Below are 144,179 nucleotides of genomic sequence, written 5' to 3'. Positions count from 1 at the left end.
AAGTGCTTTGAGACTACTTACCACTCTTGTCATTGTACTTTTCATAAGAGAAAAATATACAAAACAAGTTCAGTGTGTGTACACATAACTAAAAAGTTTTGCATTTCCTCTTTTCACTCTTTTCTAAGTGCTGAAAAGTACTTCTAAACTTTCTAAAAAGTTCTAAAAAGTTTAAAAAGTTTTTTTCTGTCTTTCTAAAAGTTCTGAAAACTTTTTTCTCTTTTTCTATCACTTTTAACTCTCTCTAAAAAATGTCTGGCACAGGCCAAAATGTTGATCTGTCCAAGATTGCATATGATCACCTTAGCTGGAAAGGAGCAAGGAGTCTCTGCATAGAGAGAGGTTTGAGTGTAGGGAAGAATCCTTCCTTGGAATTGTTACTTAACATGCTTAGAGAACAAGATAAGGCTAAAAGTGCCCCATCTGTTGAAAAAGTAGCTAATGGTTCCCAATCTGATCCAGGGACTCCCCCAGGAAAAGATTCAGGAAAGAAACTTCTTAGCCTGCCCATTACTAGACAGTCTAGCATAGTTGGTACTGAGGTGGAGTCACATCATACAGATGATGTGCTCTCACATTACACTGTCAGCCCAGCTGTTAGTGTACCCTCTGTAAGGGACAGGTCTCCTTCTGTTCATTCTCATCATACTTCTGTGTCTAGGAATGTCCCTCCCACCAACCCTGATGACAGATTGTTAGAAAGGGAACTCAATAAGTTGAGGGTGGAACAAACCAGGCTGAAGCTTAAGAAGCAACAGCTGGATTTGGATAGACAGTCTTTAGAACTAGAGAAGGAAATACAGAAGTTGGGTTTAGAAACCCATGGTGGCAGCAGCAGTATTCCCCATAGTCATCCTGCAAAAGAGCATGATTCCAGGAATCTGCATAAGATAGTTCCCCCTTATAAGGAGGGGGATGACATTAACAAGTGGTTTGCTGCACTTGAGAGGGCCTGTGTTGTACAGGATGTCCCTCAAAGGCAGTGGGCTGCTATCCTATGGCTATCATTTAGAGGAAAAGGTAGGGATAGGCTCCTTACTGTGAAAGAAAGTGATGCCAATAATTTTACAGTTCTTAAGAATGCACTCCTGGATGGTTATGGCTTAACCCCTGAACAATACAGGATAAAGTTCAGAGAGACCAAAAAGGAGACTTCACAAGACTGGGTTGATTTCATTGACCATTCAGTGAAGGCCTTGGAGGGGTGGTTACATGGCAGTAAAGTTACTGATTATGACAGCCTGTATAACTTGATCCTGAGAGAGCATATTCTTAATAATTGTGTGTCTGATTTGTTGCACCAGTACTTGGTGGACTCTGATCTGACCTCTCCCCAAGAATTGGGAAAGAAGGCAGACAAATGGGTCAGAACAAGGGTGAACAGAAAAGTTCATACAGGGGGTGACAAAGATGGCACTAAGAAGAAGGATGGTAAGTCTTCTGACAAGGGTGGGGACAAATTTAAAAATGAGTCTTCATCAGGTCCACAAAAACACTCTGGTGGGGGTGGTGGGCCCAAATCCTCTTCTAATCAAAACAAGGAAAAGAAACCATGGTGCTATTTATGTAAAATAAAAGGCCATTGGACAACAGATCCCAGTTGTCCAAAGAAAAGCACCAAGCCTCCTACCACTACAACCCCTACTGCTACACCTAGTGTCCCTACTAATAGCAGTGGTGGTGGGAGCAAGCCTACTAATAGCCAATATAAGGGAGTAGCTGGGCTCACCTTTGGTAACTTAGTTGGGGTTGGTCTGATTAGGGAGACCACAGAGGCTGTGTTAGTCTCTGAGGGGGCTATTGATTTAGCCACCTTGGTTGCTTGTCCCCTTAACATGGATAAGTACAAGCAACTACCCCTAATAAATGGTGTTAAGGTTCAGGCCTACAGGGACACTGGTGCCAGTGTCACAATGGTGATAGAGAAACTGGTCCACCCTGAACAACACCTACTTGGTCACCAGTACCAAGTAACCGATGCTGACAACAACACCCTTAGCCACCCCATGGCTGTTGTAAATCTCAACTGGGGGGGGTTACTGGCCCAAAGAAAGTTGTGGTTGCCTCAGATTTACCTGTAGACTGACTATTAGGGAATGATTTAGAGACATCAGCTTGGGCAGAAGTGGAGTTGGAGGCTCATGCAGCAATGCTGGGTATTCCAGGGCATATTTTTGTTTTGACAAGGGCTCAGGCCAAAAAGCAAAAAGGACAGGGAAGCTTGGATCCTGGAACAATGGACCAAGTGCTCCCTAAAGCTAGGGCTAGTAGAAGTAAAGCACTACCTACTATCCCTCCCTCTACAGTGGATTCAACTTCAGAGGAAGAAGAATTCCCACCCTGTGTAGAACCTTCACCAGAGGAGCTGGAAGCAGACACTGCTGAGCTTTTGTGTGGAGGGGGGCCTGCCAGGGAGGAGCTGAGTGTGGCACAGCAGACCTGTCCCACATTAGAGGGTCTAAGACAGCAAGCTGTCAAACAAGCTAATGGGGATGTCAGTGACTCTCACAGAGTTTACTGGGAGGACAACCTCTTGTACACTGATGCAAGGGATCCTAAACCTGGAGCTGCCAGGAGATTAGTGATTCCTCAAGAGTACAGAAAGTTCCTCCTAACACTGGCTCATGACATTCCCCTAGCTGGACATCTGGGACAAATGAAAACTTGGGACAGGCTTGTTCCCTTGTTTCATTGACCTAGAATGTCTGAGGACACAAAAGAGTTTTGTAAGTCCTGTGAAACCTGTCAAGCCAGTGGCAAGACAGGTGGCACACCAAAGGCACCCCTTATTCCACTGCCTGTGGTTGGGGTTCCCTTTGAAAGGGTAGGGGTTGACATAGTTGGCCCCCTTGACCCTCCTACTGCTTCAGGCAATAGGTTTATCTTGGTGGTAGTGGACCATGCCACAAGATATCCTGAAGCAATTCCTTTAAGGACCACTACAGCACCTGCAGTGGCAAAGGCCCTCCTGGGAATATTTTCCAGAGTGGGCTTCCCAAAGGAAGTAGTATCAGACAGGGGAAGAACTTAAAAGCCATGTGGAAGGAGTGTGGTGTGACTTACAAGTTCACTACACCCTATCATCCACAAACAAATGGACTGGTGGAGAGATTTAACAAAACTCTCAAAGGCATGATTATGGGTCTCCCTGAAAAACTCCGCAGGAGATGGGATATCCTGTTACCATGCCTCCTTTTTGCCTACAGGGAGGTACCCCAAAAAGGAGTGGGCTTCAGCCCCTTTGAACTTCTTTTTGGACACCCTGTTAGGGGTCCACTCATACTTGTCAAGGAGGGTTGGGAACAACCTTTAAAAGCTCCAAAGCAAGATATTGTGGACTATGTACTTGGCCTCAGATCAAGGATGGCTGAGTACATGAAAAAGGCCAGTAAAAACCTTCAGGCCAGCCAAGAGCTCCAGAAGCAATGGCATGATCAGAAGGCTGTTTTGGTTCAGTACCAACCAGGGCAGAAAGTGTGGGTCTTGGAGCCTGTGGCCCCAAGAGCACTCCAAGATAAATGGAGTGGACCCCACACAATTGTTGAGAAAAAGGGTGAAGTCACCTACTTAGTTGACTTAGGCACTGCCAGGAGTCCCCTTAGGGTGCTCCATGTCAACCGCCTGAAACCCTACTATGACAGGGCTGATCTCACCCTGCTCATGGCAACTGATGAGGGACAGGAAGAAGACAGTGATCCTCTACCTGATCTCTTCTCTTCAACAGAACAAGATGCTCTAGTGGAAGGGGTAGTTTTGGCTGATTGTCTTACTGCTGAGCAGAAAGACCATTGCATAAATCTCCTGGGTCAGTTTTCTGAACTCTTCTCTACTGTGCCAGGTACCATTTCTTGGTGTGAGCCCACTATAGATACTGGAGACAGCTTGCCTGTCAAAAGTAAGATCTATAGGCAGCCTGACCATGTCAGAGACTGCATAAAGCAAGAGGTGCAGAAAATGTTAGAACTAGGAGTGGTGGAGCACTCTGAAAGTCCATGGGCTTCTCCTGTGGTACTTGTACCAAAACCCCATTCCAAAGATGGAAAGAAGGAAATGCGGTTTTGTGTAGACTACAGAGGCCTCAACCAGGTAACCAAAACTGATGCTCACCCTATACCCAGGGCAGATGAGCTCACAGATACACTGGCATCTGCCAAGTATCTAAGCACTTTTGATTTGACTGCAGGGTATTGGCAGATCAAATTATCAGAAGATGCTAAACCTAAAACTGCATTTTCAACCATTGGAGGCCATTACCAGTTCACAGTAATGCCTTTTGGATTGAAAAATGCACCTGCCACTTTTCAGAGGCTGGTGAACACAGTCCTGCAAGGGCTGGAAGCTTTCAGTGCAGCATATTTGGACGATATAGCTGTATTTAGCTCCAGCTGGGATGATCACCTGGTCCACCTATGGAAAGTTTTGGAGGCCCTGCAAAAGGCAGGCCTCACTATCAAGGCTTCAAAGTGCCAGATAGGGCAGGGTAAGGTGGTTTATCTGGGACACCTTGTTGGTGGGGAACAGATTGCACCACTATGGCTCCATTGCAGCCCCTCTTAATGACCTCACATCCAAGAAAATGCCTAAAAAGGTATTATGGACAGCAAACTGTCAGAAAGCTTTTGAGGAGCTGAAGCAGGCCATGTGCTCTGCACCTGTCCTAAAAAGCCCCTGTTACTCCAAAAAATGTATTGTCCAACTGATGCATCTGAATTAGGGGTAGGGGCAGTCTTATCACAACTCAATTCTGAGGGCCAGGATCAACCTGTTGCTTTTATCAGCAGGAGGTTGACCCCTAGAGAAAAGCGTTGGTCTGCCATAGAGAGGGAGGCCTTTGCTGTGGTCTGGGCACTGAAGAAGTTGAGGTCATACCTGTTTGGCACTCACTTAATTGTTCAGACAGACCACAAACCTCTACTTTGGCTAAAACAAATGAAAGGTGAAAACCCTAAATTGTTGAGGTGGTCCATATCTCTACAGGGAATGGACTATACAGTGAACATAGACCTGGGAGTACCCACTCCAATGCAGATGGACTCTCCAGATATTTCCACTTAGACAATGAAGAATTCATCAGGTCATGGCTAGTCTTATTGTCCTTCGTTTGGGGGGGTTGTGTAGGAAAGTACCATCTTGCCTGGCATGTTACCCCCATATTTCACTGTATATATGTTGTTTTAGTTGTATGTGTCACTGGGACCCTGCCAGCCGGGGCCCCAGTGCTCATAAGTGTGCCCTGTATGTGTTTCCTGTGTGATGACTAACTGTCTCACTGAGGCTCTGCTAACCAGAACCTCAGTGGTTATGCTCTCTCTTTGCTTTCCAAATTGTCACTAAAAGGCTAGTGACCAATTTCACCAATTCACATCGGCATACTGGAACATCCTTATAATTCCCTAGTATATGGTACTGAGGTACCCAGGGTATTGGGGTCCCAGGAGATCCCTATGGGTTGCAGCATTTCTTTTTCCACCCATAGGGAGCTCTGACAATTCTTACACAGGCCTGCCACTGCAGCCTGAGTGAAATAACGTCCACGTTATTTCACAGCCATTTACCACTGCACTTAAGTAAGTTATAAGTCACCTATATGTCTAACCTTTACCTGGTAAAGGTTGGGTGCTAAGTTACTTAGTGTGTGGGCACCCTGGCGCTAGCCAAGGTGCCCCCACATTGTTCAGAGCAAATTCCCCGGACTTTGTGAGTGCGGGACACCATTACACGCATGCACTATACATAGGTCACTACCTATGTATAGCGTCACAATGGTAACTCCGAACATGGCCATTTAACATGTCTAAGATCATGGAATTGTCACCCCAATGCCATTTTGGTATTGGGGAGACAATTCCATGATCCCCCGAGTCTCTAGCACAGACCCAGGTACTGCCAAACTACCTTTCCCGGGGTTTCACTGCAGCTGCTGCTGCTGCCAACCCCTCAGACAGGTTTCTGCCCTCCTGGGGTCCAGCCAGGCTTGGCCCAGGAAGGCAGAACAAGGGACTTCCTCAGAGAGAGGGTGTTACACCCTCTCCCTTTGGAAAAAGGTGTCAGGGCTGGGGAGGAGTAGCCTCCCCCAGCCTCTGGAAATGCTTTGATGGGCACAGCTGGTGCCCATCTCTGCATAAGCCAGTCTACACCGGTTCAGGGATCCCCCAGCCCTGTTCTGGCGCGAAACTGGACAAAGGAAAGGGGAGTGACCACTCCCCTGACCTGCACCTCCCCTGGGAGGTGCCCAGAGCTCCTCCAGTGTGCTCCAGACCTCTGCCATCTTGGAAACAGAGGTGCTGCTGGCACACTGGACTGCTCTGAGTGGCCAGGGCCAGCAGGTGACATCAGAGACTCCTTGTGATAGGCTTTTACCTGTGTTGCTAGCCTATCCTCCTTCCTAAGTAGCCAAACCTCATTTTCTGGCTATTTAGGGTCTCTGCTTTGGGGAATTCTTTAGATAACGAATGCAAGAGCTCACCAGAGTTCCTCTGCATCTCTCTCTTCACCTTCTGCCAAGGAATCGACCGCTGACTGCTCTGGACGCCTGCAAAACCGCAACAAAGCAGCAAAGACGACTACTGCAACCTTGTATCGCTGATCCTGCGGCCTTCTTGACTGTTTTCCTGGTGGTGCATGCTGTGGGGGTAGTCTGCCTCCTCTCTGCACTAGAAGCTCCGAAGAAATCTCCCGTGGGTCAACGGAATCGTCCCCCTGCAACCGCAGGCACCAAAAGACTGCATCACCGGTCCTCTGGGTCCCCTCTCAGCACGACAAGCGTGGTCCCTGGAACTTAGCAACTCTGTCCAAGTGACTCCCACAGTCCAGTGACTCTTCAGTCCAAGTTTGGTAGAGGTAAGTTCTTGCCTCCCCACGCTAGACTGCATTGCTGGGTACCGCGTGATTTGCAGCTGCTCCGGCTCCTGTGCACTCTTCCAGGATTTCCTTTGTGCACATCCAAGCCTGGGTCCCCAACACTCTAACCTGCAGTGCACGACCTCCTGAGTTGTCCTCCGGCGTCGTGGGACCTTCTTTTGTGACTTCGGGTGAGCTCCGGTTCTTTTTTCTTCGTTGTGCCTGTTCCAGCACTTCTGCAGGTGCTGCTTGCTTCTGGGTGGGCTTCTTGTCTTGCTGGGCGCCCCCTCTGTCTCCTCACGCAATTGGCGACATGCTGGTTCCTCCTGGGCCACAGCAGCATCCAAAAACCCTAACCACAAACCTTGCAGCTAGCAAGGCTTGTTTGCGATCTTTCTGTGTGGGAACACCTCTGCAAGCTTCTTCACGACATGGGACATCCATCCTCCAAAGGGGAAGTTCCTAGTCCTCTTCGTTCTTGCAGAATCCACAGCTTCTACCATCCGGTGGCAGCTTCTTTGCACCCACAGCTGGCATTTCCTGGGCATCTGCTCACTCACGACTTGAGTGTGACTCTTGGACTTGGTCCCCTTGTTCCACAGGTACTCTCGTCTGGAAATCCATTGTTGTTGCATTGTTGGTGTTGGTCTTCCTTGCAGAATTCCCCTATCACGACTTCTGTGCTCTCTGGGGAACTTAGGTGCACTTTACACCTACTTTTCAGGGGCTTGGGGTGGGCTATTTTTCTAACCCTCACTGTTTTCTTACAGTCCCAGCGACCCTCTACAAGCTCACATAGGTTTGGGGTCTATTTGTGATTCGCATTCCACTTCTAGAGTATATGGTTTGTGTTGCCCCTATACCTATGTGCTCCATTGCAATCTATTGTGACTGTACATTGCTTGCAGTGCTTTCTATTGCTATTACTGCATATTTTTGGTATTGTGTACATATATCTTGTGTATATGTGCTATCCTCATACTGAGGGTACTCACTGAGATACTTTTGTCATATTGTCATAAAAATAAAGTACCTTTATTTTTAGTATATCTGTGTATTGTGTTTTCTTATGATATTGTGCATATGACACCAGTGGTATAGTAGGAGCTTTACACGTCTCCTAGTTCAGCCTAAGCTGCTCTGCTAAGCTACCTTTTCTATCAGCCTAAGCTGCTAGACACCTCTTCTACACTAATAAGAGATAACTGGACCTGGTGCAGAGTGTAAGTACCCCTTAGTACCACAACAAACCAGGCCAGCCTCCTACAACTAGTGTATATAATTTGTGTATTACTTACCTCCTAAGGGAGTATAGTCTCTATGGTATTTGTGGCAATTGTGTCACCAAAATAAAGTACCTTTATTTTTGTAACACTGAGTATTTTCTTTCATGTGTGTCAGTACTGTGTGACTACAGTGGTATTGCATGAGCTTTGCATGTCTCCTAGTTAGGCCTTGGCTGCTCATCCACACTAGTCCTAGAGAGCCTGGCTTCTAGAAACTGACTACATATCACTAATAAGGGATAACTGGACCTGGTATAAGGTGTAAGTACCTTAGGTACCTACTACAAACCAGGCCAGCCTCCTAAAGACCTCAATCTCGTCCTCACTTTCCTTATATGCGCTATCCTTGGAGCCTCGTGGCTGTCCCTTCCCCTTTGCCCCAGAGTGCCTGGTCCGCTGTTTTGTCACTGGTCAAAAATGTTTCTTGCAATACTATACTGCGCTACACTCAGTTTAATTACATACACCACTCCTACTTATCCCCGTCCCCCATAAAAAGGATATACCCGAACTCAGACCCAGAATGCCCCAGATGCGCAACCCCAGCAGCGGATTTTTATCATTTGGTGTGGAGCTGCCCCCCGTGAACACGACCTGGCAACGTATTACCCACATCATAGCTGACATTTCCAGGCATACCCTAAAATCAACACCAACATCTTGCCTACTGGGAATACATCAACGTGGCAAAGGTGACAAACAGCTCCATAAATTTATTGACTTAGCCTTTGTGGTGTTCAAATGCTTGATAGCTACGCACTGGAAAGCTCCACACGCCCCGGTATATACCACTTGGCTGCGCAATCTGCTAAAGTGCTCACATGCAGAGGCTCAGACATTACACCTGCTGAAATACAGTTGATTGACCCAGGGTGGTGCTAAAATACGGGATACCTTTGTCATGGACATTGAGGCTAAGAGCGATACATATCCGCCATGATTCCCAAGAAAACCACACAACATAGTGTAGGAAAGTACCATCTTGCCTGGCATGTTACCCCCATTTTTCACTGTATATATTTTGTTTTAGTTGTATGTGTCAATGGGACCCTGGTAACCCAGGACCCCAGTGCTCATAAGTGTGCCTGAATGTGTTACCTGTGTAGTGACTAACTGTCTCACTGTGGCTCTGCTAATCAGAACCTCAGTGGTTATGCTCTCTCATTTCTTTCCAAATTGTCACTAACAGGCTAGTGACCATTTTTACCAATTTACATTGGCTTACTGGAACACCCTTATAATTCCCTAGTATATGGTACTGAGGTACCCAGGGTATTGGGGTTCCAGGTGATCCCTATGGGCTGCAGCATTTCTTTTGCCACCCATAGGGAGCTCTGACAATTCTTACACAGGCCTGCCACTGCAGCCTGAGTGAAATAACGTCCACGTTATTTCACAGCCATTTTACACTGCACTTAAGTAACTTATAAGTCACCTATATGTCTAACCTTTACCTGGTAAAGGTTAGGTGCAAAGTTACTTAGTGTGAGGGCACCCTGGCACTAGCCAAGGTGCCCCCACATTGTTCAGAGCCAATTCCCTGAACTTTGTGAGTGCGGGGACACCATTACACGCGTGCACTACATATAGGTCACAACCTATATGTAGCTTCACAATGGTAACTCCGAATATGGCCATGTAACATGTCTATGATCATGGAATTGCCCCCTCTATGCCATCCTGGCATAGTTGGCACAATCCCATGATCCCAGTGGTCTGTAGCACAGACCCTGGTACTGCCAAACTGCCCTTCCTGGGGTTTCACTGCAGCTGCTGCTGCTGCCAACCCCTCAGACAGGCATCTGCCCTCCTGGGGTCCAGCCAGGCCTGGCCCAGGATGGCAGAACAAAGAACTTCCTCTGAGAGAGGGTGTGACACCCTCTCCCTTTGGAAAATGGTGTGAAGGCAGGGGAGGAGTAGCCTCCCCCAGCCTCTGGAAATGCTTTGTTGGGCACAGATGTGCCCAATTCTGCATAAGCCAGTCTACACCGGTTCAGGGGACCCCTTAGCCCTGCTCTGGCGCGAAACTGGACAAAGGAAAGGGGAGTGACCACTCCCCTGACCTGCACCTCCCCTGGGAGGTGTCCAGAGCTCCTCCAGTGTGCTCCAGACCTCTGCCATCTTGGAAACAGAGGTGCTGCTGGCGCACTGGACTGCTCTGAGTGGCCAGTGCCACCAGGTGACGTCAGAGACTCCTTGTGATAGGCTCCTTCAGGTGTTGCTAGCCTATCCTCTCTCCTAGGTAGCCAAACCCTCTTTTCTGGCTATTTAGGGTCTCTGTCTCTGGGGAAACTTCAGATAACGAATGCAAGAGCTCATCCGAGTTCCTCTGCATCTCTCTCTTCACCTTCTGCCAAGGAATCGACTGCTGACCGCGCTGGAAGCCTGCAAACCTGCAACATAGTAGCAAAGACGACTACTGAAACTCTGTAACGCTGATCCTGCCGCCTTCTCGACTGTTTTCCTGCGTGTGCATGCTGTGGGGGTAGTCTGCCTCCTCTCTGCACCAGAAGCTCCGAAGAAATCTCCCGTGGGTCGACGGAATCTTCCCCCTGCAACCGCAGGCACCAAAAAGCTGCATTACCGGTCCCTTGGGTCTCCTCTCAGCACGACGAGCGAGGTCCCTCGAATCCAGCGACTCTGTCCAAGTGACCCCCACAGTCCAGTGACTCTTCAGTCCAAGTTTGGTGGAGGTAAGTCCTTGCCTCACCTCGCTGGGCTGCATTGCTGGGAACCGCGACTTTGCAGCTACTCCGGCCCCTGTGCACTTCTGGCGGAAATCCTTTGTGCACAGCCAAGCCTGGGTCCACGGCACTCTAACCTGCATTGCACGACTTTCTAAGTTGGTCTCCGGCGACGTGGGACTCCTTTGTGCAACTTCGGCGAGCACCGTTTCATGCATCCTCGTAGTGCCTGTTTCTGGCACTTCTGTGGGTGCTACCAGCTTCAGAGAGGGCTTTTTGTCTTGCTCGACGTCCCCTCTCTCTGCTGGTCCAATTTGCGACCTCCTGGTCCCTCCTGGGCCTCAGCAGCGTCCAAAAACGCTAACCGCATGATTTGCAGCTAGCAAGGCGTGTTGGCGATATTTCGGCGGGAAAACACTTCTGCACGACTCTACACGGCGAGAGGGATCCGTAAACCAAAGGGGAAGTCTCTAGCCCTTTTCGTTCCTGCAGAAACCTCAGCTTCTTCTGTCCAGTAGAAGCTTCTTTGCACCCGCGGCTGGCATTTCCTGGGCATCTGCCCATCTCCGACTTGCTTGTGACTTTTGGACTTGGTCCCCTTGTTCCACAGGTACCCTAGATTGGAAATCCACAGTTGTTGCATTGCTGGTTTGTGTCTTTCCTGCATTATTCCTCTAACACGACTTCTTTGTCCTTAGGGGAACTTTAGTGCACTTTGCACTCACTTTTCAGGGTCTTGGGGAGGGTTATTTTTCTAACTCTCACTATTTTCTAATAGTCCCAGCGACCCTCTACAAGGTCACATAGGTTTGGGGTCCATTCGTGGTTCGCATTCCACTTTTGGAGTATATGGTTTGTGTTGCCCCTATCCCTATGTTTCCCCATTGCATCCTATTGTAACTATACATTGTTTGCACTGTTTTCTAAGACTATACTGCATATTTTTGCTATTGTGTATATATATCTTGTGTATATTTCCTATCCTCTCACTGAGGGTACACTCTAAGATACTTTGGCATATTGTCATAAAAATAAAGTACCTTTATTTTTAGTATAACTGTGTATTGTGTTTTCTTATGATATTGTGCATATGACACTGAGTGGTACTGTAGTAGCTTCACCCGTCTCCTAGTTCAGCCTAAGCTGCTCTGCTAAGCTACCATTATCTATCAGCCTAAGCTGCTAGACACCCTATACACTAATAAGGGATAACTGGGCCTGGTGCAAGGTGCAAGTACCCCTTGGTACTCACTACAAGCCAGTCCAGCCTCCTACATTGGTTGTGCAGTGGTGGGATAAGTGCTTTGAGACTACTTACCACTCTTGTCATTGTACTTTTCATAAGAGAAAAATATACAAAACAAGGTCAGTGTATATACACATAGCCAAAAAGTTTTGCATTTCCTCTTTTCACTCTTTTCTAAGTGCTGAAAAGTACTTCTAACTTTCTAAAAAGTTCTAAAAAGTTTTAAAAGTTTTTTTCTCTGTCTTTCTAAAAGCTCTGACAAACTTTTTATCTTTTACTATCACTTTAACTCTCTCTAAAAATGTCTGGCACAGGCCAAAATGTTGATCTGTCCAAACTTGCATATGATCACCTTAGCTGGAAAGGAGCAAGGAATCTCTGCATAGAGAGAGGTTTGAGTGTAGGGAAGAATCCTTCCTTAGAACTGTTAATTAACATGCTTAGAGTACAGGATAAGGCCATAAGTGCCCAATCTGGTGAAAAAGTAGCTAATGGTTCTCAATCTGATCCAGGGACTCCCCCAGGAAAAGATTCAGGAAAGAAACTTCCTAGCCTGCCCATTACTAGACAGTCTAGCATAGTTGGTAATGATGATGAGCCACACCATATAAATAGTGTTGTCTCACATCATAGCAAAAGCATTTATTCTCACCATACTGGTAGTGATGTTTCTGTTAGCCAAGCTGTTAGGGTGGCTTCTGTAAGGGACAGGTCTCCTTCTGTCCATTCTCACCATACTTCTGTTTCAAGGCATGTCCCTCCCACCCACCCTGATGACAGATTGTTAGAAAAGGGAACTCAATAGATTGAGAGTGGAACAACCCAGACTGAAGCTCAAGAAGCAACAGCTGGATTTGGATAGACAGACTTTAGAAGTAGAGAAGGAGTGACAGAAACTGGGTTTAGAAACCCATGGTGGCAGCAGCAGTATTCCCCATAGTCATCCTGCAAAAGAGCATGATTCCAGGAATCTGCACAAGATAGTTCCCCCTTACAAGGAGGGGGATGACATTAACAAGTGGTTTGCTGCACTTGAGAGGGCCTGTGTTGTACAGGATGTCCCTCAAAGGCAGTGGGCTGCTATCCTATGGCTATCATTTAGTGGAAAAGGTATGGATAGGCTCCTTACTGTGAAAGAAAATTATGCTAATAATTTCCAAGTTCTTAAGAATGCACTCCTGGATGGTTATGGCTTAACCACTGAACAGTACAGGATAAAGTTCAGAGAGACCAAAAAGGAGTCTTCACAAGACTGGGTTGATTTCATTGACCATTCAGTGAAGGCCTTGGAGGGGTGGTTACATGGCAGTAAAGTTACTGATTATGACAGCCTGTATAACTTGATCCTGAGAGAGCATATTCTTAATAATTGTGTGTCTGATTTGTTGCACCAGTACTTGGTGGACTCTGATCTGACCTCTCCCCAAGAATTGGGAAAGAAGGCAGACAAATGGGTCAGAACAAGAGTGAACAGAAAAGTTCATACAGGGGGTGACAAAGATGGCAACAAAAAGAAGGATGGTAAGTCTTCTGACAAGGGTGGGGACAAATCTAAAAATGAGTCTTCATCAGGCCCACAAAAACACTCTGGTGGGGGTGGTGGGCCCAAATCCTCTTTTAATCAGAACAAGGAAAAGAAACCATGGTGCTATTTATGTAAAATAAAAGGCCATTGGACAACAGATCCCAGTTGTCCAAAGAAAAGCACCAATGCTCCTACCACTACAACCCCTACTGCTACACCTAGTGTCCCTACTAATAGCAGTGGTGGTGGGAGCAAACCTACTAATAGCCAATCCAAGGGAGTAGCTGGGCTCACTATTGGTAACTTAGTTGGGGTTGGCCTTGTTAGGGAGGCCACAGAGGCTGTGTTAGTCTCTGAGGGGGCTATTGATTTAGCCACCTTAGTTGCTTGTCCCCTTAATATGGATAAGTACAAGCAGCTACCCCTAATAAATGGTGTTGAGGTTCAGGCCTACAGGGACACTGGTGCCAGTGTGACTATGGTCATAGAGAAACTGGTCCACCCTGAACAACACCTACTTGGTCACCAGTACCAAGTAACCGATGCTCACAACAACACACTTAGCCACCCCATGGCTGTTGTTAATCTCAACTGGGGGGGGGGGGTTACTGGTCCAAAGAAAGTTGTGGTAGCTTCAGATTTACCTGTAGACTGTCTATTAGGGAATGATTTGGAGACATCAGCTTGGTCAGATGTGGAGTTGGAGGCCCAGGCAGCAATGCTGGGCATCCCAGGGCATATTTTTGCTTTGACAAGGGCTCAGGCCAAAAAGCAAAAAGGACAGGGAAGCTTGGATCCTGGAACAATGGACCAAGTGCTCCCTAAAGCTAGGGCTAGTAGAAGCAAACCACTTCCTACTATCCCTCCCTCTACAGTGGATTCAACTTCTGAGGAAGAAGAATTCCCTCCCTGTGCAGAACCTACACCAGAGGAGCTGGAAGCAGACACTGCTGAGCTTTTGGGTGAAGGGGGGCCTGCCAGAGAGGAGCTGAGTGTGGCACAGCAAACCTGTCCCACATTAGAGGGTCTCAGACAGCAAGCTGTCAAACAGGCTAATGGGGATGTCAGTGACTCTCACAGAGTTTACTGGGAGGACAACCTCTTGTACACTGAGCATAGGGATCCTAAACCTGGAGCTGCCAGGAGATTAGTGATTCCTCAGGAGTACAGAAAGTTCCTCCTAACACTGGCACATGACATTCCCCTAGCTGGACACCTGGGTCAAATGAAAACTTGGGACAGATTGGTTCCATTGTTTCATTGGCCTAGGATGTCTGAGGACACAAAGGAATTTTGTAAGTCCTGTGAAACCTGTCAAGCCAGTGGCAAGACAGGTGGCACCCCAAAGGCACCCCTTATCCCACTGCCTGTGGTTGGGGTTCCCTTTGAAAGGGTAGGGGTTGACATAGTTGGCCCCCTTGACCCTCCTACTGCTTCAGGCAATAGGTTTATCTTGGTGGTAGTGGACCATGCCACAAGATATCCTGAAGCTATTCCTTTAAGGACCACTACAGCACCTGCAGTGGCAAAGGCCCTCCTGGGAATATTTTCCAGGGTGGGCTTCCCAAAGGAAGTGGTATCAGACAGGGGAAGCAATTTCATGTCTGCATACTTAAAGGCCATGTGGAAGGAGTGTGGTGTAACGTACAAGTTCACAACACCCTATCATCCACAAACAAATGGACTGGTGGAGAGATTTAATAAAACTCTCAAAGGCATGATTATGGGTCTCCCTGAAAAACTCCTCAGGAGATGGGATATCCTTCTACCATGCCTCCTTTTTGCCTACAGGGAGGTACCCCAGAAAGGAGTGGGCTTCAGCCCCTTTGAACTTCTTTTTGGACACCCTGTTAGGGGTCCACTCACACTTGTAAAGGAGGGTTGGGAACAACCTTAAAAAGCTCCTAAGCAGGATATTGTGGATTATGTACTTGGCCTCAGATCAAGGATGGCTGAGTACATGAAAAAGGCCAGTAAAAACCTTCAGGCCAGCCAAGAGCTCCAGAAGCAATGGCATGATCAGAAGGCTGTTTTGGTTCAGTACCAACCAGGGCAGAAAGTGTGGGTCTTGGAGCCTGTGGCCCCAAGAGCACTCCAAGATAAATGGAGTGGTCCCCACACAATTGTTGAAAAGAAGGGAGAAGTCACCTATTTAGTTGACTTAGGCACTGCCAGGAGTCCCCTTAGGGTGCTCCATGTCAACCGCCTGAAACCCTACTATGACAGGGCTGATCTCACCCTGCTCATGGCAACTGATGAGGGACAGGAAGAAGACAGTGATCCTCTACCTGATCTCTTCTCTTCCACAGATCAAGATGCTCTTGTGGAAGGTGTAGTTTTGGCTGATTGTCTTACTGCTGAGCAGAAAGACAATTGCATAAATCTCCTAGATCAATTCTCTGAACTCTTCTCTACTGTGCCAGGTACCACTTCTTGGTGTGAGCACACTATAGATACTGGAGACAGTTTACCTGTCAAAAGTAAGATCTATAGGCAGCCTGACCATGTCAGGGACTGCATAAAGCAAGAGGTCCAGAAAATGTTAGAACTAGGAGTGGTTGAGCACTCTGACAGTCCATGGGCTTCTCCTGTGGTACTGGTACCAAAACCCCATTCCAAAGATGGAAAGAAGGAAATGCGGTTTTGTGTAGACTATAGAGGTCTCAACTTGGTAACCAAAACTGATGCTCACCCTATACCCAGGGCAGATGAGCTCATAGATACACTGGCATCTGCCAAGTATCTAAGCACTTTTGATTTGACTGCAGGGTATTGGCAGATCAAATTGTCAGAAGATGCTAAACCTAAGACTGCATTTTCTACCATTGGAGGACATTACCAGTTTACTGTAATGCCTTTTGGTTTGAAAAATGCACCTGCCACTTTTCAGAGGTTGGTGAACACAGTCCTGCAAGGGCTGGAAGCTTTCAGTGCAGCATATTTGGACGATATAGCTGTCTTTAGCTCCAGCTGGGATGATCACCTGGTCCACCTATGGAAAGTTTTGGAGGCCCTGCAAAAGGCAGGCCTCACTATCAAGGCTTCAAAGTGCCAGATAGGGCAGGGTAAGGTGGTTTATCTGGGACACCTTGTTGGTGGGGAACAGATTGCACCACTTCAGGGGAAAATCCAAACTATTATTGATTGGGTTCCCCCTACCACTCAGACTCAGGTGAGAGCCTTCCTAGGCCTCACTGGGTATTACAGGAGGTTCATTAAGAACTATGGCTCCATTGCAGCCCCTCTTAATGACCTCACATCCAAGAAAATGCCTAAAAAGGTATTATGGACAGCAAACTGTCAGAAAGCTTTTGAGGAGCTGAAGCAGGCCATGTGCTCTGCACCTGTCCTGAAAAGCCCTTGTTACTCTAAAAAATTCTATGTCCAAACTGATGCATCTGAATTAGGAGTAGGGGCAGTCCTATCACAACTTAATTCTGAGGGCCAGGATCAACCTGTTGCTTTTATTAGTAGAAGGTTGACCCCTAGAGAAAAGTGTTGGTCTGCCATTGAGAGGGAGGCCTTTGCTGTGGTCTGGGCTCTGAAGAAGTTGAGGCCATACCTGTTTGGCACTCACTTCATTGTTCAGACAGACCACAAACCTCTACTTTGGCTAAAACAAATGAAAGGTGAAAATCCTAAATTGTTGAGGTGGTCCATATCCCTACAGGGAATGGACTATACAGTGGAACATAGACCTGGGAGTAGCCACTCCAATGCAGATGGACTCTCCAGATATTTCCACTTAGACAATGAAGACTCATCAGGTCATGGCTACTCTTATTGGCCTTCGTTTGGGGGGGGGGGTTGTGTAGGAAATTACCATCTTGCCTGGCATGTTACCCCCATTTTTCACTGTATATATGTTGTTTTAGTTGTATGTGTCACTGGGACCCTGGTAACCCAGGACCCCAGTGCTCATAAGTGTGCCTGAATGTGTTACCTGTGTAGTGACTAACTGTCTCACTGAGGCTCTGCTAATCAGAACCTCAGTGGTTATGCTCTCTAATTTCTTTCCAAATTGTCACTAACAGGCTAGTGACCATTTTTACCAATTTACATTGGCTTACTGGAACACCCTTATAATTCCCTAGTATATGGTACTGAGGTACCCAGGGTATTGGGGTTCCAGGAGATCCCTATGGGCTGCAGCATTTCTTTTGCCACCCATAGGGAGCTCTGACAATTCTTACACAGGCCTGCCACTGCAGCCTGAGTGAAATAACGTCCACGTTATTTCACAGCCATTTTACACTGCACTTAAGTAACTTATAAGTCACCTATATGTCTAACCTTTACCTGGTAAAGGTTAGGTGCAAAGTTACTTAGTGTGAGGGCACCCTGGCACTAGCCAAGGTGCCCCCACATTGTTCAGAGCCAATTCCCTGAACTTTGTGAGTGCGGGGACACCATTACACGCGTGCACTACATATAGGTCACTACCTATATATAGCTTCACAATGGTAACTCCGAATATGGCCATGTAACATGTCTATGATCATGGAATTGCCCCCTCTATGCCATCCTGGCATAGTTGGCACAATCCCATGATCCCAGTGGTCTGTAGCACAGACCCTGGTACTGCCAAACTGCCCTTCCTGGGGTTTCACTGCAGCTGCTGCTGCTGCCAACCCCTCAGACAGGCATCTGCCCTCCTGGGGTCCAGCCAGGCCTGGCCCAGGATGGCAGAACAAAGAACTTCCTCTGAGAGAGGGTGTGACACCCTCTCCCTTTGGAAAATGGTGTGAAGGCAGGGGAGGAGTAGCCTCCCCCAGCCTCTGGAAATGCTTTGTTGGGCACAGATGTGCCCAATTCTGCATAAGCCAGTCTACACCGGTTCAGGGGACCCCTTAGCCCTGCTCTGGCGCGAAACTGGACAAAGGAAAGGGGAGTGACCACTCCCCTGACCTGCACCTCCCCTGGGAGGTGTCCAGAGCTCCTCCAGTGTGCTCCAGACCTCTGCCATCTTGGAAACAGAGGTGCTGCTGGCGCACTGGACTGCTCTGAGTGGCCAGTGCCACCAGGAGACGTCAGAGACTCCTTGTGATAGGCTCCTTCAGGTGTTGCTAGCCTATCCTCTCTCCTAGGTAGCCAAACCCTCTTTTCTGGCTATTTAGGGTCTCTGTCTCTGGGGAAACTTCAGATAACGAATGCAAGAGCTCATCCGAGTTCCTCTGCATCTCTCTCTTCACCTTCTGCCAAGGAATCGACTGCTGACCGGGCTGGAAGCCTGCAAACCTGCAACATAGTAGCAAAGACGACTACTGCAACTCTGTAACGCTGATCCTGCCGCCTTCTCGACTGTTTTCCTGCGTGTGTATGCTGTGGGGGTAGTCTGCCTCCTCTCTGCACCAGAAGCTCCGAAGAAATCTCCCGTGGGTCGACGGAATCTTCCCCCTGCAACCGCAGGCACCAAAAAGCTGCATTACCGGTCCTTTGGTTCTCCTCTCAGCACGACGAGCGAGGTCCCTCGAATCCAGCGACTCTGTCCAAGTGACCCCCACAGTCCAGTGACTCTTCAGTCCAAGTTTGGTGGAGGTAAGTCCTTGCCTCACCTCGCTGGGCTACATTGCTGGGAACCGTGACTTTGCAGCTACTCCGGCCCCTGTGCACTTCCGGCAGAAATCCTTTGTGCACAGCCAAGCCTGGGTCCACGGCACTCTAACCTGCATTGCACGACTTTCTAAGTTGGTCTCCGGCGACGTGGGACTCCTTTGTGCAACTTTGGCGAGCACCGTTTCACGCATCCTTGTAGTGCCTGTTTCTGGCACTTCTCCGGGTGCTACCAGCTTCAGAGAGGGCTCCTTGTCTTGCTCGATGTCCCCTCTCTCTGCTGGTCCAATTTGCAACCTCCTGGTCCCTCCTGAGCCTCAGCACCGTCCAAAAACGTTAACCGCACGATTTGCAGCTAGCAAGGCTTGTTGGCGTTCTTTCGGCGGGAAAACACTTCTGCACGACTCTCCTCTGCGAGGGGGATCCGTCCACCAAAGGGGAAGTCTCTAGCCCTTTTCGTTCTTGCAGAAACCTCAGCTTCTTCTGTCCAGTAGAAGCTTCTTTGCACCCGTGGCTGGCATTTCCTGGGCATCTGCCCATCTCCGACTTGCTTGTGACTTTTGGACTTGGTCCCCTTGTTCCACAGGTACCCTAGATTGGAAATCCACAGTTGTTGCATTGCTGGTTTGTGTCTTTCCTGCATTATTCCTCTAACACGACTTTTTTGTCCTTAGGGGAACTTTAGTGCACTTTGCACTCACTTTTCAGGGTCTTGGGGAGGGTTATTTTTCTAACTCTCACTATTTTCTAATAGTCCCAGCGACCCTCTACAAGGTCACATAGGTTTGGGGTCCATTTGTGGTTCGCATTCCACTTTTGGAGTATATGGTTTGTGTTGCCCCTATCCCTATGTTTCCCCATTGCATCCTATTGTAACTATACATTGTTTGCACTGTTTCCTAAGACTATACTGCATATTTTTGCTATTGTGTATATATATCTTGTGTATATTTCCTATCCTCTCACTGAGGGTACACTCTAAGATACTTTGGCATATTGTCATAAAAATAAAGTACCTTTATTTTTAGTATAACTGTGTATTGTGTTTTCTTATGATATTGTGCATATGACACTGAGTGGTACTGTAGTAGCTTCACCCGTCTCCTAGTTCAGCCTAAGCTGCTCTGCTAAGCTACCATTATCTATCAGCCTAAGCTGCTAGACACCCTATACACTAATAAGGGATAACTGGGCCTGGTGCAAGGTGCAAGTACCCCTTGGTACTCACTACAAGCCAGTCCAGCCTCCTACACATAGAACCCGTTATGCCTTCTTGCCAAGCATCTACCCAAACATCACCGTAGATAGCCCAGGTATTACATTAACCACACACTACTTAGGGCCCACACACGCTAGACACACGCCAATAGTTAAGTAATGTCCCCCTTGCAGAGGAAATGCCCACTACCACGACAGTATCACTTCCAGAGTATCACCCAGCCCAGGTTAAACTAAACCTCCTCCGATCTGTCGACGCATATAGTGCATCACCTCCCTACCCAAGACATGAGCAGATCAACCCACCCCACGCATCTGGTAAACCACACCAAGGACATTAATGTGACGTAGTCTAACAGTTTACTGTTCTGTCTTATCTCTCAGTACAATAATATCCGAAGTGTACTATATAAGATTATATATGTGTGTAAACTGTATATCAGAACTAATGGAGAATTGTACTGACGCTTTTAATTAAGACTAATAAACAGATAAAAAAAACAAAAATCCTTGGATCCACTGTGCATTTTTCCAAACAGGCTTCTAACCCTCAAATGGCTTCCTGGTGGCAATAACATCTGCCTGGAGGGCCAATGAGCATGAGCATCAGGCCTTGTTCTCCAAGTCTCTTTATCTGATATCTACCCAGACAAAGTAGTGCTTCGTGCAAGAGCTTCCTTTCTTTCGAAAGTGGACACTGCATTTCACATAAGCCAATCCACCACTACAATTTATGCTCAATTTCAACCCTCCAAGAAAAGGATTGACTTCACCATCTGGACCGAAAAAGAGCACTGTTGCTCTACCTTGATCGCACAAGAGAGTTCAGGAAAGATGACCAATCTTTGTGGGGTGTGCCAGAGAGAGGAAATGGTGGGCCATACAAAAGAGGACCATCTCACTGTGGATTGTACTCTTTATCAAAATCTGCTACGCGTTGGCTAAAAAGCAACTTGCTGAGGGTTTGCATGCACATTCCACCAGAGCTAAAGCTGCAACTCCTGGGTTAGCTCATAGAATTCTGGTCTTGGACAGCTGCCAGGTGGCAACATGGGATTGCACATGTTTACTACACACTATTACCTGGATAGTCAGATCTGTAGGGGTGGACACTTTGCCTGTTCTGTCCCGCAGGACTTCCCTATGTGAAATTGGTCCGCAGACTCACCTTCAGGGAGGTATTGCTTGATATCTATTCTAAGTTAAGGAACCTGCGGCTAGAAGTCTCTATCAGATGAACAAGCTAGTTACCTTCAGGACCGGTTTATCTGACAGAGACTCTATCTAGCAGCAGATTCCTTACCGACCCACCCAACCTCCCCACTCAGCGACCGGATTTCTAGGGACAGGGTTTCCCCTTTCAGGGTCCTAGTTTTCTGCAGAAGTTGTCTGTGTACTTTTTGGCACTGCACTTCTGGCACGGAATGTCGCACATACAGGTACCATAAACATCACTTCCGGTGCAGACAATTCCAACAACTCCATGGGAAGCCAAAAGTTGTCACCTACTGATGCAGGGATTCTGCTCACAAAAATATTTCCAGATCCAGTCTGACACCTAGGGATAATCCTAAATTAATGCATCTGTGGCTAGATAGAGTCTCTACCAGATAAGGAGTTATCAAAGGTAAAAATTCACAAGTAATACTTTTCTGAGTTAATTCGTCCTTGTGTCCTATCCATGCCCAGTGTTGTCATTGATGATGTGATTAGAGATTTTATCAGTGATTTCAGTGGTTTTGTCAATTATGTTACTGAACGTTATGAGTTATGCAATCTGTGAGGTCATAAGCAGACCATGGTGGCCAAAACATTCTTGTTTATGTTACGGCTACAAAATCACAGTGATTGAACTTTTAAATTCAAGTCCAACTGTCAGTACATGTGTAAATTTGAACCATAATTTCTTAACAACTACTGAACAGATTATAAATACTCACTAGTTGAAGATTCTGGAGCAGATGTATTAAGAATTCATGCAACGCACTGTAACAAAGTAGGTTGATGCATTGCGTGAATGGGAGAGAGCTGAAAAGCCCAATGGCTCTCATTACAACCGTGGCAGTAAATACTGCCTACCGCCGTGCTGACGGCCGCCAACATACCGTGACCGCGGCGGTATTCCGCTACGGGTAATATGACCCACACTGAGAAATCCACCACAATACAGACACCCACACAAGTCTGCCACACCAAAGGTCAGTGATAACTGTGGGCTGGCGGATAGCTGACATCAGATCTAGCTCCAATTGGACACACAGTTCTTCAATTGTGGCCCGATCAAGTCTGTAGGTCATGATAATGTGTCTGTCCTCCATTGTCGCAAGGTCCACCAGGGGTCTGTACACCAGAGGATGCTGCCATCTCAGGTTCATTCTCAGTGGTTGAAACCTATGGAAGAAAACGGTGAGCAGAGGGTTATTTTCACAGATCCATTGAACTTATGATGAATTTCTTCCTTTACAGAACCAGTATGTGAATACGACAATCAGTTTCTGTGCCAATGTCTGCTGTGACGCACTTAGGTGCCATGGCCTCTGCCTCCCTGAAATGGCGGCTGCCTGACCTGTGAGGAGGGACAAGTGGAAATGAGGTAATTCTGCTGGCACTGTGCGCCATCGCGGTAGGCAACTTCGCATTGGTTATCATTGCGCCCTATGGTTTCCAGTAGCCAATGGGGATGTACGCCAGGGGTGACGGTACGCACCACCACGGGCGTCACCATCATTTTCTCTCTGTTTACTCACTTGCTACCTGACCTTCAACAGGAGAGGACCTACAGTGCAAGCGAAAATGGCTCATCTGTCTGGGGAAAGGGCCCCTGCCTTCACTGCGGAGGAGTTGGAGAAACTGGTGGATGGGGTCCTACCCCAGTACATGTTACTCTACGGTCCTCCAGACAAACAAGTGAGTCCACTGTGAGCATGATGAGTGGGCCATGAATGTATGGAGTGCTGTGTGTGTAAGCCACATGTTGGGGGGGGCAGAGGGGTCCTGGCCAGAGAGCAGCATATAAGGTGGTCAATGTATGTGCTTCAGGGGATGGGAGGTATGAGTCTAACGGTCCGGGCGGTCAACTAATTCCCTTTTCTGCTGTCTTTTCCATGCAGGTCAGCGGCCATCAACAAAAGGGTATTTGGCATGCCATCGCCAAGGAGGTGCAAACCCTGGGGTTTTTGACAGGTGGAGTACCCACTGCCGCACAAGGTGGGAGGACCTGCGCTGCTAGGCAAAGAAGACAGAAGAGGACCAGCTGGGGCTGGCCTCCCAACGAGGAAGAGGTGCCCGTCGCACCATAACCCCCCTGATGTTCTGCATCCTGGCGGTGGCCTAACCAGAGTTGCATGGGCGCTTGAGGGCATCACAGCAGCCACAAGGGGGTGAGTACAGATTCTGAATCCACACTTTGTGCGCATTAACAGTTACCTGGGTGGGGGATGTGGGCTATGGGTGCCCCTAGGCCAGGGGGAAGATGGCAGGGTAGGTCCCTTGTTCGGCAGGCTCAGATTCACTCATACCCCAATAGTATTAGTGGACATCTACTACTGAGCAGGGTCCTGTGGATTTCAGGTGTGCAGCTAATGGCTTTAGGCATTGTACCCCATGGGCTGGTGACTATCTTAGTAACTGGTACTGCATGGCCTAGTGCATAGGGCTGCTCCCTGTGTATTGTGTATGCCAACTGTGGTGTTGTTGCTGGCATTGACCAAGTGTATTCTCTGTCCCTCCCCCCCTTTTTTGTATTGTCACCCTGTCCCTGTGTGCATTAGCATCATCTAGCAGAGGAGCAGAGGCACCGGCGACGGTGGGAGCTGCATCCGACATGGTCCTGGAGGCCGAATCCACTGAGGGTGAGGGCACCAGTGGGACGGAGGGCGAGGGGAGTACCATGCCAGGGACTGGAGGGGAAACAGAAGCTCCCAAGAGGTGGTGGACACCTCTGTGCCCACGCCAACAACAGGTACAGCCGCCACCCCCCCTACCAGCACCGCCCTCCCAGAAGCACCTCAGCGTGTTTCCTGTGCCCGCTCACCCAGGAAGGTGGGCATCTCCTTTGCCCCAGGCACCTCAGGCCCTGCCCCAGTCAGCCCTGCTGCCCTCAGTGAGGAGGCTATTGACCTCCTGAGATCCCTCACTGTTGGGCAGTCAACCATACTGAATGTCATCCAGGGTGTCGAGAGGCATTTGCAACAAACAAATGCATACCTGGAGGGCATTCACTCTGGCGTGGCGGCCCCACAGAGAGCATTTCAGGCTCTGGCCTCCTCCCTGATGGCAGCCCTTGTCCCTGTTTCTAGCCTCACCCCTCCAACGTCCTCTACCCAGTCCAAATCACCTCAACCCCAGCCTATCCCAAGCCCACATTCAGACCAGCATTCACCCAAATCACCACACAAAAGTGGCTCAGGCAAACATAAGCACCACACTTCATCTCACAGGCACTCACACAAGCACCATACCCATGGAAACACACCAACATCCACAGCCTCCACTGTGTCCCCCTCCTCCTCTTCATCCGCCTCCCTCCCAGTAGCGTCTCCACTCACACCTGCATTCACTACATCCTCATCCACTACCTCCATCACCAGCACGCCCATTACAACACACCCCTCACGAGCAGTCACCACCTCCACAACCATGCACGCGTCCACTGTGTCCTCTCCCAGTGTGTCTGTGACCCCCTCCTCCCAAAGTACACAAACGCAAGCACCCACCAACCCAACAGCCATCCACCTCCCAACAGCATCCAGCCGATGCACCTGCACCCAAACTCAGAAAACAGACACCTCCTACAACCACTCCCTCTTCCTCCACTCCCAAACCCTCTCCCTCTTCCCACCCCAGTGTCTCCAAGAAGATTGTCCTGGCAAACATTGACCGCTTCCCTACCCCTCACCCCCTGTCCTTCCCCTCGGGCCAGGGTGTCCAGGACTCAGGCCAGCACCTCAGCCACCAAGTTGCCATCCGCTGTGGTACCTGCAACTCACAGAGGCTCAAAGGGGGCACCCGTCAGCCCAGGCAGTGTGCCACCAACTCCTGCAAAGGACAAAAGCATTTCACCACCTGTCAAGGTGAAGAAGGGGCCAGCATGCAGAAAGGGCAAGGAGCACGAACCACCCAGCAAGGCCTCCTCAAAAACTCCAGCTGCCAGAGCCAAGGTCACACCACTATCTGCCAAGGTGAGGAAGGGGCAGAAAACACCAGGCAAGACACTGCAGCTATCGGAGGCCGCAGGTGAAGGCCTGGTGGCTACCTGCACAACAACCAGCCCTGCCACCTGCACAGCGGCCAGCACCGCCAGAAGCCCCCCCCAAGCACCGCCACCTGGACCGCCGCTAGCACCATGACTGTCAGCAGCAGCAGCCCCAGTGGGCAGCCGTCCGAGACTGCAGGAGAAGGGCTGGAGCCTCCCTATACCACTGGCAGCACCAGCACCTGCACCACGGCCAGCACCGCCATATGCACCGCCACCAGCACTGCCGCAAGCACAGCCACCCGTCCCACTGCCAGTAGGGCCACTACAAGCAGCAGCAGCCCAGGTAGGCAGCCATCCAAGGCTGCAGGAGAAGGGCCGGAGCCTCCCACCACCACTGGCAGCACCCCCACCAGCACCGGCACTACCAACAGTTTGCAGCCTTAGCCGCTGCAGGATGGAGTCTAGCCCTGCCACCAAGGACTATCATGCAACCTGTTCCCTGCAACTCTCGTGCCACAGACACCCAGGTGAGGGAATTTAAACTGCCACACCCCAAGTGTTACTTCACTGGGCACAAAGCCCCCTCCAGAACCAGTGGTGAAAGGCATCCACTCACCCAATCCTTGGCAGGATGAAGCACACTGGGCACTAAGCCCCCTCCAGAGCCAGTGGTGAAAAGGCATCCACTCATCCCCCTCTTTGGCAGGATGAAGCCGACTGGGCACAAAGCCCCCTCCAGAACCAGTGGAGAAAGGCATCCACTCACCCAATCCTTGGCAGGATGAAGCACACTGGGCACTAAGCCCCCTCCAGAACCAGTGGAGAAAGGCATCCACTCACCCAAAACTTGGCAGGATAAAGCACACTGGGCACAAGGCCCCCTCCAGAAACAGTGGAGAAAGGCATCCACTCACCCAATCCTTGGCAGGATGAAGCACACTGGGCACTAAGCCCCCTCCAGGACCCCCTTCCTGTTTCTGCTGTGCTTTTGATGGCATTGGTACTGCCCCGGAAAAGCTGGCGGATAGGCGGGTTGTGATGCGGTGGGCAGTACATTGTCCTCCGCCTGTCTGTTGGCGGTGACCGCCGTGGTGTCTGATGCTACCGCTGTGGCGGTCAGAGTGTTAAAGTGGCTGTATGTGTTGGCGGTTTCTGCCATGATCGTGATCCCATTTTGTTTACCGTCAGCCTGTTGGCGGCATTACCGCTGCTTTAACACCGACCGCCAGGGTTGTAATGAGGGCCAATATCTACTAAGACACTCTTCAGCTCTTTCTCTGCACTGGTGCTCTTGAGGCTGCTGAGTGCCAACGAAGGCACCCTTGCACCATGGTGCATAGGAGCATGCATTACAGGCAGGATTGTTTTTGTGCAAGACGGGTATAATCACATATATATATATATATATATATATATAAAACAGTTCCACAAACCTGCTGGCCTCATCCACCCTACCAATCTGGGCTGGTGCTGGAAAAACAGGAGCAGCTCCCATTTTAAATTGCAAACAGTTCCTTAAGCGTTATAATAATGCGAAAAGAAATACCGCACACAACGTCTTAGCGTCTTTCAGCGATTTATTCGGCTACACCTCTCAACCCACAAAAGATCTTCATCACGGCCTCTTATTTATTATTATTTATTTACCTACTGGCAGATGCCAGTGGGTAGTTTTATTTAGGACCTAATTTCTGTAGAAAAAGCATTTATCTTTTGCACTGTTAGAAATTGGGTCTCTAGTTGGCAGAGGTATACACTGCTGTCCAAGTAGGGACCACAGTCCTAGTCAGGGAAAGTCACAACACAATCTAAATTATCCTGTGCTCATCCTCTCGTAGGTTGGCAAAGAGCAGCCAGGTTTAACTTAAGAAGTGTAGGAGGATGGCCTGGCTTATACTGAGTTCCAATGGTACTTACACCTTGTGCCAGGTCCAGTTATTCCTTATTTGTAGATTAGTAGTGTTCTAGCAGCGTAGGCTGATAGAGGTAGCTATGGCAGAGCAGCCAAGGCTGAACTAGGAGACATGCAAAGCTCTTACTATACCACTTATACCATATAGGTACTATATCATAAGAAAGTCAATACTCAGAGTTATTAAAAATAAAGGTACTTTATTTTAGTGACAATGTGCCAAAAATATCTCAGAGGATATAGGGGGTCATTCTGACCTCGGCGGTAAAAGGCACTTACCGCCGGTCAGAAGACCGCCATAACACCGCCGCGGTCACGGTAAACCGCCACAGTCATTCTGACCCACTACTTGAAAACCTCTAAAAACCTGACATCCACAATAGTCCGCCACACCAAAGGTCAGCAAAAAAATGGCGATGACCAAACCTCCACCGTCACTCCAACACAAATACGCCCATGCCATTACGACCCACGAATCCACGCGGCGGTCTTTCAACTGCGGTAGTCTATTGGCGGTACACACCGCTGCGGTCACAATACACACACCCTTACAAAACACAACCACATTGGACAATTTGAAATACACACACCTGATACACATACACACAACACTCCCACACACCCAATACAATATAAAACACACACCCATATCACCCACAAACCCCTACGACCACAATTGCGAATTAAGGACAGAGAGAGACAGCACTGCTTAGAGTAGATCATCACACAGAGGCAAATCACAACATCACCCACACAATTACCACGCATAAAACACCATACACCACCACACACATCACACTCTACAACACATACAACATCCCTCACCTCAACCACACCACCCCATGGCACCCCAAAGACACCCCAGGTTCTCTGACGCAGAACTCAGGGTCATGGTGGAGGAAATAGTTCGTGTAGAGCCCCAGCTCTTCAGGGCACAGGTGCAGCACACCAGCATTGCCAGGAAGATGGAGCTATGGCAAAGGATAGTCAACAGGGTCAACGCGGTGGGACAGCATCCACGCAATCGGGATGACATCAGGAAGCGATGGAACGACCTACGGGGGAAGGTGCGTTCCATGGTATCAAGGCACAACATTGCGGTGCAGAAGACTGGCGGCGGACCCCCACCTACTCCCCCAGAATTTACAGCATGGGAGGAGGAAGTCTTGCACATCCTGCATCCTGACGGCCTCGCAGGAGTAGCTGGAGGAATGGACTCTGGTAAGTCAAATCTCAACTACTTCTTCCCACCCCCATCCCAATCATACCCCCACCCCCACCACAACAACTCCTTGCAAATGGCTCACCATCACAACCCACCCATCCCAACACCAAGCCCTGCATGCGACCACAAACCATGGACACCCATCACCAAAGCATGCCCACTGCACACACACATCACCCCCACAAGCCACCCTCACAAGAGCCCCCACAAGGGAATGCCTGCACTTGGGTACACGGCCACCCACCCATCACACGAAATGCCACACACAGAAGCAATAACCATACCCTTATACCCCTGCAGGACCCGAACGCCACCACACCGCCACGGAGGGCACAGAGATGTCCATCCCACCCCCAGAAGAGGCCCCCAGCGATGACAGCAGCTCTGTCTCCCTGGACCCAGATGACCAGCCCGGCCCATCGGGGACCTCTGGACAGTCGGTTCCCCACAGACAGCCACAGGCTACACCAGACCTAACCCCCTCTGGGAACACCAGCACAGCTCCCACCCAGCGGGCCCATGCCTCTGTCTCCATGGCACGTCAATCAGTGGTGTGTCCGCCACTACAGGGCACCCAGGTTGACCCACCACCCCAACAACCACAAGGACCTGGGGGCAGTGGTAGTGGGCACACCGTCCAGGGGACAGAGGCCCAGGGAAACAGGGGAACTGGGAGGGCTGCTGTGAGACAGGGGGCGGACAGGCCCAGGGAACCCACTCTCCAAGAGGCCCTCTCCTCCATCATGGGAGCCTACCACCACTCCCAGGAGACGATGGCGACAGTACTGGCCAGGTTCCAGGAGATCCAGGCACAGCAGGAGGAACAGTACATGGGGTTCAGAGAGGAACTGAGGAACATTGGTTCCGCAATGGGGACCATCGTCGTGGCCCTTAACCAGAAAGTCACCACATTGCGGGACCATGTGGCACCCCAAAGGGCCCCTGTCACTAACCCAGACCAGGAACAGCATACCACCTCCGCCGGCGCTAGTGGACAGGAGGCACCCACACAACAACAGGCCACCAGAATCCCACCTCCTGCTGAAGAAGAACCACCCCACAAGCGGAACCTGAGATCTCACAAGAAGACAGAGTAGGATGCCAAGACCCCCGCCAGCATAAGATACCCCCTGATGTCATCCCACTGTCCCACATTGTCACCCTGTCCAAGCTTTAACTGCCCCTGCTCCATCCTTCCACAGGCATATGGACAATGCACCTGTGAGACTGAGAACTGGACTCTGCCATGGACATTACTCCACCTCCACCCATCACCGTTGTACAATCATGTACCTATATCTAGCACTTCAAATAAATCACATATTGCACTTAAAATAACAGGAGTCTGCTTGTATTCTTAACAAATGTCTTACACATTACGGTGCAATATTGTTCAGTTACATTGTGATGACAACACACCAATGTCAATAAGCTTTAGTCCATGGGCAAACAAAGCAGAAGTCATGCAGTGGGTCATACAGCTCTGAAAAGGGAAGGGAAAGTCACAAATCAGTTAACAGGAACTGGGGGGAAACACAGACAGTAGAGACGCAGGAGGCCTTAAGTAACTGTAAAATGGCGTGGGTGATTCTTACCTGTGTGCTACTGAAAATACTGTTGTATCACTGTATCCCTGTTGTCCGTGTCGTCCCCATCGTCTTCCTCCTTTTCACTCTCCACATGCTCCACAGCTGCTACAACACCACCATCTGGACCATCCTCCTGCAGGAAAGGCACCTGGCGTCGCAAAGCCAGATTGTGAAGCATACAGCAGGCCACGATGATATGGCACACCTTCTTTGGTGAGTACATTAGGGATCCACCTGTCATATGCAGGCACCTAAACCTGGCCTTCAGGAGGCCGAAGGTCCTTTCTATTATCCTCCTAGTTCGCCCATGGGCCTCGTTGTACCATTCCTCTGCCCTGGTCTGGGGATTCCTCACTGGGGTCAGTAGCCACGACAGGTTGGGGTAACCAGAGTCACCTAATAGCCACACACGGTGTCTCTGTAGCTGTTCCATCACATAAGGGATGCTGCTATTTCGCATGACATACGCGTCATGCACTGACCCAGGGAACTTGGCATTTACATGAGAGATATACTGGTCAGCCAAACAGACCACCTGGACATTCATCGAATGATAACTTTTTCTGTTTCTGTACACCTGCTCACTGTCTTTGGGGGGGACCAAAGCCACATGGGTCCCATCAATGGCACCAATGATGTTGGGGATATGTCCAAGGGCATAGAAATCACCCTTCACTGTAGCCAAATCCTCCACCTCAGGGAAAACAATGTAGCTCCGCATGTATTTCATCAGGGCAAACAACACTCTGGACAAAACCTTAGAAAACATAGGCTGAGACATCCCTGATGACATGGCCACTGTTGTCTGAAAAGACCCACTTGCCAAAAAATGGAGTACTGACAGAACCTGCACCAGAGGGGGAATCCCTGTGGGTTGGCGGATGGGGGACATCAGGTCTGGCTCCAGCTGGGCACACAGTTCATGTATAGTGGCTCTGTCAAGCCTGTATCTAAGTATGATATGTCGTTCTTCCATTGTCGACAGGTCCACCAGCGGTCGGTACACGGGAGGATTCCTCCTTCTCCTCTCAAGTCCCAGTGGACGGTGCCTAGGAAGGACAACATGGAGCACAGAGTCAAGCAACCCACAGGTTCGTTCACACAGCTTGCACAGTAAACAAATCGCTATGCATTGAAAGGCTTGTATGAGTGGCAATGCAAGGCCTTGGCCTGTGTGACGCAGTAGAAATTATGCCATGTGGGCCCTTGAAATGGCGGCTGCCTGACCTGTGAAGTGTGACAGTGGGATGTGAGGTCAATGCGCTGGCGTGGCACACCGTGGCGGTAGGCGGTCGAAGACCGCTGTGCTAAGCCGCATTGGTTAACATTGAACCCTGTGGGTTTCAGTAGCCAATGACGATGTGCGCCGGCGGTCGCAGTACGCACCGCGGCGGTACGCACCGCCGCGGGCGTGACCGCCATTTTCTATCTGATTAATCACTCGAGACCTGATCATCCACAGGAGAGGACCTATACTGCAAGTGCTGCTGTGACCTCGGTCTGGGAGATACAATGGCTGCTGCGACTGGGGAAAGGGCCCCTGCCTTCACTTCAGAAGAATTGGAGAAACTTGTTGATGGGGTCCTCCCCCAGTATGCGCTACTCTACGGTCCTCCAGACCAACAGGTGAGTACACAGGGTGCACGTTGAATGGGCTATGCCTGTGTTGAGTGGGGTGGATGTAAGATGGTGGGGAGGTGAGCGAATGAGGAGTGCAACGCACGACAGATGAGAGCATGTGCCACATGGCAAGGTTGGGGAGGGGGGGCCACTCACATTGACCAGGCAGAAAAGTGATGATATTTCCTTTCCCACCCTGTACATGTCACATAGGTCAGCGCCCATCAAAAGATCGATATTTGGCGTGCCATCGCCAAGGACGTCCGGGCCCTGGGGGTCCACAACAGACGGGGCACCCACTGCCGAAAGAGGTGGGAGGACATCCGCCGCGGGACCAGAAAGACTGCCGAGTCTCTGCTGGGGATGGCCTCCCAACGTAGGAGGGGTGCCAGCCGCCAATTGACCCCCCTGATGTCCCAGATCCTGGCGGTGGCCTACCCCGATTTGGATGGGTGCGTGAGGACATCACAGCAGACACAAGGGGGTGAGTATCACCACATTCAGCTATCTTTGCGCGCAGTGGAGGTGTCTGGGTGGGGAAGGAGGGCTGTGGGTATCCCTAGGCCAGGGCGCATTCTGTAGGCTCGGCCCCTCCATTAGGCATGGCCCTGTGCCCCCGCCCCCCAACTCTCTAGGGTGCCAAGTACAGCTATCCATGGTCCGGCCTCACCCATGTGTGCATTTGTCGTCCATAGACCTGTAGGCCTAGTCACAATAACTGAGTAGTGTACCCCGATTGCGCGGCCTAGTGCTGGGGCCTTCTGTCTGTGTCCTCTCCGCCAACGGTGTTGTCAATGCATGCACTCAACCTGTCTTCATTTCCCCCCCCCCCCCATTTTCTTTGTCTTCCTGTTCATGTGTGCATTAGCATCATCAGGCAGAGGAGAAGTGGCATCGGCGCACGAGGGAGCTGCATCTCACATGGCCCCGGAGGGCCATGCAACAGACTCCGAGTACACCAGTGAGACAGAGGGTGAGGGGAGCTCCACAACGGGGACCCGTGGAGACGTCAGCAACACCGACACGTCCTCGGAAGGGAGCTCCCTTGCGCTGGCGGCAACATCCGTGCCCACCGCCACAACAGGTACAGCCGCCATCCAGCGCACCAGCCCCGCCCTCCCGGCAGCCCCTCATCGTTCGGCCCGTGCCCGCTCGGCCAGGAAGGCAAGCATCTCCTTCGCCCCAGGCACCTCAGGCCCTGCCCCTGTTACCCCTGCTGCCCTCAGTGAGGAGGTCATTGACCTCCTGAGGACCATCATTGTTGGGCAGTCTACCCTTTTGAATGCCATCCAGGGTGTAGAAAGGGAGGTGCATCGGAGCAATGCATACCTGGAGGGCCTTCATTCGGTTCAGGCTGCCCATCAGCGATCGTTCAACGCCCTGGCCTCAGCACTGATGGCAGCCATTGTCCCTGTCTCCAGCCTCCCTCTTCTAACTCCCTCCACCCAGTCCCAGTCTCCTGTTCCTCAGCCTATCCCATCCACACCATCAGACCAGCCTGCACACACCTCAACACCCAAGGGCAGCTCATCCAGACATAAGCACCACAGATCACACAAGCATTCACCCAAGCAACATCCACATGCAGACATGCCAACAGTCACTACCACCTCTGTGTCCCCCACCTCCGTGTCTCCCTCCTCCCTCCCTGTGACGTCTCCACTCACACCTGCATGCACACCACCATCAGCCAGTACTTCCATCACCAGCACACCCTCCAGTACAGTCTGCACACGTGCAGTCACCACCCCCACTGCCATTTACACGTCCCCTGTGTCCTCTCCCACTGTGTCTGTCACCCCCTCTTTCAAACCACACAAACGCAGGCAGCCACCCACCCAACAGCCATCCACTTCACGACAGCCTCCAGCACAAGCACCCAAAGACAGCACACTTGACTCTCCTACAACCACATCCTCTTCCTCCACTCCCATACCCACTACACCTACCCGTCCCTGTCTTTCAAAATTGCTTTTCCTTTCCAACCTTGACCTCTTTCCAACCACTGACCCACCCCCTCCATCTGGTAAGAGTCCAAAATGCACCTCAGCCACCACCAGCCCTGCATCTACTATGAACATAGTGCAGGGCTATTGGAGTTCACCAGCTCCTAGGGCAGGAACATCGGCCAGCAGCAAGGGGACAGCCAGCCCACCCCCTGGGAAGAGAATTTAAAAAAATAAGGGCCGGCGCGACAAGCCTGAGACGGCTGCCACCAAGGACAGTAGCCTTGCCCCGTCACCTGCCACATCATCAAAGGGAGGCAAGGGCCACAGAGCTTCAGCCAAGGAGGGCTAGGGCAGCAGGGTGGAGAAGTCAGGCAGCAGGTGAGCTGACCAGGAGGGGCCCACCAGCCCCATTCCGGGTGTAACGGACGACACCCACGGGCCCAGGACTCCATCACAGGAGGGCCCCGCTACCGCAACGTCGGGTGGCGACTGAGCGGGAGGTATTGGCCCGGTCTGGCTCCCTAGAAACACAGGACAGGCACCGCTGAACAGGGGCCGCCGTGAGAAGCACCGCTGAACAGGGCCCCGCCGTGAGAAGCACTGCTGAACAGGGGCCGCCGTGACAAGAACCGCTGAACAGGGCCCCGCCGTGAGAAGCACCACTGAACAGGGGCCGGCGTAACAAGAACCGCTGAACAGGGCCCCGCCGTGACAAGAACCGCTGAACAGGGCCCCGCTGTGAGAAGCACCGCTGAACAGGGGCCGCCGTGACAAGAACCACTGAACAGGGCCCCGCTGAACAGGGCCCCGCCGTGAGAAGCACCGCTGAACAGGGGCCGCCGTGACAAGAACCGCTGAACAGGGCCCCGCCGTGAGAAGCACCGCTGAACAGGGGCCGCCGTGACAAGAACCGCTGAACAGGGCCCCACCGTGAGAAGCACCGCTGAACAGGGGCCGCCGTGACGAGAAACGCTGAACAGGGCCCCGCCGTGACAAGAACCGCTGAACAGGGCCCCGCCGTGAGAAGCACTGCTGAACAGGGGCCGCCGTGACAAGAACCGCTGAACAGGGCCCCGCCGTGAGAAGCACCGCTCCGCTGGGCCCTTCCTCTCAAGCACCGCTCCGCTGGGCCCTTCCTGTCAAGCACCGCTCCGCTGGGCCCTTCATCTCAAGCACCGCTCCGCTGGGCCCTTCCTGTCAAGCACCGCTCCGCTGGGCCCGGCCGTCTCAGGCACCGCTCCGCTGGGCCCTTCATCTCAAGCACCGCTCCGCTGGGCCCTTCATCTCAAGCACCGCTCCGCTGGGCCCTTCCTGTCAAGCACCGCTCCGCTGGGCCCCGCCGTCTCAGGCACCGCTCCGCTGGGCCCTTCATCTCAAGCACCGCTCCGCTGGGCCCTTCATCTCAAGCACCGCTCCGCTGGGCCCTTCCTGTCAAGCACCGCTCCGCTGGGCCCTTCACCTCAAGCACCGCTCCGCTGGGCCCTTCATCTCAAGCACCGCTCCGCTGGGCCCTTCATCTCAAGCACCGCTCCGCTGGGCCCTTCCTGTCAAGCACCGCTCCGCTGGGCCCCGCCGTCTCAGGCACCGCTCCGCTGGGCCCTTCATCTCAAGCACCGCTCCGCTGGGCCCTTCATCTCAAGCACCGCTCCGCTGGGCCCTTCATCTCAAGCACCGCTCCGCTGGGCCCCGCCGTCTCAGGCACCGCTGGCCCATTGACAGTGCCGGTTCTGTGTCGAGCAGGGCTTCACAAAGCACTCTGGGCACCATGCCTCCTCCATTACCAGTGGAGTCGGTAATCCATCTGATGGACTGTGGCTTTGCACTCCCCAGGATGGCACAGTGGGCAACCCACCCACTGTAGAGACTTGTGAGACTGTGGCTTTGCAATCCCCAGGATGGTACAGTGGGTAATCCACCCACTGTAGAGACTTGTGAGACTGTGGCTTTGCACTCCCCAGGATGGCACAGTGGGCAACCCACCCACTGTAGAGACTTGTGAGACTGTGGCTTTGCACTCCCCAGGATGGCACAGTGGGCAATCCACCCACTGTAGAGACTTGTGAGACTGTGGCTTTGCATTCCCCAGGATGGTACAGTGGGCAATCCACCCACTGTAGAGACTTGTGAGACTGTGGCTTTGCACTCCCCAGGATGGCACAGTGGGCATGGAGGCCCCTCGTGGATCTGGCGTCGTGGACTCATGTGGCTGAGGTGCCCCCCCTTCCCTTCCCCCTGAGGTTCCTGTAGTTTTGTCATCTGATGCCCCAGCAGTGTTCTCTACAATGGGATCTGGTCTCCTGTGTGGGCTTTGCCCATGTGTTTGTGCACATTGGCCCACGGACTATGGAACTTTGACAAAATGTGCAGGACTTATAGCCTATGTATATATTTTTCACTATGTCAATTCTTTATTTCGTATCTTTCATATTGCATATTTCTAATAACTTCAATGGAGCTATTATGTACATACATTTTTTACATCATTTTAATTATGTATTTGCATTATTCCGGGAGGTTTGGGGGTTGTCATTCTGACTTGTTGCTCTGCATTGGGGTGTGGGTATTTGGGGGGGGGGTGTTGCGTATGTGTGTGCCCGTAACCTTTTCTCCTCCCCCCTCCCCTGTGTCGTAGGTGCAGTACTCACCGTTGTCGTCTGCGCCGGCGTTCGTACTCGTGGTAGATGAGCAGGTAGACAATAGCTGGTAGGATGTTTAATTCGGGTTCCATGCTGTCCAGATTCCTCGTGGAGTGTGCATAGGTGAGCGTTTTCCCGTTTGTAGTCTGTTTCTGCCGTGTTTTTATCGGCGGGGCTCCAGCCCCGGAAAAGGTGGCGGATTGGTGAGTTGTGATAGGGTGGGCGGTACATTGTCTGCCGCCTGCCTGTTGGCGGTGGCCGCCGCGCTGTTTGTCTGTCCCGCCGTGGCGGTCGGAGTGTTAAAGTGGCGGGCTGTGTTGGCGGTTCCCGCCAGGGTCAGAATTCCATTTTTTGGACCGCCAGCCTGTTGGCGGGTTGGCCGCCGCTTTAACACCGACCGCCAGGGTTGGAATCACCCCCATAATCCCTTAGGGGGTAAGTAAAATTACACAAATATACACACAAACCAAATCAGGTAAGTAAAACAGTCAGAAAGTAGTGCAAACACTGTAGAATACAATTTGATGCAATAGTCCTAGGGGCAATACAAACCATATACTAAGGAAGTGGAATACAAACCACGACTGGACCCCTAGGCTAGTGTAGTGTGTAGAGGGTTGCTGGGAGTGTAAGAAAACACTAAGGGGGTCATTCCAACCCTGGCGGTCAATGACCGCCGGGTTGGAGGACCGCGGGAGCACCTCCGACAGGCCGGCGGTGCTCCCAAGGGCATTCCGACCGCGGCGGTAAAGCCGCGGTCGGACCAGCAACACTGGCGGTCTCCCGCCAGTGTACCGCCGCCCTTTGGAATCCTCCAAGGCGGCGCAGCTAGCTGCGCCGCCGAGGGGATTCCGACCCCCCCTACCGCCATCCAGTTCCCGGCGGTCCGCCCGCCGGGAACCGGATGGCGGTAGGGGGGGTCGCGGGGCCCCTGGGGGCCCCTGCAGTGCCCATGCCACTGGCATGGGCACTGCAGGGGCCCCCGTAAGAGGGCCCCTACAAGTATTTCACTGTCTGCTTGGCAGACAGTGAAATACGCGACGGGTGCAACAGCACCCGTCGCACCTTCCCACTCCGCCGGCTCGATTACGAGCCGGCTTCATGGTGGGAAGGTCGTTTTCCCCTGGGCTGGCGGGCGGCCTTTTGAAGGCCGCCCGCCAGCCCAGGGGAAAACTCAAAATACCCGCCGCGGTCTTCCGACCGCGGTACGGTATTTTGGCGGCTCCCGCCGGGCGCGCAGTGACCGCGCCCGGCGGGAGTCAGAATGACCCCCTAAGGGTGTCCAAGATACTTGAAGGAAAGTACCATCTAGCCTGGGATGTTACCCCCATTTTTACTTGTGTGTCAGTTTGTTTTTGCCTGTCTCACTGGGATCCTGCTAGCCAGGACCCCAATGCTCATAGTTTGTGGCCTGAATGTGTTCCCTGTGTGGTGCCTAACTGTGTCACTGAGGCTCTGCTAACCAGAAGCTCAGTGCTTATGCTCTCTCTGTCTTTAAAATTGTCACTGCATGCTAGTGACCATGCTTACCAATTCTGATTGGCACACTGGAACACCCTTATAATTCCGTAGTATATGGTACCTAGGTACCCAGAGTATTAGGGTTCCAGGAGATCCCTATGGGCTGCAGCATTTCTTTTGCCACCCATAGGGAGCTCAGACAATTCTTACACATGACTGCCACTGCAGCCTGACTGAAATAACATCCACGTTATTTCACAGCCATTTTACACTGCACTTAAGTAACTTATAAGTCAACTATATGTCTAACCCTCACTTAGTGAAGGTTAGGTGCAAAGTAACTAAGCACTAGCCAAGGTGCCCCCACATTGTTCAGGGCAATTTCCCCAGACTTTGTGAGTGCGAGGATTCCATCACAAGTGTTCACTACATATAGGTCAATACCTATATGTAGCTTCACAATGGTAACTCCGAATATGGCCATGTAACATGTCTAAGATCATGGAAGTGTCCCCCCATGCCAAATCTGGTATTTGGTGCCAATCCCATGCATACCTGAGGCTCCAGCATGGACCCTGGGTACTGCCAAACTAGCTCTCTGGGGTTTTCACTGCAGCTACCGCTGCTGCCAACCCACAGACAGACTTCTGCCCTCCTGGGGTCTGGGAAGCCCAGCCCCAGGAAGGCAGAACAAAGGATTTCCTCTGAGAGAGGGAGTTACACCCTTTCCCTTTGGAAATAGGTGTTGAGAGTCTGAGAGGAGAAGCCACTCCTGGCCTCTGGGAATGCCTTAAAGGGCACAGATGGTGCCCTCCTTGCATAAACCTGTCTACACCGGTTCAGGGATCTGGCGCGAAACTAAACAAAGGAAAGGGGAGTGACCACTCCCCTGTCCATCACCACCCCAGGGGTGGTGCCCAGAGCTCCTCCAGTGTGTCCCAGACCTCTGCCATCTTGAATGCAGAGGTGTGAGGGCACAATGGAGGCCTCTGAGTGGCCAGTGCCAGTAGGTGACGTCAGAGACCCCTCCTGATAGGTGCTTACCTGGTTAGGTGGCCAATCCTCCTCTGAGAGCTATTTACGGTCCGTCCTGTGGGTTTCTCATCAGATAATGAATGCAAGAGCTCACCAGAATTCCTCTGCATCTCCATCTTTGACTTCTGTCAATGATCGACCGCTGACTGCTCCAGGACACCTGCAAAACTGCAACAAAGTAGCAAGATGACTACCAGCAACATTGTAGCACCTAATCCTGATGGCTTTCTCAACTGTTTCCTGGTGGTGCATGCTCTGAAGGCTGTCTGCCTTCACCCTGCACTGGAAGCAAAGAAGAAATCTCCTGTGGGTCGACGGAATCTTTCCACTGCTAACACAGGCACCAAACTTCTGCATCACCGGTTCTCAGGGTCCCCTCTCATCTTGATGAGCATGGTCCCTGGAACACAGGAGCTGGTTCCAAGTGACCCCGACAGTCTAGTGGTCCTTGTGTCCAAATTTGGTGGAGGTAAGTCCTTGCCTTCCCACACCAGACAGTAATCCTGTGCACTGCATGATCTGCAGCTGCTGGGGCTTCTGTGCACTTTTGCAAGGAATCCTTCATGCACAGCATAGTCCAGGTCCCCAGCACTCCGTCCTGCATTGCTCAACTCACTGAGTTGACCACGGGCTTAGTGGGACCCTCCTTTGTAGTGTTGAGATGACTGCCATGCTCAGATTTCTTGAATGCCTGTTCAATTGCTTCTGCGGGTGCTGCCTGCTTCTGTGTGGGCTTTCTGTGCTGCTGAGCGCCCCCTCTGTCTCCTCCTCCAAGGGGCGACCTCCTGGTCCTTCCTGGGCCTGGGCAGCACCCATTGTCTTCAACTGCAACCTTTGCAGCTAGCAAGGCTTGTTTGCAGTCTTTCTGCGTGAAAACAACTCTGCATCCTTCAAAACGCTGTGGGACATCTTCTGGGCAAAGGAGAAGTTCCTGGCATCTTCTGTTGTTGCAGAATCTTCAGCTTCTTCCTCCCAGAGGCAGCTATTTTGCACCTTCATCTGGGGTTTAGTGGGCTCCTCCCCACCTGGACACTTTTGTGACTCTTGGACTTGGTCCCCTTCCTTTACAGGTCCTCAGGTCCAAGAATCCGTCTTCAATGCTTTGCAGTCAGTTGTTTCTCCTATCACGACTTTAGTGTGTTTCTGGGGAAGTAGGGTAACTTTACTCCTACTTTTCAGGGTCTTGGGGTGGGGTATCTTGGACACCCTTAGTGTTTTTCTTACACTTTCAGCAGCCCTCTACACAGTGCACTAGGCCTGGGGTCCCTAAGTGATTCGCATTCCACTTTTTTAGTATATGGTTTGTGTTCCCCCTAGGCCTATTGCATCCTATTGTATTCTACAGTGTTTGCACTTCTTTCCTAACTGTTTACTTACCTGATTTTGGTTTGTGTGTATATTTTGTGTATTTTACTTACCTCCTGAGGGAGTATATCCACTGAGATATTTTTGGCACATTGTCACTAAAAGAAAGTACCTTTATTTTATAGTAACTCTGAGTATTGTAATTCTTATGATGTAGTGCTAAATGATATGTGATATAGTAGGAGCTTTGCATGTCTCCTAGTTCAGCCTAAGCTGCTCTTCTATAGCTACCTCTATCAGCCTAAGCTGCTAGGACACTACTAATCTACTAATAACGGATAACTGGACCTGGCACAATGTGTAAGTACCATCAGGCACTCACTATAAGCCAGGCCAGCCTCCTACAGGTGGTACGTGGGATTTACTGCCAATTTCATAATGAGGTCCTATGTCTTTGTTGATGCCACCCCTAGGGTTTTCCAAACTACCTATGAAAACCTTAACTTTAAAAGTCTGAGGGTGCTGTGCTTAGAAAGAAGCTTATGGATTGGGAAGAAACTCAATAAGGATTTCCTCTTAAATCTCCTCTTGCAAGATGATCAGGAGTACTCTGATAATCACGTACAACGGGGGGGAGATAGAGGGGGAGTCCAACTAGGTAGATTCAGGAGAGGGTACTGAAGATCCAGGGGAGGGTCGTTCCACAGATCTTTCTCTTAACAAACCTCTTAGTGCAGCTGGTAGTGGGAAGGGGTCACACATTGGTAGGGCACCCTTCACACCTAGAGGTCAGATCGCTAGAGTAGCACAAGTTTGGGAAAGATCAACCTCTGCACACTCCCATGTCACTTCTGTGTCAGAAGTGTCCCACACATCCAACCCTGAGGACAAGTCCTTAGATGGGGAACTCAGAAAGCTGAGGTTGGAGGAGGCCAGACGGAGGCTACAGCAGCAATAGTTGGCCCTAGATAGGGAATCCCTAGCTGTGGAAAGGTAAAGACAGGGGTTGGGGTTAGTTCCCCATGGTGGCAGCAGCAACAGCAGTTTTAGAAGCTATAATGTCAAGGAAAATACATTTGATTCTAGAAACCTGCATAAAACTGTTCCCCCTTACAAGGAGGGGGATGACATCTACAAGTGGTTTGCTGCACCTGAGAGGGCCTGTAAAGTACAGAGGGTCCCTCAGATGCCGTGGGCTGCTATTCTGTGGTTTTACTTTTCTGGCAAGGGGAATAACAGACTCATTACTGTCAGAGAAGAAGATTCAGATAATTACAATGTTTTGAAGACAGCACTCTTGGAAGGATTTAGCTAAACCACTGAACAATACAGGATTACGTTCAGAGAAACCAGAAAAGAGGCTTCACAAGATTGGATAGACTTTGTGGACTGTTCAGTAAAGGCTTTAGATTTTTGCACTGTGTCCACTTTTAAATTAGCTTATTGCCATTTTAACCTAAACTGTGTGTACTACTGTTATAAATCAAAGTTCTCTACCTACCTGTGTGACGTACCTTGCATTTTATGTACTTACCTCAAATCTTGAATCTTGGGGTTCTAAAATAAATTAATAAAATATATTTTTCTACATAAAAACTATTGGCCTGCAGTCAAGTCTTTGAGTGTGTGTTCCTCATTTATTGTCTGTATGTGTATAACAAATGCTTGACACTACCCTCTGATAAGCCTACTGCTCGACCACACTACCACAAAATAGAGCATTGGTAATATATAATTGTGCCACTATCAACCTCTAAGGGGAACCCTTGGACTCTGTGCACACTATCCCTCACTTTGAAATAGTATATAAAGAGCCAACTTCCTACATTGGTGGATCAGCGGTGGGGTCTAAGACTTTGCATTTGCTGGACTACTCAGCCAATACCTGATCACACGACTAAATTCCAAAAAGTGTCATTAGAAACTGAGTTTTGCAGTTTTAACTATTTTTCTAAATTTTTAAAAGTCCTGCTAGGGCCTTGTGTAAGTCCCTGTTAGCATTTCTTTTAGAGTTAAAATGTTTGTAAAAGTTTGGATTTAAGTTCTAGAAGTAGTTTTTAGATTCTTAAAAAGTGATCCCAACTTTTAGAGTGATAATGTCTAATACAGATGAGATGGTGATGGAATTCAACCTCATCCCTTACCTGCATCTAGGGATGTAAGAGTTTAGGTATCTCTGTAAAATTAAAAAGATACAAAATGGGTCCAACCCTACCAAAGTAGAGCTCCAGGAGCTTTTGGCAGAGTTCACAAGGGACCACCCCTTTGAAAATAATCCTTCACATGGGGAAGTTAGTGAACAGGAGGATGAATTCCCCCCTCCTCTCCTAACCAGGGAGAACAGGGTTCCTCAAACCCTGACTCCACAAATCATAGTCAGAGAGACTGGTTTTTCCACATGGGAAACCAGTACCTCTGGAAGCATTGAGGGCAGCCTCAATGAAGATGACCTCCTGTTAGCCAGGATTGCCAAAAGAATGGTGCTTGACAGGGCGTATAAGTCATATATATATGCGATTTAGAGCTACATGTGACCCTGGATAGGATGAATACTTCTTCGTTATCTCTGGGTTTCTCCTTTGAGCTTATAACATGTCCAGATGTTTTGAGGACGTTTTGTTTCATTGTGTTATATTATTGGCGCTATTATAAATATAGGTTTAACTATCCGCCCAGTATAGCTCAACTTCTTAAGCTATCTATTGTGTAGATCCTTGGCTGTCTTTTGTCACACATTGAGATTTGATAGGCAGGATATTGATATATTTGGGGGATTGATAGATATATCTGCTTGTTGAAAATGCACATTATAAGATGGCACACACAAAGGGTACCAGGTCAACCTAGGGCGCCGGTGTCCCTCTTCTATTTCTATTGGTTTCAAAAGGGCCGCTCAGAAGAAGAAACGAGTTGCTGCTTTCCATTCGGACGTGATGTCTTTCTGCGCGGGACACCCAAAAGTTAGCTATGGTACGGACAACTTAATTTTGGCCTTCTTGTGTGTTTTTGTTAGATGTTACTGCAAATTAAATAAGCAATGGCAGTACTTTGGTGTACTACCGTATGACTAACATATTGGGCTATGTTCTTGATATCGATATTTGTTGTTTCGTTTATGTCTTTGGAATGACCATGGCCTTATATAAGGAGCTCTAACATTTCATAGTTGGGCAAGAGTACATAATTTAATTGGTAATTGGCGGTGTCTTCATGTTGGGACTCGAACTATTTGAATGGTTACTTGTTGTTTAGAGTATAATGTCGGTCATTTATGGGCACATATCAGGTACTTCTAAAATAACTTTCTACATGGTCATACACAAAGTACATGTATAAATTAATGATTTGCTGTGGACTTATTGTGACATTTAAATATGTAACAACAGTACTAATACTTGTTTTTTTCTAGAGTTACTCCAAGTGTGACTTGTTGGACGAACTTTGCGAGACGAGTGGGGTTTCGCATGTCTATGTGCTCGATTTGACAGTTTACAATTAATCATCATACAATCAAATGAATGTATACAGGTTTGTTGGTGGATTGGGTTCATGCTATTGACAGCCATATTATTCTTGGTGTGTCTTGGTAGAATCTAATATGTGTTTGTATACATGTAGGGTTTCGGTACTAGGACATGGAGGAATATCTTCCCAAGAGGTACTCAAAACTCTCTGCTATTGTGGGATCCTTTGTTTTTTCTAAATGCATGCCAATTCACAATAATTGTTTGCTGTTACTAGTCGGGTCTTTTCCCTCTTTCTTGATACACTGCTCTAGAACCTTGAATTTATTGCATTGATTATTACACGTGTGGGTGACTATGATATTTGGTTTTATTCTTTTTCTGCATGATTTTAGATGGTGACTAACTCAACACCCTAATTCGCACAGATTTGGCTAATGTTAAAAGATGAGTGAATCATTACATTGTTAGATAACTTTGAATCACCTCAATTCTTGTTACAACTTTTGCTACTGTTCGTTCAGCCTTGATAAAGTCCGTATTAGGACGAAACACGTGTCGGCTGAAGATTCTGGCTGCATTTTCAAATCAGAGTGAACTTTGGAATTACAAGCGGAACTATTCCTGATTGAATCCTATGATTGGACTGAACTTTATTATCACAAGCAGGACCACTTCTGGATGGATTTACTATGGATAGTATTGTAGTGGTTGCTTTTGATTTATGTATATTTAATGTGGATTGTGAAGGTTATATTTCAAATGGTTACTAGGGTGTTGTAATTATTTGTTTTCTGCAATGAAACTAGAGAATTGGTTTCAATGGATTGCATATTTTAATGTGTATGTTTCTATCTATTAAAAGATTGTATATATTTGTTTTGTCACATACATGCAGTCATATTGGTTCCTTTTTCAAGATTGCCTCTATATGACTATATAAACTTTACATTATGATAGATGTAAGAATTAATTACATATAGCTTTGAAGTGCTCGACATATTTTTCTATGTACAAGTCTTTTTACTGGTTTAGGTTTCTTTTCCAGTATACATATTCGGCAACAAATATGTTCATGTGTAAATGAGCACCTGCACTGTTTCTACATTATAGGAGTATGCGGTCAATATAAGGTTTTTTGTTGCCATATTTATATTATTTTGCCAAAAGATTGGCTTTGGAGAAGCAGCTCCTAGCCATAGAAAGGGAAAGACAAGAGATGGGTTTAGCTCCCATCAATGGTGGCAGCAACATAAGTAGGGTCAGAGAGAATACTGACATCCTAAAAATCCCCTAAGGGATTGTAACAAAATATGAAGATGGTGATGATATCACCAAATGGTTCACAGCTTTTGAGAGGGCTTGTGCAACCAGAAAAGTAAACAGATTTCACTGGGGTGCTCTCCTTTGGGAAATGTTCACTGGAAAGTGTATGGATAGACTCCTCACACTCTCTGGTGAAGATGCAGAAACGTATGACCTCATGAAGGCTAGCCTGATTGAGAGCTTTGGATTCTCAACTGAGGAGTACAGGATTAGGTTCAGGGGTGCTCAAAAATCCTCGAGCCAGACCTGAGTTGATTTTGTTGACTTCTCAGTCAAAACACTAGATGGTTGGATAACTAGCAGTGGTGTAAATGATTATGATTGGCTGTGTAACTTGTTTATGAAAGAACATCTGTTAAGTAATTGTTTCAATGACAAACTGCATCAACATCTGATAGACCTAGGTCCAGTTCCTCCCCAAGAATTGGGAAAGAAGGCAAGACCATTGGGTCAAGACTAGTGTGACCAAGACTTCCACAGGGGGTGACCAAAAGAAAGGGGTCACAAAGCCTTCCCAGAGGAAGAGTGGTGAGACATCCAAGGAAAAAAGTAAAGACTCTTCAACAGGGCCCCAAAAACCTGCTCAGGATGGTGGGCCCATGCCTCTTCACAGTCCTCAAATGGGTATAAGGGTAAAAACTTTGATCCCAAGAAGGTATGGTGTCGACTCTGTAGTCAGCATGGACACCAAACTGAAGATAAGGTCTGTCCCAAGAAAAGTCCCACAGCAAGTACTACTCCAGTTAGCACTGGAAGAGCTAGTATCCAGGTGGGGTCAACAGTGTGCCCAGGGGAAATCAGGGTTCACACTGAAGCTACATCAGTCTCTGAGGGTGGGGTGGATTTAGCCACACTTGCTGCCTGACTGCCTAACATGCAAAAATACAGGCAGCAGCTCTTAATCAATGGGACTAAAGTAGGAGCCCTGCGGGATACAGGTGCCAGAGTCACAATGGTGACAGACAAACTGGTTTCCCCAGGACAGTACCTGGCTGGACAGACATATCTAGTCACTAATACTGACAATCAAACTAAAGTCCATCCCATGGCAATGGTAACTTTAGAATGGGGAGGGGTCACTGACCTGAAACAGGTGGTAGTCTCCTCTGCAATTCTAGTAGATTGTCTGTTGGGAATGATCTGAAGTCCTCAGCATGGGCTGAGGTAGAGCTCAAGACCCATGCAGCCATGCTGGGTATCCCTGAACTGGTATGTGTCAAAACAAGGGCACAAAGCAGGGCTCAGGGTGAAAAAGAAGGCCCATATTTATACTTTTTTAGTGCCGCATTTGCGTAGTTTTTTTACGCACAATCGGCGCAAACTTGCAAAATATAAATGTATTTTGCATGTTTGCGCCGTTTTTGCATCAAAAAGCGGCGCAAATACGGCGTTAAAAAAGTATAAATACGGGCCGAAGTGTTGGAGTCGGGAATAATGGCCCAACCTTCCAAGAGAAAAGGAGAGAAGACTGAGGAACCAGCTTCAACACAGCTCAAGAAACAGAACCTCTCTTCCCAGGAAGATGTTCTTTTTTTGTTTGATCCTCATTTACCTTCCAGGTTTTCCCTTCACAGACAGGAGGCGGGGGGAGGAGGGGCAAGCAGAGTTCTCACAAACTGCTCTCCACCCGTCTCCAACCACATCTCTTCTGTCTAGGAAGTCTTTCCACATGAAATCCAATGTGGAGCGCAAAGGAGAAAGTATAATCATAGGATCACAGCCTACCTATTTATAACTCCCAATTCCCAGCCATTGTTTCAGAGGGTTCCAAAATCTCATTCTCTTACAGTCCTTATGAGAATCTAACTTACAATTATGGATTAGAGAGTTTTTCCACTCAACACGGTAGGGGGGGGCGGTGCTAACCCATTTCCTACACATCTCCCTTCTTGCCATAAGCATCATATAAAACAACAGTTTAGCTCCATCTCTACCCATCTTCTGCACCTCATATGAGCAGCCAAAAATCACTATCAATGGTCTTATCTTCGGGCTTGTGGGAAGTATTTCCTTAATTGCTTCACCTACCTCTTGCCAGAATTTACAGAATAGGGGACAGTCTACAAACATGTGTAGATCATCAGCTGATGCAGAACCACACTTCTTACACCGCACCACCTTATCCTGTTTCAGCCTGGATATCTTTGTAGACGTCCAGAAAGCTCTGTGAATTGAAAATAAATGATTTCTTCTTAATGTAGCAGGTTTGGCCTTATTATAAAGAAGTGTAGTAGATACTTGCCAAAGATCTTTAAGATGAGGCTCCGGCAAGCACTCCCTCCAGACTTCTTCAGGAGGGTAAATTCGCCATCGACGATATCCATAATCAGACAGTACCATCTAGCCACTTCTTTCTTCAATGGGGTATCCAGCTGCATCTGATCCTCCACACTGTTAGTACTTCTTACTTCCTCAGTCACATTCCTTGCTCATCTCTTCATCTGAAGGTATTTAAATTTGGACAACCTTCCTCCTACCTCCATATTAAGATTTTCAAACTCCCTGAATTCTCCATTATAACACAAATGTCTTCATTGCACTAGTCCTGCCTCTTTCAATGGAATGGCCAAGGCATCTTTAGTCCATTCTGGAGATCCAGGACAGTCCCAAACCGGAGCATACTCACTTTAATACAATAACCTTGTGGTTTTCCTAACCTCATACCAAAGCATTGCCCAATCCTGTAATATCTTAAACCGAATTTTCTTAAAGAACTTAGGGTCCCCAAACTTATACAAAATACTTTTCTGTACCTCCTGTCCCTCCATCATAGCGATCAACACCTGCCCCAACTCTGAATGATCTGGTAGGTTAAGAATCTGCCTTACATTTTTCAACAAAAAAGTCCATGCATAATACTGTAATTCCGGAACCACCAGACCACCTTTTTCTTTCTTCCTTCTGAGTTTTTTCCACAATATGCGTACACCTTTAGATGCCCAAATAAAGCTTCTAATTTTCCCTTGAAGCTTCTTTGAGGCAGCCTTGTTATACATTAATAGCAATGAGTTAAAAATGAAAGTTAGTTTGGGTACGAATACCATCTTTACGACATTAATCCGACCTATAATGGTTAGCGGAAGATTAAGCCATTTCTCCATTAGTAGATCTACCTCCTTCATAATCCGACCTGGATTTATTTTCGCCGTTTTACATATGTGTTGCGTTATAGTAATCCCCAGATATTTAACTTCTTCCTTTACATTCGCTGAATCATTTACTTCCATATTCGACACCATAATTTTGGTCTTTTGATTATTAACTGCATAACCAGAGATTCCCCCCAAATCTTCCATTAACTCTTCTATAACTGGTTTGGCCTGACTTAAATTTGAAGTGTAAATCATGAAACAGTCTGCATATAAAGAGACCTTCCTAACTAGATTCCCGCTCTTGAAGGGGGGTATTCTCATATCTTACCTAATTCTACTAGCTTATGGCTCGATATAGAGATCAAACAACAATGGGGATAATGAACACCCCTGTCTCGTCCCTCTTTAAATTTTTACTGGAGTAGTGAGCAAACCATTATCCAAAATTCCTGCACTAGGGTCATGATACATTTTTTGTAATGTTCTAATAAATTGTCTTCCAAGGTTGTAGAATTCACATACCATAATCACATAGCGCCAATTAACTATCAAATGCCTTTGTTGCATCCACCATTACCACAGCCAAAGGCATACAGAGAATAGTGGCTTAATCAATCAACCCTACCAGCCCCGGTGTTAATTTGTGCATATATCTACCCTTCAAAAAAGCTTTCTGATCTATGTGTATGAGCTTCCCCATAACAGTCCCTAATCTGTCTGCCAGAAGTTTTGCAAAAACTTTATAATCGCAGTTTAACAATGATATTGGACGATATGATTCACACTTCCTAGGGTCTTTAACAGGTTTTAAAATTAACGTAATAATAGCTTCTTTCCAAGAAGGAGGTAGATTCTCCTTACCCCCATAATATTATTACATAATTGCTGTAAAACTTCAAAAATACTGCTACCCAAAGCTTGATAAACCTCAATGCCTTCCCCAGTTTACCAGCAAGAATGGCCCGTTCTGTCTCTATCTGCTTAAACGGCTCATGAACCACACTTCTTTCCTCTTCATTCAAAGTGTGTAAATCTAGTTCCCCAAGCCATCCCCTCTTTACCTTCAAAGGGGCATCCAAGTCCTCTGTATATAATTCCTTAAAGAAATGTAAAAAACTTTCTTCCACCTGCTCCCCACCTTTCCTAATCTCACCCGAATCTTCATCTTGAATTTCTATCACCCGATTTCTGACAATATCCGATTTTAACTTCCATGCCAGCAATTTACTATTGTTCTCACTATACTCAAAGTGGACCACTCTATTAGCCTCAAATCTCAATCTAATCCCATAATCTAAAAGAGTTGACAGCTCCAGACTAGCTGTCTGTCGTTGCTTATACAACTCATCGAACTCTTCTCCTTGATCCAAACTAAACATTCTCTGCTCAGATTGTCGTATTTGATTCTCTAACCTACTTATTTATTTGTTATATATTTTCCTCGTATATGTGGCTATCCTGATCAGTCGCCCCCTCAAAAAGGCCTTAAAGGTATCCCAAACTATCGCTAAGGAAGCTGAACCCATGTTTATCCTAAAAAATTATTCTGTCTCCGCCCGCAGTTCCGTAACCACCTGTTCTTCCAGTAGCAGTGTTCTATCCAGAGTCTACCTTTTTTTCACTCCTTTTCGTTGGTAGCCTAAGTTGTAAACTGACCGTTGAATGATCTGATAAATGAGCACCAATATGTGTTACTGCCTCAACATAATCTTTCAAGTCACTATCCAGTAGAAAATAATCGATTCTGGACTGATGCCGATACTTATTATTATTATAAGAATTACCTCTCTCCGACCCCCTCTTATCCCTCCAAACATCATATAATCCCCATTGGGCCATAATTACCCGAATCTGAGCCTGCATTTTCTCATTCACTCTTGACCTGCTACCAGACGATCTATCTAAATCATAATTCAATACAACACTGAAGTCTCCCGCCCATATTATAGGATCCGAATATTGCAGAAGAAGATCTGACACTTCCCTCAATGGACCTATATTATCTCTATTAGGACCATAGTATCCTACCAACATAAAGACATACTCAAAAGCACACCACTTCCCCAACACCCACCTCCCAGATTTATCCATAGGGCCTCCAACAAAAGTAATATTAGCATGATTCTTAATTAAAACTGCCACCCCCTTACTACCACTCGTACAGTTAGAGCTAGCTATCTGCTGTATCCATCTACATGGCTTAAAGACTTCAAAACATTCTTCTTTAGAAAGATGAGTCTCCTGTAAAATCAACACATCAAACGGAGCGTCTTTCAAGTATTGCACCAACCTTTTCTTCCTACTCTTCACCATAAGACCGTTAACATTCCAAGACAGGAGTTTCAGATTCTTCACTACCATCATCCAAAATAGAGACTGAATCCATTCTTACGCCCCCCCTCCTCCCCCCTCTCTCTAACTACACCAATGAGGATCTTTTTCCCCCCTTTTTGCTCCCCACCCAGTGCTTCCCACCACCGCCGCCCTTCATACCACCCATCCCTACTCCTCCCTGGGGAACCCACCCAATCTTTTAATCTGACAGTATGTCAGAGGAGGGTCACCGTACCTAAATTGGGGCATCTTACCCCATAACTAATCCTCCTTACCGGGGGAAAAATCAAAAGAAACTTAAACCAGACCTTTCCCATTCCCGCTCCCTTTCTCAATTTTCCTGATCAACTCGTCTACCTCCTTCCAATCCGTAAAGTTAGACATTTTGTTATTCACCATGACCCTTAAGGAAGCAGGAACTTTTAACCGAGCTGTTGTGCCAAGCTTTATTAGTATGTCTATTCTTTTACCCAGTTCCCAATTTTTCTTGGTCTATCCCTATTGGGGGGCATTTTCGCCAAAACACAGTGAACCCTTTGAATATCCTTGGCAATGTCCTCTTCTGATTCTTCCACATTCACTTCCTGCTTTATTAGTCGAGCCATAAAACCTTTTAAGTCACCTTCTTCCAAACCTTCTGGGACTCTGAGAAACCTCAGATTGTTCCTTCTCTGATTATTTACCAAGTATTCCATCTTGGCCATTACCCCTGCTTCCCCTTCTTCTAGATATCGAATTTGCTCTTTATTTTCCTCTACCACCATCCTTAACTCACCAACCTCCTCCTCCAGAACAGCCGTCCGGCCTGCAAGCTCATCGATTTTCTTCCCTAAGTGTTCACAAAGACTCCTAATCTCTGCCTGATTAGCATTAGAGGTCTCAAAGCCACCCTTCAATTCCACAGATAATGCCTTCAACATATCTGCAATTGAGTGTCCATGATCTTCCCCGGATGGCTGGAGATTTTGCCCTGCATTTATCTCTTCTTGAATCCCTACAGGCCTCCTAGATGGAGACAATTGCGGCACACCTCTCCTGTCTGCCCGGAAATCTGAGCCAATGTCCTCCAAGCTAGACGCAGGTACTAACTTGTCCACCTCTTGCGTGCCCACACCCCGGTCTACATTTTAGGGGACCCTGACAAAACCCGAAAATAGGTCCTTACAGACGGAGTAACCCGGACTTTCCTATTGTTCAAGTCTCCACCACTATTAACATTCAGTCTCTTTTTAACAGTACTATTACTTTGCTCCACCTTACTTCTCACTACAGACGATTTCTGGAGGGGGTCCAAGCTCTCAGATTCTACTCTTTTCTTACTCTTTTTAGCACTCCGCAGGGAGTACACTACTTGTCCCAAACCATTTTTAAATACCAACTTTCCCGTTCATTTCTGGACCCAACCACCCCTCTTGCCCGGTCCTCCATATGGTATAAATAAACTGTTGTGCCATTTATATGTGAAATAGCGTCCTCTCAGCACACAGAACCTCCAAATCCTTCAGAACGCTGTTTTTCCTCTTCTGTGCCTAAATCAAGCAAGTCAAGCAAGTCCTCACTATACCTTGGAATCCTCTGAGTCCTCCTCTTCTTGCCCAATGATTTCAGCCCTGTGCTGGCTCTGCTATAGTTTCCCGGTAGGAAACGCAAGCCGCCGCCTCCCTGACACGAAGGAGCTGCACAACCGTCTCCTCCTGTGAGTCCTGCGTTGCAGCCAGCTCCTTCGCTGCATTCACTCCCACCAACAACCCAAAAAAAAACCGGACCCCCAGTCGAAATCGCCGCCAGCAAATCAAGCCCTCATGCCCCTGGTAAGGAAAACTGCCTTTACTTCATTTTTTAGTTTTACGATATGGAGCCCTCTGTGACTGGCTCCTTTAGACGGCCTCCATGTTCCCCTTCCTTGTGGTTCTTCTCCTCCCAGAGTCCCCAGGAAGATGTTCTGTCCCCTAAGAGAACAGCTCTGTAAGGGGCAAGAAACTTGTCCCTCTCTTGAAGGCCTAAGACAGCAAGCAGCTGAGCAAGAAAAAGGAACTGTCACTGGAACCCACAGGGTCTATTGGGAGGGTGGCCTCCTCTACACTGAGGCAAGAGATCCAAAACCTGGTGCCACTAGGAGAGTGGTAGTGCCTCAGGAGTTTAGGGAGTTCATTCTGACCCCTAGCCCATGACATTCCCCTTGCTGGGCATTTGGGACAAACCAAGACATGGGAGAAATTGGTCAGACATTTCGACTGGTCCAATATTTCCCAGAAGGAAAAGGAGTTTTACACCTCCTGTGTCACCTGTCAGGCCAGTGGTAAGAGAGGTGGCCATCCAAAGGCCCCACTCGTTCTACTTCCAGTGGTGGGGGTTCCCTTTGAAAGAGTGGGAGTGGACATAATGGGTCCACTGGAACCTCCCACCGCATCAGGGAACCAGTATATCCTGGTAGTAGTGGATCATGCTACCAACTACCCTCAAGCAATTCCCCTTAGGTACACTACTGTCTGTGCAGTAGCAAAAGCACTCATTAGCATTTTTACCAGAGTGGGATTTCCTAAGGAGGTGGATTCTGACAGAGATACCAACTTCATGTCAGCTTACCTAAAACACATGTGGAATGAGTGTGGGGTGACTGACAAATTCACAACACCATACCATCCACAAACCAATGGTCTTGTGGAGAGATTTAATAAGACATTGAAGGGCATGATCATGGGGCTCCCTGAAAAACTCAAAAGGAGATGGGATGTGCTCTTGCCATGCCTGCTTTTCGCCTACAGAGAGGTGCCACAGAAGGGAGTAGGGTTTCCACCCTTTGAGCTTCTGTTTGGTCATCCTGTTAGGGGACCACTGGCACTTGTAAAAGAAGCCTGGGAGAGACGTCTCCATGAGCCTAAACAAGATGTGGTGAACTATGTACTATGCCTATGTTCAAGGATGTCAGAGTAAATGGAAAAGGCAAGCAAAAGCCTTGAGGCCAGCCAACAACTCCAGAAGATGTAGTATGACCAAAAGGCTGCTAAGGCTGAGTTTCAGCCAGGGCAGAAAGTATGGGTCCTGGAGACTGTGGCTCCCAGGGCACTTCAGGATAAATGGCCCTTACCCAGTACTTGAGTGTCAGGTCTCCTACCTGATGGACCTGGGCACTAACAGGACCCCCAAGAGGGTGATCGATGTTAACAGCCTCAAACTCTTTCATGACAGGGCAGATGCAAACATGTTAATGGTTACAGATGAGGACCAGGGAGCAGAGAGTGAACCTCTCCCTAATCTCCTCTCCACTGACCCTAAAGATGGCTGAGTAGATGGAGTAATCTATTCAGACACTCTCTCTGGCCAACAGCAGGCTGTCTGCAGGCAAGTCCTCCAGCGGTTTGCTGAACTATTCTCCTTGACCCCTGGTCAGACACACCTGTGAACCCATGATGTGGACACAGGAGACAGTATTCCTGTCAAGAATAAAATATTCAGACAGTCTGACCACGTCAAAGTAGAAGTCCACAAGATGCTGGAGTTGGGAGTGATTGAGCAGTCTGACAGTCCCTAGGTTAGCCCAGTGGTCTTGGTCCTTAAACCTCACACCAAAGATGGCAAGAAAGAGATGAGGTTTTGTGTGGACTACAGAGGGCTCAACTCTGTCACCAAGACAGATGCTCACCCCATCCCAAGGGCAGATGAGCTCATAGATAAATTAGGCGCAGCCAAATACTTAAGTACCTTTGACTTGACAGCAGGGTACTGTCAAATAAAAATGGCATGTGGAGAAAAAGAGAAAACAACATTCTCTACACCTTATGGGCACTACCAGTTTACTGTTATGCCATTTGGCTTAAAGAATGCCCCTGCCACCTTCCAAAGGTTGGTGAATCAAGTCCTTGCTGGCTTGGAGTACTTTAGTACAGATTAGCTAGATGATATTGCTGTCTTTAGCTCCAACTGGCAGAATCACCTGGTCCACCTGAAGAAGGTTTTGCAGGCCCTGCAAGCAGCAGGCCTCTCTATCAAGGCATCTAAATGTGAGATAGGACAAGGTACTGTGGTTTACTTGGGACACCTTGTAGGTGGAGGCCAAGTTCAGCCACTCCAACCCAAGATCTAGACTATCCTGGACTGGGTAGCTCCAAAAACCTAGACTCAAGTCAGGGCATTCCTTGGCTTGACTGGGTACTATATGTGGTTTGTGAAGGGATATGGATCAATAGTGACAACCCTCACATAACTGACCTCCAAGAAAATGCCCAAGAAATATAACTTGACCGTGGTGTAGGAGGCTGGCCTGGCTTATAGTGGGTACCAATGTTGCTTACGCCTTGTGCCAGGTCCAGTTATCCCTTATTGGTAGAGTGTAGTAGTGTTCTAGCAGGTTAGGCTGATAGAGGTAGCTATAGCAGCGCAGCCAAGGCTGAACTAGGAGACATGCAAAGCTCATGCAATACCACTTATGTCATATAGGTACTATATCATACGAAAGACAATACTCATAGTTACCAAAAATAAAGGTACTTTATTTTAGTGACAATGTGCCAAAAATATTTCAGAGGATATACTCCCTTAGGAGGTAAGTACCATACAGAAAAAAATATACACAACTAACCAAATCAGGTAAGTAAAACAGTCAGAAAGTAGTGCAAACACTGTAGAATACAATAGGATGCAATAGGTCTAGGGGCAACACAAACCATATACTAAGAAAGTGGAATGTGAACCACAAATGGACCCCTAGGCTAGTGTAGTGTGTAGAGGGTCACTAGGAGTGTAAGAAAACACTGAGGGTGTAAACGATACCCCACCTCAAGACCATGGAAAATAGGAGTAAAGTACTACTATTTCCCCAGAAACACACTAAAGTCGTGATAAAGGATTTTGCAAGGAACACAACAGACTGCAAAGCACTGGAGACGGAATCCTGGACCTGAAGACCTGCAAAGGAAGGCGACCAAGTCCAAGAGTCGCTAAAGTGTCCGGGGGGGCAGGAGCCCACTAAACCCCAGATGAAGGTGAAAAATGGCTGCCTCCGGTTGGAAGGAGTTGCAGGTTTTGCAACAATGAAAGGAGGTAGGAAGTTCTTCTTTGTGCAGAAGATGTCCCACGGCGTGCAGGAGGATGCAAAGTTGTTTACTTGGCAAAATACTGCAAACAAGCGTTGCTAGCTGCAAGAGTGCAGAAAAAGGGTGCTGCCTGGGCCCAGGAAGTCGTCACTTGGGAGAGGAGACAGAGGGGGCCCTCAGCAACGTAGAAAGCCCTCGGACAGGAAGGAAGCACCCACAGAAATCCTTCAAACCGGGTTCAAGAGGTCTGAACATGGCAGTCATCTCAACACTGCAAAGGGAGGTCCTACGACACCGGAGATCAACTCAGGGAGCTGAGCATTACAGGACGGAGTGCTGGGGACCGAGGCTCGGCTGCACATGCAGGATTTCTTGGAAATTTGCACAGAAGCCCTTATAGCTGCAGATCACGTGGTGCACAGGATTACAATCAGGGGAAGGGAGGCAAGGACTTACCTCAACCAAATTTGGACAGTACGACCACTTGATAGTCTGGGTCACTTGGGTCCACCACCTGTATTCCAGGGTCCACGCTTGTCAGGATGAGAGGGGACCCAGAGTACCGGTGAAGCTGAAGTTTGCTGCCTGCTGGAGCAGGGGGAAGATTCCGTCGACCCACCGAAGATTTCTTCATAGCTTCTGGTGCAGGGTGAAGGCAGGCAGACCCCAGAGCATGCACCACCAAGAAACAGTCGAGAAAGCTGGCAAGATTAGGCACTACAATGTCGCTGGTAGTCTTCTGGCCACTTTGTTGCAGTTTTGCAGGCATCCTGGAGCAGTCAGCGGTCGATCCTTGGCAGACGTCGAAGAGAGAAGTGCAGAGGAACCCTGATGAATTCTTGCAAGTCGTAATCTAAGGAAAAGCCCACTGGAGAGACCCTATATAGCCTTCAGAGGAGGATTGGCCACCTAGTAAGGTAAGCACCTATCAGGAGTGTTCTCTGACGCACACCTGCTGGCACTGGCCACTCGGAGGCCTCCAGAGTGCCCTCATACCTCTGGAAACAAGATGTCAGAGGTCTGGGACACACTGGAGGAGCTCTGGGCACCACCCCTGGGGTGGTGATTGACAGGGGAGTGGTCACTCCCCTTTCCTTTGTCCAGTTTCGCGCCAGGGACTGGGGGTTCCCTAAACCAGTGTAGACTGGCTTATGCAAGGAGGCCACCATCTGTGCCCTTCAAAGCATTTCCAGAGGCTAAGAGAGGTTATCTCTCCCCAGCCTTTAACACCTATTCCCAAAGATAGAGACACACCCTCCTCTCAGAGGAAGTGCTTTGTTCTGCCTTCCTGGGTCTGGGCTGCCCAGACCCCAGGAGGGCAGAACCCTGTCTGTGGGGTGGCAGCAGCGGTAGCTGCAGAAAAAACCCCAGAGAGCTGGTTTGGCAGTAATGGGGGTCCCAGGATGCATGGAATTTGCTCCCCAATACCAGATTCGGAATGGGGGAACAATTCCATGATCTTAGACATGTTACATGGCCATATTCGGAGTTACCACTGTGAAGCTACATATAGGTATTGACCTATATGTAGTGCATGCGTGTAATGGTGTCCCCACACTCACAAAGTCCAGGGAAATGGCCCTGAGCTCTGTGGGGGCACCTTTGCTAGTGCAAGGGTGCCCTCACACTTAGTATCTTTGCACCTAACCTTCAGCAAGTGAAGGTTAGACATATAGGTGACTTATAAGTTACTAAAGTACAGTGAAAATGGCTGTGAAATAACGGGTGCATTATTTCACTCAGGCTGCAATGGAAGTCCTGTGTAAAGGTTTGTTTGAGCTCACTATATGTGGCAAAGTGGCAAAAGAAATGCTGCAGCCTATAGGGATCTCCTGGAAGCCCAATACCCTGGGTACCCGGGTACCATATACTAGGGAATTATAAGGGTGTTCCAGTATGCCAATTGAAATTGGTAAAAGTGGTCACTAGCCTATAGTGACAAATGTAAAGGCAGAGAGAGCATGAGCACTGAGGTTCTGATTAGCAGAGCCTCAGTGACACAGTTAGGCACTACAGCGGTATACACATTCAGACCACAAACTATGAGCACTGGGATCCTGGCTAGCAGGATCCCAGTGAGACAGGCAAAACCATACTGACATACATGTAAAACTGGGGGTAACATGCCAAGAAAGATGGTACTTTCCTACACATAGATGTCAAAAGGCCTTTGACACCCTGAAGCAAGCTATCTGTACAGCACCAGTTTTGAAAGCTCCAGATTATTCTAAGCAGTTCATAGTGCAGACTGATGCCTCTGAGCATGTGATAGGAGCAGTTCTGTCCCAAAAAAATTATGATGGTCTTGACCAGCCTGTTGCTTTTTTTAGCACAAGGTTACTCCCCATGGAGCAGCGTTGGAGTGCCATTGAGAGAGAGGCCTTTGCTGTGGCTTGGTCCTTGAAGAAGTTCAGACCACACCTTTTTGGTACTCACTTCACAGTACAAACTGACCACAGACCTCTCAGATGGCTGATGCAAATGAAAGGAGAAAACCTTAAATTGTTGGGGTGGTCCCTTCAGGGAATGGACTTTGTAGGTGAACACGACCTGGGACTGCCCATGCCAAAGCTGATGGCCTTTCCAGGTTCTTCCACTTAGAAAATGAAGGCACTCATGGGAAAGGTTAGTCTCCTCCTATTTTGTTTGGGGGGTGTGTAAGAAAATGCCTCCCTTGGCATGGTAACCCCGTGACTTTGTGTCTTTTGTTGATGCCAGTTATGATTGAAAGTGTGCTGGGTCCCTGCTAACCAGGCCCCTGCAAAAGTGTTCTTTCCCTAAACTGTACATTTGTTCCCACAATTGGCACAGACCTTGCACACAGATAAGTCCCTTGTAAATTGTACCCCCGGTACCAAGGGCCCTGTTGCCAGGTAAGGTCTCTAAGGGCTGCAGCATGTATTATGCCACCCTGGGGACCCCTCACTCAGCACATGCACACTGCCTCACAGTCTGTGAGTGCTGGTGGGGAGAAAATAAGTAAGTCGACATGGCACTCCCCTCAGAGTGCCATGCCCACCTCTCACTGCCTGTGATATAGGTAAGTCACCCCTCTAGCAGGCCTTACAGCCCTAAGTGCACTATACCACAGGTGAGGGCATATGTGCATGAGCACTATGCCCCTACAGTGTCTAAGCAAAAGCTTAGACATTTTAAGTGCAGGGTGGCCATAAAGAGTATATGGTCTGGGAATTTGTCAAACAAACTCCACAATTCCATAATGGCTACACTGAAACCTGGGATGTTTGGTATCAAACTTCTCAGCACAATAAATGCACACTGATGCCAGTGTGGGATGTATTGTAAAACACACCAGAGGGTATCTTGGAGATGCCCCCTGAATACCAGCCCAACTCCTAGCGCTGGGCTTACCAGTTTCTGCCAGCCTGCTACAACCAGACAAGTTTCTGGCTACAGGGGGTGATTGCCTTTGTCACTCTGTGGCCAGGAAAAAAGCCTGTACTGGGTGGAGGTGCTTCTCACACCCCCCCTGTAGGAACTGTAACATCTGGCAGTGAGCCTCAAAGGCTCATGCCTTTTGTTACAGCACCCTAGGGCATCCCAGCCAGTGAAGATGCCCGGCTCTCCGGCCACTGCCCCCACTTTTGGCAGCAAAGCTGGAGGAGATAATGAGGAAAACAAGGAGGAGCTACCCACCAGTCAGGACAGCCCCTAAGGTGCCCGGAGCTGAGGTGACACCTGCCTTTAGAAATCCTCCATCTTGAGATTGGAGGATTCCCCCAATAGGAAAAGGGATGTGCCCCCTCCCCTCAGGGAGGAGGCACAAAGAGGGTGTAGCCACCCTCCAGGACAGTAGCCATGGCTACTGCCCCACAGACCTAAACACACCCCTAAATTTAGTATTTAGGGTCGACCCTGAACCCAGGAAATGAGATTCCTGCAACCTACAACAAGAAGAAGGACTGCTGACCTGAAAGCCCCGCAGAGACGATGGAGACGACAACTGACTTGGCCCCAGCCCTACCGGCCTGTATCCAAACTCAAAGAACCTGCACAGCGACGCATCTGACAGGGACCAGTGACCTCTGAGCACTCAGAGGACTGCCCTGAACCCGAAGGACCAAGAAACTCCAGAGAACAGCGGCAATGTTCAAAAACTGCAAAAACTTTGCAACTTTAAAGCAATTTCCAAAGAACTCTCTCTTCCCGCCGGAAGCGTGAGACTTCACACTCTGCACCCAACGCCCCCGGCTCGAGTTCAAGAGAACAAGCACCGCAGAGAGGATTCCCAGGCGACTATGATGACGTTGGCACCGTGAGTAGACCCCCCCGGCACCACCACAGCGACGCCTGCAGGGAGGATCCAGAGGCTCCCCCTGACCGCGATTGCCTGGTAACAAGGAAACTGACACCTGGACCAAGCACTGCACTCGCAGCCCCCAGGACCGAGAGGAACCACCTTCCAGTGCAAGAGTGACCAGCAGGCGGCTCTCATCCTAGCCCAGTTAGTGGCTGGCCCGAGAAGCCCCTCTGTGCCCTGCCTGCATCGCCTAAGTGACCCCCCGGTCCCTCCATTGCTTTCAATAGCAAACCCGATGCCTACTTTGCCTACTGCACCCGGCCACCCCTGTGCCGCTGAGGGTGTGTTTTGTGGGCTTGAGTTCCCCCCTCTAGTTCTCTACAAAACCCCCTGGTCTGCTTCCTGAGGACGCAGGTACTTACCTGTAAGCAGACTAGGACTGGAGCACCCCTGTTCTTCATAGGCGTCCATGTGTTTTGGGCCCTCCTTTGACCTCTACACCTGACCTGCCTGTGTTGCTGGTGCTGTGGCTTTGGGGTTGCCTTGAACCCCCAATGGTTGGCTGTCTATGCCCAGGAGACTGATTTTCTAAGTGCTTTACTTACCTGAGAAATTTAACTAAACTTACCTCCCCCGGGAACTGTTGATTTTTGCAGTGTCCACTTTTAAAATAGCTTATTGCCATTTTAACCTAAACTGTGTGTACTACTGTTTTAAATCAAAGTTCTCTACCTACCTGTGTGAAGTACCTTGCATTTTATGTACTTACCTCAAATCTTGTGGTTCTAAAATAAATTAAGAAAATATATTTGTCTATATAAAAACTATTGGCCTGGAGTTAAGTCTTTGAGTGTGTGTTCCTCATTTATTGCCTGTGTGTGTACAACAAATGCTTAACACTGCCCTCTGATAAGCCTACTGCTCGACCACACTACCACAAAATAGAACATTGGTATTATCTAATTTTGCCACTATGTATGTATGTATGCATGTATTTCATATTTATAAAGCACGTTCCGGCCTAGGCGTCGAAGCGCTAGGAAACAGGAATAAGAGAACCGAAGAGCAGGCAAAAGAAAAGCAACTCCATATCTACTGTGGAAAGAGACAAGTTTTTAGCTTCTTTCTAAAAGCCAAGAGATCATATTCTCTCCTCAACCTAGGGGGTAGCATGTTCCAATATTTAGCCGCAGCCACTGTAAATGCCTTATCGCCCCATCTGTCTTCCTAGTCTGAGATACGTAGACCAGATTAGAATTTGCAGATCTAAGCTGGCGGCTAGGGGTATACCAGCAGAGCTCCAAGGACAAATAATCGGTGCTGCTAGTGTGTAACGCCTTGTGTGTTAAGCACATAGCCTTGAGGGCAATGCGTTCACTATCAACCTCTAAGGGGAACTCTTGGACTCTGTGCACACTATCTCTCACTTTGAGATAGTATATACAGAGCGAACTTCCTACACTCATCTTCTCAATAAAGATGTCTTTCAAATGCGCACCAAGTGAATCCCTCAACAATTCTCGTCCTCTGCACACGTGAGTTACGGTGGGGTGGCAATCTTGGTATCTAGATATTTTACTACTGACGCTGCGGGCCTGCAAGGTTGTAGGCATACAGCTGTGTTTTTTGTTCTAAAACTGCAATAAAGTAGAACTGATCTATAAGAGCAAGATTAGAGAAGCAAATTAGGTGCTCTGGTCTTGCAATACATTTTTAACTGACTTACCATAAAATCAGTCAGTAGTAGAACGCTCCAGCCAGAACCTGTGTGTGAGAATGGTGGTTAAGTGGTTCTTCACTTTACCCTTGCATTTTATATCAACTACTGAAATCAAAGACAGACCACAGCAAAAATCAGAGCATTATATCCACGCATGTGAAAATAAAAGAGGGATCGAAAGGAAGTCAACAGAGAGCTTGAATGCACTGACGTGATATAAATGTCACTGAAAAAAAAAACATAGAAATTTAGCAGTTATAGTTAGAGTTACTTCAAGTGACTATATTTCATGCCCTCGCACACATGACAACGTCTGTGCCATCAATGAAAATACAAATGAAACATTAGCAGTGAAAACATTGAAGAAAAAACTGTGCATGGCGAGGGCCCGAGTTATAGTTACCTTACGGCGCGAGTTATAGTTACTTGAAATAAGTAACTAAAACTGCTGAATTTTGTATGAGTAAATTCAGGACCTAACTATAACATCTCTGTAACCTTTGTCTTTTCAGTAAATTTCCATGTTTAAAAAAAAATCTGTTTCCCAACTATAACGTCCCTGTACCCCTTTGTTTTTTTCAGTGAATTTCAATGGTTTTATAATGTAAAGTTATTTTAATTACCATACGTTAATCCAACCACTGCAGCACACAGTCTTTGGCCGTGCCTGGCAGGGGTTGGCTGCAGGGATTGGTCTGTGGCCAGGCCTGCAGCTGACCCCCTATAACCACACAACCCCGTGCCGGTGTGCTGCGGGCAGGCCCTGCAGCCAAGCCCCTATAACCAAACAAACCTGCACTGCGCACAGCCTTATGCCGTATGCACCAGGGGTGGACTGCATGGCCTGGTGCCTATACTCACCAAACACTGCATCGTTTCTTGCCCTCTGTTCCTGCCTTTCTACTCATTCCCTGTCCTACGTTTGTGGCTCTCTCCCTGTTTTTGCCCTCTGTTGGTGCCTTTCTACTAATTTCTTGCGCTCTGTTTTTGCCTTTCTGCCCGTTTTCTGCTCGTTTCTTGCCCAGTGTTTGTGCATCTGTGTCTGTTTCTTGCCCTCTGTTCATGCTTCTCTGTCCATTTTCTGCTTGTTTCTTCCTCTATGTTTGTGCCTCTCTGCCCTTTCTTGTCCTCTGTTTCTACCTCTGTGCCCGTTTTCTGCTCATTTCTTGCCCTCTGTGCCTTTCGTCTCATTTCTTCCCTCTGTTTGAGCCTCTCTGCCCATTTCCTGCCCTCTGATTGTGCCCCTCTGCCTATTTTCTGCTTGTTTCATGACCTCAGTTTGTGCCTTTCTGCTTGATGCAGGTCCTCTGCTTGTGCCTCTCTGCTTGTGTGTTCCCTCTGTTTGGACCTCGCTGCCCATTTTCTGCTAATTTCTTGCCCTTTGTTTCTGCCTCTCTGTCCGTTTCTTGCCCTCTGTTTTTACCTTTCTGCCCATTTTCGGCTTGTTTCTTGCCCTCTGTTTGTGCTTCTCTGTCTGTTTCTTGCCCTCTGTTCATGCTTCTCTGTCCATTTTCTGCTTGTTTCCTGCTCTATGTTTGTGCCTCTTTGCCCTTTCTTGCCGTCTGTTTCTAACTCTCTACCGTTTTCAGCTAATTTCTTGCCTTCTGTTTGAGCCTTTCTTCTAATTACTTCCCTCTGTTTGTGCCTCTCTGCCCATTTTCTGCTTGTTTCATGACCTCTGTTTGTGCCTTTGTGCCTTTCTGCTTGATTCTTGTCCTCTGCTTGTGCCTCTCTGCTTCTGAGTTCCTTCTGTTTGGACCTTGCTGCCCATTGTAGGAAAGTACCATCTTGCCTGGCATGTTACCCCCAATTTCACTGTATGTATGTTTTTTTTAGCCCTTGTATCACTGGGATCCTGCTAGGCAGGACCCCAGTGCTCATAGTATGTGTTCCCTGTGTGGTGCCTAACTGTATCACTGAGGCTCTGCTAACCAGAACCTGTGTTTATGCTCTCTCTGCTTTCTAAATTTGTCACTGCAGGCTAGTGACTAAATGTACCAATTCTTATTGGCACACTGGTACACCCATATAATTCCCTTGTTTATGGTACTTAGGAACCCAGGGTATTGGGGTTCCAGGAGATCCCTATGGGCTGCAGCATTTCTTTTGCCACCCATAGGGAGCTCAGGCAATTCTTACACAGGCCTGCCACTGCAGCCTGAGTGAAATAACATCCACGTTATTTCACAGCCATTTTTCACTGCACATAAGTAACTTATAAGTCACCTATATGTCTAACCCTCACTTGGTGAAGGTTGGATGCCAAGTTACTTGTGGGCACCCTGGCACTAGCCAAGGTGCCCCCACATCGTTCAGGGCAAATTCCCCAAACTTTGTGAGTGCAGGACACCATTACACGCGTGCACTATACATAGGTCACTACCTTTTTATAGCGTCACAATGGTAACTCCGAACATGGCCATGTAACATGTCTAAGATCATGGAATTGTCACCACAATACCATTCTGGTATTGGGGGGACAATTCCATGATCCCCCGGGTCTCCAGCAAAGAACCCGGGTACTGCCAAACTGCCTTTCCGGGGTTTCCACTGCAGCTGCTGCTGCTGCCAACCCCTCAGACAGGATTCTGCCCTCCTGGAGTCTGGGCAGCTCCGGCCCAGGAAGGCAGAACAAAGGATTTCCTCTGAGAGAGGGTGTTACACCCTCTCCCTTTGGAAATAGGTGTGAAGGGCTGGAAAGGAGTAGCATCCCCAGCCTCTGGAAATGCTTTGATGGGCACAGATGGTGCCCATCTCTGCATAAGCCAGTCTACACCGGCCCAGGGATCCCCCAGCCCTGCTCTGGCGCGAAACTGGTCAAAGGAAAGGGGAGTGACCACTCCCCTGACCAGTACCTCCCAGGGGAGGTGTCCAGAGCTCCTCCAGTGTGTCCCAGACCACTGCCATATTGGAAACAGAGGTGCTGGGGGCACACTGGACTGCTCTGAGTGGCCAGTGCCAGCAGGTGACGTCAGAGACCCCCTCTGATAGGCGCTTACCTCTCTTAGTTGCCAATCCTTCTTTCTTGGTAGCCAAACCTCCTTTTCTGGCTATTTAGGGTCTCTCCTCGGGGGTATTCTTCAGATAATGAATGCAAGAGCTCACCAGAGTTCCTCTGCACTTCCCTCTTCGACTTCTGCCTAGAATGAACCACTGACTGCTCCAGGACGCCTGCAAAACCGCAACAAAGTAGCAAGACGACTACCAGTAACAGTGTAGCGCCTCATCCTGCCGGCTTTCTCGACTGTTTCCTGATAGTGCCTGCTCTGGGGGCTGTCTGCCTTCACCCTGCACTGGAAGCCAAGAAGAAATCCCCAGTGGGTCGACAGAATCTTCCCCCTGCTAACACAGGCCTCAAAAGACTGCATCACCGTTCCTCTGGGTCCCCTCTCATCCTGACGAGCGTGGTCCCTGGAACACAGGAGCTAGATCCAAGTGACCCCCCACAGTCCAGTGATCCTTCAGTCCAAGTTTGGTAGAGGTAAGTCCTTGCCTCTCCACGCTAGACTGCAAACCTGTGTACTGCCTGATTTGCAGCTGCTCCAGCTTCTGTGCACTTCTCCAAGGATTCCATTGTGCACAATCTAGTCTGGGTCCCCAGCACTATGTCCTGCAGTGCTCAACCCTCTGAGTTGGACTCCGACATCGTGGGACCCTCCTTTTGTGACTCTGGGTACACATACCTTCTAAGTGCCTGCTCTGGTACTTCTGCGGGTGCTGCCTGCTTCTGTGGGGGCTCTCTGAGTTGCTGAGTGCCCCCTCTGTCTCCTCCTCCAAGGGGTGACATCCTGGTCCTTCCTGGTCCCCAGCAGCACCCAAAAACCTCTACTGCGACCCTTGCAGCTAGCAAGGCTTGTTTGCGGTATTTCTGCGTGGAAACACTTCTGCAACACCCAGCATGCCGTGGGACATCTTCCATCCAAAGGGGAAGTTCCTTGCCCTTTTCGTTGTTTTAGAATCTTTGGCGTCTTCCACCCACAGGCAGCCCTCTCGCACCTTCGTCCGGGGTTTCCTGGGCTCCTGCCCCCCTGGACACTATTGCGACTCTTGGACTTGGTCCCCTTGCCTTGCAGGTCCTCAGGTCCAGGAATCCACCTTCAGTGCCTTGCTGGTGTTTGTTATTGTTGCAGAACCCCCCTATCACGACTATTGTGCTCTTTTGGGGTATTAGGTGTACTTTACTCCTACTTTTCAGGGTCTTGGGGTGGGGTATCTTGGACACCCTGACTGTTTTCTTACAGTCCCAGCGACCCTCTACAAACTCCCATAGGTCTAGGGTCCATTTGTGATTCGCATTCCACTTTTGGAGTATATGGTTTGTGTTGCCCCTAGACCTATGTTTGCCTATTGCAACCTATTGTAATTCTACACTGTTTGCATTACGTTTCTGACTCTTACATACCTGTTTTGGGTTTGTGTACATATAACTTGTGTATATTACTTACCCTCTTACTGAGGGTACTCACTGAGGTAGTTGTGGCATATTGTCATAAAAATAAAGTACCTTTATTTTTAGTAACTCTGAGTATTGTGTATTCTTATGATATTGTGCATATGATATAAGTGGTATAGTAGGAGCTTTGCAAGTCTCCTAGTTCAGCCTAAGCTGCTTTGCCATAGCTACCGTCTATCAGCCTAAGCTGCTAGAAACACCTCTATTCTACTAATAAGGGATAACTGGACCTAGCACAGGGTGTAAGTACCACAGGGTACCCACTATAAGCCAGGCCAGCCTCCTACATTGGTGATACAGCGGTGGGATAAGTACTTGCAACTGTTTTACTACTTTGTCATTTTGTACTTTTCATAAGAGAATCATATACCAAACAGTTCAGTGTATGTACACTTAACCCAAAAAGTTTGCTTTTCTATCCTACAACTTTTTACAAAGTTCTGAAAAGTTTCTTAAAACTTCCAAAAGTTTTCCAAAGTTGGAAAAAGTTTTTTTCGCTGTGCTTTCTTAAAGTTCTAAAAACGTTCTCTTTCTCACTGTCATTAAACCTTTTACTATCATGTCTGTTGTTGATTCCACTCTCAAAACTGTGAATGCAACCTATGAGATTTTGAACTACAAGAGTTTAAGGGGTCTCTGCCTGGATAGAGGTTTAAGTATAGGAAAGACTCCTACAAAAGAGTTTCTCTTTAATATGCTTGTTGTAGATGACCAGAACCAGTCTGGCCCATCAAATGAGAGGTTAGAAAAGGTAGAAGCTTCCCAGTCTGATTCAGAGGAGTTCCCTGGAAAAGCTGGGGAGAGTTCTGACAAGGGTCTGCCCCCTAGCAGGGCACCTAGTGATGCTGGTAGTGATAAGGGTTCCCATAACAGTAGGGCATCCTTTATCCCTAGAGGCCAGGTTACCAGGGTCCAGACAGTTAGGGACAGGTCCCCCTCTGAAGTTTCCAATCTGTCCTCTGTGTCAAAGCATTCCCAACCCACCCACCCTGAGGATAACTTGTTAGAAAGGGAACTCAAAGGTTGAGGGTTGAAGAGACCAGACTGAAGCTTAAACAGCAACAGCTGGCCTTAGATAGGGAATCCCTAGACATAGAGAAGGAAAGACAGAGGTTGGGGTTAGTTCCCCATGGTGGCAGCAGCAGTATTCCTAATAGAAATCCTGTCAGAGAGCAAGATTCCAGGAATCTGCACAAGATAGTCCCTCCTTACCAGGAGGGGGATGACATTAATAAGTGGTTTGCTGCACTTGAGAGGGCCTGTATGGTACAGTTGGTCCCTCAAAGGCAGTGGGCCGCTATTTTGTGGCTATCTTTCACTGGAAAGGGTAGGGATAGGCTCCTTACTGTTAGAGAAAGTGAAGCCAACAACTACACAGTATTAAAAGATGCACTCTTGGATGGATTTGGCTTAACCACTGAACAATACAGGATGAAGTTCAGAGACACCAGAAAAGAGTCTTCTCAAGACTGGACAGATTTTGTGGACTGTTCATTGAAAGCCTTGCCAGGGTGGTTACATGGCAGTAAGGTATCTGACTATGAAAGCCTGTACAATCTTATTCTGAGAGAGCATATTCTGAACAACTGTGTGCCTGACTTGTTGCACCAATACCTAGTGGACTCGGATCTGACCTCTCCCCAAGAATTGGGAAAGAAGGCAGACAAGTGGGTCAGAACAAGGGTGAACAGAAAAGTTCATACAGGAGGTGTCAAGGATGGCAAGAAGAAGGATGGTAAGTCTTTTGAGAAGGGTGGGGACAAAAGTAAACATTCTGAGTCTTCATCAGGCCAACAAAAATCATCTGGGGGTGGTGGGTCCAAATCCTCTTCTAATAATCAACCTAAAAAGCTTTGGTGTTATTTGTGTAAAGTCAAAGGCCATTAAGAAACTGATTCCAGTTGTCCAAAGAAAAACACCAAACCTCCCACCACCACAGCCCCTGCTGCAAATTCTATTGCCCCTAGTAATAGCAGTGGTGGTGGGAAATCTACTAGTAATATCCAATCCAAGGGTGTAGCTGGGCTCACTATTGGCAATGTACTTGGGGTTGGTCTTGTTAGGGAGACCACAAAGGCTGTTTTAGTCTCTGATGGTGGCATTGATTTTGCCACCTTGGTTGCTTGTCCCCTTAATATGGATAAGTACAAGCAACTTCCCCTAATAATAGGTGTTGAGGTTCAGGCCTACAGGGACACAGGAGCCAGTGTAACTCTGGTGATAGAAAAACTGGTCCACCCCGAGCAACACTTACTTGGTCAGCAGTACCAAGTGACAGACGCTCATAACAACACTCTTAGCCACCCCATGGCTGTTGTGAATCTCAACTGGGGGGGGTACTGGTCCAAAGAAAGTTGTGGATGCCTCAGATTTACCTATAGACTGTCTTCTAGGGAATGATTTAGAGACATCAGCTTGGGCAGAAGTGGAGTTGGAGGGCCATGCAGCAATGCTGGGCATTTCTGGGCATATTTGTGCTTTAACCAGGGCTCAGGCCAAAAAGCAAAAAGGACAGGGTGATCCTGGAACAATGGACCAAGTGCTCCCTAAAGCCAGGGGTAAAAAGGGTAAATCCCTACCCATTATCCCTCCCTCTACAGATGAGTCCCCTTCTGAGCAAGAGGAATTTCCTCCTTGTGCAGAACCTACATCATAGGAGCTGGCAGCAGACACTGCTGAGCTTTTGGGTGGAGGGGGGCCTGCCAGGGAAGAGCTGAGTGTGGCACAGCAAACCTGTCCCACATTAGAGAGTCTCAGACAGCAAGCTGTCAAGCAGCAAAATGGGGATGTCAGTGACACTCAGAGTATACTGGGAAGATAGCCTCTTGTACACAGAGTCAAGGGACCCAAAACCTGGAGCAGCCAGGAGATTGGTCATTCTCCTGTAGTACAGAGAGTTTCTTCTCACTCCAGCACATGACATTCCTTTGGCTGGGCATTTGGGCCAGACGAAAACTTGGGAAAGACTTGCCCCCTTGTTTCAGTGGCCTCATATGTCAGAGCACACCAAAGACTTTTGTAAGTCCTGTGTGACCTGCCAAGCCAGTGGCAAGACTGGTGGCACTCCGAAGGCCCATCTAATTCCACTTCAAGTGGTTGGGGTTCTCTTTGAAAGGGTAGGGCTTGACATAGTTCACCCCCTTGACCCTCCTACTGCTTCAGGCAATAGATTTGGACCATGCCACAAGATACCCTGAAGCCATACCTCTAAGGACCACTACAGCTCCTGCTGTAGCAAAAGCCCTTCTGGGAATCTTTTCCAGAGTGGGTTTTCCTAAAGAGGTGGTGTCAGACAGAGGTAGCAACTTCATGTCTGCATACCTAAAAGCAATGTGGAAGGAGTGTGGTGTGACCTACAAGTTCACCCCCCCTTACCATCCACAGGCAAACGGACTGGTTGAGAGGATTAATAAAACTCTCAAAGGAATGATAATGGGACTCCCTGAAAAACTCAGGAGAAGATGGAATGTCCTGTTACCTTGCCTCATTTTTGCTTACAGGGAGGTACCCCAAAAAGGAGTGGGCTTCAGCCCCTTTGAACTCCACTTTGGGCACCAAAGGAGGGTTGGGAACAACCTTTAAAAGCTCCTAAACAGGACATAGTGGATTATGTACTTGGCCTAAGATCCAGAATGGCTGAGTACATGAAAAAGGCCAGTAAAAACCTTCAGGCCAGCCAGGAGCTGCAAAAGCAATGGCATGACCAGAAGGCTGTTCTGATCCAGTACCAACCAGGACAGAAGGTGAGGGTATTGGAGCCTGTGGCCCCAAGAGTACTCCAAGACAAATGGAGTGGACCCCATCTAATTGTTGAGAAATAGGGGGAGGTTACCTATTTGGTAGACCTGGGCACTGCCAGGAGTCCCGATAGGGTGATTCATGTTAACCGCCTAAAGCCCTACTATGACAGGGCTGATCTCACCCTGCTCATGGCAACAGATGAAGGACAGGAAGAAGAGAGTGACCCTCTCCCTGATCAATTTACCACCACTGAAGCAGATGCCTTAGTGGACGGAGTAGTTTTAGCAGATTGTCTGACTGCAGAACAGAAAGACAACTGCATCAATCTCCTAAGCCAATTTCCTGACCTCTTTTCACTTGTACCAGGTACAACATCCTGGTGTGAACACACAATTGACACTGGAGACAGCCTGCCTGTCAAAAGTAAAATGTATAGGCAGCCTGACCATGTCAGAGACTGCATTAAACAAGAGGTGCAGAAAATGTTGGATTTGGGGGTGATTGAACCTTCTGAAAGCCCAGGGGCTAGTCCAGTGGTGCTTGTACCAAAACCTCACACCAAAGATGGAAAGAGGGAGATGAGGTTTGTGTAGATTACAGAGGGCTCAATCAGATAACAAAAACTGATGCTCACCCTATACCCAGGGCAGATGCGCTCATTGATACACTGTCTTCTGCCAAGTATCTTAGCACTTTTGATCTGACTGCAGGGTATTGGAAGATCAGATTGGCAGAAGATGCTAAACCAAAGACTGCATTTTCTACTATAGGAGGGCACTACCAATTCACAGTATCAATCAATCAATCAAAGAGATTTATAAAGCGCGCTACTCACCTGTTAGGGTCTCAAGGCGCTGGAGGGGGGGGAGGGGACGGTAGATCACTGTTCGAAAAGCCAGGTTTTAAGGTTTTTTTCTGAAGAGTAGGAGGTCTTGGGTTTTGCGAAGGTGGGTGGGGAGGGAGTTCCAGGCTTTGGGGGCCAGATAGGAGAAGGATCTGCCCCTCATGGTGGTGTGTTTGATGCGGGGGACTGAGGCGAGGGAGAGGTCGGCGGAGCGGAGGTGGCATGTGGGAGTGTGGAAGGTCACTCTCTCGTTGAGGTAGGTTGGGCCGGTGTTGTGGAGGGATTTGTGCGCATGGGTGAGGATCTTAAAGGTGATCCTTTTGTCTATGGGGAGCCAGTGGAGGGATTTGAGGTGTAGTGAGATGTGTTCATGTCGGGGCAGGTCGAGGATGAGTCGTGCTGCTGAGTTCTGCATTCGTTGTAGTTTGCGTTTGAGTTTTTTTGTGGTTCTGGCGTAAAGGGCATTGCCGTAGTCAAGCCTGCTGCTAATGAGAGCGTGGGTGACTGTCTTTCTGGTCTCTGTGGGGATCCATTTGAATGTTTTCTTCAGTGTGCGGAGTGTGTTGAAGCATGAGGAGGTGAGTGCGTTGATATGATGGGTCATAGAGAGGGAGGGGTCCATGATGATGCCGAGGTTGCGTGCATGGTTTGCGTGGGTGGGTGCGGGGCCTAGTGTGGTGGACCACCAAGAGGGGTCCCAAGTGTTTTTGTGAGGACCAAAAATGATAATTTCGGTTTTGTTGGAGTTAAGTTTCAGGTGGTTGGCTGTCATCCAAGCAGAGGTGTTAAGGAGTGCAGCGTGTAGGTTGGTTTTGGCGGTGGAGGGGTTGCGGGTGAGGGAAAAGATGAGTTGTGTGTCATCCGCGTACGAGAGGATGGTGGTGCCGTGGGGTTTGAGGATGTTGGCTAGTGGAGCCATGTAGATGTTAAAGAGGGTGGGGCTGAGGGAGGAGCCTTGTGGGACTCCGCATGCGATTTTGGTGGCGGAGGATTGGAAGGGTGGGAGCAGACTTTTTGGGTTCTGTCGGTAAAGAAGGAGGTGAGCCAGTCCAGGGCTAGGTGGCGGATCCCGGCATCGTAGAGTCATGCAAGGAGTATGTGGTGGCAGACAGTGTCGAAGGCTGCGGAGAGGTCAAGGAGTATGAGTGCTACGGTCTCGCCCATGTCGATTCTGGATCTGATTTCGTCGGTGCACGCGATGAGAGCGGTTTCCGTGCCGTGGTTCTTGCGGAACCCAGATTGGGAGGGGTGGAGTGTGTGATTTGTCTCGAGGAAGTGGGACAGGCAGGAGTTGACTAGTTTTTCCGTGACTTTGGCTGGGAAAGGGAGGAGGGAGATGGGGCGGTAGTTGGAGAGGTCGTCTGGGTTGGCTTTGCGTTTTTTTAGGAGCGCAGTGACTTCCACGTGTTTCCAGAGGTCAGGGAAGGTGTCGGTTGCGAATGAGCTGTTGATTATGGCTCGGAGTATAGGGGCTATGGTGGGACTGGCCTTGTTGTATATTCGGTGGGGGCATAGGTCAGAGGGGGAGCCAGAGTGGATGGAGTTCATAGTCTTTTCAGTTTCTTCGTCGGTGGTGGGGGCCCAGGTTGTGAGTAGGTTGTGGGGTGTGTGTGTTGGGTTTGTGTTGGGTGGGTTGGGGTTGTGTGTGGAGGGTGTGTGTGGTATGAAGCTGTTGTGTATGTCTTGGATTTTGCAGTGAAAATAATTTGAGAGGGAGTTGCAGAGGGTTTGTGTGTGGGTGGGGTCTTGGTTGCTGGCTTTGGGTTTGGCGAGCTCTTTGATGATGGTAAAGAGTTCTTTGCTATTTTGGGAGTTGTTGTCAATACGTTGCTTGTAGTGTGCTCTTTTAGTGGTGCGTATGAGTTGGTGGTGGATGCGTGTGGTGGATTTGAGGGCGGAGAGGTTTGTGGCGGAGGGTTCTTGTCTCCAGGTTTTCTCTGCTTTGCGGCATTTGCGTTTGGACTCGTGGAGTTCAGTGGTGAACCATGGGGCGTTCTTGATATTGCGGGTAGTGATGTTTTTTTTGAGGGGCGCAAGAGCGTCGACACAGGTGGTGATCCATTTGTTGAGGTTGTGTGCGGCGATGTTGGGGTCGGTGGTGTTGGGTGGGGGGGTTTGAGTCAGTTGGGAGTTCAGGTGTTCCGTGGGGATCTTGTCCCACATGCAGTAGAGGGTAGTGTGTTGGTGGTGGTGTGTGGGTGGTTTGTTGTAGGAGAAGTGGACGCAATGGTGGTCTGTCCATTGGAGTTTGGTGGTGTGGGTGTAGGTGACGTGTTGGCTTGCGGTGAAAATGGCGTCTAGGGTGTGTCCAGCCTAGTGGGTGGGGGCAGTAACCAGTTGTTTGAGTCCCAGGTTGGTGAGGTTGTCTAGGAGGGAGGAGGAGTTGTGGTCTAGGGAGTTTTCCAACTGGAAGTTAAAGTCGCCGAGGAGTATGTAGTCTGTGGAGGTGAGAGCGTGCGTGCTGATGGTGTCAGCGATAGTGTCGCAGAAGGGGGGGAGTGGTCCATGGGGTCTGTATATGAGTGTGCCTCTGAGGGTGGTGGTGTTGTTGATGTGGATGAGGAAGTTCATTTGTTCTGCGTTGTTGAGGGTGTCAAGGGTGTTGGTGGTGACCTTGATGGTGTCTCGGTGGAGGATGGCGATGCCGCCTTGTAGGAGGCTGGCCTGGCTTGTAGTGGGTACCAAGGGGTACTTACGCTCTGTACCAGGTCCAATTATCCCTTATTATTGTAGAAGAGGTGTTTCTAGCAGCTTAGGCTGATAGAAGGTAGCTATAGCAGAGCAGCTTAGGCTGAACTAGGAGACATGCAAAGCTCCTACTATACCACTGGTGTCATATGCACAATATCATAAGAAAACACAATACACAGATATACTAAAAATAAAGGTACTTTATTTTTATGACAATATGCCAAAAGTATCTCAGTGAGTACCCTCAGTATGAGGATGCCAAATATACACAAGATATATGTACACAATACCAAAAATATGCAGTAATAGCAAAAGGAAGTAATGCAAGCAGTGAATAGTTACAATAGATTGCAATAGGAGCACATAGGTATAGGGGCAACACAAACCAAATACTCCAAAAGTGGAATGCGAACCATGAATGGACCCCAAACCTATGTGAGCTTGTAGAGTGTCGCTGGGGCTGTAAGAAAACAGTGAGGGTTAGAAAAATAGCCCACCCCAAGACCCTGAAAAGTAGGTGTAAAGTGTACCATATTCCCCAGAGAGGACAGAAGTCGTGATAGGGGAATTCTGCAAGGAAGACCAACACAAGCAAAGCAACCAAAGTGGATTTCCGGACGAGAGTACCTGTGGAAAAAGGGGACCAAGTCCAAGAGTCGCGACAAAGTCGAGATTGGGCAGATGCCCAGGAAATGCCAGCTGAGGCTGCAAGGAAGCTGCCACCGGATGGTAGAAGCTGTGGATTCTGCAAGAAGGAAGAGGGCTAGAAACTTCCCCTTTGGAGGATGGATGTCACACGTCGTGAAGAAGCTTGCAGAGGTGTTCCCACGCAAAAAGACCGCAAACAAGCCTTGCTAGCTGCAAGGGTCGCGTTTAGGCTTTTTGGATGCTGCTGTGGCCCAGGAGGGACCAGGATGTTGCCACTTAGATGAGGAGACAGAGGGGGCGCCCAGCAAGTCAGGGAGCCCTCACAGGAGCAGGCAGAACCCGCAGAGGTGCAGGAACAGGCACTACAAAGAGGAGTGAACCGGAGCTCACCCGAAGACACAAAAGGAAGTCCCACGACGCCGGTGGACAACTCAGGAGGTTGTGCACTGCAGGTTAGAGTGTCGAGGACCCAGGCTTGGCTGTGCACAAAGGAAATCCTGGAAGAGTGCACAGGAGCCGAAACAGCTGCAAATCACGCGGTGCCCAGCAATGCAGTCTAGCGTGGGGAGGCAAGGACTTACCTCCACCAAACTTGGACTGAAGAGTCACTGGACTGTAGGAGTCACTTGGGCAGAGTTGCTGAGTTCCAGGGACCACGCTCGTCGTGCTGAGAGGGGACCCAGAGGACCGGTGATGCAGTCTTTTGTTGCCTGCGGTTGCAGGGGGAAGATTCCATTGACCCACTGGAGATTTCTTCAGAGCTCCTAGTGCAGAGAGGAGGCAGGCTACCCCCAGAGCATGCACCACCAGGAAACAGTCGAGAAGTTGGCAGGATCAGCGATACAAGGTTGCAGTAGTCGTCTTTGCTACTTTGTTGCAGTTTTGCAGGCGTCCTAAGCAGTCAGCGGTCGATCCTTTGGCAGAAGATGAAGAGAGAGATGCAGTGGAACTCTGATGAGCTCTTGCATTCGTTATCCAAAGAATTCCCCAAAGCAGAGACCCTAAATAGCCAGAAAAGGAAGTTTGGCTACTTAGGAAGGAGGATAGACTAGCAACACAGGTAAGAGCATATCAGGAGGAGTCTCTGACGTCACTTGCTGGCACTGGCCACTCAGAGCAGTCTAGTGTGCCAGCAGCACCTCTGTTTCCAAGATGGCAGAGGTCTGGAGCACACTGGAGGAATTCTGGGCACCTCCCCTGGGAGGTGCAGGTCAGGGAAGTGGTCACTCCCCTTTCCTTTGTCCAGTTTCGCGCCAGAGCAGGGCTGGGGGATCCCTTAACCGGTGTAGACTGGCTTATGCAGAGATGGGCACCATCTGTGCCCATCAAAGCATTTCCAGAGGCTGGGGGAGGCTACTCCTCCCCAGCCCTGACACCTTTTTCCAAAGGGAGAGGGTGTAACACCCTCTCTCTGAGGAAGTCCTTTGTTCTGCCTTCCTGGGCCAAGCCTGGCTGGACCCCAGGATGGCAGAAACCTGTCTGAGGGGTTGGCAGCAGCTGCAGTGAAACCCCGGGAAAGGTAGTTTGGCAGTACCCGGATCTGTGGTAGAGACTCGGGTTGGGGTGACAATTCCATGATCTTAGACATGTTACATGGCCATGTTCGGAGTTACCATTGTGACGCTGTACATAGGTAGTGACCTATGTCCAGTGCACGTGTGTAATGGTGACCCCGCACTCACAAAGTCCGGGGAATTTGCCCTGAACGATGTGGGGGCACTTTGGCTAGTGCCAGGGTGCCCACACACTAAGTAACTTAGCACCCAACCTTTACCAGGTAAAGGTTCGACATATAGGTGACTTATAAGTTACTTAGGTGCAGTGGTAAATGGCTGTGAAATAACGTGGACGTTATTTCACTCAGGCTGCAATGGCAGGCCTGTGTAAGAATTGTCAGAGCTCCCTATGGGTGGTAAAAGAAATGCTGCAGTCCATAGGGATCTCCTGGAACCCCAATACCCTGGGTACCTTAGTACCATATACTAGGGAATTATAAGGGTGTTCCAGTATGCCAATGTGAATTGGTGAAATTGGTCACTAGCCTGTTGGTGACAATTTGTAATGAGAGAGCATAACCACTGAGGTTCTGGTTAGCAGAGCCTCAGTGAGACAGTTAGGCATCACACAGGGAACACATACATATAGGTCACAAACTTATGAGCACTGGGGTCCTGGCTAGCAGGATCCCAGTGACACAGAACAAACATACTGAAAACATAGGGTTTTCACTATGAGCACTGGGCCTGGCTAGCAGGATCTCAGTGAGATAGTGAAAACACCCTGACATATACTCACAAACAGGCCAAAAGTGGGGGCAACAAGGCTAGAAAGAGGCTACTTTCTCACACAACACCCCCCCAAATGAAGGACAATAAGGCTAACCTTTTCCAGTTGAGACTTTATTGTCTAAGTGGTGATAAGTAGAGAGTAGCTAAGCAATAGACTGGTTACTCACTTTATCATCCAGTATATGGTTACTTCCCTGTGGGGATGTAAACCATCCTGTTTGAAGTTGTTTAGCTAAGCAACAATGTGAAGATGTATTTTCAGAGTTTCTATCAGTAAGTTTTAGTTTAGAGCAGTGGGAATTGTCTACTGGACCTATTTCTAGTGGTGAGAATGCCAGACAGGGATGCTGTCTCAGAAAAGCCATAGCTGGGCAAAAACTTTGTCCATATGGCTGGAAGAGAGAACAGGGATGCTGTTTCTCTTGATTTGGAGCAGGGCAAGGGATGCTGTCCTATGAGCTCCACACTAGGGCAGGGTTGCTGTCCTAAGTGTTGTGAGGCAGTGCAGGGTTTCTGCACTAACGTTTCTCTGGGAGGGTTGAAGGGATGCTCCATGTTAACTAAAACGGTGCTCTTTTTCTCACCAATATGAGTTATCCCACAGAGTGGTACTTCCACCTCAGGGAGTACAGCTATGCCAGCTGATGGTTCCCTTGGAACAGGTGCTACCCCAGGAGAGGTTTCTCCCACCACAGGAATGGTATCCTGAATGGCAGGGTGGTTAGGGGATACTGTGATACCCTTTTTACCTGTTGTTGGAGAGGGATCCTGGGTTTTCAGGCCTTCTCTCCTTTGCTTTTTCATTTCACTTGAAATGAGAGGGAACAATTCCTCAGGGATACCCAGCATGGCTGCATGGGTATAAAACTCTACATCAGCCCAACCTGAGGCCTCAAGGTCATTACCTAAGAGACAGTCTACAGGTGAGCTAGGTGACACTACCACCTGCTTAGGGCCAGTAATTCCACCCCAACTAAGTTGAACTATAGCTAAGGGAAGAAACTTAGTGGAGTTATGGACATCTATAATTTTATACTGTTGTCCAATGATGTGTTGTTCAGGAGTCACTAGGTTTCAGTCACCAAAGTGATACTGGCACCTGTGTCCCTGTAGGCCTGGGCCTCAACACCATTTATTGAAACTGTCTGCCTGTACTTATCCATTGTAAGGGGACAAGCAGCCAGTGTGGCAAGGCCAATGCCACTAGGTGTGACAGAAACTGTCTTGGGACTGACTACCCCAGTTTCTATGATGGACCCATAAGTGAACCCAACTACACCCTTAGCCAGCAGTCCCACCACTAGTACCACTACTGCTAGGGGCACTAGAGCTTGATGCATTAGTGGTGGTAGGCTCAGGGGGTTTACCTGGACAGGACTTACCCCCTGGCCTATGGCCTCTGTTTTTACACACAAAGCACCAAGGCTTTTTAATGTGTGTAGGTTGTAAAGAAGAAGAGGAAGAATTTGTTTTATCCCCACCTCCTGAGGAGTGTTTAGGATGTGAAGAAGGATCTTTGGTTTTACCCTTATCCCCATGCTTATCCTGAGATTTCCCACCATCTTTCTTCTTGTCATCCTTGTCACCCCCTGTATGAACTTTTCTGTTCACTCTTGTTCTTACCCATTTGTCTGCCTTCTTTCCCAATTCTTGGGGAGAGGTCAGATCTGAGTCCACTAGATATTGGTGTAACAAATCAGACACACAGTTATTCAGAATATGCTATCTCAAGATCAGATTATACAGGCTTTCATAGCCAGAAACTTTACTGCCATGTAACCACCCCTCCAAGGCCTTCACTGAATAGTCAACAAAGTCTACCCAGTCTTGTGAGGACTCTTTTCTGGTTTCTCTGAACTTAATCCTGTATTGTTCAGTGGTTAAGCCAAATCCATCCAAGAGTGCATTCTTCAAAACTGTAAAATTATTGGCATCACTTTCCTTCACAGTAAGGAGCCTATCCCTACCCTTTCCACTGAATGATAGCCATAGGATAGCAGCCCACTGCCTTTGAGGGACCCCCTGTACAACACAGGCCCTCTCAAGTGCAGCAAACCACTTGTTAATGTCATCCCCCTCCTTGTAAGGGGGAACTATCTTATGCAGATTCCTAGAATCATGCTCTTTCACAGGATTACTATCTGGAATACTGCTGCTGCCACCATGGGGTCCAAACCCCAATCTCTGTCTTTCTTTTTCTAAGTCTAAAGATTCTCTGTCTAGAGCCAGCTGTTGCTGTTTAAGCGTCAGCCTGGACTCTTCCACTCTCAATCTATTGAGCTCCCTTTCTAACATTCTTTCATCAGGGTGGGTGGGTTGGGCATGCTTTGACACAGAAGAATGATGTGAATGAACAGAGGTGAAATGTCCCTAACAGTTGGCACTCTAACAACCTGGCCTGCAGGAAGACCATCCCTACTGGGATGAGAGCTCACATTAGTACCAGTTATGCTAGGTGGTCTGCTAAGGGGCAGATTGGGAAGGTTACCATCTAACACTCTTATTGGGAGTACCCCAGAGTCAGAATGTGAGCCATCTCCTAACGTCTCAACAGATATGCCAGATAAGGCTTTATCATTTTCAATGAGCATGTTATTTAACAGTTCTCTAGAGGGATTCTTCCCTACCCCTAAACCTCTATCAATGCAGAGACTCCTCAAACCTTTCCAGCTAAGGTAGTCATAAGCTGTGCTGGCCAGATCAAGAGTAGGACCTGTACCAGACATGATAGACAAGGGTTTAGGGACAGAAAATAGAAAGAAAAAGTTTCAGGACTTTTTAAGGAAACAGAAAAAAAACTTGTTCAACTTTTTAGAAACTTTTAGAAAGTTTAGAGGTACTTTTCAGCACTTAGCAAATAGAGTAAGAGAAGAAAAGCAAAACTTTTTGGTTAGGTGTACATACACTGAACTTGTTTTGTATATTATTCTCTTCTGAAAAGTACAAAATGACAAAGTGGTAAGTAGTTGCAAGTACTTATCCCACCGCTGCCACCAATGTAGGAGGCTGGCCTGGCTTGTAGTGGGTACCAAGGGGTACTTACACTCTGTACCAGGTCCAGTTATCCCTTATTAGTGTAGAAGAGGTGTTTCTAGCAGCTTAGGCTGATAGAAGGTAGCTATAGCAGAGCAGCTTAGGCTGAACTAGGAGACATGCAAAGCTCCTACTATACCACTGATGTCATATGCACAATATCATAAGAAAACACAATACACAGATATACTAAAAATAAAGGTACTTTATTTTTATGACAATATGCCAAAAGTATCTCAGTGAGTACCCTCAGTATGAGGATGCCAAATATACACAAGATATATGTACACAATACCAAACATATGCAGTAATAGCAAAAGGAAGTAATGCAAGCAGTGTATAGTTACAATAGATTGCAATAGGAGCACATAGGTATAAGGGCAACATATACTCCAAAAGTGGAATGCGAACCACAAATGGACCCCAAAATAATGTGAGCTTGTAGAGGGTCGCTGGGGCTGTAAGAAAACAGTGAGGGTTAGAAAAATAGCCCACCCCAAGACCCTGAAAGGTAGGTGTAAAGTGCACCTATATTCCCCAGAGAGCACAGAAGTCATGATAGGGGAATTCTGCAAGGAAGACCAACACCAGCAAAGCAACCAAAGTGGATTTCTGGACGAGAGTACCTGTGGAACAAGGGAACCAAGTCCAAGAGTCGCGAAAAAGTCGAGATTGGGCAGATGCCCAGGAAATGCCAGCTGAGGGTGCAAGGAAGCTGCCACTGGATGGTAGAAGCTGTGGATTCTGCAAGAACGAAGAGGGCTAGAAACTTCCCCTTTGGAGGATGGATGTCCCACGTCGCGAAGAAGCTTGCAGAGGTGTTCCCACGCAGAAAGACCACAAACAAGCCTTGCTAGCTGCAAGGGTCGTGGTAAGGGTTTTTGGATGCTGCTGTGGCCCAAGAGGGACCAGGATGTCGCCACTTGAACGAGGAGACAGAGGGGGCGCCCAGCAAGTTAGGGAGCCCTCACAGGAGCAGGCAGCATCCACAGAAGTGCCGGAACAGGCATTACAAAGAGGAGTGAACCAGAGCTCACTCGAAGACACAAAAGGAAGTCCCACGACACCGGAGGACAACTCAGGAGGTTGTGCACTGCAGGTTAGAGTGTCGGGGACCCAGGCTTGGCTGTGCACAAAGGAAATCCTGGAAGAGTGCACAGGAGCCGGAGCAGCTGCAAATCACGCAGTACCCAGCAATGCAGTCTAGCGTGGGGAGGCAAGGACTTACCTCCACCAAACTTGGACTGAAGAGTCACTGGACTGTGGGAGTCACTTGGACAGAGTTGCTGAGTTCCAGGGACCACGCTCATTGTGCTGAGAGGGGACCCAGAGGACCGGTGATGCAGTCTTTTGTTGCCTGTGTTTGCAGGGGGAAGATTCCGTCGACCCACGGGAGATTTATTCAGAGCTCCTAGTGCAGAGAGGAGGCAGGCTACACCCAGAGCATGCACCACCAGGAAACAGTCAAGAAAGCGGCAGGATCAGCGATACAAGGTTGCAGTAGTCGTCTTTGCTACTTTGTTGCGGTTTTGCAGGCGTCCTGAGCAGTCAGCGGTCGATCCTTTGGCAGAAGATGAAGAGAGAGATGCAGAGGAACTCTGATGAGCTCTTGCATTCGTTATCCAAAGAATTCCCCAAAGCAGAGACCCTAAATAGCCAGAAAAGGAGGTTTGGCTACTTAGGAAGGAGGATAGGCTAGCAACACAGGTAAGAGCCTATCAGGAGGAGTCTCTGACGTCACCTTCTGGCACTGGCCACTCAGAGCAGTCCAGTGTGCCAGCAGCACCTCTGTTTCCAAGATGGCAGAGGTCTGGAGCACACTGGAGGAACTCTGGGCACCTCCCCTGGGAGGTGCAGGTCAGGGGAGTGGTCACTCCCCTTTCCTTTGTCCAGTTTCACGCCAGAGCAGGGCTGGGGGATCCCTGAACCGGTGTAGACTGGCTTATGCAGAGATGGGCAACATCTGTGCCCATGAAAGCATTTCCAGAGGCTGGGGGAGGCTACTCCTCGCCAGCCCTGACACCTTTTTCCAAAGGGAGAGGGTGTAACACCCTCTCTCTGAGGAAGTCCTTTGTTCTGCCTTCCTGGGCCAAGCCTGGCTGGACCCCAGGAGGGCAGAAACCTGTCTGAGGGGTTGGCAGCAGCAGCAGCTGCAGTGAAACCCCGGGAAAGGTAGTTTCGCACTACCCGGGTCTGTGCTAGAGACTCGGGGGATCATGGAATTGTCTCCCCAATGCCAGAATGGCATTGGGGTGACAATTTCATGATCTTAGACATGTTACATGGTCATGTTCGGAGTTACCATTGTGACGCTGTACATAGGTAGTGACCTATGTCCAGTGCACGCGTGTAATGGTGTCCCTGCACTCACAAAGTCCGGGGAATTTGCTCTGAATGATGTGGGGGCACCTTGGCTAGTGCCAGGTTGCCCACCCACTAAGTAACTTAGCACCCAAACGTTACTAGGTAAAGGTTAGACATATAGGTGACTGCAGTGGTAAATGGCTGTGAAATAACGTGGACGTTATTTCACTTAGGCTACAGTGGCAGGCCTGTGTAAGAATTGTCAGAGCTCCCTATGGATGGCAAAGGAAATGCTGCAGCCCATAGGGATCTCCTGGAACCCCAATACCCTGGGTACCTTATTACCATATACTAGGGAATTATAAGGGTGTTCCAGTATGCCAATGTGAATTGGTGAAATTGGTCACTATCCTGTTAGTGACAATTTGTAAAGAGAGAGCATAACCACTGAGGTTCTGGTTAGCAGAGCCTCAGTGAGACAGTTAGGCATCACACAGGGAACACATACATATAGGTCACAAACTTATGAGCACTGGGGTCCTGGCTAGCAGGATCCCAGTGACACATAACAAACATACTGAAAACATAGGGTTTTCACTATGAGCAATGGGCCCTGGATCCCAGTGAGACAGTGAAAACACCCTGACATATACTCACAAACAGGCCAAAAGTGGGGGTAACAAGGCTAGAAAGAGGCTACTTTCTCACACGCCTCCAGGTTTGTTGAGGCGGTCTTTGCGTTGGAGTTTGTAGCCCTCTGGGGTGGCTATGGCTATGTCTGGCTCGGATGTGAGGTTTGTCCATGTTTCTGTGAGGAAGACAATGTCGTGTGAGTGTGATGTGATGAGGTCCCAGAATTCTATGGCATGTTTGTGTAGGGAACGGGTGTTTAGTAGCAGACAGCTGAGGTGGTTGTGGGTGGTGTGGTTGTTGTGGTGTGAGGTAGCGTATGTGGGGTGTTTGTGGTGTTGCTGTGGGTAGGGGTGGCATTGGTTTGGTGAGTGTGTGGGTTGTGGGGTATGTTTGTGGGTGCGGTTGTAGTTGTGTGGGGGCTGTTGTGTTTGGAGTTGATGTGGGGTGCATGGGGGGTGGAGCAGGAGAAAAGGCAGGTGCGGCAGCAGACAGGGCCTTGTGTGTGTGTGTGGGACTGGTGAGTATGCGGTTGGGGCGAGCTCTGGGGTTGAGGGAGGGGAGGGAGTGGGGGTGGTAGTGTATTCTGGGGGGGTTTTGGCTGGTAGGGCCAGGGGGACTGGCGCTGGGTGCGGTCGGGTCACAGACGGGCTTGGCTCTGGCGCGGCCGCGCATCAACCGCCATTAAGAGGGGGAGGTGGGAAGGAGGGGCAGCTGGGAGGCGGTAGGCGGGCGTGAGAGCAAATGGGGGCACGTGGGGGGCGGGGTCATAGGGACGCAGCGGCGGGGAATAGGCAGGAGCCGGGGGAGCGCACAAGGGTCGAGATGGCCCAGGGAAAGGTAAACGGTGAGTGAGAGAAAACGTGAAAAAAGGATTGAAAAAAGGCACAAAGAGCGATAAACAATGTACAGGCTAGTAGAGAGGAGTCGGAAACAGAGGGAAAGTGGATGAGGTCAGGAAACCATGGAAAAACAGTGGATACGGGTATTATAAAGCACAGACTAGACGTGGAGGATAGAGAGAAAGGAGAGAAAGCCAGAAAGCGACGGAAACAGTGGATACAGGTATTACAAAGCACAGACTAGAAGCGGAAGATAGAGGGAAAGGAGAGAAAGCCAGAAAGCGACGGAAACAGTGGATACAGTTATTACAAAGCACAGACTAGACGCGGAGGATAGAGGGAAAGGAGAGAAAGGAGAGAAAGCCAGAAAGCGACGGAAACAGTGGATACAGGTATTACAAAGCACAGACTAGAAGCGGAGGATAGAGGGAAAGGAGAGAAAGCCAGAAAGCGACGGAAACAGTGGATGCAGGTATTACAAAGCACAGACTAGACACGGAGGATAGAGGGAAAGGAGAGAAAGGAGAGAAAGCCAGAAAGCGACGGAAACAGTGGACAAAGCACAGACTAGAAGCGGAGGATAGAGGGAAAGGAGAGAAAGCCTGAAAGCGACGGAAACAGTGGAGAAAAACAGTGGGAAAAAAAACACCGGAGACACAGTGCATAGAATCGTAGAGACTTACCAGCATACACTGGACACCAGGGAGGTGGAGGGGGGCCTCAAACACGCAATCAGTCGCGTGGGTGTGGGTCGGGGAGGAGCGCTACAGCAAGGTGGTGCTGTCGGCACAGGGGAGCGAGCTCCGGCCAAAAGAGGTCAGGGGTCTCTCTGCCCTTTGGTTTGAAAAATGCAACTACCACTTCGGTGAACACAGTCCTGCAAGGGTTGGAGGCTTTCAGTGCAGCATATCTTGATGATATTGCTGTCTTTAGCTCAACCTGGGATGAGCACCTGGTCCACCTTTGGAAAGTTTTGGAGGCCCTGCAAAAGGCAGGCCTCACTATCAAGGCATCAAAGTGCCAGATAGGGCAGGGGAAAGCGGTTTATCTGGGCCACCTAGTAGGTGGAGAACAGATTGCACCACTACAGGGGAAAATCCAGGCAATCATGGATTGGGTTCCCCCTACAACTCAAACCCAGACAAGAGCCTTTTTATGCCTCACAGGGTATTACAGGAGATTCATAAAGAATTATGGCTCCATAGCAGCCCCTCTTTATGATCTCACAAGTAAGAAAATGCCTAAGAAGGCGTTATGGACAGCTAGCTGTCAGAAAGCCTTTGAGGAGCTCAAACAGGCCATGTGCTCAACACGTGTCCTAAAAAGCCCATGTTACTCCAAGAAAATCATTGTTCAAACTGATGCATCTGAATTAGGGGTAGGGGCAGTCTTATCACAACTGAATTCTGACGGCCAGGATCAACCAGTTGCTTTTATCAGCAGAAGGTTGACCCCTAGAGAAAAGCGTTGGTCTGCCATAGAGAGGGAGCCTTTGCTGTGGTCTGGGCATACCACACCTGGCCATACCAGGTGTGGTATGCCCAGACCACCAGGCACCATAGCTGTTTGCCACTCACTTTATTGTTCAGAGAGGCCACAAACCTTTACTTTGGCTAAAACAAATGAAAGGTGAAAACCCTAAATTGCTGAGGTGGTCCATATCTCTACAGGGAATCGACTATACAGTGGAACATAGACCTGGGAGTACCCACTCCAATGCAGATGGACTCTCCAGATATTTCCAATTCGACAATGAAGACTCAATGAAGACTCATCAGGTCATGGCTAGTCTTATTGTCCTTCATTTGGGGGGGGGGTGTAAAAAGTACCATCTTGTCTGGCATGTTACCCCCAATCTCACTGTGTGTATGCATGTTTTAGCCCCTATGTCACTGGGATCCTGCTAGGCAGGACCCCAGTGCTCATAGCATGTTCCCTGTATGTGTTCCGTGTGTGGTGCCTAACTGTATCACTGAGGCTCTGCTAACCAGAACCTCAGTGTTTATGCTCTCTCTGCTTTCTAAATTTATCACTGCAGGCTAGTGACTAAAGTTACCAATTGTTATTGTCACACTGGTACACCAATATAATTCTCTTCTATATGGTTCTTAGGTACCCACGGTATTGGGGTTCCAGGAGATCCCTATGGTCTGCAGCATTTCTTTTGCCACCCATGGGGAGCTCAGACAATTCTTACACAGGCCTGCCACTGCAGCCTGAGTGAAATAACATCCACGTTATTTCACAGCCATTTTTCACTGCACTTAAGTAACTTATAAGTCACCTACATGTCTAACCCTCACTTAGTGAAGGTTAGGTGCAAAGTTACTAAGTGTGAGGGCACCCTGGCACTAGCCAAGAGATCCCTATGGGCTGCAGCATTTCTTTTGCCACCCATAGGGAGCTCAGACAATTCTTACACAGGCCTGCCACTGCAGCCTGAGTGAAATAACGTCCATGTTATTTCACAGCCATTTTCACTGCACATAAGTAACTTATAAGTCACCTATATGTCTAACCTTTACCTGGTGAAGGTTGGGTGCCAAGTTATTTAGTGTGTGGGCACCCTGGCACTAGCCAAGGTGCCCCCACATCGTTCAGGGCACATTACCCAGACGTTGTGAGTGCGGGGACACCATTACACACGTGCATAATACATAGGTCACTTCCTATGTATAACGTCACAATGGTAACTCCGAACATGGCCATGTAACATGTCTGAGATCATGGAATTGTCACCACAATACCATTCTGGTATTGGGGGAGAATTCCATGATTCCCCGGGTCTCTAGCACCAAACCCGGGTACTGACAAACTGCCTTTCCGGGGTTTCCACTGCAGCTGCTGCTGCTGCCAACCCCTCAGACAGGATTCTGCCCTCCTGGGGTCCAGGCAGCCCTAGCCCAGGAAGGCAAAACAAAGGATTTCCTCTGAGAGAGGGTGTTACACCTATCATAATCATGTACCCAGGAAGTACTGTGTTTCATGATATATATTCAATACCTTTTCCAGAGTTTATAAACACATAGGGGGTCATTACAACCCTGGCGGTCCAAGACCACCAGGGCTGTTTCGATGGAAGCACCGCCAACAGGCTGGCGGTGCTTCCTGGCATATTACGACCGCGGCAGTAGCGCCACGGTCGCACCGCTGGGGCCGGCGGTTTCCCGCCGCTTTAGCCCCGGCGGTGATAATCCGCCAGGGCAGCGCTGCAAGCAGCACTGCCCTGAGGATTATGACACCCCTACCACCAGCCTGTTTCTGGCGGTTTGCACCGCCAGGAAGAGGCTGGCGGTAAGGGGTGTCCTGGGGCCCCTGGGGGCCCTGCACTGCCCTTGCCACTGCATGGGCAGTGCAGGGGCCCCCTAACAGGGCCCCAGCCAGCTTTTCACTCTCTGCATAGCAGACAGTGAAAAGCGCGACGGGTGCTACTGCACCCGTCGCACGGCCGCAACACCGCCGGCTCCATTAGGAGCCGGCTCCTATGTTGCGGCCTCATCCCCGCTGGGCCGACGGGCGCAAACTTGTTTGCGCCTGTGTAGGAGGCTGGACTGGCTTGTAGTGAGTACCAAGGGGTATTTGCACCTTGCACCAGGCCCAGGTATCCCTTATTAGTGTATAGGGTGTCTAGCAGCTTAGGCTGATAGATAATGGTAGCTTAGCAAAGCAGCTCAGGCTGAACTAGGAGACGTGTGAAGCTACTACAGTACCACTTAGTGTCATATGCACAATATCATAAGAAAACACAATACACAGTTATACTAAAAATAAAGGTACTTTATTTTTATGACAATATGCCAAAGTATCTTAGAGTGTACCCTCAGTGAGAGGATAGGAAATATACACAAGATATATATACACAATAGCAAAAATATGCAGTATAGTCTTAGAAAACAGTGCAAACAATGTATAGTTACAATAGGATGCAATGGGGAAACATAGGGATAGGGGCAACACAAACCATATACTCCAAAAGTGGAATGTGAACCACGAATGGACCCCAAACCTATGTGACCTTGTAGAGGGTCGCTGGGACTATTAGAAAATAGTGAGAGTTAGAAAAATAACCCTCCCCAAGACCCTGAAAAGTGAGTGCAAAGTGCACCAAAGTTCCCCTAAGGACAAAATAGTCGTGTTAGAGGGAAAATGCAAGGAAAACACAAATCAGCAATGCAACAACGATGGATTCCTGACTGAGGGTACCTGTGGAACAAGGGGACCAAGTCCAAAAGTCACAAGCAGCTCGGAGATGGGCAGATGCCCAGGAAATGCCAGCTGCGGGTGCAAAGAAGCTTCGACTGGACAGAAGAAGCTGAGGTTTCTGCAGGAACGAAAAGGGCTAGAGACATCCCCTTTGGTGGACGGATCCCTCTTGCCGTGGAGAGTCGTGCAGAAGTGTTTTCCCGCCGAAAGAACGCCAACAAGCCTTGCTAGCTGCAAATCGTGCGTTTGGCGTTTTTGGACGCTGCTGGGGCCCTGGAGGGACCAGGAGATCGCAAATTGGACCTGAAGAGAGAGGGGACGTCGAGCAAGACAAACAGTCCTCACTGAAGCAGGTAGCACCCGGAGAAGTGCCAGAAACAGGCACTACGAGGATGCGTGAAACGGTGCTCGCCGAAGTTGCACAAAGTAGTCCCACGTCGCCGGAGACCAACTTAGAAAGTCGTGCAATGCAGGTTAGAGTGCCGTGGACCCAGGCTTGGCTGTGCACGAAGGATTTCCGCCGGAAGTGCACAGGGGCCGGAGTAGCTTCAAAGTCGCGGTTCCCAGCAATGCAGCCCAGCGAGGTGAGGCAAGGACTTACCTCCACCAAACTTGGGCTGAAGAGTCACTGGACTGTGGGGGTCACTTGGACAGCGTCGCTGGATTCGAGGGACCTCGCTCGTCGTGCTGAGAGGAGACCCAAGGGACCGGTAATGCAGCTTTTTGGTGCCTGCGGTTGCAGGGGGAAGATTCCGTCGACCCACGGGAGATTTCTTCGGAGCTTCTGGTGCAGAGAGGAGGCAGACTACCCCCACAGCATGCACAAGCAGGAAAACAGTCGAGAAGGCGGCAGGATCAGCGTTACAGAGTTGCAGTAGTCGTCTTTGCTACTATGTTGCAGGTTTGCAGGCTTCCAGCGCGGTCAGCGGTCGTTTCCTTATTAGAAGGTGAAGAGAGAGATGCAGAGGAACTCGGATGAGCTCTTGCATTCGTTATCTAAAGTTTCCCCAGAGACAGAGACCCTAAATAGCCAGAAAAGAGGGTTTGGCTACCTAGGAGAGAGGAAAGGCTACTAACACCTGAAGGAGCCTATCACAAGGAGTCTCTGACGTCACCTGGTGGCACTGGCCACTCAGAGCAGTCCAGTGTGCCAGCAGCACCTCTGTTTCCAAGATGGCAGAGGTCTGGAGCACACTGGAGGAGCTCTGGACACCTCCCAGGGGAGGTGCAGGTCAGGGGAGTGGTCACTCCCCTTTCCTTTGTCCAGTTTCGCGCCAGAGCAGGGGCTAAGGGGTCCCTGAACCGGTGTAGACTGGCTTATGCAGAATTGGGCACATCTGTGCCCAACAAAGCATTTCCAGAGGCTGGGGGAGGCTACTCCTCCCCTGCCTTCACACCATTTTCCAAAGGGAGAGGGTGTCACACCCTCTCTCAGAGGAAGTTCTTTGTTCTGCCATCCTGGGCCAGGCCTGGCTGGACCCCAGGAGGGCAGCTGCCTGTCTGAGGGGTTGGCAGCAGCAGCAGCTGCAGAGAAACCCCAGGAAGGGCAGTCTGGCAGTACCAGGGTCTGTGCTACAGACCACTGGGATCATGGAATTGTACCAACAATGCCAGGATGGCATAGAGGGGGCAATTCCATGATCATAGACATGTTACATGGCCATATTCGGAGTTACCATGGTGAAGCCACATATAGGTAGTGACCTATATGTAGTGCACGCGTGTAATGGTGTCCCCGCACTCACAAAGTTCAGGGAATTGGCTCTGAACAATGTGGGGGCACCTTGGCTAGTGCCAGGGTGCCCTCACACTAAGTAACTTTGCACCTAACCTTTACCAGGTAAAGGTTAGACATATAGGTGACTTATAAGTTACTTAAGTGCAGTGTAAAATGGCTGTGAAATAATGTGGACGTTATTTCACTCAGGCTGCAGTGGCAGGCCTGTGTAAGAATTGTCAGAGCTCCCTATGGGTGGCAAAAGAAATGCTGCAGCCCATAGGGGTCTCCTGGAACCCCAATACCCTGGGTACCTCAGTACCATATACTAGGGAATTATAAGGGTGTTCCAGTAAGCCAATGTAAATTGGTAAAAATGGTCACTAGCCTGTTAGTGACAATTTAAAAGTAATGAGAGAGCATAACCACTGAGGTTCTGGTTAGCAGAGCCTCAGTGAGACAGTTAGGCACCACACAGGGAACATATACATGCACACCTATGAGCACTGGGGCCCTGTGTGACAGGGTCCCAGTGACACATACATATAGGCCACAAACCTATGAGCACTGGTGTCCTGACCAGCAGGATCCCAGTGACACATAACAACCATACTGAAAACATGGTGTTTTCACTATGAGCACTGAGGCCTGGCTATCAGGATCCCAGTGAGACAGTGAAAACAGTGACAAACACCCTGACATACACTCACAAACAGGCCAAAAGTGGGGGTAACAAGGCTAGAAAGAGGCTACCTTCTCACACAACCCCCCCCCAAACGAAGGACAATAAGGCTAACCTTGGCCAGTTGAGACTTTATTGTCTAAGTGGTGATAAGTAGAGAGTAGCTCTGCAATAGACTGGTTACTCCCTTTATCATCCACTATATGGTTACTTCCCTGTGGGGATGTAAACCACCCTGTTTGAAGTTTTTTAGCTAAGCAACAATGTGAAGATGTATTTTCAGAGTTTCTATCAGTAAGTTTTAGTTTAGAGCAGTGGGAATTGTCCACTGAACCTATTTGTAGTGATGGAAATGCCAGACAGGGATGCTGTCTCAGAAAAGCCATAGCTGGGCAAAAACTTTGTCCATATGGCTGGAAGAGAGAACAGGGATGCTGTTTCTCTTGGTTTGGAGCAGGGCAGGGATGCTGTCCTATCAGCTCCACACTAGGACAGGGATGCTGTCCTAAGTGTTGTGAGGCAGTGCAGAGTTTCTGCACTAAAGTTTCTCTGGGAGGGTTGGAGGGATGCTCCATGTTAACTAAAATGGTGCTCTTTTTCTCACCAATGTTAGTTATCCCACAGAGAGGTACTTCCACCTCAGGGAGTCCAGCTTTGCCAGCTGATGATTCCCTTGGAACAGGTGCCACCCCAGGAGAGGTTTCTCCCACCACAGGAATAGTATCCTGAATGGTAGGGTGGTTAGGGGATACTGTGATACCCTTTTTACCTGTTGATGGAGAGGGATCCTGAGTTTTCAGGCCTTCTCTCCTTTGCTTTTTCATTTCACTTGAAATGAGAGGGAACAATTCCTCAGGGATGCCCAGCATGGCTGCATGGGCATAAAACTCTACATCAGCCCAACCTGAGGCCTCTAGGTCATTACCTAAGAGACAGTCTACAGGTAAGCTAGGTGATACCACCACCTGCTTAGGGCCAGTAACTCCACCCCAACTAAACTGAATTATAGCTAAGGGAAGAAACTTAGTGGAGTTATGAACATCAATAATCTTATACTGTTGTCCAATGATGTGTTGTTCAGGAGGCACTAGGTTTTCAGTCACCAAAGTGAAACTGGCACCTGTGTCCCTGTAGGCCAAGGCCTCAACACCATTTATTGAAACTGTCTGCCTGTACTTATCCATTGTAAGGGGACAAGCAGCCAGTGTGGCAAGGCCAATGCCACTAGGTGTGACAGAAACTGTCTTGGGACTGATTACATCAGTTTCCACTATGGACCCATAAGTGAACCCAACTACACCCTTTGCTTGACTGTTGCCAGCAGTCCCACCACTAGTACCACTACTGCTAGGGGCACTAGAGCTTGATGTATTAGTGGTGGTAGGCTCAGGGGGTTTACCTGGACAGGACTTATCCCCTGGCCTATGGCCTCTGTTTTTACACACAAAGCACCAAGGCTTTTTAATGTGTGCAGGTTGGGAAGAAGAGGAAGAATTTGTTTTATCCCCACCCTCTGAAGAGTGTTTAAGATTTGAAGTGGGATCTTTGGTTTTACCCTTATCCCCATGCTTATCTTGAGATTTTTCACCATCTTTCTTCTTATTGCCATCTTTGTCACCCCCTGTATGAACTTTTCTGTTCACCCTTGTTCTGACCCATTTGTCTGCCTTCTTTCCCAATTCTTGGGGAGAGGTCAGATCAGAGTCTACCAGGTACTGGTGCAACAAATGAGACACACAATTATTAAGTATATGCTCTCTCAGGATTGTGTTATACAGGCTGTCATAATCAGTAACTTTACTGCCATGTAACCACCCCTCCAAGGCCTTCACTGCCTGGTCAATGAAATCAACCCAGTCTTGTGAAGACTCCTTTTTGGTCTCTCTGAACTTTATCCTGTACTGTTCAGTGGTTAAGCCATAACCATCCAGGAGTGCATTCTTAAGAACTTGGAAATTATTAGCATCATTTTCTTTTACAGTAAGGAGCCTATCCCTACCTTTTCCACTAAATGATAGCCATAGGATAGCAGCCCACTGCTTTTGAGGGACATCCTGTACAGCACAGGCCCTCTCAAGTGCAGCAAACCACTTGTTAATGTCATCCCCCTCCTTATAAGGGGGAACTATCTTGTGCAGATTCCTGGAATCATGCTCTTTTGCAGGATGACTATGGGGAATACTGCTGCTGCCACCATGGGTATCTAAACCCAACTTCTGTCTTTCCCTCTCTATTTCTAAAGACTGTCTATCCAAATCCAGCTGTTGCTTCTTGAGCTTCAGTCTGGTTTGTTCCACTCTCAATCTATTGAGCTCCCTTTCCAACAATCTGTCATCAGGGTGGGTGGGAGGGACATTTCTAGATACAGAGGTATGATGGGAATGAACAGAAGGAGACCTGTCCCTTACAGAGGGCACCCTAACAGCTTGGCTACCAGCATAATGTGAGAGCACACCATCAGTATGGTGTGATTCAACCTCTGTACCAACTATGCTAGACTGTCTAGTAATGGGCAGGCTGAGAAGTTTCTTTCCTGAACCTTTTCCTGGGGGAGTCCCTGGATCAGATTGAGAACCATTAGCTACTTTTTCTACAGATTGGGCACTTATGGCCTTATCCTGTACTCTAAGCATATTAATTAACAGTTCTAAGGAAGGATTCTTCCCTACACTCAAACCTCTCTCTATGCAGAGACTCCTTGCTCCTTTCCAGCTAAGGTGATCAAATGCAAGTTTGGACAGTTCAACTTTTTGGCCTGTGCCAGACATTTTTTAGAGAGAGTTAAAGTGATAGACAAAGAGAAAAAAGTTTTCAGAATTTTTTTGGAAAGACAGAAAAAACTTTTTAAACTTTTAAGAACTTTTTGAAAGTTTAGAAGTACTTTTCAGCACTTAGAAAAGAGTGAAAAGAGGAAATGCAAAACTTTTTGGCTATGTGTATATACACTGACCTTGTTTTGTATATTTTTCTCTTATGAAAAGTACAATGACAAGAGTGGTAAGTAGTCTCAAAGCACTTATCCCACCGCTGCACAACCAATGTAGGAGGCTGGACTGGCTTGTAGTGAGTACCAAGGGGTATTTGCACCTTGCACCAGGCCCAGGTATCCCTTATTAGTGTATAGGGTGTCTAGCAGCTTAGGCTGATAGATAATGGTAGCTTAGCAAAGCAGCTCAGGCTGAACTAGGAGACGTGTGAAGCTACTACAGTACCACTTAGTGTCATATGCACAATATCATAAGAAAACACAATACACAGTTATACTAAAAATAAAGGTACTTTATTTTTATGACAATATGCCAAAGTATCTTAGAGAGTACCCTCAGTGAGAGGATAGGAAATATACACAAGATATATATACACAATAGCAAAAATATGCAGTATAGTCTTAGAAAACAGTGCAAACAATGTATAGTTACAATAGGATGCAATGGGGAAACATAGGGATAGGGGCAACACAAACCATATACTCCAAAAGTGGAATGTGAACCACGAATGGACCCCAAACCTATGTGACCTTGTAGAGGGTCGCTGGGACTATTAGAAAATAGTGAGAGTTAGAAAAATAACCCTCCCCAAGACCCTGAAAAGTGAGTGCAAAGTGCACCAAAGTTCCCCTAAGGACAAAATAGTCGTGTTAGAGGGAAAATGCAAGGAAAACACAAATCAGCAATGCAACAACGATGGATTCCTGACTGAGGGTACCTGTGGAACAAGGGGACCAAGTCCAAAAGTCACAAGCAGCTCGGAGATGGGCAGATGCCCAGGAAATGCCAGCTGCGGGTGCAAAGAAGCTTCAACTGGACAGAAGAAGCTGAGGTTTCTGCAGGAACGAAAAGGGCTAGAGACTTCCCCTTTGGTGGACGGATCCCTCTTGCCGTGGAGAGTCGTGCAGAAGTGTTTTCCCGCCGAAAGAACGCCAACAAGCCTTGCTAGCTGCAAATCGTGCGTTTGGCGTTTTTGGACGCTGCTGGGGCCCTGGAGGGACCAGGAGATCGCAAATTGGACCTGAAGAGAGAGGGGACGTCGAGCAAGACAAACAGCCCTCACTGAAGCAGGTAGCACCCGGAGAAGTGCCAGAAACAGGCACTACGAGGATGCGTGAAACGGTGCTCGCCGAAGTTGCACAAAGTAGTCCCACGTCGCCGGAGACCAACTTAGAAAGTCGTGCAATGCAGGTTAGAGTGCCGTGGACCCAGGCTTGGCTGTGCACAAAGGATTTCCGCCGGAAGTGCACAGGGGCCGGAGTAGCTTCAAAGTCGCGGTTCCCAGCAATGCAGCCCAGCGAGGTGAGGCAAGGACTTACCTCCACCAAACTTGGGCTGAAGAGTCACTGGACTGTGGGGGTCACTTGGACAGCATCGCTGGATTCGAGGGACCTCGCTCGTCGTGCTGAGAGGAGACCCAAGGGACCGGTAATGCAGCTTTTTGGTGCCTGCGGTTGCAGGGGGAAGATTCCGTCGACCCACAGGAGATTTCTTCGGAGCTTCTGGTGCAGAGAGGAGGCAGACTACCCCCACAGCATGCACAAGCAGGAAAACAGTCGAGAAGGCGGCAGGATCAGCGTTACAGAGTTGCAGTAGTCGTCTTTGCTACTATGTTGCAGGTTTGCAGGCTTCCAGCGCGGTCAGTGGTCGTTTCCTTATTAGAAGGTGAAGAGAGAGATGCAGAGGAACTCGGATGAGCTCTTGCATTCGTTATCTAAAGTTTCCCCAGAGACAGAGACCCTAAATAGCCAGAAAAGAGTGTTTGGCTACCTAGGAGAGAGGAAAGGCTACTAACACCTGAAGGAGCCTATCACAAGGAGTCTCTGACGTCACCTGGTGGCACTGGCCACTCAGAGCAGTCCAGTGTGCCAGCAGCACCTCTGTTTCCAAGATGGCAGAGGTCTGGAGCACACTGGAGGAGCTCTGGACACCTCCCAGGGGAGGTGCAGGTCAGGGGAGTGGTCACTCCCCTTTCCTTTGTCCAGTTTCGCGCCAGAGCAGGGGCTAAGGGGTCCCTGAACCGGTGTAGACTGGCTTATGCAGAATTGGGCACATCTGTGCCCAACAAAGCATTTCCAGAGGCTGGGGGAGGCTACTCCTCCCCTGCCTTCACACCATTTTCCAAAGGGAGAGGGTGTCACACCCTCTCTCAGAGGAAGTTCTTTGTTCTGCCATCCTGGGCCAGGCCTGGCTGGACCCCAGGAGGGCAGCTGCCTGTCTGAGGGGTTGGCAGCAGCAGCAGCTGCAGAGAAACCCCAGGAAGGGCAGTCTGGCAGTACCAGGGTCTGTGCTACAGACCACTGGGATCATGGAATTGTACCAACAATGCCAGGATGGCATAGAGGGGGCAATTCCATGATCATAGACATGTTACATGGCCATATTCGGAGTTACCATGGTGAAGCCACATATAGGTAGTGACCTATATGTAGTGCACGCGTGTAATGGTGTCCCCGCACTCACAAAGTTCAGGGAATTGGCTCTGAACAATGTGGGGGCACCTTGGCTAGTGCCAGGGTGCCCTCACACTAAGTAACTTTGCACCTAACCTTTACCAGGTAAAGGTTAGACATATAGGTGACTTATAAGTTACTTAAGTGCAGTGTAAAATGGCTGTGAAATAATGTGGACGTTATTTCACTCAGGCTGCAGTGGCAGGCCTGTGTAAGAATTGTCAGAGCTCCCTATGGGTGGCAAAAGAAATGCTGCAGCCCATAGGGGTCTCCTGGAACCCCAATACCCTGGGTACCTCAGTACCATATACTAGGGAATTATAAGGGTGTTCCAGTAAGCCAATGTAAATTGGTAAAAATGGTCACTAGCCTGTTAGTGACAATTTAAAAGTAATGAGAGAGCATAACCACTGAGGTTCTGGTTAGCAGAGCCTCAGTGAGACAGTTAGGCACCACACAGGGAACATATACATGCACACCTATGAGCACTGGGGCCCTGTGTGACAGGGTCCCAGTGACACATACATATAGGCCACAAACCTATGAGCACTGGTGTCCTGACCAGCAGGATCCCAGTGACACATAACAACCATACTGAAAACATGGTGTTTTCACTATGAGCACTGAGGCCTGGCTATCAGGATCCCAGTGAGACAGTGAAAACAGTGACAAACACCCTGACATACACTCACAAACAGGCCAAAAGTGGGGGTAACAAGGCTAGAAAGAGGCTACCTTCTCACACAACCCCCCCCCAAACGAAGGACAATAAGGCTAACCTTGGCCAGTTGAGACTTTATTGTCTAAGTGGTGATAAGTAGAGAGTAGCTCTGCAATAGACTGGTTACTCCCTTTATCATCCACTATATGGTTACTTCCCTGTGGGGATGTAAACCACCCTGTTTGAAGTTTTTTAGCTAAGCAACAATGTGAAGATGTATTTTCAGAGTTTCTATCAGTAAGTTTTAGTTTAGAGCAGTGGGAATTGTCCACTGAACCTATTTGTAGTGATGGAAATGCCAGACAGGGATGCTGTCTCAGAAAAGCCATAGCTGGGCAAAAACTTTGTCCATATGGCTGGAAGAGAGAACAGGGATGCTGTTTCTCTTGGTTTGGAGCAGGGCAGGGATGCTGTCCTATCAGCTCCACACTAGGGCAGGGATGCTGTCCTAAGTGTTGTGAGGCAGTGCAGAGTTTCTGCACTAAAGTTTCTCTGGGAGGGTTGGAGGGATGCTCCATGTTAACTAAAATGGTGCTCTTTTTCTCACCAATGTTAGTTATCCCACAGAGAGGTACTTCCACCTCAGGGAGTCCAGCTTTGCCAGCTGATGATTCCCTTGGAACAGGTGCCACCCCAGGAGAGGTTTCTCCCACCACAGGAATAGTATCCTGAATGGTAGGGTGGTTAGGGGATACTGTGATACCCTTTTTACCTGTTGATGGAGAGGGATCCTGAGTTTTCAGGCCTTCTCTCCTTTGCTTTTTCATTTCACTTGAAATGAGAGGGAACAATTCCTCAGGGATGCCCAGCATGGCTGCATGGGCATAAAACTCTACATCAGCCCAACCTGAGGCCTCTAGGTCATTACCTAAGAGACAGTCTACAGGTAAGCTAGGTGATACCACCACCTGCTTAGGGCCAGTAACTCCACCCCAACTAAACTGAATTATAGCTAAGGGAAGAAACTTAGTGGAGTTATGAACATCAATAATCTTATACTGTTGTCCAATGATGTGTTGTTCAGGAGGCACTAGGTTTTCAGTCACCAAAGTGAAACTGGCACCTGTGTCCCTGTAGGCCAAGGCCTCAACACCATTTATTGAAACTGTCTGCCTGTACTTATCCATTGTAAGGGGACAAGCAGCCAGTGTGGCAAGGCCAATGCCACTAGGTGTGACAGAAACTGTCTTGGGACTGATTACATCAGTTTCCACTATGGACCCATAAGTGAACCCAACTACACCCTTTGCTTGACTGTTGCCAGCAGTCCCACCACTAGTACCACTACTGCTAGGGGCACTAGAGCTTGATGTATTAGTGGTGGTAGGCTCAGGGGGTTTACCTGGACAGGACTTATCCCCTGGCCTATGGCCTCTGTTTTTACACACAAAGCACCAAGGCTTTTTAATGTGTGCAGGTTGGGAAGAAGAGGAAGAATTTGTTTTATCCCCACCCTCTGAAGAGTGTTTAAGATTTGAAGTGGGATCTTTGGTTTTACCCTTATCCCCATGCTTATCTTGAGATTTTTCACCATCTTTCTTCTTATTGCCATCTTTGTCACCCCCTGTATGAACTTTTCTGTTCACCCTTGTTCTGACCCATTTGTCTGCCTTCTTTCCCAATTCTTGGGGAGAGGTCAGATCAGAGTCTACCAGGTACTGGTGCAACAAATGAGACACACAATTATTAAGTATATGCTCTCTCAGGATTGTGTTATACAGGCTGTCATAATCAGTAACTTTACTGCCATGTAACCACCCCTCCAAGGCCTTCACTGCCTGGTCAATGAAATCAACCCAGTCTTGTGAAGACTCCTTTTTGGTCTCTCTGAACTTTATCCTGTACTGTTCAGTGGTTAAGCCATAACCATCCAGGAGTGCATTCTTAAGAACTTGGAAATTATTAGCATCATTTTCTTTTACAGTAAGGAGCCTATCCCTACCTTTTCCACTAAATGATAGCCATAGGATAGCAGCCCACTGCTTTTGAGGGACATCCTGTACAGCACAGGCCCTCTCAAGTGCAGCAAACCACTTGTTAATGTCATCCCCCTCCTTATAAGGGGGAACTATCTTGTGCAGATTCCTGGAATCATGCTCTTTTGCAGGATGACTATGGGGAATACTGCTGCTGCCACCATGGGTATTTAAACCCAACTTCTGTCTTTCCCTCTCTATTTCTAAAGACTGTCTATCCAAATCCAGCTGTTGCTTCTTGAGCTTCAGTCTGGTTTGTTCCACTCTCAATCTATTGAGCTCCCTTTCCAACAATCTGTCATCAGGGTGGGTGGGAGGGACATTTCTAGATACAGAGGTATGATGGGAATGAACAGAAGGAGACCTGTCCCTTACAGAGGGCACCCTAACAGCTTGGCTACCAGCATAATGTGAGAGCACACCATCAGTATGGTGTGATTCAACCTCTGTACCAACTATGCTAGACTGTCTAGTAATGGGCAGGCTGAGAAGTTTCTTTCCTGAACCTTTTCCTGGGGGAGTCCCTGGATCAGATTGAGAACCATTAGCTACTTTTTCTACAGATTGGGCACTTATGGCCTTATCCTGTACTCTAAGCATATTAATTAACAGTTCTAAGGAAGGATTCTTCCCTACACTCAAACCTCTCTCTATGCAGAGACTCCTTGCTCCTTTCCAGCTAAGGTGATCAAATGCAAGTTTGGACAGTTCAACTTTTTGGCCTGTGCCAGACATTTTTTAGAGAGAGTTAAAGTGATAGACAAAGAGAAAAAAGTTTTCAGAATTTTTTTGGAAAGACAGAAAAAACTTTTTAAACTTTTAAGAACTTTTTGAAAGTTTAGAAGTACTTTTCAGCACTTAGAAAAGAGTGAAAAGAGGAAATGCAAAACTTTTTGGCTATGTGTATATACACTGACCTTGTTTTGTATATTTTTCTCTTATGAAAAGTACAATGACAAGAGTGGTAAGTAGTCTCAAAGCACTTATCCCACCGCTGCACAACCAATGTAGGAGGCTGGACTGGCTTGTAGTGAGTACCAAGGGGTATTTGCACCTTGCACCAGGCCCAGGTATCCCTTATTAGTGTATAGGGTGTCTAGCAGCTTAGGCTGATAGATAATGGTAGCTTAGCAAAGCAGCTCAGGCTGAACTAGGAGACGTGTGAAGCTACTACAGTACCACTTAGTGTCATATGCACAATATCATAAGAAAACACAATACACAGTTATACTAAAAATAAAGGTACTTTATTTTTATGACAATATGCCAAAGTATCTTAGAGAGTACCCTCAGTGAGAGGATAGGAAATATACACAAGATATATATACACAATAGCAAAAATATGCAGTATAGTCTTAGAAAACAGTGCAAACAATGTATAGTTACAATAGGATGCAATGGGGAAACATAGGGATAGGGGCAACACAAACCATATACTCCAAAAGTGGAATGTGAACCACGAATGGACCCCAAACCTATGTGACCTTGTAGAGGGTCGCTGGGACTATTAGAAAATAGTGAGAGTTAGAAAAATAACCCTCCCCAAGACCCTGAAAAGTGAGTGCAAAGTGCACCAAAGTTCCCCTAAGGACAAAATAGTCGTGTTAGAGGGAAAATGCAAGGAAAACACAAATCAGCAATGCAACAACGATGGATTCCTGACTGAGGGTACCTGTGGAACAAGGGGACCAAGTCCAAAAGTCACAAGCAGCTCGGAGATGGGCAGATGCCCAGGAAATGCCAGCTGCGGGTGCAAAGAAGCTTCAACTGGACAGAAGAAGCTGAGGTTTCTGCAGGAACGAAAAGGGCTAGAGACTTCCCCTTTGGTGGACGGATCCCTCTTGCCGTGGAGAGTCGTGCAGAAGTGTTTTCCCGCCGAAAGAACGCCAACAAGCCTTGCTAGCTGCAAATCGTGCGTTTGGCGTTTTTGGACGCTGCTGGGGCCCTGGAGGGACCAGGAGATCGCAAATTGGACCTGAAGAGAGAGGGGACGTCGAGCAAGACAAACAGCCCTCACTGAAGCAGGTAGCACCCGGAGAAGTGCCAGAAACAGGCACTACGAGGATGCGTGAAACGGTGCTCGCCGAAGTTGCACAAAGTAGTCCCACGTCGCCGGAGACCAACTTAGAAAGTCGTGCAATGCAGGTTAGAGTGCCGTGGACCCAGGCTTGGCTGTGCACAAAGGATTTCCGCCGGAAGTGCACAGGGGCCGGAGTAGCTTCAAAGTCGCGGTTCCCAGCAATGCAGCCCAGCGAGGTGAGGCAAGGACTTACCTCCACCAAACTTGGGCTGAAGAGTCACTGGACTGTGGGGGTCACTTGGACAGCGTCGCTGGATTCGAGGGACCTCGCTCGTCGTGCTGAGAGGAGACCCAAGGGACCGGTAATGCAGCTTTTTGGTGCCTGCGGTTGCAGGGGGAAGATTCCGTCGACCCACAGGAGATTTCTTCGGAGCTTCTGGTGCAGAGAGGAGGCAGACTACCCCCACAGCATGCACAAGCAGGAAAACAGTCGAGAAGGCGGCAGGATCAGCGTTACAGAGTTGCAGTAGTCGTCTTTGCTACTATGTTGCAGGTTTGCAGGCTTCCAGCGCGGTCAGCGGTCGTTTCCTTATTAGAAGGTGAAGAGAGAGATGCAGAGGAACTCGGATGAGCTCTTGCATTCGTTATCTAAAGTTTCCCCAGAGACAGAGACCCTAAATAGCCAGAAAAGAGTGTTTGGCTACCTAGGAGAGAGGAAAGGCTACTAACACCTGAAGGAGCCTATCACAAGGAGTCTCTGACGTCACCTGGTGGCACTGGCCACTCAGAGCAGTCCAGTGTGCCAGCAGCACCTCTGTTTCCAAGATGGCAGAGGTCTGGAGCACACTGGAGGAGCTCTGGACACCTCCCAGGGGAGGTGCAGGTCAGGGGAGTGGTCACTCCCCTTTCCTTTGTCCAGTTTCGCGCCAGAGCAGGGGCTAAGGGGTCCCTGAACCGGTGTAGACTGGCTTATGCAGAATTGGGCACATCTGTGCCCAACAAAGCATTTCCAGAGGCTGGGGGAGGCTACTCCTCCCCTGCCTTCACACCATTTTCCAAAGGGAGAGGGTGTCACACCCTCTCTCAGAGGAAGTTCTTTGTTCTGCCATCCTGGGCCAGGCCTGGCTGGACCCCAGGAGGGCAGCTGCCTGTCTGAGGGGTTGGCAGCAGCAGCAGCTGCAGAGAAACCCCAGGAAGGGCAGTCTGGCAGTACCAGGGTCTGTGCTACAGACCACTGGGATCATGGAATTGTACCAACAATGCCAGGATGGCATAGAGGGGGCAATTCCATGATCATAGACATGTTACATGGCCATATTCGGAGTTACCATGGTGAAGCCACATATAGGTAGTGACCTATATGTAGTGCACGCGTGTAATGGTGTCCCCGCACTCACAAAGTTCAGGGAATTGGCTCTGAACAATGTGGGGGCACCTTGGCTAGTGCCAGGGTGCCCTCACACTAAGTAACTTTGCACCTAACCTTTACCAGGTAAAGGTTAGACATATAGGTGACTTATAAGTTACTTAAGTGCAGTGTAAAATGGCTGTGAAATAATGTGGACGTTATTTCACTCAGGCTGCAGTGGCAGGCCTGTGTAAGAATTGTCAGAGCTCCCTATGGGTGGCAAAAGAAATGCTGCAGCCCATAGGGGTCTCCTGGAACCCCAATACCCTGGGTACCTCAGTACCATATACTAGGGAATTATAAGGGTGTTCCAGTAAGCCAATGTAAATTGGTAAAAATGGTCACTAGCCTGTTAGTGACAATTTAAAAGTAATGAGAGAGCATAACCACTGAGGTTCTGGTTAGCAGAGCCTCAGTGAGACAGTTAGGCACCACACAGGGAACATATACATGCACACCTATGAGCACTGGGGCCCTGTGTGACAGGGTCCCAGTGACACATACATATAGGCCACAAACCTATGAGCACTGGTGTCCTGACCAGCAGGATCCCAGTGACACATAACAACCATACTGAAAACATGGTGTTTTCACTATGAGCACTGAGGCCTGGCTATCAGGATCCCAGTGAGACAGTGAAAACAGTGACAAACACCCTGACATACACTCACAAACAGGCCAAAAGTGGGGGTAACAAGGCTAGAAAGAGGCTACCTTCTCACACAACCCCCCCCCAAACGAAGGACAATAAGGCTAACCTTGGCCAGTTGAGACTTTATTGTCTAAGTGGTGATAAGTAGAGAGTAGCTCTGCAATAGACTGGTTACTCCCTTTATCATCCACTATATGGTTACTTCCCTGTGGGGATGTAAACCACCCTGTTTGAAGTTTTTTAGCTAAGCAACAATGTGAAGATGTATTTTCAGAGTTTCTATCAGTAAGTTTTAGTTTAGAGCAGTGGGAATTGTCCACTGAACCTATTTGTAGTGATGGAAATGCCAGACAGGGATGCTGTCTCAGAAAATCCATAGCTGGGCAAAAACTTTGTCCATATGGCTGGAAGAGAGAACAGGGATGCTGTTTCTCTTGGTTTGGAGCAGGGCAGGGATGCTGTCCTATCAGCTCCACACTAGGGCAGGGATGCTGTCCTAAGTGTTGTGAGGCAGTGCAGAGTTTCTGCACTAAAGTTTCTCTGGGAGGGTTGGAGGGATGCTCCATGTTAACTAAAATGGTGCTCTTTTTCTCACCAATGTTAGTTATCCCACAGAGAGGTACTTCCACCTCAGGGAGTCCAGCTTTGCCAGCTGATGATTCCCTTGGAACAGGTGCCACCCCAGGAGAGGTTTCTCCCACCACAGGAATAGTATCCTGAATGGTAGGGTGGTTAGGGGATACTGTGATACCCTTTTTACCTGTTGATGGAGAGGGATCCTGAGTTTTCAGGCCTTCTCTCCTTTGCTTTTTCATTTCACTTGAAATGAGAGGGAACAATTCCTCAGGGATGCCCAGCATGGCTGCATGGGCATAAAACTCTACATCAGCCCAACCTGAGGCCTCTAGGTCATTACCTAAGAGACAGTCTACAGGTAAGCTAGGTGATACCACCACCTGCTTAGGGCCAGTAACTCCACCCCAACTAAACTGAATTATAGCTAAGGGAAGAAACTTAGTGGAGTTATGAACATCAATAATCTTATACTGTTGTCCAATGATGTGTTGTTCAGGAGGCACTAGGTTTTCAGTCACCAAAGTGAAACTGGCACCTGTGTCCCTGTAGGCCAAGGCCTCAACACCATTTATTGAAACTGTCTGCCTGTACTTATCCATTGTAAGGGGACAAGCAGCCAGTGTGGCAAGGCCAATGCCACTAGGTGTGACAGAAACTGTCTTGGGACTGATTACATCAGTTTCCACTATGGACCCATAAGTGAACCCAACTACACCCTTTGCTTGACTGTTGCCAGCAGTCCCACCACTAGTACCACTACTGCTAGGGGCACTAGAGCTTGATGTATTAGTGGTGGTAGGCTCAGGGGGTTTACCTGGACAGGACTTATCCCCTGGCCTATGGCCTCTGTTTTTACACACAAAGCACCAAGGCTTTTTAATGTGTGCAGGTTGGGAAGAAGAGGAAGAATTTGTTTTATCCCCACCCTCTGAAGAGTGTTTAAGATTTGAAGTGGGATCTTTGGTTTTACCCTTATCCCCATGCTTATCTTGAGATTTTTCACCATCTTTCTTCTTATTGCCATCTTTGTCACCCCCTGTATGAACTTTTCTGTTCACCCTTGTTCTGACCCATTTGTCTGCCTTCTTTCCCAATTCTTGGGGAGAGGTCAGATCAGAGTCTACCAGGTACTGGTGCAACAAATGAGACACACAATTATTAAGTATATGCTCTCTCAGGATTGTGTTATACAGGCTGTCATAATCAGTAACTTTACTGCCATGTAACCACCCCTCCAAGGCCTTCACTGCCTGGTCAATGAAATCAACCCAGTCTTGTGAAGACTCCTTTTTGGTCTCTCTGAACTTTATCCTGTACTGTTCAGTGGTTAAGCCATAACCATCCAGGAGTGCATTCTTAAGAACTTGGAAATTATTAGCATCATTTTCTTTTACAGTAAGGAGCCTATCCCTACCTTTTCCACTAAATGATAGCCATAGGATAGCAGCCCACTGCTTTTGAGGGACATCCTGTACAGCACAGGCCCTCTCAAGTGCAGCAAACCACTTGTTAATGTCATCCCCCTCCTTATAAGGGGGAACTATCTTGTGCAGATTCCTGGAATCATGCTCTTTTGCAGGATGACTATGGGGAATACTGCTGCTGCCACCATGGGTATTTAAACCCAACTTCTGTCTTTCCCTCTCTATTTCTAAAGACTGTCTATCCAAATCCAGCTGTTGCTTCTTGAGCTTCAGTCTGGTTTGTTCCACTCTCAATCTATTGAGCTCCCTTTCCAACAATCTGTCATCAGGGTGGGTGGGAGGGACATTTCTAGATACAGAGGTATGATGGGAATGAACAGAAGGAGACCTGTCCCTTACAGAGGGCACCCTAACAGCTTGGCTACCAGCATAATGTGAGAGCACACCATCAGTATGGTGTGATTCAACCTCTGTACCAACTATGCTAGACTGTCTAGTAATGGGCAGGCTGAGAAGTTTCTTTCCTGAACCTTTTCCTGGGGGAGTCCCTGGATCAGATTGAGAACCATTAGCTACTTTTTCTACAGATTGGGCACTTATGGCCTTATCCTGTACTCTAAGCATATTAATTAACAGTTCTAAGGAAGGATTCTTCCCTACACTCAAACCTCTCTCTATGCAGAGACTCCTTGCTCCTTTCCAGCTAAGGTGATCAAATGCAAGTTTGGACAGTTCAACTTTTTGGCCTGTGCCAGACATTTTTTAGAGAGAGTTAAAGTGATAGACAAAGAGAAAAAAGTTTTCAGAATTTTTTTGGAAAGACAGAAAAAACTTTTTAAACTTTTAAGAACTTTTTGAAAGTTTAGAAGTACTTTTCAGCACTTAGAAAAGAGTGAAAAGAGGAAATGCAAAACTTTTTGGCTATGTGTATATACACTGACCTTGTTTTGTATATTTTTCTCTTATGAAAAGTACAATGACAAGAGTGGTAAGTAGTCTCAAAGCACTTATCCCACCGCTGCACAACCAATGTAGGAGGCTGGACTGGCTTGTAGTGAGTACCAAGGGGTATTTGCACCTTGCACCAGGCCCAGGTATCCCTTATTAGTGTATAGGGTGTCTAGCAGCTTAGGCTGATAGATAATGGTAGCTTAGCAAAGCAGCTCAGGCTGAACTAGGAGACGTGTGAAGCTACTACAGTACCACTTAGTGTCATATGCACAATATCATAAGAAAACACAATACACAGTTATACTAAAAATAAAGGTACTTTATTTTTATGACAATATGCCAAAGTATCTTAGAGTGTACCCTCAGTGAGAGGATAGGAAATATACACAAGATATATATACACAATAGCAAAAATATGCAGTATAGTCTTAGAAAACAGTGCAAACAATGTATAGTTACAATAGGATGCAATGGGGAAACATAGGGATAGGGGCAACACAAACCATATACTCCAAAAGTGGAATGTGAACCACGAATGGACCCCAAACCTATGTGACCTTGTAGAGGGTCGCTGGGACTATTAGAAAATAGTGAGAGTTAGAAAAATAACCCTCCCCAAGACCCTGAAAAGTGAGTGCAAAGTGCACCAAAGTTCCCCTAAGGACAAAATAGTCGTGTTAGAGGGAAAATGCAAGGAAAACACAAATCAGCAATGCAACAACGATGGATTCCTGACTGAGGGTACCTGTGGAACAAGGGGACCAAGTCCAAAAGTCACAAGCAGCTCGGAGATGGGCAGATGCCCAGGAAATGCCAGCTGCGGGTGCAAAGAAGCTTCGACTGGACAGAAGAAGCTGAGGTTTCTGCAGGAACGAAAAGGGCTAGAGACTTCCCCTTTGGTGGACGGATCCCTCTTGCCGTGGAGAGTCGTGCAGACGTGTTTTCCCGCCGAAAGAACGCCAACAAGCCTTGCTAGCTGCAAATCGTGCGTTTGGCGTTTTTGGACGCTGCTGGGGCCCTGGAGGGACCAGGAGATCGCAAATTGGACCTGAAGAGAGAGGGGACGTCGAGCAAGACAAACAGCCCTCACTGAAGCAGGTAGCACCCGGAGAAGTGCCAGAAACAGGCACTACGAGGATGCGTGAAACGGTGCTCGCCGAAGTTGCACAAAGTAGTCCCACGTCGCCGGAGACCAACTTAGAAAGTCGTGCAATGCAGGTTAGAGTGCCGTGGACCCAGGCTTGGCTGTGCACAAAGGATTTCCGCCGGAAGTGTACAGGGGCCGGAGTAGCTGCAAAGTTGCGGTTCCCAGCAATGCAGCCCAGCGAGGTGAGGCAAGGACTTACCTCCACCAAACTTGGGCTGAAGAGTCACTGGACTGTGGGGGTCACTTGGACAGCATCGCTGGATTCGAGGGACCTCGCTCGTCGTGCTGAGAGGAGACCCAAGGGACCGGTAATGCAGCTTTTTGGTGCCTGCGGTTGCAGGGGGAAGATTCCGTCGACCCACGGGAGATTTCTTCGGAGCTTCTGGTGCAGAGAGGAGGCAGACTACCCCCACAGCATGCACAAGCAGGAAAACAGTCGAGAAGGCGGCAGGATCAGCGTTACAGAGTTGCAGTAGTCGTCTTTGCTACTATGTTGCAGGTTTGCAGGCTTCCAGCGCGGTCAGCGGTCGTTTCCTTATTAGAAGGTGAAGAGAGAGATGCAGAGGAACTCGGATGAGCTCTTGCATTCGTTATCTAAAGTTTCCCCAGAGACAGAGACCCTAAATAGCCAGAAAAGAGGGTTTGGCTACCTAGGAGAGAGGAAAGGCTACTAACACCTGAAGGAGCCTATCACAAGGAGTCTCTGACGTCACCTGGTGGCACTGGCCACTCAGAGCAGTCCAGTGTGCCAGCAGCACCTCTGTTTCCAAGATGGCAGAGGTCTGGAGCACACTGGAGGAGCTCTGGACACCTCCCAGGGGAGGTGCAGGTCAGGGGAGTGGTCACTCCCCTTTCCTTTGTCCAGTTTCGCGCCAGAGCAGGGGCTAAGGGGTCCCTGAACCGGTGTAGACTGGCTTATGCAGAATTGGGCACATCTGTGCCCAACAAAGCATTTCCAGAGGCTGGGGGAGGCTACTCCTCCCCTGCCTTCACACCATTTTCCAAAGGGAGAGGGTGTCACACCCTCTCTCAGAGGAAGTTCTTTGTTCTGCCATCCTGGGCCAGGCCTGGCTGGACCCCAGGAGGGCAGCTGCCTGTCTGAGGGGTTGGCAGCAGCAGCAGCTGCAGAGAAACCCCAGGAAGGGCAGTCTGGCAGTACCAGGGTCTGTGCTACAGACCACTGGGATCATGGAATTGTACCAACAATGCCAGGATGGCATAGAGGGGGCAATTCCATGATCATAGACATGTTACATGGCCATATTCGGAGTTACCATGGTGAAGCCACATATAGGTAGTGACCTATATGTAGTGCATGCGTGTAATGGTGTCCCCGCACTCACAAAGTTCAGGGAATTGGCTCTGAACAATGTGGGGGCACCTTGGCTAGTGCCAGGGTGCCCTCACACTAAGTAACTTTGCACCTAACCTTTACCAGGTAAAGGTTAGACATATAGGTGACTTATAAGTTACTTAAGTGCAGTGTAAAATGGCTGTGAAATAATGTGGACGTTATTTCACTCAGGCTGCAGTGGCAGGCCTGTGTAAGAATTGTCAGAGCTCCCTATGGGTGGCAAAAGAAATGCTGCAGCCCATAGGGGTCTCCTGGAACCCCAATACCCTGGGTACCTCAGTACCATATACTAGGGAATTATAAGGGTGTTCCAGTAAGCCAATGTAAATTGGTAAAAATGGTCACTAGCCTGTTAGTGACAATTTAAAAGTAATGAGAGAGCATAACCACTGAGGTTCTGGTTAGCAGAGCCTCAGTGAGACAGTTAGGCACCACACAGGGAACATATACATGCACACCTATGAGCACTGGGGCCCTGTGTGACAGGGTCCCAGTGACACATACATATAGGCCACAAACCTATGAGCACTGGGGTCCTGACCAGCAGGATCCCAGTGACACATAACAACCATACTGAAAACATGGTGTTTTCACTATGAGCACTGAGGCCTGGCTATCAGGATCCCAGTGAGACAGTGAAAACAGTGACAAACACCCTGACATACACTCACAAACAGGCCAAAAGTGGGGGTAACAAGGCTAGAAAGAGGCTACCTTCTCACAGCCTGCCGGCCCAGCGGGAATGTCGTAATGGGGTCCGCGGGAGTGTGGCCGCATTGGCGGCCCACCGCCGCCCGCCAAGGTCGTAATGACCCCCATAATCCATAGAGCCTCACATTGTCTCAGTTTCAGTTCTTGCTTATGAGCTCTGATGTCGCTCTTAATATAAACACCATGAAATGTAAAACTCAATTGTACATTCTGAACCTGACCTTCCATAGGGTGTACTGCTATGGGGTATTTAACATCCTGCTGTCTTAATGGCCTAAAATGCTCAGTCATTCATTCTCTCAATGGTCAAAAAATGCTCTCTACATAAACCTCTTATGGACATGCCCATAGTTGGCTTACGCCTCTTTGGCAAAAAGGCATACTCAGTGCAGGAGTCCTTCAAGGACAACAGGACTACTGCCAGGTCCTTGGGCCTCTCCTTTCACTCCAGCCAACCCCATTCTGCCTTTTGCCCCTTCCATGGAAATTGTAGGGGCTATCAGCCGTGCCTTTATCCAAAACAACCACCAAGACAAACAGGCTTCCCACCCTTTTAGTGGTCGAGGCCGAGGTTCTCACATACAACCCAGCTTACCTCTCTCCCGGGAGCCGCAGCCTCCAAACCCTTTTAGCTTTACCTCATACCACCACTGCCACCCAGTGTGTGGCAGGATCCACCATCACCTGTCCCACTGGTAGTCCAGAGCAAAGGGCAAATAGGTACTCCAGATCATCCAGTTTGGTTACTCTATCCACCTTGCCACCCATGCCACCTTCTTATGAACAGCTGATGGAGAACCACCTCTTTCTGCACCTTCAGGAAGTTCAGGCCAGCATCAGAAGTAGGTTGTGATTGCTGTGCCTGCTACTTGTTGATGCCCAAAAAGGATAGAGGCTTCTGTCCTATTCTAGACCTGCTCCTTCTCAAGTTTTACCTGAAAAAGGTGAAGTTCAAGATGCTCATGGTAGTGCAGGTCCAATCTGCCCTCCACCCTAGACGGTAATGCTTAAATTCCAGGAAGCCTACTTCCTCATCCCTTCCTGCCTGCCCACAGGTGTTATCTGCAATTCTCAGTCAGTGGGCCATAAGCATTATCAAGTTGCTTTGCTCCCCTCCGACCCTACCAGTGCCTCTCGGGCGTTCACCAAGGTGAAGGCAGAGATCTCAGCACACAAGTGGAGCTAAGTAGTTTTGGCCTTTCCCTACCTCGAAAACTGGCTGATCAAGGAGGACTTAGGACGTCGCCTCCCACCTCTAAACTATGGCGAACCTCCTGCACTGGGATTCATTATCAACTTGCCAAAGCCATACCTGACTCCCTCACAGACGCTTATTTAATCTGAGCTGTTTTGGAAATAGTGCTGCTGCGGGCCTATCTAGACTATGGCCTTCTGCATCCTGCTGATGATACATGCCCATAAGCATATGTGGGCTCTGCCCAGTGGGGACAGCATCAGGAAAATCTCTTCAACCTAGACCAGATCTCAGAAAAAACTGCAAAAGACCTGCAGTGGTGACTGATGGACCACGAATAGGTCAGAGGCAAAGTCCTCTCCCTCGCACAACCAGAGATGATTCTAGTGGCAGTTGCGTGACTCTTGGGCTGGGGAGGAACCTGGGAAAGGTGGAGATCAGAAGACTCTGGTTTCCATTGTAGTCCCAGGTTCACATCGACTTTTTGGAGCTGAGGGTGATCCGACTGGCATTAAAAGCCTTTCTTCCTTTGATTAAGGGAAGGCAGGTGTACATGGACAACACCTCCGCCATGTAGTACTGCAACAAAAAGGGCAGGGTGAGGTTGTGAACCCTGTATCAACAGGACCTGCAGCTATAGACATGGCTGGGACATCAGGGAATTTCCCTGGTGGTATAACTTTCGATGCCATTGATGCCTAGCACATCACAAATGACGTGTCCATCGTGAGGTGGTGCAAATTCTTGCCTGAGACTGGGGGGATCCTTGGTTAGATCTATTCACCACTGCTGAGAACATTTAATGGCAGCACTTCTGCACTTTGGAGTTTCCAAAGCAGCGCTGGCTCTAGACACTTTCCGTCTTGAGTGGAGCTCTGGCCTTCTGTATGCCTTTGTGCCGAAAACACTGTTGCCCAGTCAATGTCCTGGTCATCTTGGTAGCTCACAAATGGGCAAGGAGAGTATGCTATCCAGAACTCCTGAGCATTAGCTGCCTCTTCAGGAGGATCTCCTGTTGCAGGATCAGTGCAGGATCCTTCACCCAAACCTGTCTACTCTTCGTCCTCTAATTTTAGTGGCCAGGTGTTCTTCAACAAAGTTGGTATACACCTGCTGATTAGAGAGATGTGTGATTTGGTGTGCTGCCAAATGTACTGATCCTCTGTCTGCATCCTTGCTGAAGTCCCTGCCGAAGTCCATTTGCTTGTCTTATCCATTGCCTGGCAAGGCCTTGGTTTGGGCATGCTTAAAGGGTATCTATGCACCATCTTGTCTTTCTTGGAGTTGTGGAATCACCTTGCCTGTTCAAGTCCCTAGTTGAGACTCAATTCTTGAAAGGTTTACAACTTATTTTCCCCTACCCCTTTCATTATGCCCCAATGGGATCTTTATTTAGTTCTCACTTTCTTAATGTATTTACCATTTAAGCCCATGCACAGTTGCCCTTGGACTGCTTACGTTAAAACAGTTTTCCTTCTGGCTATGACATCTGTCAGGAGTGTTAGCGAATTGAATGTGATTTCTGTTAATCCCCCCATACACCACCTTTTGTCTGAATAAACTAGCCGGTAGGACCCATGCCTCACTTTTATTCCAGGTGGTCACACCTTTACACATCGGGCAAATCATCAAACTACCTACTTTATTCACCTCCCTACTCACTCTGTCACCGGTGCTTTCCACAGGAAAGTGTACTCTCCCACCGCTGCACCACCAATGTAAGAGGCTGCCCTGGTTTGTAGTGGGTACCAAAGGTACTTACACTTTATACTAGGTCCCGGTATCCCTTATTAATTAAATGTAGTCAGTGTCTAGAAGCCAGGCTGTCTAGGAGTAGCTGAGCAACCAAGGTTTATCAAGGTGACATGCAAAGCTAATGCAATACCACTATAGTCACACAGCACTTACACACACATATAAGAATACACTCAGTGTTACAAAAATAAAGGGACTTTATTATGGTAACTGTAGGAGGTTGGCCTGGTTTGTAGTTGGTACCATAGGTACTTACACCTTGTACGAGGTCCAGTTATCTCTTATTAGTGACATGTAGTCGGGGTCTAGAAGCCAGGCTGTCTAGGAGTAGCTGCAGCTGAGCAACCAAGGCTAATCTAGGAGAAATGCAAAGCTCATGCAATACTACTGTAGTCACACAGTACTCACACACGAAAGATAATACTCAGTGTTTCCAAAAATAAAGGTACCGTATATAAGTGACACAATACCAAATATATCTATACTCCCTTAAGAGGTAAGTATTATACACAAAATATACACTTGTAACCAAAATCTAGTAAGTACCCAGAAAGAAAAAAGTGCAAACAGTGAAAATCACAATAGGTTGCAATGGGCCGAGGGGGAACACAAAGGGGGTTATTCTAACTTTGGAGGAGTGTTAATCCGTCCCAAAAGTGACGGTAAAGTGACTGATATACCACCAGCCGTATTACGAGTTCCATAGGATATAATGGACTCGTAATACGGCTGGTGGTAAATCCGTCACTTTTCCGTCACTTTTGGGACGGATTAACACCTCCTCCAAAGTTAGAATAACCCCCAAAATGTACTAAAATAGTGGAATGCGAATGTCGGTTTCCCAAGTGTAGTGTGTAGAGGGGTGCTGGGAGTGTAAGAAAACACCAAAGGTAAGTAAAATACCCCACCCGAGAGCCCAGGAAAGCAGGAGTAAAGTAGAGCAAGTTTCCTAAAACACACTAGAAGTTGTGATAAAGAATAATGCAAAAACCAAGCAAGACTGCAAGACACCAACAATGGATTCCTGGACCTGAAGACCTGTGGAGCGAGGGGACCAAGTCCATGAGTCTCTGAGGAGTCCAGGAAGAACAGAGCCCCTTCTCACCCTGATGAAGGTGCAAAAGTGAAGAAAAAGTCAGAAATGCACCAAAAAAGACAGCTGCAGGATCCTGCTTGGTGCAGGAGATGCCCCACGTCGAGTAGATGAATGCATGCTGGTTTTCGTCACTGGATTCTGCCAACAAGCCTTGGTTCATGCAAGAAATGCGTTTGGCAGGAAAAGGGGCTGCCCAGGCACAGGAGGGACCTGGGGGTCTCAACTCAGGATGAGGACAGAGAGGGGGCTCTCAGCACTTCAGAGATCCCTCAGAAGACCAGGCAGCACCCGCAGGAGTCCCAGAACATGGGGACAAAGGAGTTGCAAATGGTGGTTGTTGCTGCACTTCACAACGGGATCCCATGCCGCTAGAGAACAACTCAGGAAGCTGTGCGTCACAGGATAGAGCGCTGGAGACCTGGGCTAGGCTGTGCAGAAAGGATTTTTTTTAAAAGCACACAGAAGCCCTTTGAGCTGCAAAACACGTGGTGCACTGGGGTACTGTCTGGCACGGGGAGGCAAGCTCTTACCTCCACCAAATTTGGACAGCTGGACCTTCGGACAGTCAGGGTCACTTCAGTCCACCACCTGTGCTCCAGGGACCATGCTCGTCATCAGGAGAGGGGACCCAGAGTACCTGTTGTTGATGCAGAAAGCTGTCTGCTGAAGCAGGGAAATGACTCTGTCACTCCACAGGAGAGTCGTTCAATTCTTCGGGATCTTGGACACAGCAGGGAGTGTATACTGCTCTTATTTAGCTTAATTTGGGTGTAATCTATTTCCTGCAGGTTTCATCCAGCCAGCCAAAAAGTGGTCCACTGCAACTGACTCGCTATACAATATGCCTTAAAATCAGGTGCACTCATGCCCCCTTGAGTCACCGGTAATTGCAGCTTAGTTAATCCAATTTGGCGCCTTCCCTTCCCCCAGATAAGCTCAATTAACATAGAATGGAGTGTTTTAAAGTAGGCCTCCGGTATTCTCACCGGTAGTATAAAATGCAGGGTAGCATCACCATCTTGGCTTGCGCTAGTCTGCCCGCCATGGAGATTGGTAATGTTATCCAAAACTGAATCTGTGTTCTTAGTGCGGTCATTGCTCTTTGTAAATTTCCCTCTAGAGTATTCATTAGAGTACGATAAATCTGAATTCTCAGGTATCAAAACGTGTCTGTGGCTACTCGCAATCGTTTATTACCAAAGTTTACCACCTCACCTATATCAGATCCACAGAAGGAGAATGCTGTGGACGTGTCATAATTTATGTTCAATCCTGATAGTGGTGCAAAGTCATGGAATATCTGCGCAGCAGTACTCGGGTTGCAGCTTAGATCTTTCATATATAAAATACTGTCATCTGCATATAATGATATTGTGTGTTTCGTTCTCTCTATATCTATTCCCCAGGATTCGCCGTCTTGTCTCAGTCGATGTGCCAAAGGCTCCACCGCTAAGACGAATAACAGGGGAGACAATGGGCACCCCTGCCTGGTACCCCTATGAACCTGGTAGGAGTTAGATATGTTTTGTCCAGTGCGCGCTCGTGCTGTGGGAGCAGCATAAAGCAGTCGGACCCATCGTATATATTCGTCAGGAAAGCCAAATCTTATCAACACTTCGAACATGTAGTCCCAGCTTAAGGAGTCAAATGCTATTAGTATTTGCTTGGCCTCATCATTAAGCGTCGGTAGGTCTATGCCAGCAAGGGAGGAGTCAATGTGCGTTCTATCCATAGTAGGTGGGGAGGAATATAGTGTTGTATAATAGTCTTGAAATGTCGCATTTATCTCCACTTGTGTGGTTATGCTAGTTTGTTGTGATGTACTAATATGTAGTATGGGAGTGGGGGATAATTCTTCCTTTATAAGGCGCGCTTGAAGGGTCCCTGCTTTGTCTCCCTCATTGTGTGTGCGTTCCTTGTATTTAGCGTAGTCTACTTGTAATCTTTCAATTAGGTCTGCGTGTTTGGCCCTGGCTTCTTGTGGCTGTGGAGTCTGGAGGGGTTGCAATATGGCCTCATTTTCTAGTGGCCCCAGTCTGTCCTTAACTTGTTTGAGCTCCCTTGCTATTATTGTTTGCACTCCTGATGTCGCCCCCATCATTGCTCCTCTTATCACCACTTTAAACGCCTTCCATTCCACTTAGGGAGAGGATGCGGTACCAGTGTTATTAGTAACGAAATTTGTTATTACCTGGGCTATTTCGTCACTTAGCTCAACATCTTCTAATAGCGATGGTTGCAGGCGCCACGTTGGAATCGGTGTAGATAGTTTCCCCCACGCCAAGGTCAATTCTAGGGGGTTATGATCCGATAGTGTTTTCCCTAAGTACGTAGCAAGGATCATCTGTGTTTGTAGTGACGAGGTGCATAAAACACGATAAAGTCTCATGTGTACTTTGTGTGGGTGAGAGTAAAAGGAACACTCTTTTATGCCTACGTTTCTGGCCCGCCATATGTCTATTAGTGATCAGCCCTGTAACCAATTCCTCAGTGCCTCCGCTTGTTTTTGTGCATTAGTGTCTAATAGTGGGGGGTAGAGCGATCTAGTGTAATGTCTAGTACTGCGTTGAAGTCTCCACCCAGTATCCAAGGGATATGTGCCCATTGTGCTAGTACCATTGACAAGCGTTCTAGGAAGACGTCTTGGCCACTATTTGGAGCATATATACTGCCCAGTACTACAGGTTTCCTGTCTAAGTGACCTCTAATCAAATTGTATTTGTCTTCGTCATCTATCCTCGTGTCTAGTGCCTCGAAGGGGACCCCTGCCCGTATTCATACAGCCGCCCATAGTGCAAACGCAGAATACGATGTGTGTAGGAGTTGTCCCGCCATTTTTTGCAGAGCTTCGCCTCCTCATGTCTGGTAAGGTGTGTTTCCTGCAAATATACAATGCGCTTTTTAGCAATTCAATTGGGCCAATATTCTACGCCGTTTGTGGACCGATCCCATTCCTCGCACATTCCAAGTTATAATATTATACTCATGTGTTGAAGACATTTTAAAGCATTAATATAACTCTCTCTTTTTTAGTCCATTCCATTCTTTGACCCCCTAGAGATGTTGTGTATGATGTGTTTATTGATGCCATAACTTTAAAATAACTAGCAATTCCTACAACTAAACTCAATACTAGGCAAAGCCAAAACAGACTTTGCCAAACTTTCACACAATTTGAACCGAATTTGTTTACAACCATAATTGCAAAATCTATCTAATGAGCCTACGCAATGGGGGGTTGTACAAGACGTGTTTTCAGTAGGTCTCACCCGTGGTCGACGGGATTCTCTATGTATACCAAGGACTGCCGAGCACGACCGTCCGGGCCCGCCTTTTAAGAGGGGGGGAAAATAGTCCCCACAGGAGAAGGGGGCTTAGCCACCACTATACCCATCAATATAGTTTCAAGGTCAATCTTTGTAGTTTGGTATTTCCATCCATAATCGTCAGTTTCTTATTAAGAATGTACTTTATTTATATTGGAGTAGGTCCTTTTGAGTATTTACTTGGATCATGTGGGCATTTGGTGGTTATTCATGATTCTGTTGCTGGTGTCTTTAGGGAGAGACCTCCAAGAGCTCAGTTCTTTCATGTCCATCCTCAAAGGTCTCGTGCTGTTTGTGGGGTGATGGAGGGGAACAATGCCAAGCTTCCCCCCGAGTCAGACGCTACAGTACTGTCTATCGAGGAGGCAATACTATGCGGAGAGGAGTCCACTCTGTGCATGGAGTATGCTGACTGGATTGCATCATGTTGACCTTCCAGTACCTGCAATAGCGTTGGGCCTGTTTTCGTTCGTGTCGACTGCTGTCGGTTGCGCTTGCCTTTGCGGGGCTGGCGGAGCTGCTTTGAGGATTGAGCATCACTTTGGTCTCTGGTCTTTGACTGTGGGAAGGTCGCATCTAGCCAATCATACTATCTCAGGTGATTCAAAGAAGTGCGTTTTTTGATTATATGTGATTCGTAATCGAGCCGGGAATAGTAGGGCAAATGTTAGCCCCTCCACTCTCAGTCTCTTTTTTTATGGACTGGAAGGAAGATCTGCATTTTTGAACTGATATTGTGTAATCTGTAAGCTGCGGCCCGTGACTCAGGATTTTTTCTCCAAGTTATAAACTGGTCACTATGCTTTTTCTGCTTTCTTTCTTTTTTTTCTTCCTTCCCTTCCCTTCCATTTTTTTTTTCTTTTTTTTATTTTCCCTGTGAAGTGATGGCAGGGAGGACAGACTCAGTTGTCAGGGCCGGCACAGGCCACAGCGTCGCACTCCGAGTTTCTGGTTTCGGCTTCAATCCCTACTGTATCACTTTTCCTTCTCTCATTCACTGACGCGTTTAGCAGGCCCCACGGTTATCTCCTCCGGACTCGTCTCTCCTCCCGCCTTGCCTAACCCAGCATCAGACTCAGGCTCAGCCGAGCCGCAGATTCTCCCCTCGCTTCACGGTGGAGGGAGGGAGGGGGTGATGGACGTGGGCCCAGGCCATTTGCCCCGGCTGAGGCCACCCTGCCACAGCTGAGTCCCTATGTCCGGCAGCAGACCCGACCGCGCCACCACGGCCCCCACTCACCGCTGCACAGTCACGCTCCGGCCCATGTCACGGCCGCGTCCCACCTCCGCTTCTCATGCCCGGTTCCTCACAGGGTTCCGCGGAGTCTGCACAGTGCCGGTCAGGATCTCAAGTGCTTCCCCTGGACAGCGATCGCTTTTCCAACTGTGGATGGCCCCAATTTTTCTCGGATTGATAGAGTTTGGCGGGCCCGGATCGTGAGCTCCGCAATCAAACAACCGCCATCTTGGGTGGGTAGACACGCCCCCCCAGAAGCCTGTCTGTAAGGTGGAAGCAGCTGGGGCTGCAGTGGAAACCTCAGAAGGCTAGTATGGCAGTACTGGAGGTCCATGATGGAGCCCCCAGAGTTCCTGGAATCAGTATTGGGGTACAATTCCCAATTGTTAGACACCTTACATGGTCATATTCGGGGTCATCTTTGTGAAGCTACATATACGTATTGACCAATATGTAGTGCACACTTATAATGGCATCCCCGCACTCATGAAGTCCAGGAAAATGGGCCTAGACAACGTGGGAGCATCTCTGCTAGTGCAGGGGTGGCCTCACACTAAGTAACTTTCCACCTAGCCTTCAGGGTCTGAAGGTTAGACATACAGGTGACTTATACGTTACCTGGTGTAGTGAAAATGGCTGTGAAATAGTGTGTGCATTATTTCACTCAGGCTGCAATGGCAGTCCTGAAGAAGTGTATGTATGGGCTCCTTATGGGTGGCAAAAGAAATGCTGCAGCCCATATGGATCCCCTGGACCCCAATGCCCTGGGTACCTAGGTACCATATACTAGGTACCTATAAAGGCGGTCCAGTGTGCCAATTTAGAGTGAAATACTGAGTTACCAGTATGTAGGGATACATTTAAAAACAGAGAGAGCATGAGGACTGGAGTTCTGATTAGCAGTACTCCAGTGACAATTTCGAAAACAGTGAAACACACTGATAAGCAGGCCACAAACCATAAGCACTTGGGTCCTGACTAGCAGGATCCCAGTGACGCAGTCTTAAAACACTGACAATCAGGCAGAATTTGGGGAAAATATGAAGAAAGATGGTACTTTCCTACAGTAACACCACACCAAAATTACTATACAGGCAATACTCTCTTAGGAGGTAAGTAATATACAAGCAATATACACACTAGTTGTCAGAAATCGGCATAGGAACAGTTAGAAAACAGTGCAAATAGTGTAAAACACAACAGGGAATAGTGGACCTAGGGGGAGCACAAACTACATACTAAAAAAATGGAATGCAAAAGTGTCACCCCCACCCAGGTAATGGAGTGTGTAGAGGGTTGCTGGGGGTACTAGGAAAGCACATAGGTAAGTACCACAACACCCCCCAGCAACCAGCAACCAGGAAAGCACAAGTAAATTACTAGATTTTCCCCAGAACACCCACTTAGAAGAAAAGAAGAGAACTGCAAAACACAGAGACGACTGCAAGAAACCAATGGTGGATTCCTAAAGAGGAAGAACTGTGGAAAGACCAAGTCCAGAAGACACAGCAGAGTCCAGTGGGGGCAGGAACTCCTACCCACCAAGATGAGGATTGCAAGAGTTGGTCGACAGTGAGGAAGAAGAGTCAGCACTGCAGCCCTAGAGTTGGAGTTGAGTTTCTGGGGATGCAGGTAATGTCCCACGTCGAAAGGAAGATTGCAGTTAGGTTTGCATGTCCGGATCCCATCAACAAGCCTTGGCACAGGCAAAACTTGCAGTTGGCGGAAAGTGGTGCTGCAGGGGACCAGCAAGGCCCAGGAGGACTCAACCCAGGAAGAAAGTCAGAGAAGTCCCTCAGCGTCACAGAGAGTCCACAGAAGCACAGGCAGCATACAGAGGAGTCCCACAGGACGGGGACACAGAAGTTGCAAAAGTAACCCATGCAGCACTACAAAAGGGAATCCCACACCACAGGAGAGTCACTCAGGAAGCTATGTGTCACAAGGAGGAGTGCGGGGGTCTGGAGCTACACGAAGACTGAAGACCCCTTGGAAGAAGTGCTAACAAGCCTTGACAGCTGCAAAGAATGCGGCGCATAGGGGTACTGTCCTGCATGGGCAGTCAAGGACTTACCTCCACCCAAGTTGGACAGCTGGTAGAGAGGACCGTCTGGGCCACTTCTGACCACCACCCATGTTGTAGGATCCACGCAGATCAGCAGGAGAGGGGACCCCCGCAGCCAGTCATCGCTGTTGTTGGTGCCTGCAGATTCAGGGGAGTGACTCCTTCATTCCAAGGGAGATTCCTTCTTCTTTCATGTGCAGACTGAAGACGGGCCATCCTTAGAGGATGCATGACCGGAGAAATGTTGAGGAAGCTGGAAGGAGCCAGAGAAACACTGTTGCAGGTGAAGTCTTTGTCTTTGTTGCAGATTGTCAGGTCCTGCAGAGCCCAGATGCAGTTTATTTGGTCAGAAGTCGAAGTAAGGGATGCAGAGGAATCCTGCTGGAATCTTGCAAACCAAAATCTGAGGAACCACCCAAAGAGAGACCCTAAATAGCCCTGAAAGGGGGATTGGTCACCTAGCTGGGTGAACACCTATGAGGAGGGCGCTCTACATCACCTACCCCTCCCAAGCCATGTAACAACTATTTCCAAAGAGAGAGAGTGTAAAACCGCTCTCTCAAAGGAAATCCTTTATTCTGCCTTCCTGGGCTGGAGCTGCTCAAGTAACAAGAGGGCAGAAGCCTGATTGTGAGGTGGCAGCAGCTTGAGCTGCCTGGAAAACCTCAGAAGGCTGTAAGAGCAATACTGGGGGCCCTTTAAGGAGCACCCTGATTGCATGGAATCATACAACCAATACTTGCAAAAGTATTGGGTTATGATTACAACACGTTTAATACCAAACATGCCTAGGTTCGGAGTTACCAGTAAGAAGCTGGACATAGGTAGTGATCTGTGTCCAGTACACACGTACGATGGTGTCCCCGTACTCACAAAGTCCAGTACAGTGGGTCTGGAGTTTGTGGGGGTACCTCTGCTTATACAGGGGTGCCCTCACACACACGTACCTGCACCCTGCCCTCTGGGCTGAGAGGGCCCACCATAGGGGTGACTTATAGTGACCTGGTGCAGGGACCTATAGTGAAATAGGGTGCATGCATCCGGTTCACGCAGTCTGCAATGGCAGTCCTGCAGAACCCTTTGCATGGGCTCCCTGTGGAAGGCAGAATAACTGCTGCAGCCCAGAGGGATCCCCTGGAACCCCATTGCCCTGAGTACCTGGGTACCATATACTAGGGGCTTACATGGGAGCACCAGTATGCCAATTGTGGGATGAAATATAGAGTTTTGGGAGAAAAAGCATAATCACTCGGGTCCTGGTTAGCAAGATCCCAGTGAACACAGTCAAACACACTGACAAACATGCCATTAGTGGGAGTAACCAAGCTAGAAAGAGGCAACATTCCTACTATCTGTAATATGCCTTTGTGAGAAACTGGGTTGTTTGTAGACTGGGGTGTGAGGCATGGTCAAGCAACAGCCACATTCCCTTGCAGGGTCAACCACAAAAAGTCCCTAATTTAACCTGTGCTTAACTCTGGGTAGCTTGTCACAGAAAGCATTCAGGCTAAACTTAGAGGCAATATGATAAATATTTATGCTGTACACAAACAGTGAAAAAGTGAATACACAATAAAATAGAAGTCCCAAACCAATAAGGAAAAATAGGGAAAACTAATACATTATTTAACACCAAACCATCAAAATCCAATTAATTAAAGTTTACGGTTCAAAATAGTGCTTAAAAACAGAAAGCACCAACTGCGGACAGCTGTTCGCACTAGCCGGGGCAAAGTCAAAAGTTAAGGCCAACCTCAATAAAGAGTGGTTCAGGGAACACTTAGTGGATTTGGCCCAGTCAGTGCACACCTTCAGATTTTTAACATTTTTGGAGGAAAAGTCTCTGAGAAGGTAGAAGTTTAGAATGAAAGGCTGCAGGAGTGTCAGAGGAGGGAGCGTTGTCGTTGGATAGCTGTGGAGCAAAGCCCGGTGAATATTTTTACCTTTGGATTTAGTCGTTGAGATGGAAGTTGATAATCTCCAGTGGGACAAAGCAGAAGGCTACAGCAGAAGACTGTGCCACGAGGTTGGATACCCCTTTCGTGAAGGACCACTAAAATGGATTTGTTGCTACAGAGAAGAATTAGCGGGAGGACCCGCAAGGTCAGTCTGGTGATAGGCCAGCAGGTTGGTCCCGGTCTTCTCCTAGTTCTCAGATGACTTATTTGACCATATTTTATCTTAGTCCTCAGTTTTGGAAATTTACTATTTAGACACCTTCAGCACCACAACCAAGGCTCCAGGAGTAGATGGACACGCCTTGAGGGTTTAGGTTGGGTTCGGGTGTGGGAGTCAAGATGGCGAGTGCCTGTTATGTTCCTGTGGCTCTGAACAGAAGGCCAGCAAACTAGCCCTGGCAGTCACTTCTGGAAGTCCGTCCTGGCTGCAGGCAAAGATGCAGGGCTCAACAGCAGGGCTGGCATCTGAGAATTCAAGGCAGGCTTTAGGCAGCAAAGCAGTCCTTCCAAGTACAGCAGCAGTCTAGCAGAGTGCAAAGCAGATCACAGAAGCAGTCAGTCCTCTGATAGTCCTTCCGCAGGTGCAGTAGTGAAGTGAACAGTGGGTCTGAAGGCCTTTTTTGTATATCCTGGTGCCCTGCTCCTAGAAGGTGGGGCAAGTTTCCAGAAAGGCTCTTTGTAATTCCAAGAGTTTTCTGCCTCCCCTGAAATGGCTCCCAGCTGGCTGCACTGAAAATACAGGCTTTTTTGCCTATAGAGTCGTGGCAGAGCGCAACCTCTTCAGGTGTATGAAGGGCTGGGCTCAGCTCTGCCCTCTCATCCTGCCTGCCTGCCAGTGGAAAGGCCATTCAGGTTCCGCTAATCCCATTATTATGTGACTGTTTGGGGTGAATTCACAAAGACTCAACTGTCAGTTACACCCACTCATGTGACATAAGGCAGGCTGCAGCACAGAGAGCTAAGAATAGGAAAATGACAACTTACTAAAAGTGGCATTTCAAACTTTTAATGATAAATTCGACTTTACCATTAAAGAAAGTTTATCATTACAAGTTCAGAAAAAAAGTACCAAAATGCATTTTTACTTCCTCTCATATAGGAATTACAGCTTTTTAAATGAAATAATGAATCTCCAATGCTATCCTATGGGAGGGGTAGGTCTTACACTATTGAAAAACAAATTTGGGGTTTTCACTACCAGGCCATGTAAAATTTAAAAGTACATGTCTGACTTTTTAATTACACACCACCATTCCTAGGGCCTTCCTCAGGGGTGGCCTATATGGAATAATGGGGGAGTTTAAGGCTTGGCAAGGGGTTTTACATGCCAAGTTGACATGGTAATGGGCACTGCCTTTAGGGTGCAATTGCAGGCTTGGGACATGTTTTAAGGTGCTACTTAGATGGGTGGCGCAATAAGTGTTGCAGACCGCATTGTGGCATTTAATATACAGGCCTTAGGTATATGCTATACCACTCTACAAGGGACTTATATGTAAATTAAATGTGCCAATCAGGTATATGCCAATCAAACCATGTGTAGAGGAGTGAGCACGAGCACTTTAGCACTGGTTAGTAGTGGTAAAGTGCACAGAGTCCTAAGGCCAACAAGCAAAAATCCTCAAAATGTAGGAGGAGGAAGGCAAAATGTTTGGGGTGACCCTGTAGAGAGGGCTATTTCCAACAGACTTAATTAATAATACTTGCATGTAGAGCTTGTTTGTATACTACCCAATATGTAACTACAGAGTCATTGCCAAAGTTGCTAGCCATGCACTTCTCTGCTGCATAATACAACATTGTGGTAGGTTTAGAACCTCTGGCTCCCAATGTCCCATTTGGCATGGTGACCACCACCATAGTCACTGGTAGAATGATCTGTTATTTAGTGCATTCATACTGCTTACATAATGCGTCAAGGCATGTTGCAGAGTGAAACCATCCCTTTGGTAGCTGTGATGTTGGGTGCTTGCAGTGCACAAAAGACATGAAGATCACAGGTGATGTTCTCATATACATTAGACTGCACCCATATGATTTGCACCGTTGAAGTCATTAGAGTGCACTGAAACACATCCTTGACATGGCTCCCCCCATTCACCATTGCGGAGTGAGCTTCACTGCAGCTGTAAATCAAGACAATTAGGATCTTTCCAAAAGCACAACATATGTGCTTCTTAAGGCCTGACTTAGCATCTCTCCAGTTTTTGCCTTCTTTCCCAGATAATATGATGCACCCATATCTTCTTTCCAGTGCACTCAAATCTCCCTTCCCCTCTTTAGGTAGTATCAGGGGGCCCAGATCTCTCCTCTATTTGTGAGATTTGTGCTGTCTCACAAATCAGTTGTGCAATCCTGTCATGTGTCTGATGGATACAGCAGCATTTCCCTGATTCAGTAGTACCACTTTGACTTGCAATCTGTAATGTAATCTGGATCAACAATTCCTCCCAACACTGATATTCCATTGATAGCTAGGCTAGACCATGGGGCAATCCTGCCACATGTTCTCACTGGCACTTTCACTCCTACTCCCAAGGGCATTACCTTTGCCTGTCTTGTCTGAATTTCACCCTCCTCAAGGGCAAATAGATTTAGCCTTCTGCTGTCAGATGTGGCTTGTAATGGAAGTCTAGCTCAGGGTCTGTTTTCCAAATAATCACAGTACATGTAGGTTCAATGTGAATAAATGGAGTCTGTTGCCACACTGGCCTATTGGTTAACTCAAACAATGCTCTGTTGATTTTGTAGCTCCCTTTCAAGTTCTGATGTGCTGATAACTTCCTCAAACAGCCCCTCATCAAACCTTTATATCTCTCAATTATTCCTGCTGCTTGAAGGTAATAACTACTTTGTAACACCCAGCAAACCCCTCATTCCTGAGCCTTGTCATGTACAGTTTTCCCTGAGAAATGCGTACCTCTATCTGTCTGGATCTCTGCTGGCACCACATTGATTTTTATTAGGTAATCTCTCATGCACTGAAGTCGTTTGAGCCCAGTTTGCTAAGGCCACTCCAGCTTCTCCATTAATTACCACAGGTCATGCTTTTGTCATTTGATCCACTTCATTGTTGAAAAGTGATGCAAGGGAGGTGTTCGACAGACAATGGGCATCAACATGACCCACAAAGATTTGACATACCTGCCTTTTCTTCCATATCTCGTCCTACAACTGCTCACCACCCCAGATAGGAGTGTCTTTAATTTTCCACCCATCTCAGTGCCAGGGCTGTGCCCAGCTCAACACTCCTTGATAGGCGGCCAAGTCAGTATACACAAAGGTTCATACTCCAAAAGGGGCTTGCTTAATCACTACAGCCACCACTTGTAATGGAACAAACTGTCTCAAACCTTTGTCTCTTCCTCTCAGCAATACCGTCTCTGTAAAAGGTTAGAATGCAACTGGTTGCCATTGTCTTTTGCCCTGGTGGTATTGAGCTGTCCCATCAGTGAACCATGCATTCCGCTGCTCTTCCTCAGTGAGTTGTTCAAAATTTGGGTCAGTTTTGAATGAAGAAGGCTCAATCTCAGTCACTTCTGATGGAGGGGCTATTGTTTGCAAGTCCACAGCCCCCAACATATCCTCTTGTAGCTTAGACACCCCTGTAGGTCTGGGCTTTGCTTTTTGCTGCAGATACCATTTCCACTTTACAATGGTAGACACTAGTGCCCTACCTACTCCAGCACCTGCCCCTCTTTCTCTCACTCAGCCCTGCAGGGGAACTTGTGTTTTTAGGACAGTTGACAGGTCCCCATGGATGTGCTCGGTCTCTAATAGTGCCCAGTATGCTCCTGCAAACTCCTTCTCTAGAGGGGAAGAATTATTCATTAATGGTGTCAGTTTCCTGGACCAGAATCTCTCTGGAACCTTCTTCCTTCCCTGCCTTTGCTACAAACACCACACTGCCACATCGTCCTGCATTGTGACCTCTAACTCAAGAGGATCCCGCTTGGTGCTGGGACCTAATGTAAAGTAACTCTGTAATGAATCTTTTGCTACTTTGAAGGCTTTTTGTGGCTCAGGCCCCCACTGAAAGTTTTCCAAGTTATATGGTACAATGGTTTCAGTATTATCTCTGAATGAGGAATGTGCTGTCTCCACACACCCATAAACTCAATGAACCCCTGTGCTTCCGGGTTTGCTATAAGGACTTTCAACTGCTCTATCATGTCAATCCCTTTCTGTGGTATTCTTTTCACCAGTCTTGATCAAACACTACCCAAAAATCTTACCTCTTATGCGTGACCCTGCACCTTTTTGGGATTGATGGCCCACCCTCTCTGCTGTAAGTAGTCAGGCAATCTCTCTATCAACCAACTCGCAAAGGAAAATGCTTGCTGCCTGTGTGCACCTCACAACTGCTCTGCCGATATGGCATGCATCATGACTGATTCAATTTTCAAACATTCAGCAAGTGATAAGAATATTCCATTTGCCCCTGTATCCCATTGCCAAACTAGCTATTTAAACAGGGGCTCTCCAGGCATCTGCATGGACATATGTGGTATTTCCACCACTCACATTGTGTATAATCTTTCACCCGATGGGTATTTGCACTTCACTCCCACCCATTCCTTGTGATGTGTTTTGCACCAGAGGGTGAGCCTCTGGAATATCTTCCATTTTACCTACATCCCTTTCTAATTCTACCACAGGTACCTCTAACTAATTACTCCAGTACCACTCATCACTGTCAGAAACGGACTCATTCCATGTATTGGAATTCAAATCCTCTTTTCGCACAAACACTATCACGTGCACCACTGGGGCTGCCATAGGCTTGTGCTTGTTTCTCAACTGTGCTACCTGCAATGCTAACCCGGTGCAACTTACCTCCTTGTGATCCTCTCTTGCTAGGGCACTTTCCACAGTCTCATTCAGACTAATCGGTGTCTTCTGTAAAGCTGCTACCTCAATCATCATCTTTCCTATCCCAGCATCTTGTATTAATATTTCCTTACACACCATGTGGTGTGCAGACAGGAAAAGCCATTCTACTTGTCCAACTGCTTTCTGCTCCAGCTTCCCCACTGTTAGCCTTATTCTCTTAACGGCATTTTCCACTAAAGAAAGAGTCACTTTTTCATCTAACTCTTTACCTACAACCAGTGCCACCCCCCATTTTAGGTTTCCTGTAATACCAGAAAATGGGTCTGACGACAACTGCCTGGGAATGCATTTGGTCTCTGCCCCCATCAGCACTTCTCCATCTGCTTTATTTTCTTTTGCATTCCCACAGAGGCATTGTTGATTTATACTCCACTCCTGGTACAAGTTATGTTGGACTGGCTTCTGGCAACCAACACAAGCAATATCAATTAAGAACAGATCTCTACGGACACTCAGTAAAGAGCAACACACTGGTAGCGGATGCAATATGACTTTAATAAAACACTAGTACAAACGCACATTTTGGTAATGATTATTATACAGTAGCAGACTGGGTGCATGTATACTTATAATGCAGTGCTAGCTCAATAACTTTACAAGAAAGAAACAGGCTGAAATCACTGACAATGCAGTAAATCAAAAGCATAAAAATAATTCTGTAAATCAGGATATTGCAGAAGAATCTGGCCTTTCAACCCCTGGTACTTAACTTAGTAGCACCAGGAAAACCTCTCCAACCTCTTTCTGTCTCTTCCTGCATAGGAATGGTGCAGCAGGGGCAGTAGCTGTGGGTGCAATGGCAAATTTGCACAACTCCATATTGCGTTGCTTCACCCTTCAGAATAACAGAACTATGCACTTCAGGATAGTTTAGAGCACAAGGTGAAACAATCACTCTTACACACCTTAGTATGTAGAATAATCAGGTTTATTTATGGGGCAAGTTCTCATATAGCAAAACTGATCACACTAATATATCATGAAAAATAACATGAGAATAACTGTGAGAATATAAACACTCTGTGATATCATGAAGAATAACACGAAAATGACTGCAAGAATAAGTGCATATTACACACGCACACACAATACGCTTCAGTGCTTATAAATTGAAAAGCTTCACCGAACAGAGAGTCTGCATCCCTCCGCCGTACACAAAGCCGTGGAACCCAAATCGGCTGGCACAGGGAGCCTCCTTCGGGACAATCAGTCCTCCTGCCGTTGCATCAAACCCAGAAGAGAGTTCCTAAACCAGTCCATCCAGGCCCCTGAACTTTATAGTATTTACTAACGCCCAGGAGTCTTTTCTAGAAAAAGAACCCCTCCTTTACAAATTGTGCAATCGGCGGTACCTTGTTCACACTTCGAGACGTCTCCTCGGTACGGGCCAAGTTCCCAGAAGAGGGCTCCAAGGTGAAGCTTGCATCCCTCCTTGAGTACAGGCGCATCCCCCTGTTATCCTAACTGATAGCTAGTGGAATGTAAATAGCGCCCTTCGTATCAGGCAGATGGAGCGAAGTTGAGCAGAAAAACACCCCACCCTGCAGCTTGCCGAAGCTTGTGGGAAAACACAGAACAGTGCCTTACGCACAGAACCAGACTCGACAAAATGGAGTCGTGAACCAATGTAAAATGGAAGCAGAGGCCAATGGTCCATAACCTGCACCACTCTTCACCTTGCACATAGTGCATGTAGCAATACACATAAGTAGAAGCTAAATTAAATAAACAGACAAAGTTCAAATTTCATATGCAGCTATTTACGTGGCTCATGCAGCCATGCGTCTTACACAACATATCAGGTACTATATACCGGAATACCACAATGGCGTGGGAACACAATAACCAATTACAATCCCAAAAATTGGATTTCTTCATTACTGTGGGAAAATACATAGCATAATGTTGATCAGAAGATGTGAGTGTTACACAAGCATTAAGCATCTAACCAATCACAGTAAAATTGCATTTCATGATGCAGCGTGATACAAGATGACCACAAGCGTGACCTTCACATTACTCAAATAGGTAATGGCCGGTGGAGTCCGGATACAGAGTTGTCCTTGCTGTTCATGGTGCTGAACGGGGCTTGCCCTAGTGCTGATTTTACTACTGGCAAAGAGGTGCAAAATCTCAGCTGGATCTAAGTTGTAAATGTTGAATTCAGATTGCAGGCTGAGTCCTGTACCTGTAGCGTCAAGTGAAGCAGTTAGTTAATGGGCTGTTAACCGACAAGCCATGGCAGCGGAAAAAGTGCAGGAATCCTTTTGGGAAATTACCAGGGTTCGAGGGAGTGAGTTATTGGCATGAAACCTGTAGGCAGGCTGGACTATAAACCCTAGAAGACTCTGGACCATCTGCTTTCGATGTTCCCATGGGACACCCAATGTATGGTGAAACTTTGGATCTTGGGATCGTTTACACCTGCAATTTGCGGGGGACTAGTGCCCCTAGTCCAAGGGAGTCTGGAGGTGCATTTGGCTTCCACAGGTGTGCCTCTGGTCAGGAGTGATGAGTTTAAGCCAAGGACAAAGGTCAATCACGCAGTTCCCAGTCAGATGCTTCGGGGACAGAGGTTCCCTCTCTTGCTTTGGAGCAGTGGGCAGAGTCCTGTTTTGGTGATGCAGAGCTTTTTCTGGTCCTTCTTTGAGGTTGGTCAATCAGATCTGAGGTTCCGGTAAAATGGATGTCCCTTAAATCCTGGATTTAGGGGAGTTAAAGGTGTGGAGACTAGAGGTGTGGTCAGCCTGCTGGTGGTGTGCTCAGTCCTTCATATCTAATTTCCTGCCTGTCCACAAGAAAATGTGCCTGGTAGCAGGGGGTGCCATTTCCTCTCTGGAGGACAGCACTGATGGCTATCAGGGGCTGAAAAGACTTTGAAGCTGACCATAGTGATGGCTCTCTTCACAAGCCAGGTGGTGGGTGGGAGGTGTGACCTCCTTCTCCCCTCAGCGTTTGTTCTGTCTCCTGGGAGCATGCAGACTGTCTGGCAGGAGTTCACAGCTCTGCCTTGGCTGAAGCAAGCACCGGAAGAAGCGTGGGCTGCTTGGCCAGAGCAGAAAGAAAGGTGGCAAACAGGTAGGCAGCTTCTAGTGTGCCACTGGGGTGCATGGCAACGGTTCCTTAACAACTAGATTTGTGTTGGGGGAGAAAAGGCACGTTGTTTGACAGCAAACTCAACACATCTAGATGGTAACATAATGGAGGTAGCAGCCCTGGTCAACCAGGGCTTAAGCCCCATGTTATCCTATGGACCAGCCTACAATTATAGTGTACCTTAATGGAAAGGATGCTATAGAGGCATATAAGCTAGTGCTTACATGCCTGCATCTCAAATATAATGCACCCTGCTTACTGGGCTGCAGAGGCATCCATAGTTTGACTGGGTCTTCTAGGGTGGCACACATTTGTGCTTCAGCCCTGCGGACCCCTTTACCACTTATGCACTGTGTACCTTGGTGTAGGAAGGTAGCCTCTTTCTAGCCTTGTTACCCACACTTTTGGCCTGTTTGTGAGTATCTGTCAGGGTGTTTTTACTGTCTCACCGTGACCCTGCTAGCCAGGGCCCCAGTGCTCATAGTGAAAACCCTGTTTGTCAGTGTGTTTTTTTATGTCTCACTGGGATCCTGCTAGCCAGGACCCCAGTGCTCATAGTTTGTGGCCTGAATGTGTTCCCTGTGTGGTGCCTAACTGTATCACTGAGGCTCTGCTAACCAGAATCTCAATGCTTATGCTCTCTCTGTCTTTAAAATTGTCACTGCAGGCTAGTGACCATTTTTACCAATTCTGATTGACACACTGGAACACTCTTATAATTCCCTAGTATATGGTACCTGGGTACCCAGGGTATTGGGATTCCAGGGGACCCCCATGGGCTGCAGCATTTCTTTTGCCACCCATGAGGAGTTCAGACCATTCTTACACAGGACTGTCACTGCAACCTGAGTGAAATAACATCCATGTTATTTCGCAGCCATTTTACACTCCACTTGAGTAACTTATAAGTCACCTATATGTCTAACCCTCACTTGGTGAAGGTTAGGTTCAAAGTTACTTAGTGTGAGGGCACCCTGGCACTAGCCAAGGTGCCCCCACATAGTTCAGGGCAATTTCCCCGGACTTTGTGAGTGCGGGGACACCATTACACGCGTGCACTACATATAGGTCAATTCCTATATGTAGCTTCACAATGGTAACTCTGAATATGGCCATGTAACATGTCTAAGATCATGGAATTGTCCCCCCATGCTAAATCTGGTATTGGGGTGCCAATCCCATGCATCCCGGGGGTCCAGCATGGACCCCGGGTACTGCCAAACCAGCTCTCTGGGGTTTTCACTGCAGCTACAGCTGCTGCCAACCCACAGTCAGGCTGCTGCCCTCCTGGGGTCTGGGCAGCCCAGTCCCAGGAAGGCAGAACAAAGGATTTCCTCTGAGCGAGGGTGTTACACCCTCTCCCTTTAGAAATAGGTGTTAAGGGCCTGAGAGGACTAGCCTCTCCTGGCCTCTGGGAATGCTTTGAAGGGCATATATGGTGCCTTCCTTGCATAAACCAGTCTACACTGGTTCAGTGATCCCGAGCCCCTGCTCTGGTATGGAACTGGACAAAGGAAAGGGTACTGACCACTCCCCTGTCCATCACCACCCCAGGTGTGGTGCCCAGAGCTCCTCCAGTGTGTCCCAGACCTCTGCCATCTTGAATGCAGAGGTGTGAGGGCACAATGGAGGCCTCTGACTGGCCAGTGCCAGCAGGTGACGTCAAAGACCCCTCCTGATAGGTGCTTACCTGACCAGGTGGCCAATCCTCATCTGAGGGCTATTTAGGGTCTCTCCTGTGGGTTTCTTGTCAGATAACGAATGCAAGAGCTCAACAGAGTTCCTCTGCATCTCCCTCTTCGACTTCTGCCTAGGATCGACCGCTGACTTCTCCAGGACACCTGCAAAACTGCAACAAAGTAGCAAGACGACTACCAGCAACATTGCAGCGCCTAATCCTGCCGGCTTTCTCGACTGTTTCCTGGTGGTGCATGCTCTGACGGCTGTCTGCCTTCACCCTCCACTGGAAGCCAAAAAGAAATCTCCTGTGGGTCGACGGAATCTTCCCCCTGCTACCGCAGGCACCAATCTTCTGCATCACCGGTCCTCTAGGTCCCCTCTCATCTTGATGAGCATGAACCTTGGAAAACAGGAGCTGGATCCAAGTGACCAGACAGTCCAGTGGTCCTTCTGTCCAAATTTGGTGGAGGTAGGTCCTTGCCTCCCCACACCAGACAGTAATCCTGTGTACTGCATGATCTGCAGCCGCTAGGGCTTCTGTGCACTTTTACAAGGATTCCTTCATGCACAGCACAGCCCAGGTCCCCAGCACTCTCTCCTGCATTGCTCAACTCGCTGAGTTGACCACTGGCTTCGTGGGACACTCCTTTGTTGTGTTGAGACGACCGCCATGCTCAGATTTCTTGAACGCCTGTTCAAGTGCTTCTACGGGTGCTGCCTGCTTCTGCCTGGGCTCTCTCTGTTGCTGAGCACCCCATTTGTCTCCTCATCCAAGGGGTGACCTCCTGGTCCTTCCTTGGCCTGGGCAGCACCCATTATCTTCAACTGTGACTCTTGCAGCTCCCAAGGCTTGTTTGTGGTCTTTCTGCGTGGAAACAAGTCTGCATCCTCCAGCACGCTGTGGGACATCTTCTGACCAAAGGAGAAGTTCCTGGGACCTTCCGTTGTTGCTTCTTCCACCCGGAGGCAGCCCTTTTGCACCTTCATCTGGGGTTTAGTGGGCTCCTTCCCCCCCCGGACACTTTCGTGGCTCTTGGACTTTCCTTTACAGGTCCTCAGGTCCGGGAATCCATCTTCAGTGTTTTGCTGGTGCTTGGGGTTCTTGCAGAATCTCCTACCTCGACTTTACTGTCTTTCTGGAGTAGTAGGGTGACTTTACTCCTACTTTTCAGGGTCTTGGGGTGGGGTATCTTGGACACCCTTAGTGTTTTCTTACACTCCCAGTGACCCTCTACACACTACACTAGGCCTGGGGTCCATTCGTGGTTCGCATTCCACTTTTGGAGTATATGGTTTGTGTTGCCCCAAGGCCTATTGTCTCCTATTGCACTCTGTTGTGTTCTACAGTGTTTGCACTACTTTTCTAAGTGTTTTACTTACCTTATTTTGGTTTGTGTGTATATTTTGTGTATTTTACTTACCTCTGAGATACTTTTGGCATATTGTCACTAAAATAAAGTACCTTTAATTTTAGTAACTCTGAGTATTGTTTTTCTTATGATCTAGTGCTATATGATATAAGTGGTATAGTGGGGGGGGGGCATAGCCGGGCCATGAAGTAAGTTGGCCGCCTAAAGAGTGAGCTCCGGGCCGCGGTGATCCCGAGGAGGCGAAGGGGGTGCGGAGACCGCCGGAACGACTACCCTACCTAGCACTGACCCCTTCCGCCGCCGCCGCGTTCCTGATCTGCGTCAGGAGAGTCCGCCAACACAAGCCTGTGGACCCGCAACTCGCGACTCGCCCTAGAGGGAGAAGGCCTGCCCGGGGGCAGAGTCGCGTTACTCTGACGCCATGGCCGGCTCGGCGGCGGCAGCGAGGCGACCCAGAGAGCCGCGGAGGCCCTTTTGAAATTTCAGAGCCTCGGCCCCTGGCAAGGGGACCTGTTGGAGCACCAGGAGTCCTCCGGTGAGCTACGCGAGGACGGGGGCTGTATTGGAGAGGTGGAGCCGCGCTCTCGCAGTCCGAGGCGGAGCGGCCACACTGCAGAGGAAATCACTGGCTGCTAAGGTACGGCTCCCTGCTAATCAGCGCTAATGGGTGACGCCGTGCCACCCTGCCGACCACCCTTTAGCGGGACATTGCGCTCATCCCCCCCTCCTTCCCTCCTAACAAATAAATAATAAGGAAGAAAGAAAGAAGAAAAGAAAAAAGAGAAAAAAGAGAGAAAAGAGGAGGAAAAAGAGGGGGGAGAAGAGAAAGAGCTGGATGGAAGGAGGGACAGGAGGGTGAAGGAGAGATGAGAGAGGACAAGTAAACTACCAGCATCCGGAGAGGGGCAAACACCCTGCATCCCTCTCTACACAGGACATGTAGGAGGGATACGAGGAAGGAAGGGGCAAGATAATAAAATAATAAAAAAGAAATAAAAAGAGAAAAAAAGACAAGAGACAAAGGGAGAGAAACAAAAAATGAACAACGATAAGACGGAACAATAATAAAGGAAAGAAGAGACGAAAAGACATGAAAAGACACACAAAAAAGGAAACTGCAAGAGGGGCAGACGACTCAAGCTAGCACAATGCGACGGGCCCCACTACCATCTACCTCCTTTCTCCCACCCAGGTCACCCAGGCATGGGAGCAGGAGCTAACGCCCTCGCCGCAACCCACGCGTGCCAGGGGGACACCAAGAACTACGGAAGGAGTTCCCAGAAATACATGCTTTCAACCACGACGGACTGCTGGCACATAGATCTGAAGAAGGACATGTCTACCCCCCCAACACCCCATGCAACCCACCCTAATTGAAGGAGAACCCTACAGCGCAAATAGTGGAGACAGCCTCATCAACACACTGGGCTACAACAGGCCCTACACCGGCCCTACTACTGCAGAGCCTCCATTGCTATAACTCCCCCCTCTGCCTGATGACAACGGCAGATCACCACACCCCGCAGCAGCCACTAGGTTGGTACAAATAAAGGGGGAAAAAAGGAAAGAGGAGAAAAATAAGCAGACGGAAACAGATAACAAAAAAAGGGAACGGAACAGAAATGGGAATTGGCTGACTTGGAAAACTTACGCCCCCATCGGACCCCGAGGAAGACCTGGGCAGTCCCTGCAGACCGTTAAGGCGATGCCCGGTAGCAAACCGAACCATAAACCCGCTAGCAAACCGTCACGACAACTATTATTTTCGGAAACGCTCCATCACAAACGCCCAACTCCTACAACGACAGGCCCTCACGCATCACCACCCCCAACTGAGCCCATCGTGATGTCTGACAAGGAACACTCCACAACCATGGAATGGATACTACAGGAGATCACCACTGTCAGTCGTCGCATAGAGGGAATGGATGCCTCTATAACCTCACTAACACTGGAGACCAAATCCATGCGATCAGACATTGCAGGCTTCCAATCCAGGGTGACAGGACTTGAACAACCCATGGGACCAATGGAAGCGCAGGCAACCGCGTCCCATGACCGAGACCAAGACCTCCTCTACCTTAGGAGTAAACTAATGGATATGGAGTACAGAAGTCGGAGAAACAACATCCGCCTACTTGGGATTCTGGAAAATGAAGAAGGCACAGATATACAGGCCTTTCTGAGCTCTAACCTCTCTAAACTGACCTCACTGGATTTCGACCCACCGCTGGAATTCCAACGGGTACACAGAGTAGGCCCGAAACGCTCCGACAAATCATTGCATGCCTACTACGGCATAACCAAACCCGTCAAATACTCCAAGTGGCGTGTAGCCATGGACCTTTCCGGGTAGATCAGCAGGACATCTGAATAACTGCTGACTATTTCAAAGAGACCAATGAACACAGAAAGGCCTTTCTAGCTCTACGACCCCGGCTCCGTCAACTGGAGATGAAATATGGCCTTTTTGACCCTGCAAGAATGTGGGTCACCAAAAACGGAATATCCAAGGACTCCTACAAACCCGAAGAATTGAGACTCTTCCTTGACTCTTTCCAACTTCAACCTATGGCTTCTACCAGCACAAACCGCCCGCACAATATTTCAGGGGATGATGAAGATAACAGAACTTTTCCCCCAGGAATAGAGAAAACAAGTATGGCCCTACATGACACTGATACCTGTCAAAGGGGCAGGGACATGGAGAGACCAGCCAGATCACACGATGACAGGGGCCAGGTCTTACACGCCGTGGCAGTCCACACTCAGCTATCGGAAAGAGACAAATCCCGCTCCCCTTTAAAACCAACGACTGTATCTCCTTGAGATGGCGATTCGATACAGTGCATATGTGAGACAATTGCTTGAACATTGATACACAGCCACCGACTACCCCAAGGACGGATGAGTACCTATTCGGATCTTATATTTGTATCTCTCTCATAACTGTTTATGGTCGCTGGTGTCATTGTTAACAATAGGCGGTTAATATGCCCATGTTCTCCACAAATTAATATAAGTCCTTATAATGTGACAACATCAGGTATATTGTTTCTAGTGCAAGATAGGGTGCATATATCAGCGCCTGGACTAGATTTTACCGACTCCCACAGGCTACATAAGAGTCAAGACTTGGCTTTATTGCTTTACACAGGCGTTATCAAATACCTAATAAATAAACTAACGCGCTCCCACCGCACTACAGAATACCCCATAGCAGCAAACAATACAGCACAAGCTAAACCTGACCTAACATGTAATACATAAGGCTAGCACCAACACCAGAGCTAACTAACCCCCATAGCTACCCCAGGGGCCAAGATCAGATCAAATAAAATTGAACTTACCTAAACTCTGTGACACACAACCCAATGCACATCAGTGCCTTCTATAATGCAATGCTGCAAACCACGGTATCATAACATAAATTGTTAATAATCTCTACTGAGCATACGTACTCGTTTCTAGACTAATTACTGCTGATATCCTCAATTCCCACACAGAACAGGGCCATCATGATTGTATCACATGTTAAGCTAGCAAACTGACAATATCTGAATATACTCCACTTTATAGTATTATGATGTAATAATACAATGCAAGGTATATACAGTGAAGTGAGACATGCACCGTCTACGCATAGACCAGGATTCGGCAGCTCTCATTATTTACTCTACGATAGATAGCCTGGCATTCAGCTTAACAGTCAATAATATAACAGTATGACAAGGCATTATGATATATTATGTTATCAGAATCAACAGGTTGCAGTAATGTTGTGTTATGTGATAAAGTGACACTATAGATGAATAGAAGTATTCAGGATGTTTTATGCCTGCACCTCTTTGTACCTTCGCCTGAACCAGAACTATATTGCCCCATTCCCCCTCCTGCTCCAACCTCCCCTCCCTACCCTCTTTCCATCTCCCCAGTCCTTACTTTACACTCCCATAATATGTCCTCAACCCCTGGTATAAACCCCTTTCTTCTCCTCTCTGTGATGCGATTAATTTTGTTTGACCAATGACTTTGTGTTTCACCACTGCGCATATTAGTTGCTCAATGTTCACCAGTAGCACATTATGGGGGTCATTCTGACCCTGGCGGCCGGTGGCCGCCAGGGCCACCGACCACGGGAGCACCGCCAACAGGCTGGCGGTGCTCCCGAGGGCATTCTGACCGCGGCGGTTCAGCCGCGGTCAGAAAGGGTAAACCGTCAGTCTCCCGCCGGTTTACCACTGCCCTTCAGAATCCTCCATGGCTGCGGAGCGCGCTCCGCAGCCATGGGGATTCTGACACCCCCTACCGCCATCCTGTTCCTGGCGGGTCTCCCGCCAGGAACAGGATGGCGGTAGGGGGTGCCGCGGGCCCCTGGGGGCCCCTGCAGTGCCCATGCCCATGGCATGGGCACTGCAGGGGCCCCCGTAAGAGGGCCCCGCAAAGTATTTCAGTGTCTGCTAAGCAGACACTGAAATACGCGACGGGTGCAACTGCACCCGTCGCACCCCTGCAACTACGCCAGCTCAATTCTGAGCCGGCGTCCTCGTTGCAGGGGCATTTCCTCTGGGCCGGCGGGCGCTCTTTTGGAGAGCGCCCGCCGGCCCAGAGGAAATGTCTGAATGGCCGCCGCGGTCTTTTGACCGCGGTGCGGTCATTCAGCGGCGGTACCTTGGCGGACGGCCTCTGCCGTCCGCCAAGGTCAAAATGACCCCCTATATGTTTTGTTCAGCCTAGCCACCTATTGGCTTTGACATGGCATTAGCCATTACTTTCTGTATTTAGTTTAGCCGCCTATTGGCTTTGACATTGCATTAGCCATTACATTCTGTATTCTGCCTATTGGCTTTGACATGCTGTATTCAGTTTAGCTGCCTATTGGCTTTGACATGATATTATACATTGCATTTTGTATTCAGCTTAGTTGCCTATTGGCTTTGACATGATATTAGACATTGCATTTTGTATTCAGCTCAGCTGCCTATTGGCTTTGACATGATATTAGACATTGCATTTTGTATTCAGCTCAGCTGCCTATTGGCTTTGACATGATATTATATATTACATTTTGTATTCAGCTCAGCTGCCTATTGGCTTTGACATGACACTAGACATTATATTTGATATTTAGGTTAGCTGCCTATTGCCTTTAACGTGGAGTTAGACATTGCAGTTGAGAATCCAAGCTGTATTTTTCCAAGCTGTGTTTTTGCACAAGTTGAACCAAGATGTTTTTCTCACACCAGACTAGACCTGATAAGAGAGAGTACATTTGGTGTTGTTCCTTTCGGCTCAGGCTTGGGAAGAGGAGCAGTCTAGGAGATCTGGCCAGTCTCCAAAGGCTTGCGTAGTTTTCCCGAGTCTGAGAGGAGGGGGCACGCTTTTGTAACGGATGACACGGCCTTCAGAGAATTAGATTCTTTTCTGCCTGACTTCGGACTGGAACTTGGCGCCAGTTGCCAGTCTCCCGTGTGGGTAGATAATCTCTTTCTCGCAGTTGACCGGAGTCATCAACTTGCAGACCCCAGAAAGATGAAGCTGTAAACAGTTTCTCACACGGTGAAGTATTTGTTTTGCTTTGCATTCAATATCTTATCAATATCTTATATATATATATATATATATAACCTGGTGTGTACATTGCAAATTTATTTTGTTTTCATTGAACTTGTGCTTGAAATCTATTAATTTGTCTCTTACGAACTTGTGGGTGGGGAAGAATTAACAACAATAAAAGTCTTCTTTGAACTCAGAAGTGCATTCTTGATATGTTCTGTAAGCTCTGATTACGAGATAAGAAGGAAAGCAGAACATTTTGGTACCAGAAGTGGGGTTAAGAGGCGAATTATAGATTTCTACGTGCACAATTTAAAAGTGTAATTGTTTTTTGTTGTTTGGAGAATTACAGAAACACGGCAGACCATGTTTGAAAATGCATGTGTAGCTAAACTGCCTGATGGTGCTTTGAGAAACATGTTTTGTGGTGATAAAGCATATTTAGAAAATGTGCCTTTTGGAAGTGATGTTCCTTTTGTTTTTGACAAAAGGATTTGGATACTTTTATCTGCTTACAGAGAAATGCAGGAGAAATGTAGGCAGTTGGAACATGAAAATGAGAATTTACGTGAGCAAATTAGCCAGAATACATTAATTCAAGATAATGCTGAAAGTTATAAAAATGCTGTTTTAGAAGAATCTTTTTTTTCCCATTCCAGTAATGAGGGGGTTAAGACAGCTTCGAGCTGCTCTGAGCCTCCGTGTGAGCCAGGTTTTTTGGCAGTCAAAGTGCATGCCTTAACTGATAACACGGAGGAGAACGAGAGAGCTCAGAATGTGATTTACGAGTTACCGTTGCAAAATGAAGTAAAACGAAAGATTTTAGAGCTTCTTACTGTTTGCACTAAGCAAGAGACACCGAGTTTCATTAGCTTGTTTGATTTTTGGAAACAGAATAGCCCTCATCTGAGTGAAATCCTAACACTTTGGTATATGGTCACAAGGAAAAATTATATGCAGCTGCGCGCTTGTGATTTGGCAAATGAAATAATGCAGACTTTAGGTTTCTGCGCAGTGCAAGAGGCAAACACAGATTTACATGTAATTCAAGAACAGGGGAAGAAAAGAGTGCCCCTAGCTAGGATCATACACTGGATCTGGTACCTGCAAGACAGGGCTAGAGTACCACAGGTAAAAGAGTCACTAGTGAAATTTAGTGCACCATTTGAATTCGTGTCCACTGAGGATAAAAAGCATGCTTGTTTTACTAATGATTCATTGACTGAAATGTTGTTTTCTGGCACAGGAGAAGGAACAGCGTTTTACAATGTGTGTCAGATTTTAAAGCAAGAGCTACGTGAGATGTGTCATTTTTACACTGATTCTTGGTTCATTGCCAATGATTTAGCCGTTTGGTTTTCCACATGGCTTGCACCTAACTGGTTCAATTCCCTTTCAGATGTTAAAGAGAAAAATTCAGAGAGAGAAGTGTACACCCAGAATTCTGCCTTAGTGGGGATGGCTAAGTGGGTGCCCCAGAAATGTGAACAGCTGGGAGAAAAAGACACTTACAGGTGGGCAGAGATGAGAGAGATGCACATTCCCCTAGATTTGATAAAAACTGTGCAGCACGCACAAGAGCAATCTGTCCCACAAGCAGTCACAGAGCAGTTGGGGAGAGGAAAGTTACCGGAACAGAAATGGCAAATTGATCAGGTTTTAGGGGGAGTGATTGCTGCAGATTACCAAGGAGAAATTAAAATTATGCTGGCAACTAGAAAAGAATCTGATTCATTCATACAAATTGGAGACAGAATGCCCCAACTTTTCAAAAGTGCAGTGAATGGAGGTTTGGTGAAGAAGGAGTCTGCCCCAGCCCTTGTGACAGTGCAAGAAAAGGGAAGCTGTGGCGCAGCAGATAAAAACCTCAGTGCTGAGGTGTGGGTTAAAGCCCCAGATGACCCTCCAGAACCGGCAGAAATTATATTAAAGGGCCCCAAAAACATCCTGCTGATTATAAAACAGGGAAAGAAAGAGGAAGGGTACATTTTAAATGACAAATGTTATTTGCAAGAAAAGTCATACTTTTTTCTTTTGCAGATCCTACCACGTTTCGCCACTGTCCCTGAGTGTGCTGTGTGGTCCCCCTTCGGGTGTGTGCGTGTGGGGTCGGGGAAGGGACCGAACTCCCAACCTGAACCTGGCTGAGTAAAGTGCCATCACCATGGATCCATTTTGCGCAAATGGCACCTTCAGTTCAAACTCAACTTGTTTGATTACATTCTTCCACTGGAACTAAGCATCCTTAACAGCTAACTGTTTGTGTTTTTTCGTGTGGAACTCTGACTTTCTCTTATCTTCCAGGATACCTTTCAGGTGGACCATGCTCCTTTACATGAGTAGTACACATGCTACATCAAATTGCTATTTTAGAGACACTATCATCTCATTCAGAGTACAAATGTTTCAGTCTTTTCTGTGCAGACGTATCTGATGTGAAAGGTTATGAGATCTATATGTTAATCCACTTCTATTGCTTTACAGGGATTGCTTTGATCATTCAAATCTGATTTGCTGATAATGTGTTTTTTTTGTGCTGATGTTTTTTTTTTTTTTTTAAACAAGAGATATGTGAAACAAAAATTCATTGGTCATAGGGTGGAATGTGATGCGATTAATTTTGTTTGACCAATGACTTTGTGTTTCACCACTGCGCATATTAGTTGCTCAATTTTCACCAGTAGCACATTATATGTTTTGTTCAGCCTAGCCGCCTATTGGCTTTGACATGGCATTAGCCATTACTTTCTGTATTTAGTTTAGCCGCCTATTGGCTTTGACTTTGCATTAGCCATTACATTCTGTATTCTGCCTATTGGCTTTGACATGCTGTATTCAGTTTAGCTGCCTATTGGCTTTGACATGATATTATACATTGCATTTTGTATTCAGCTTAGTTGCCTATTGGCTTTGACATGATATTAGACATTGCATTTTGTATTCAGCTCAGCTGCCTATTGGCTTTGACATGATATTAGACATTGCATTTTGTATTCTGTTCAGCTGCCTATTGGCTTTGACATGATATTATATATTACATTTTGTATTCAGCTCAGCTGCCTATTGGCTTTGACATGACCCTAGACATTATATTTGATATTTAGGTTAGCTGCCTATTGCCTTTAACGTGGAGTTAGACATTGCAGTTGAGAATCCAAGCTGTATTTTTCCAAGCTGTGTTTTTGCACAAGATGAACCAAAATGTTTTTCTCACACCAGACTAGACCTGATAAGAGAGAGTACATTTGGTGTTGTTCCTTTCGGCTCAGGCTTGGGAAGAGGAGCAGTCTAGGAGATCTGGCCAGTCTCCAAAGGCTTGCGTAGTTTTCCCGAGTCGGAGAGGAGGGGGCACGCTTTTGTAACGGATGACACAGGCTTCAGAGAATTAGATTCTTTTCTGCCTGACTTCGGACTGGAACTTGGCGCCAGTTGCCAGTCTCCCGTGTGGGTAGATAATCTCTTTCTCGCAGTTGACCGGAGTCATCAACTTGCAGACCCCAGAAAGATGAAGCTGTAAACAGTTTCTCACACGGTGAAGTATTTGTTTTGCTTTGCATTCAATATCTTATCAATATCTTATATATATATATATAACCTGCTGTGTACATTGCAAATATATTTTGTTTTCATTGAACGTGTGCTTGAAATCTATTAATTCGTCTCTTACGAACTTGTGGGTGGGGAAGAATTAACAACAATAAAAGTCTTCTTTGAACTCAGAAGTGCATTCTTGATATGTTCTGTAAGCTCTGATTACGAGATAAGAAGGAAAGCAGAACACTCTCTTACCAAATCACTCCCACAACCTATAATTCTATACGACAGTACTACCCTGGCACGGTGGCTACCCTCTATCCCAAAACTGTACACACATGAGTAGCGCAAACATCACACTTGTCATCATTCGTCGCCGAGCAGACCCGTCCCCATACACAACCACGAACCTCCCTCCCCTCCCTGTCACCGTCACATTACCATGACGCTACCCCTCCAGTAAATTAAATTTAAACCAAACCAAACCAAATCAAATCAAATCAAAGATACCCTGTGGACCAAGTCCCTGTCCACTACCCAAATGTAATCACCTCTCTATCTAATCCTATCCTCATCCAGGATGATAAACCTTGATCATTGTCATCATCATTATCATGGTCACTAACCCCCCTCCAAGGTTTTCTCCCTTTACAATATACTCGTGACCCCATCCCCCCACCCCCCGGGGACCCGTGCAATATCTTTTCTTACCATAAATCAATACCAGCTGCCTGTTGCCCCCCATCGCCTCCCCGGCAGAGACCAGCCCGATGGCACAAGAGTTCCGAGAGGAATCGGACCCGCCGTTTACAGATCTAACCACAGAGGCTGGACCCCTAGCCTCCCCATCCCTCTCTTTTCTATCTCCTCTCTCAGCATTTTCTCTTGTTATTTTATTTATCTTATCCCATATATCGATTTTCACATCCCCCTTTCTCCTTTTTGCATTATCTCTCGGCTCCCACTATCTATCTATATACAGTATATATCTATATCTATCTGTCTTCATTCTTTTTTTTTTTTCTTCTTCTGCACCCACCTCCCTTCCCCCTCCTTTTCTAGAGAGAACACCCGGCCACCGCCTGCTGCCCCCCAAGCCATCATACTATAACAAGCACAACTCCTACCCTAGCAGCTGAAGTAACCCCCCCTCCCCCACCAGTACCATCCCTGGAATCGGTGCGGCTCTACACTACCGCCCAGAATGTCAGGGAACGCCCCGCATGCGACACGCCCGCTACAAATCCTCTCCTGGAATGTACATGGTATGACGAGTTATGTTAAACGGAAAAAGATACTGTCCTACCTTCAATCTAAAAGAGGGGATATTGCCCTGATTCAAGAAACTCACCTTGACATCCTGGAATCCAGTAAACTTAAACGGGACTGGGTAGGGAAGGGTGCTTTTAGCTGCTGCCCAACAGACCAAGGGACGGGGAATAGCACGCCTCGCAAATGCGGAGTAGCGATACTAACGCGTAAGTCCCTCCCGATCACAATCATTAAAACATGGAACGACTCGGAGGGAAGATATATATTCGCTAAATTAAAACTAGGAAATACCTTTCTATGCGTGGGCTCAGTTTATGCACCAACTGGCACAAAGCGCCCCTTCTTCCTACAGCTAAATCGCCTCCTGAGCGAAATCGGAACTACCCGCTATATAATCGGGGGAGACTGGAACCTCGCCCAAGATACCATATTGGACAGGACAGGTCCCACTGGTGTAGGCAATAATCATGAAAGGGCACTACTGACAGACCTAACCACGGATGCAGGTCTAGTTGACTGCTGGAGAATACAACACCCGAAAGATAAGGAATATACTTTTCTATCATCTGTCCATGGTACCCAATCACGCCTGGACTATTTCTTTTTATCACACACTATAATCCCCCAAATGCTAGACTCCTATTCTAGATAGCGGTCTCTCAGACCACTCCCAGATACTACTCCTGATCCAAGTAGGCCTAACCCCCCGCAGCCGAAAACCATGCGCTTCGCTGTACATAGATACCGCTCTCTTCAAGGGAAGGAGCAACTTAAGACCCATATTTCCTCATATATGGCCGAAAATATGGGCACTGTGACTTCCAAAAGGGTTCTATGGGCAGCGGCAAAAGCGACTCTGAGAGGGAACATGATGCGTGATGCAGCATTAGCCAACAGGGACAGAGTAGCCCACCAAAATACCTTATAAACCACAATTAAGAACCTCACTAAACAATACACTGCCCAACCCTCTCCCAGGTTGCGCTGCTCCATAGAACGGGCCCGAATGGCACACAATGAACTCTATACATCTCAGGCGGAATACGCGCTGCAAAAATTATGCAGTCGCCACTATGAACAAGGTGAGAAGGCAGGACGCCTCCTAGCGGCACAGCTCTGACAGAGAGAGGCTGCCTCCGCCATCCTAGCCATAACATCCTCCTCAGGAGCGGTACTAACCTGCCCCGCAACAAATTGTGAACGAATTTGTGACATACTACCAACATCTCTATACCCTGAAATAACGACTGGTCATATACAGACAAAGGCATTCCTTAACGCGGCCAACCTAACTTGTCTGTCGGAGGCAGGTCGAGCCCTCCTGGAAGGCGATATAAGCAGGGAAGAAATAACGCAAGTTATCGCAAACCTCCCCTATCATAAATCTCTGGGAGAGGACGGATTCCCTGCGGAATTCTATAGATGGGCCGGGGAAGAGGCAATCACAGCAGTGCACGAGGCACTTACGGAAGCATGTCAGGAAGGCTCCTTGGGTGCTTTGTCCAACAGGGCCACAATTGTTGTTTTACCTAAGCCAGGGAGGGACCCTCTACTCTGTGGCAGTTATCGTCTCATCTCCCTTCTGAACGGAGATGTTAAACTCCTAGCCAGCGTCCTAGCAGCACGCTTTCGTAAGGTGATACCGTCCTTGATCCATAATGCCCAGGTGGGGTTTTTACCGGGTCGCACCTCCAGAAATCATATGCGCACCCTCTGCCATGCCTTACTGGAATCCCTGCAACTACCAGAGGAAGCCCTAGCTCTATCTCTAGATGTGGAGAAAGCATTCAACCGTGTCGAATGCTCCTACCTGTTTACTACCATGAAGCACTTCGGCCTCGGAGAACAATTTATTAATAAAGTCCGCCTATTGTATGACCATTCCACGGCACAGGATAATTGCGGGGGCTTTCTATCAGACCCATTCCCCATCGGAAGAGGCACTCGCCAGGGTTGCCTCCTGTCACCGCTCCTATTTCTACTGCCCATGGAACCTCTGGCAGCTACCATACGAAACTCCCAACAGATAAAAGGTATTCCTTTAACAGGGTGCTCATCCAAAATTTATCTCTATGCAGATGACATTTTGCTAACTTTGTCCGACCTTGAAATCTCCCTGCCATTACTACTCTCTACCATAGAGGGCTTTGCACCCTTATACGGATATCGGGTAAACTGG

Source organism: Pleurodeles waltl, chromosome 8, assembly GCF_031143425.1.
Source record: "Pleurodeles waltl isolate 20211129_DDA chromosome 8, aPleWal1.hap1.20221129, whole genome shotgun sequence".
Classification (NCBI taxonomy): Eukaryota; Metazoa; Chordata; class Amphibia; order Caudata; family Salamandridae; genus Pleurodeles; species Pleurodeles waltl.
This window is presented reverse-complemented; position numbering follows the sequence as displayed.